A 144,179-nucleotide genomic window follows, 5' to 3' on the forward strand; every position below is an offset into this window, starting at 1 on the left:
CAGCCTCCGAGTCTTCAGCGTCACCTGCCAGCCTCATCAGCCACACCAGCAGCAGCCTCCGAGTCTTCAGCGTCGCCTGGTCCAGCCTCCGAGTCTTCAGCGTCGCCTGGTCCAGCCTCCGAGTCTTCAGCGCCGCCTGGTCCAGCCTCCGAGTCTTCAGCGTCGCCTGGTCCAGCCTCCGAGTCTTCAGCGTCGCCTGGTCCAGCCTCCGAGTCTTCAGCGCCGCCTGGTCCAGCCTCCGAGTCTTCAGCGTCGCCTGGTCCAGCCTCCGAGTCTTCAGCGTCGCCTGGTCCAGCCTCCGAGTCTTCAGCGTCGCCTGGTCCAGCCTCCGAGTCTTCAGCGTCGCCTGGTCCAGCCTCCGAGTCTTCAGCGTCGCCTGGTCCAGCCTCCGAGTCTTCAGCGTCGCCTGGTCCAGCCTCCGAGTCTTCAGCGTCGCCTGGTCCAGCCTCCGAGTCTTCAGCGTCGCCTGGTCCAGCCTCCGAGTCTTCAGCGTCGCCTGGTCCTACCCTGTCGGGGTCTGCAGCTGACTGGCCACTTTCCAGGCCACTGGCCAGGCGACATCGCCGTCGTGGGCGGCCCCCGGACCGCCTTCGCCTGAGTCGCCGCCATTGCCTCCCTCACGGCCGGCCCCCTGAACTGTCCGGGCTCCTGTGTTATCGGCCCCCGGGCCGGCCCCCTGAACTGTGCCCGCGTCGGCGCCGCTGCCGTCCTCACGGCCGGCCCCCTGAACTGTCCGGGCTCCTGGGTTGTCGGCCCCCGGGCCGGCCCCCTGACCTGGGTCCACATCGCCACCGTGGCCTTCCGCACGGTCGGCCCCCGGAACTGTTGGGACTTCTGTGCGGTCGGCCCCCTGGCCGGCCCCCTGAACTCTTCTGTTTTGGACTCTGTTTTTTGGGGCTCCAGTGTGCGTCTTTTGTTGTTGTTTTTTGGTGGTGGCTCGTGTTGTGGTTTTTGTCCCTCTTGTGCACTGGTTTTGTTTTGCCCCGAGCCCTCCGTCCTGGGCCCCCGCCGCCCGCCCTGGTCGGGTTTTCTGTTTTTCTGGCTGTTTTTGTTTTCTTGTTGGGCTGTCTGGGGCCAGCCTTTGAGGGGGGGTACTGTCATGATCCTGGGTCCTTTTGACCCAGCGTTTTGTGTTTTCTATTATTGTGATTTTGGTTCTGTCCTTCCTCGGTGCAGTGTTTATTCAGTTCTGCCCATGTGTTCCTGTGTTTAGTCCGCGTTTCTTAGTCTGTGTCCTTGCTTGTGTAGTTCCTGTTTTATTGTGAAGGTCTGTGTCTGACGTCAGTGTGTTCAGTTTACTTTTCCCCTGTCTCGTCAGGTCGGATTACTCCCAGCTGTGCCCTCCTTTTGTGTCTCATTCCCTCGTTATCCTTCTGTGTATTTAAACCTCGTGTCTGCCTCTGTTAGTTGCTGTTTCGTCTGTGTTGGTTCCCCTAGATGTCCCTGCGTTTCTCCATATGTGTTTCCTCGGACCTCCCTGCATCTTCGTTTCTGGTTTGCTTTGTTAGTTTTCCCAGTTTAGGTTACCTGTTAGTGTCACTTGCCATTCCTGTTTATTTGCCTTTCTGTTAATAAATTCTTACTTGCACTTGAGCTGCTGCTGCCCGGTCCTAATTAACTCCCACACGGCTTGCACCCGCAAACCGTGACAACTACAAAGTTTCCCCCATCGACCATCATGGTATACCTCCACTCTGCCAGAACAGCTGTCAGTCCCGTTGATCAATCTGACTGTCTCTGTAAAGCAGAATTTGGGGTTTTAGGATTTTTCATTGAAACTCAGGTTTAAAACTCAGAATACAGCCTGTGTTACCTGAGCACACGAGACCAGCATCTTTACTGTGGTCACAGTCATGTTCTCCAAAATTTTTGTGAGGGCAGTCAGCAAGTAACATCTCATGACCAGTGCACTCCATCTCATCCAGCCAAATCTGATCTTGACCTCTCCCAAAGTAATCCTTATATTTGACTGAGAGAGCATTCCCACAGTTCATCTCTCGACATGCGACAGTTGCTTCTTGGATCCCCCATCTATCATCACAGACTGTTCCCCATTGTGAACTATAGTAGATTTCCACTCTACCAGAGCAGCGATTAGTCCCATTCACCAGCCGAATGGGTTGACTGTCTGTTAGTTTAAAAAAAATGTTAAGGGCAAGTTTATTCAGAAAGGGGACATTAATTACTAATAGTTTTGTGGCACATGTGTGACTTACTTCCACAGACAACAGTAGCATCATCACAACTTTCATTGACTTTTAGAAGTGAGCACTGTGAGAGAGAGATCTCATTGCCAGAGCAGATGGTTTTGATTGCAGGCAGGGCACGTGCAACTCCAAAATACAATGTCTCAGTCTTAGCGAGTGGATCGCCACAACCAGCTTCTTGGCACACAACCTGAGCTGCTTGTTTGCCCCAATCACTGCAAACTCGTTTCCACTGACCTTCGTGGTAAATTTCTACTCTGCCATTGCAATGAGTGGTTCCTATGGGCAGAAATCTGTGCCATCAGAAACTGAATTTGAATAAGTTAAATTTGAATTTGAATTACTCGGATTGAATCTGAATTGTAACTTGAATGAAAGCTTTTGAAAACTGAATTTGAATTAGTCTAATTTGAAATTGAATTTATGGTTTGAAACTGCATTTTATCCTTTAAAAATTCAGCTCTCGAATAATTTCAGATTCACTTCTCACCATTCAGTTTCAGTTCTACAATTCAATTTCAGTTCCAAAATTCAGTTTTTGGGACTTACATCCGTTCCGGTTCAAGCGCAGATTAATAGAACTACAGACTGATAGCGTTACTGACGGAATCTACAGCGTCTTGAGCTGAATTAAGACTTCAGAAGTCATTCGTCATGTCGAATGACCAGCGGATAAACTCTCAGGTTGGTAATAAATGTATTACATGTATAAGAACAAGCGTCATGTTAACAAATGATAGCCAGACAACCTTTATGCTTATTGTAGCTGCTAGCTAAAAACGCTAATTTAGCCTAGTTTGCCCTGGATTCAGCTTTGACAAACAAATATGATCGACTGTTTCTAGTAGAATTCCAAAGTTGTCATCTTGTACCCTCTCAGAGCCCTGTATGCTTGCAGAGACCCCTACAGTAAGGAAACATGCAAAACGCTGTCCAAACCTTTGTATTTTAGCTTTATTTATGTCTTACACAGCATCCCAACTCTTTAGCGAACTTAATAACTTTAGCTAAAGTGAATAGTTAGTCTTATTCATTAGTGCAGCATTACTGGATCACCTCTGTTTGAAGTGATATAATATGATATACAACTATCACTGAAACAGCAAACTTTGTAAATAAACAACACTTCTCATTCTCTAAACGTTTGGCCACAGATGTAAATTACACTATCAGTGCTTGTTCACTCTTGACAATAATTACATTTCTAAATTCTCTTTGTGCATTTACAGGTAAACAATATCTAATATTTTATCTAAATGACTGCTTTGTCTTTGAAAAGGTGAAGAGCCTGAGGCCGGTGACAGTCCAGTTCTACTCTAAGTACATCCTTACGGTGGTTCACAGGACAAGGCGACATTCCTGTCCTGCCAGAAGAGAAGAGAAACTTCAGAGTCTTCATGAAGTTCAACCACACCTGTCATATGGAATATGACAGGGGTCTCAAACTCCAGTCCTCGAAGGCCGGTGTCATGCAACTTTTCCATGCGCCCTCGAGGACTGGAGTTTGAGACCCCTGCCGTATGGTGTTCATGCAGTTTTCTACCCCACAGTTACAGCATGTCTGACTGCCTGTTCAGCATATGCAAAAATATATGAGTTTAAGCATGTGATGACTAAGGCCTTCCATTATGGTGTTTGTCATCACATGTCACAGACATCTGGATGATCATTTGGAATAAACAAAAAAACAAAAAACTTGTTACTTCATCTTTTATCTTTATTATTATTATTATTGTTCTTATTTTACATTTTTCATTGTTAGGCATTGGGTTTATTTGTAGTAGTCCTTTCCAGCTTCTTTCCCTCTTCCATGTTACTGTGTCAGCTTGTCAGCATCTATTTGGGGTTGGGAGTGGAACAGGAAGTAAGGAACAGAAAGTGCCATTTAAACCAGGAGAGGTTCTTATATTTCAGAAGAAGGGATTAATTCAAAAGAAATGACCTCAATGCCATATTTTATTTAGGAACCCTAGAGAGCACTTTGCAAAATAACACATTCTTATAATTTCACCCTCAGATGAGCCAAGCTACGACTGTCAGGGAAGGTGATGTAGGTACAGAGCATGTGAGAGTGGTTAAGTTAATGTCTCTTGTCTAGATGAAGGCACAGGAGGGATCAATGGCACGGCGTGAGAGATTCAGTATCTTCAGTCTTCAGTGGACACTCCATTTCTGGCACAAAACACCTGTAAAAGATGGTCGATTTAGGAGGTGACCCGACAACTTCAGCCTGTCAAACATAGCAATGGAGCAGTATGTTTAAAAAAAAAAAATCTAATTAAGCATGCACTCAGTACCCTAAGAATTATTATGATAGTTAAACACAGTGATAGTTGTATATCATATTATATCACTTCAAACAGAGGTGATCCAGTAACGCTGCACTAATGAATAAGACTAACTATTCACTTTAGCTAAAGTTATTAAGTTCGCTAAAGAGTTGGGATGCTGTGTAAGATATAAATAAAGCTAAAATACAAAGGTTTGGACAGCGTTTTGCATGTTTCCTTACTGTAGGGGTCTCTGCAAGCATACAGGGCTCTGAGAGGGTACAAGATGACAACTTTGGAATTCTACTAGAAACAGACGATCATATTTGTTTGTCAAAGCTGAATCCAGGGCAAACTAGGCTAAATTAGCGTTTTTAGCTAGCAGCTACAATAAGCATAAAGGTTGTACGGCTATCATTTGTTAACATGACGCTTGTTCTTATACATGTAATACATTTATTACCAACCTGAGAGTTTATCCGCTGGTCATTCGACATGACGAATGACTTCTGAAGTCTTAATTCAGCTCAAGACGCTGTAGATTCCGTCAGTAACGCTATCAGTCTGTAGTTCTATTAATCTGCGCTTGAACCGAACCGGATGTAAGTCCCAAAAACTGAATTTTGGAACTGAAATTGAATTGTAGAACTGAAACTGAATGGTGAGAAGTGAATCTGAAATTATTCGAGAGCTGAATTTTTAAAGGATAAAATGCAGTTTCAAACCATAAATTCAATTTCAAATTAGACTAATTCAAATTCAGTTTTCAAAAGCTTTCATTCAAGTTACAATTCAGATTCAATCCGAGTAATTCAAATTCAAATTTAACTTATTCAAATTCAGTTTCTGATGGCACAGATTTCTGCCCATAGGTTCCATTCACAAGCCGCACATGTCCTATAAAATATATAAAACTAAATGGTTAGTCTATGACAAAAAACACTGTGAAAAAGTATGAAATCCACTCTATGTATTTGCTAATAACCTGAAGACTATAGACATGGGAGAACATTTATTGCTAATTTTATAACAAAACTGAATTCAGTTATGAAAAGTGATATTTTCCAGTTTTTGGTTCCAATTAAGGGGAATATCTCTCTAAGGGGAAGTAAGTCTTTCAGTAAGTTATTTTGATAATTTTTAGGTTTATTTGGGCAGGACCTGGTTAGTTAAGGCCAGCATCAAAATTGGTATTTTTAATTGACATTAAATACACAAAATAATTGTTTGTAATCAACATTAAACTTTTAAAGCATTTTAATGCATGCAAGAGTTCTATACTCAAAGCCTTTTTAATTACAAAAGAGTGGGGGTAATGTTTGAAGAAATGTCACTAAAGTTGACTGGAAAGGTAAAGAAATTCCCATTACATTTGACTACATTTTAATACACTGGCTCATATTCTTAAGTTCTTTATTCTTGGGGCGAAACACATGGTTATGTTGTAACACTGGTTCTCTGAGTGAGACACTAGCGCTCTCACATATTCCTCCATCACATATTCCATATGTAAAGAGAATGACCTTAAGCAGAAGATCTGTCTTCTCTTGAAGGGGCTCTTTGGAACTGAGGGATTAGGCTTTCAAACTGTAAGTGTGCTGTTGGGGGTATGGTTTGTAGCATGCAGGGGAGATTTGAGCAGAGTGTTCAGATCCTCTCAATCAGCTGAGGTTGGAGTCTCGGTTCTCCTGGACTCATTACCCCCCCCGCAGGCTGCTGTCACTGTGCTGTCTGTCCTGACCATGACATGATAGTCTCCCAGTCTTGGCATGACCAGCTGGAGTGCAAGTAAGATGGCTCTCAGCTCCAACACATTTATGTGCTGCGTTGAGCAATGTCCAACGGCCTTTGATCTTGCAACTCCCGTGGACAGCAACCCCAACTGACTGGGGATCCATCTGTGAAGACCAGTGTTGGGCAAGTTACTTTGAAAAAGTAATTCAATTATAGTTACTAGTTACCTCTTCAAAAAAGTAACTGAGTTAGTAACTGAGTTACAATATTCTAAAAGTAATTAATTACTTGAAAAAGTAACTATTATGCGTTTAAAAAAAAAAAACAAAGAACGTTTAACCCCTGGGGTCCAGGGTATAATTGGCCATTTTTTTACTACTCTTGATTTTCCCTCCACATTTTACCTTTAGAAACTATTTGCTTTGCCTTGTTTGGTATTATTCTTTTTAGCACAACCTCGCGTGCCTGAATTTACAGTTATGTTCTCATTTTGTCATACTGTATAACCAGAATTGATCTAAAATCAGACAAAAACCATAAAATCAGAGTAGAAAAAGTTATATTTTTACTGTAACAACCACAAACATGTTTAATGAATCATATTTCATAACTTCAAATGCAAATATTAATTGTCAATTTTAAAATCCTATGCACAAGTTTTGCAAACAACAAATTTATTTGCATCCATTTACCTTTTACCCTTTTTTTAAATAACCACTTCAAACTATTTACAGAACAATCAGCTGTTCTTCAATAAGATGCCACACAAATTATTTGTGCCACTCCAAAAAAATATTTTCTGTCCACTACAAAGGAGAACATCACAGCCTGATACCTGCAGGTCTGACAGCAGCAGGTGTATCACTGCTGTTTCTACCTGGAGACAGCAGTCGCCTCATTGTTCTAACACACAACACAAAACTATCCACAACACTACACACTAACTACACAAGACAACACATTAACTACACACTCCAAACACACTAAACGTCACAAATCTCACATCTCAAAACTCGCTCTCTCTCTTTTTCTGCTCTCTCTCTCTCTCTTTCTCGACGTCACTCCTAAAACTTCCCCAGTTTTGTTTTGTTTTTTTGCTCATAAGCAGAGTACTTTTGCACAATTCTCAGCATTTTCCACATTTCCATTGCACTGTGTTGTATCTGTATCGTCCTGTTCTGTCTAGTGATGCACTGTCTTGTCTTGGTTATTTTTGCACATTGCACTTTACGTAGTCCCGTGTTTGGCCGTTATATGTCATATGTAGCACCAGGGTCTCGGAGGAATGCTGTCTCATTTCACTCTGTTCTGTACCACTGTATATGTGAGATATTGCAGATAAGTGCTTGGTAGTGGTCATTAAGTAGCAGATCATTAAGATGAGGTGGAGCCTCATTATTCAAGAACTTGGTTGTGGAACCCTAACCCATTTCTTGCAGATGCAGGTGCAGCTTTTGACTGACTTTAAAGAACCCCTTGTGTGTACACAGTATATGGTTGAAATGACAATAAAAGCCACTTGACTTGACTTGCTAGTACCATATCACCCCATTAGAGCTCTTCACTCTTGCACTGCAGGCTTACTTGTTGTTCCTAGAGTATTTAAAAGTTGAATGGGAGGGAAATATTTCAGTTTTCAGGCCCCTCTTCTATGGAACCAGCTTCCAGTTTGAATTCTCGAGACAGACACTATTTCTACTTTTAAGATCATTCTTAAAAACTTTCCTTTTTGCTAAATCATATAGTTAGGGCTGCATCAAGTGACCCTGAATCCTCCCTTATGCTGCAATTGTCAAAAGCTGGTAGTCAATTTCTCTTGACAATCATGTGTGCTGCAACCCGTTTTCCTGAAGCCATTCCTCTTGGAAGATTACGGCTCCCACCATAACTAAGGCTCTGCTTAGATTTTCCTCAGCATTCGGTCTGCCCAGAGTTATTCAAACCGACCAAGGCAGCAATTCTTAGTCAAAACAGTTTAAGCAGTCTTTGCGACTCCAGTTGACACATACTAATAGAAGTCTCAGCTTCTAGCTGCCGACACTTTAGCTTGAACTCAAGCTCATCCTTGCGTTCCAAACGTACCTTTAAGCGTGCACTAACACTGAGATTACTGGATTCAATATAGAATGCCTCAAACCGTGGAAGAGAGGCTATTGGCTTTCCCCCCTCTGGATTGACCACAGCAGGTGTCCCCGCCGGCTCCTCAGCACAAACCTCAAGCTGATCAAACTTTTCAGAAACGGAAGCGGCATCCTCAGTTTCCACTTCCAATGGGAACACACCTTTTTCAACCAACCCACTGACCACAAGAGCTTTTAATTCACTCTTCTTCATAGATTTAGCCACAGAGATTTCATAATGGGCAGCAACAGCACATAAATCATCCTTCCTACATACATCAAGTTGTTCTATGGTAGGCTTAGCTATAAAATCAACCAGACTAAACTGTGCCATGTTCAAAATTAATCCTGGACGAGCCCCCACTTATGTTACACCCCACTTAGAAACAAAGCAGTATCTGGGGTGGGGGGTAACACAAAGTGAAATGAAGACTATTTACTACCACAAAGTCGATGTCATTAAAACACGTTTTATTTCACAGAAATAAAACATAAACACAGGGAAACTCCGGTCAGGGTCTCCAAGGCCAAAACAACAAACAAAACACCCCCTTTCTAACTAAAAAACAAACCAAGATCTCTCTATCAGAAAACAAAATACAATGGCTGTGCTCCCTGTCTAGCCACAAAACAGGAGAAAATGGCTGAAACAAAAATGGCAGAGAACCCCTACCTGCTTCCACTGTGGTTCACAATTATCTCAGTGTTACAGTCGCTGACCTCTAGTGGCTCTCCCTATGTGAGAGAGTTTTTTTTCCCTCTCCTGTGTTCCAGGTCTGCCTCACAGCTGAGATGTGTTGCAGCTTGTCAGCCACGGCATAAAGACTGCCGTCTCAAACCGCCACGCCCCTTCTTCTTCCAAGTCCAAAAACTGAACATTCACAAAAAAGCCACTGAAGCTCATGAAAAAAATAAAAGGTCCAAAATAGAGTGTCTACAATTCAGGGGGCCGGCCTGGAGGTCAACAGCACAACAGTCCAGAACCAGGCAGTTCAGGGGGCCGGCCCGGAAGTTGACAGCACAAGAATCCAGAATACAGTTCAGGAGGTCGACCACAAAGCCAGCGACTGTGACGGAGCAGTTCAAGAGGCCGACCGCGGAGCAAGTGGTGGCGACGGAGCAGTTCAGGAGGCCGACCGTGAGGAAGGCGATGGTGGGGCAGGTGAAGTGAGTTCAGATGCTCACTGCATGGAAAATGGTGGTGGCCACACAGTTTAGGAGGCCGTCCATGATTGCACAGATGCCCAGCCGATGGCCTGGAAGGTGGCTGGTGACAGTGACATGCAGGCCAAACAGGACGAGACGAGGCAGGACCAGACGGGGGAGGCATAGCAGGGCCACTAGGCGCAGAAACCTCTGGCGGAGATGAAGCAGGACCAGATGTTGGCATGGCAGCTGCAGGCGATGGAGTAGGTGGTGGCGCTGCATGCAATCGCGTGGAAACCGCAGGTGGTGGCTGAACGGAGCCACCAGCTGACTCTCAAATGGAGAAAAAAGGCTGGAGCGACTCCTTGGACCCTCCAGCAGAGACAGAAGACAGATGAAGCTGCCCCTTGGACCCTCCAGCAAAGACAGACACAGGGCCAGTAGGTGCAGAGACCTCTGGCTGAACAGACAGCTGAGCGATGACTGAGCAGGTGGCAGAGCAGATGACTGAGCAGGTGAGCAACAGTCTTTAAAATCCAGAGAGAAGGAAATAATGGGATTGAGATTCCACAGAAACCTTAACAGTCTCTGTGCACAAAGTCTTATGAGTCTTTGGAGGCAGCTTACTAAACTCAGCGTCCGTTAGCACCGGAAATCCAGCTAACTCAGGAGGTGCAGAAACATAATACTCTCTCCAGGAGTTAGCTGATTAGACAGCATGAGCAACAGTCTCAGCATTTGAAGGAACAGGAAAAGTGCTCTCGTGACTCACCACTGCATGCTGCTCTGTAATCCCAGGAACGGGCTGAGGAGAGGAGTGGCTGCAGCGCAGGCACCATGTCCTCCTGGACGAGGGAACTGGAAATGGTGGAGAAATGGAGACCTGCTTCTCATCCTCCGACCACATAGCCGCCAGGAGGGAGGCCGGCGAACAGGCAGGCAAACGAGGTCTCGGCTGGCATGTGGAGAGAGAGGAATTCCTGTGGCGACTGCTGCTGAAGCTGCTTCACGGCGAGCTCGGTTCGCTGCTGGTACTGCTGCTGTGTCGGCGTGGAGAGGGAGAGAGCAATCTCACTGGCCCTGATGTGCTCCCTCCACGCAGCTATGGTGCTGCCCAGAATGGTGTTCGTGGCTAATTGTTGGTGGATGGTGATGTTGGATTTTCTCTGGCCTGCATAATGTTTTTGTTATTTGTTGAAGTTCACGGTTTGGCTGATGGGCCAGAGTTGGCATTCACTCAGCTTTAACATCAATCTGCATCCTTGCAAAGAGCCGGAGTTATTTTAACAATATAATGCAGTGCCTCTCCTGGATGCCCTTTGCACTTTACCATTGCACTCTTATCGTTTTCTGCTATAAAAACAAAAGTAATGTCCATATAAACACTATAGACTATAGACACTATTTTCTGCCTTCAGCACATGGAATAATATCAGCTGATTGTAGGGCAAGTACAATTGGAACCAGTAACAAACTAACAATTCCAAGGAACTGAACTAACTGCACTACTGCATTCCCATGCCTAAGCGGTGACCATGTAAACTAGCAACACGGAAAACAACACATTGGCCTCTCATCACAGGCTGGAGAAAGCACTCACACTCTGGTCAACAGGCATCTGCGCCACAGTGAGGTCGCACCCAGTGCATGAGCTCATGAATCTGTGAGCAGTACGCTGACAAAGGATGACAGCCAGAGTCAAGACAGGAAAATAAAGTAACAGTAATCCTTGCAGGATGCCAACAGACAGATTCCTAATCTTACAAAGAATTAAATGCTGTAATCCTAGGAAGCTCAACATCTGACTGCTAGGTGGAGATCAAACAATCAGTGATTTTATAGCTGTTTTATAGATAAGCTGTGGGGTGTTGCCGGAGAAGCTCGAGTGTCTTCAAAAAGCATGCACATGCCCTGATTAATCGTTCGGATTGGGGTGGGGGTCATTCACCATACATATGGAGTATGTAGCAGAGTAAAGAGATAATTTCGATGTGATAGAGAACACTTCAGTAGCACAAAATACTGGAGGATAAAACTTGCTATCATCGCTGCTACTTAGCAATATTAAACATGAAGAGAAACCACTTTTTTTTTTTTTTTTTACATAAAATACCATTTGTGGCAGGCTAATACATTTGCAATATTGATACAGATGAGTGCAGTTTTAACTTAGCTTTGCAGAAAGGCTGGAAAGTGGTGCAACTAGCCACACTGTCTGAAAGTGAAAAAAATCCCCCTTCCGAACCAGTTTAATGTTTTATGTGTTCCTAGTTTAATTCTTTAAAAAATTATGTAAATCATATGTAAATGTAGCCAAGTGAACTAACACTACAAATTAAAAAAAGGTTTAAAAAGAGGTTATTGTGTTTTAAACTGTTTAAACTGTTTACCTGTTTACCAGAGGTCTGTTTGTAGAGTTGTCATGATGATGACTACATCAGGGATTTTGGAGGTATACTGGGTACCGATTTCAATTTCTATAATCAATTTAATTTGATTCAATTTTGCCTCAGACAGTCAGAAATATTATAATTCTGATCATTTATCAGTACATGTCCAGATTTTATTTCTATGTATAAAAACAAAGCTGACACTTGTGAGACTTCATCAGAGCACACAGCAGCTGCCTTTGTATCAAAGTAACTGAGAATAAAAGAGGCCATTTTTTTTTATAGTAGATAACCCCCTTAATCATAGCACAGCAGCTGTGCAGTGAAACAAAAGTGAGTTAATGATTTTCTCCTTAAAAATGTTTGAGTTCACATTTAATTCATTTAAATCATTAATGTATGCCTTCTTTGCTTCAAGTGCACTTTACTGTCAGTTGAACAGTGAATTCTGAGATGTAAACAATGTGTTTATTTGTTTTGTTCTCCTTTTTTTGTATTTGTTTATGGACAGGTCACTACTGTTGTCTATACTGATTTAGTTAACTATTGATATTTACTGTTGTCTCAGACCTTGAAAGACAGTTTTATTAGGCTGAGCTAGTGGAATAGTTAAACGTTTTCATTCAAAACTATAAAATTAAAATGTGCTTTTCTGAGTATAGCCGGAGGGTAAAAAACCTACAAAAAATATTTTCTGTGTCCTTTCTCATTCCCCATGACCGGGCCAAATAAACATGTTGCATTTGTTAAGATAATATTATACTTAAACCTAGAGTAAGACTGACAAATTTCTTAAAATGTGTGTATAAACAAAAAAAATAAAAAATAAATGAATACATATCTTACCCCTCCTTTGAGAAAATGTGTATGGGGTACATGTAACGTAAAACAAAAATATGTCAAACATTATTTAGGCTTGCCTGAACAGACCACTCCTGCATCTTCATTGTGGCCACAGTTATTTTGCCCAAACGGTTTGTGCTGACACTGAAGGACGGAAGACTCATTCCCAACACACTGTACATCATCCAACCAGATCTCATCCTTTCCACGTCCAAAGGAAGCACCATTTTTGGCCTCCATAGCTGTCCCACAGTTTAGCTCTCGACACACCACCTCAGCATTGGCAATGCTCCACTCATCATCACAGACAGTTCCCCAGCTGTCTTGGTGGAAGACCTCCACTCTGCCAGAGCAACATGAAGGTCCGACCAGCCTAATTTTTTCACATTCTGGATATGAGAAAAACAAAACCACATAGGATGTTCAATGTTTTACCTCGACCTTAACAACATAAAGGAAGTTTTTTAATGGAGAAATCCAATTATCTTGATATTCATGGGTTATTTACTGACCTGTAAACTGCAGCAAACTCAACAGGCCTGCAGCAGAAATATATAGCAAAGTAATCTGATTAAATCTGACAGTTAACAGACGTGAACTTAGATACAAAACAAAACTCTGTGTTAACAGTCTACACTGCAGTCAGACCTATGATTTGTCAAATATATTACAAATATGGAAGACAAAAGGATCCTGGATAGTTTTAAACTGATCCAGTAAATAAACTCCCACTTCTCACTCATGATACTAACACACAACCAAACCGTGTCTCCACTCAAGAAAAAATATGTCCAGATAAAGTCAAACTGAGAAAAACCTCCAGTAACTCACCAAGAGACAAGTGAAAAATAAATTGTTGTTTTTCATCCAAAATGAGGATCATATTGTGTCTTCAGTGTTGGTCAAATGCTGTAAAACATAACAGTGAATCTGAAAAGTGGCTTTACATCTCTCTGAACCCCCTGTCTTTAGAAAAGCTTTGTTTAGTCTTTTTGTTTTTACTTAAAGGTGATAATACAGTCCTCTTTAAATTCACAACGACTAGAAAACTTTTAAAAATGAAATCAGTATTTGTAATAACTTGCTCGCCCTAAGGATAGAACCCCAATGAACAAATTCCTTGTTATGAATCAAAAGCTAGCTGGACTTGGATTGCAAACTGGACAGATATTGACATTTTGATCAATCATTAAAGACAAGTCGATGAGTGGATTTTGTTTTTCACTAAAGCCTACATATACTATTTTTTTTAAAACAGTTATCATATTCATCATAAAGAGAAACAACATTTTACATGATGTTGCAAAAGATAATGAAAGACAATAAGAACAAGAATGACAGTGCAGATCTCCACCAAGGTGGCTCATTCTCTGGCAGTTCTTACTTTGAAAGGAATAGTATTTGTATAGCATATCTTATGTACAGTATATACAATTAAAAAAACTTTGTTGTCTTTGTTCTTTTTAAACATGAGTAGTATGTTATGGAACATAAACAATGCAAAGTGCATGTTTTCGTTATTTGCCCTGTTTGAAACTCATTTTAATATACTTGTCATAATTTACAAAATAATTAGTTGTCATTTTTTATGTCAATATACTGCATATGTAGCATTCATTTCATTGTTTATAAAATTTGTTTAAATGTTTATTTTTGTAAATGTTGCCAATAAAAACAACAACAAAATTATTTTTAATGAAAGTTTGACATTATCTGACCTTGAAGATGTCAGAAAGAAGTAATGCGATGTTTTGAATCCTTATATGTCATTCCCTATAAGCCTTTATGTCATCACTACAAGCAATGGCATTAGGTAATTAGTTTTGAAGATCTCTATATACATTACTATAACTTGAACTTCAGAACAATCACTTGACCTTGAAGGAGAGATCAAAGGTCAGATGTGACCTCTGACTTCTGGTATTGGTACTTTTTGGTACTTTCTATATGCTAACAATACACAGTTAAGTTTTTGTCAATAGCCATTCATTAGGTTAACCTTGAAGAACGTACTGAATGTAAGGTAAATTTATATTGATTGTTAAGATGACCCCACTTTACACCCTATTCAAAACTTTGGCATAATTTATTCAAAACTTTGCAAGCTGTCATGTTTATAGACAGATTGAGATATACGTAAACATGCAGACATGCAACAGCTACCAAGAACATACCTCCTTTGGCACAGGTAATTATTTACTCACAACAACATAGATAATTGGGAAATCAAGGTCAAAGGGATGTTTTTGTGGTCGCTTGTTGTGAAATATCAGTCAGTAAACTTAGCGACTGACCTACTTCTGTGCTAAACCTACTTCTACCTGTAGTTATCATTCACATCAGCTTTAATTTCATCTTAAGGCCATTACTGATGCAGACTGCAGACCCATAACCTTCAGACGGCATCTGAGACTGAAGGGCTTCAAAAACAAAACATGTCTTCAAAGGTATCATTTCCACTAAAGCCACAGAACTGACCATTTGGACTTCACAAGAGAGCACCAAACATGGGACAGCCCACACACACACAGACCAGTAGCTACTCTTTGTTTCTCACCTCCCTCTGGAATACAAACTTGGAGTAATCAGGACCTTGGAACACCAGACATAAAATATTCCCTCTAGGCCAGAAGAGAAAGAAAGAAACTCAGGAGAATTTTCTCCAACTATGACATCCTAGTGTACTTGAGATCGAGCCACACCCTCAGACAAAAACTGGTTCATCCCAAGGACAAAACTCACACACAGTACAATATAGTGTATCCTGTGTAGTGCAGCGAAGAGTGCTCAGACCTCTATATTGGAGAAACCCAACATCCCCACATGGCACAACATAGGAGAGCCACCTCAACAGGACAAGACAGAGGAGTGAAAGATGCCATTGATGTACATTATGAACGACCATCCTTGAACAGAGGGGGTGGCTTACGGGACTAACTGTCAACCACCTACAATACAGTTTTGAGACCCCTTTCCCTGGTGGTGAGACAGATGAGTTACATGTGGTGAGACACATGATTAATAATGGGTCAACGACCCTCTTAAAGGACAACTTCGACTAGGGATTAAATACCTGGGACTCTCCACCATTTGGTCTTAGAACTGAAGAAGCTTCTGGGATGAGAGGTGAAACGCCTTCAAGAAACTTCCATTTAACGCTTTAGAGAGCCAAAGTGTGAAATGGACATATTGGACCGCCATCTCTATTACACGCTTTGCCATGATATCAAATTGATCTATAACAGACATAACTAAAGTTAATCTGCTGGTTAGTTGCACAGAGAGCACCATAAAGCACGGAAACTTAGCATAGCTAGGATGCAGAAACTATAAGCATGATGTGTAAGTTGTAGTTAATATAGCATTGAAATTTCAGACACCATTCATTATTATGTTAAATGTTAAAATCTCTGCTTTCCTCCAGAATGTGGCAGTTACCAGGCAGGCTGCAACCCAGCACAGGTCACAATTCTGATGCAGAGCTAACACTAAGCAACAGCTATAGATTCACACTTACATTAGCATCTATTTTAATTCAATTTAGAATGACCAACATCACTAACAGCATGTCTTTGGACTGTGGAAGGAAGACGGAGTTCCCAGAGGGAACCCACGAAGGCATGGCTGCCTGGCTCAGCTAGAGGTTTCTTCCTGTTAAAAGAGAGTTTTTCCTTTCCATTGTCGCCAAGTGTTAGCTCATAGGGGGTCATTGTTGGGGTTTTCTCTGTATTACTGCAGGGTAACATCACACAGTTGCTACGAGTTTATTGGCTGCAGAACCTTGGTTTTAAATTCATTTAAATGTCTGCATGTCTTCATCATTCCTATGTTCAGTTTGAACTTACGCAGTTTGTTCTGAACATACCTTGCTGCCTTGTGACAAAGTGAATGTATTTATAATGAAACTTGGGCAGGGTTCTGTCCTTTAATTAACCAGCAGGCAACACATGGCCGACCAAAGTGCTGTACAGCAGAAATATAAGAAGTACAACAAGAACAATAAATAAATAACAATAAAATAACAGTGTCAGTTACCCACTGAATCAAAAGCCAGCGGAAAAAAATCAGGTTTTAACCTGGATTTAAAGACTACTACTGAAGTAGATTGCCTAAAGTGACGAGGAAGATCATTCCAAAGCTTCTGGGTCACAATAGAGGACACTCGGTCTCCTGTAAGTTTCAGCTGTGGTTGAGGGACTGAGAAGAACAGCTGCTCAGCTGACCGGAGTAAACGAGGGGGGACACTGGGCTGCAGCCGATCGAAAACATATACAGGCACAAGACCATTCAAGGATCTAAAAGACAGTAAAAGGATTTTAAAATAGATCCTAAATTCAATTGGAACCCAGTGTAAGGAGGCCAGAACCAGAGTAATATCCTCAAATTTTCTTTTACCAGCTAAAAAATTTCTTTATACATAGAAAAACTAAGATTTATTATTGAAACTGCACTTCTTTTTATTTTATAAAGATATGTCAGGGATAAAATATCTAATTAAACTTCTAACAGAAGTTTAATTAGATATTTTATCCCCTTTCTGTTAGGGACGTTTCACTGGTCCTACCCACTTAAGATCAAAGAGTGTTGCATGTGGCCCATTAAGTAAAATGAGTTTGACATTCTTGTGCTCTTCCAATGACTTCAGTGCTGTATGTGCATAACATACAAAAAGTTTTGTTTATTCTCTAATAGGCAATTGATTTAATCAATTGAGTTTACTAAAAGAAAGTGGAAAAAATTCTGCTAAAATGTGTTCATTTAAGTATTTTTTGATTAGCAAAATTGATTCAAATAGTTTTTCAGTTGTGATTTAATTTTCTGTCACTTGTCTAACAAACCAAGGTGGACAGACAAATGGCAAAAAATTCACAGTGGTTAGCATTTTTGAGGATGGTTCTCTGTCTCTCTGTGTTAGTCCTGCAACTTTGACTTCTTCCAGGGAAGTTATGTCTGCCTTTGGTAATAGGAAACTGGAGTTTAGTATCTTGAACTGGCTGCATGAGAATAATGTAATAAGAAAATGATATATTTATCAGTCCTTTATTTATCCAGGTAAAAAAAATCTCATAGAGATTAAAAATCTCATTTCCAAGAGAGACCTGGCATATATAAAACTGTCTGTTCACTTAATTTAATATTATTTCTTACAAAGTCTTATTGCTTATTTTTTTTAAAAATCCTCTGAGAAGCTGTTTGGTTTATTTGTTAAAATCTTGCATGCAGTGAAGATGTCCTTGTAATCAATCTTTTACTAAAATGGGTCACAGCCACAACGATTGTAGCTTCGTGGTCTAGAGTGTCCAAACGGAGCCAGACATTGTAAACAATGCAATTTTCTATTTCCAAATTTTATCATCGGGAGAATCAATCTAACATTAGAGAATACTGGAGTTTGAAAGTACAGTAGGTTAAGCACATATTGCACATATTGACATCTGGGTAAATCATTATAGAATCTGAGATTCTCTGATGGGAAATTACTTCACTACCTGAAAACACCGTGGGTGGTCTGAAAAACAGGCCGATCATGTCACAAACAGGATAATAGTCTAATAAGCAGAAAGGCGTGTATATACCATACCAACTACAACAGCAATGGTCAACTAGCAGTATATTATCATGTTGTTGGCTCATATTTGTGCTAACATTAGACTTTTTTTCTTCCTTGAAAAAGTACTTTATTGGAATACATAGTGGGAGTCACAATGACTTAATGTCTGTGAAGGTTCTCAGTCATCCAGGTCATCGTAGTCAAAGGAGTTTGCAAAGAAAAGCGTCTGGACTTCTTTAAGTTGCTTGAAGACGTTTCACCTCTCATCCGAGAAGCTTCTTCAGTTCTAAGGTCAAATGGCCGAGAGTCCCAGATTTAAACCCAGTGGGAGTATCCCCCCAAGGAGGGACAAAGGACCCCCTGGTGATCCTCTAATCACATGCGCCAAGGTGTGAAAGCGGGTGTGGGACCTAATCAGCCAGGGTTTCGGGTGAGCCCATTGTGAAACCTGGCCCCACCTTGTCATGTGAATTCCTGAGGTCAGATGGCCCAGGATGTGAGTGGGCGTTAAGGCGTCTGGGGAGGGAACTCAAAACTGGATTATAGATGGCAGACAGTTGGTGTCGTAAACCACCACCTCTGTTCAAAGATGGTCGCTCACAGTGGACATAGATGGCCTCTTTCACTCCTCTTTCAAACCATCTGTCCTCTCTGTCCAATATGTGAACATTGGCATCCTCGAAAGAGTGACCTTTATCCTTAAGATGCAGATGGACTGCTGAGTCTTGTCCTGTGGAGGTGGCTCTTCTATGTTGTGCCATGCGCTTGTGAAGTGGCTGTTTGGTCTCTCCAATGTAGAGGTCCGGGCATTCCTCGCTGCACTGTACCGCATACACCACGTTGTTCAGTCTGTGTTTTGGAGTTTTGTCTTTCGGGTGAACCAGTTTCTGTCTGAGTGTGTTGCTGGGTCTGAAGTACACTGGGATGTCGTGCTTGGAGCAAACTCTCCTGAGTTTCTCTGATACACCAGCTACATAGGGGATGACAATGTTGTTGTGTCTGTCTTTCTTATCCTCCCTCGCTGGTGTCTGATCTTCTTTTCTGTGCCTCTTTGCTGACTTTATGAACGCCCAGTTAGGATAACCGCATGTTTTCAGTGCTTCCTTTACATGTGTGTGTTCCTTCTTTTTCCCTTCAGGCTTAGAGGGAACATGTTCTGCCCGGTGGTGTAGGGTCCTAATTACTCCAAGTTTGTGTTCCAGAGGGTGATGGGAGTCAAAGAGGAGGTACTGGTCCGTGTGTGTGGGCTTCCGGTAAACTTCAATGTTGAGGTTGCCATTCTCTTCAATGTGCACAGCGCAGTCCAGGAAAGGCAAACAGTTATCCTTTGTGTCTTCCCTGGTGAACTTGATGTTTTTATCCACGGAGTTAATGTGCGCAGTGAAGGATTCCACTTCTTGTGTCTTGATTTTGACCCAGGTGTCGTCTACATATCTGTACCAGTGGCTGGGTACTCCTCCTTTGAAAGAGCCAAGAGCCTTTCTTTCCACTTCCTCCATGTAAAGGTTGGCTACAATAGGTGACACGGGGGAGCCCATGGCACAGCCATGTTTTTGTCTGTAGAAGCCTTCGTTGTATTTGAAGTATGTTGTGGTAAGGCAGAGGTCTAACAGTGTGCAAATCTGATCGGGTGTGAAGTTGGTCCTGTCTTCCAAGGAACTGTCTTCTTGTAGTCGTTTTCTGACAGTCTCCACTGCTTCCATGGTGGGTATGCAAGTGAAGAGAGAGACTACATCAAAGGACACCATGGTTTCATCTGGATCTAGGGTAAGTTTCTGGACCTTGTCGGTGAAGTCGGTGGAGTTCTTGATGTGGTGTGGGGTGTTCCCCACGAGAGGTGCAAGGATGGTAGCAAGGTGTTTCGCAATGTTATAAGTGGCTGAGTTTATGCTACTGACTATGGGTCTGAGTGGGACCCCTTCCTTGTGGATCTTAGGAAGTCCATAAATGCAGGGTATGGCATCCCCTGGATAAAGGCGGTGATATTTGAAAGTTATAGCTTGCCTTCAAGACCTTGAAAAGGACAAAATCATTGACCGCCTCAAATATCACCGCCTTTATCCAGGGGATGCCATACCCTGCATTTATGCTGTTCACCCTGCTTCAGCTTGAATTGTTCTGCTATTCTTCACAGGTCCACTAGTGGCCACTGCTGTTTCCCCACTGAAAATAAAGCTGGATAAACTTTCCCTCCACTACATTAGATACACCAGTTCAGCTTCTGGTCCATCCAAATGTCCAATCAGCCAATAACATGACAATATCTCAGTGCATTTAGGCATGTAGACAAGATAAAAGCACCAGAATGGGGAAGAAAGATGATTTAAAGGACTATAAATGTGGTATGGTTAATGGTGTCAGACAAGTTGGTTTTCTGGGAATTTTCTCACACAACCATCTCTAGAGTTTTTGGAGAAAATATCCAGTGAGTGGTTGTTCTCTGCATGGATCCATTCTTGTATCAAAGCTGGTGCTGGTGGTGTAATCGTGTATGGGATTTTCTGTAGTTAGCTTTGTGCCTCTGGGTGTTAATCAACAAGTCTGCAGAACTGCGTGATGCTATCATGTCACATGTGCCAGAAGCTCAGAGGAATGTTTCCAGCACATTGTTGAATCCTTGCTATGACAAATTTAGGCAGTTCTGAAGGCAAACAGGGTCCAACCTGGTGCAAGCAAAGTGTGCCCAATAAAGTGGCCAGTGACTGTATCATATAGCTGCTCCCCATTGGAAGTAATTCATTCTCTGCCTGAGTTTGCAATATGTCATCTTATATTTCCATTAAGTTCCTGTTTGAGAAACCTTACAGGAAATGTATCTCTGATACCTATCAGCAGAAAGCTGAATTCAAAGGGCAGTTCAGACAATTTGCATTATTGGCATAACACAAGATAAGACATACAGAGCCATTGAAAATGGATTTTCTAAATGTTCTCTTCAGTTGTCAGTTTGCTATTCTTAGTTTGATTTGCTTTTAAATCAATACTGACTCTATGGTAATTCTCTTATTTTAATTGTTTTAAATTGTAATAGAATAATAACATGCAAACAGAGGCAAATTAACTGACAATATTATAATCAGCATTGTTGTGCAAAATATGCTTTACAGTAATGTGTCACATGAGTACAAATCTAAAAAGCTTCTTACAAGCAGTCGCAGGGAAAGTTGAAACACAGTACATGTAGTGACTTTGTTATTTAACATATTCTTCGCAAAAATTTACAAGTTTCACCATTTTCTTTCACATAAATCACCAAAACAGGAATGTTGTGATTGTCATCAGTGATGAAAGTATATGATCGTGCAACTCAGACATCCTTTTACACACAATGGCACAACATTTAGGGGAAAAAAATGGCGTGTCTGGTTTTTCCTTCATCTGTAAACCTAAAATCAGTTATCATCCAAATCCATCTGACTGGGGAGAGTCACGTAAATAATATGATCAGCGTTGGTGTTGGGAAGAGGTAACACAGAATATAGATTAATGAATAGGAAAGGGCAAAGAGCTGGACCTGATATGCTACATATATCAAATTTAAACACATAGAGGGTAGTTTGCTCACATTTCACATTTATAAATATAGAAAGAAGGGGAGGCACAGGTTGTCGTTACAAATTCTCAAACTGTCACCAATAACTACATGATCAACGATCAATCTTGTGTAGTAATAGGATGATACACACTGTCACAGTTCAGTTATTGGTAATTGTGTTTTAGCAACAGTAAAATTTGATTAAAGAACAGAATTAATCCAGATTGTGACACAGCTTATTTCTGTCTAATATGGACTTTAGTGTTAGTCAAACTATTAAAAAATGTACTGGTGAGCCACAGAACTGCAGATTAAGACAACGCTGCATCATCCTGCTGTAAATACTCACTAGCACCAAATCTTTATTAATCAACAGCTTAAAAAAGAACACGTACACTTGTACAACAACTGAAGAGTGCTGGAGCTGAGCGTCACACAGTGTAGGGAGGTCACAAAGCACTGAGAAACTTGTCATTTTGATTTATTTTTAAAAAATAATGCCAAGTAAAATAATACCAGGCAAATTATTTGCAGAAACTTTGGCAGTGGATTAATATAAGAGCAAGATCAAGGTGATTCAGCATAAAGATATTTAGAATTATTATTAATTCTTAATATGTTTTATGATTCTTAGGTCTCATCTGCTACGTTGTCAGCTGCAGTGCCTTTTGTTTAGATGGCTACTATCACTCTCACAGGTACACACAGGCTTAGGTTGTTTCAGGTTGTCATTAACAGCTGCTGATTGAGACAGAAACACAAAGACACACTGCAGCGGTATATTCAGATGATCTGTTCTACACTGCTGCATATGATCTTTCCCTTCCCTACTCACTGCATTTAGGTTATCCAAAGGGCAGAAGCTGCTACATCATCTAATAGCTCAGAATATTTGCTACTTTATTCTGAAACAGTGTTTGCTGCCACAGTGTGTTAAACAAAAAGGAAAGACAAACAGATTCATCAATAAGCCAATCTCCTGTGTCAGCGAGTAAGTCTCTGACTTCTTCAGAGTCAGACACTTGGAAACTTGGTGATGGTGGAATAGTGTTTAAGGAGTTTTTCAAGTCAGAAGAGGTCACACGAGGTGAGTCCACATGTGACGGCTTTTGGCAAAATGCTGTAAGGAGAAGTGTGGAAAAGGAGGCAGCAAGATCCAGGAAGAGATACTAATTCTGGACAAGTACCAGCAGTCTGATCTATGACTCTGAATCCTGTTGGGGGAGAGAGCACATTAGTCAGTTTGCTTATTGTGAAAAAGTATTTCTTGTATTTGCTGCACCAGTTTTTGTGTACTCAAAAAAAAAACAAAAAAAAACTGCTGGTCTAATCAAATCACTTCTAACTCAGTTATCCAATCAAAGTCTAGGCGAGGAACAGAGATGGGTGTGACTTGGAGAAATCAAATATATGCTTTTTAGTGAGGTTTCAAAATAGGTCCTCTAATTCTGCATTCTTTCAAAAGAACCAGTATAGCTGGTCTTCTATGTAAGGACTGACTTTTCTTGCAACTCTTAGCACAAAAGCTAACTCTTTCTGGAGAAGCATAGGAACTATCATTACATAATAAATTCTAAGAGGATATCTAAGTGAAAGACAAAAGATTAATGCTAATATATTGAGGAGAGGAGAAATGCTCACTGAATCCACAACTATGGGATTTCATGATTTTTCCGTATTCTCCATTTTCAACTCCTCAAAAAAGCTGATGTGCATGAAATTCAAAGTATGTAGTACATAAGCGACAAACCAAAGTTTGCAGAGAGTAAAGATGCTGATGAAGCAGTAACACTGGAGGTTAAATGTGACTGGAAACCATGTCAGCGGTTTGAATTACTGTTAGAACAATGTGCTTCATGTGTATGCACATTCACTTACTTTAACAGAGGGTTGCGAACTGAGCCCAAGGAATGCAAATACAGTGTTGTTCTCTTTAGACAGGAAGAAGTCTTCATAGTCCTGTCGGGGGAGAGGAGAATGTTAGGTTTTGAGTAATTGGAAGATTGAAAGGTGGTTATACGCTTCCCTGAAAACCAGGCCTTCTGAGTCTCCTTTTAAAATATTTGTTTGACATTGTAGATCAGTGTTGAGAGCCTTGGCCAGTGAGAGTGATGTCAAGCAGAGCAGATAATCTGCCCCATCCGTGAAGCCGGATTACGACAGGATTACAGAGCAGCCTGCAATCTCAATGGAGGATGTAAACTGGCAACTGATCAAAATCACCATCATATAGGTTGCTTAGATTGATATATTGACACATATCACTGTAAACTAATGGCATACCCTTAAAATTCATTTGGCGAAATCCATGCATCAAGCATTCTGTAAAATGTATACCTCAGCAGACATACATCTATATATTTGGATATATATTTGTGGGCCGATATATTGGCTGCTACTAACGATTTGGTGATATAAAGGTATGGTGACCCCCTCCCTTTTTCTTTTAATTTTGTTTGTATGTTCTATAAACTTGGAAAAAGTACAACATAAAAAGTAATTTTAAAAAAAAAGCATTGTGAACCATAAATCATGTTATGAACATTCATTTTGTGTTTGCTGATCCAAGTAGAGTCAAGATGTCCATGACTTATATGAAACAAGAATATTGTTTTATTCTTGAGGTTTCAGAATACTAGCCCACAAAGCAATGGTTGTCTCTGGCAAACGGTAAATTTAGCTAGTTCTCATTCTTTTCTGATTAGAGCCATTTCTCACTTAGAGCTAGGGAGTAGTACACACTGAACTGTGAAATCATTTGCTTTTGTTGGCAGTTGCTTGCTTCATTTATTATAAAAGGTTTCGTCTGAAACTGAGTACAGGAGAAAGAAAAAGGCATGTGTTTTGGGTGATTCTGAGATATAAGCCAAAGCACTCAACTAGCCAAATTTCCCTTTTGATATTTCAGCTATTTTGAACTTTTGACTGTATTTTCACACGTTTTACAGCTTTTCCTAGTGATAAAAACCTAACCCCAAATGGCCATTCATACTACACAAAAGTAATTAAGTGACAGATTAACAGTTAAATGAGAGATTTCTCACAACCTGCTACAGAAATGTCTGTTTTCTAGTGTGGGTTCACTGTTAAAAATGAATTACTGAAAACTTTTTATTTTATAATTAAAGGGCATAATGAGCTACCTGAACCTATCATGTTGAACAACTGAGACTACTGTTGAAATTACACTTCTTTTTCTTATATTAAGACTAGGAATAGAAATCGAGAACCAGTTCTTTTACCATACTGTTTCCCAGTAGTTCAATTCCTTGGAATTGCTAGTCTGCTTGGCTATTGATCCTGCTTATCGGTTCCACTTGCACTAACGCTACAATTAGATGATTGCAGTTCACGTGCCAGAGGAGGAAAATAGTGGCGCAGTCTACAGTTTGAATATGGAAGTTAACTTAATTTTTATTCCATAAAAAGATGTGACGGTAAAGTGGAAATTGTGTCCAAGACAGCAACAACTGCATTATGCTGCTAACACTGATATCAATAACGCAATCGGAATCAATTCCCCTCCCTAATTAAGACATGGTTAAATGTTCAGGTAAATGTCTTTACACAAACAGAAAGGACAGTTTTACTGATCTGGTCCACAATGTAATAAGAGTTGACATCCCTGTTTTACAGCAGCCCAATAGTGTAGACGGAGGGCAACAGTCCTCTAAGCTTTGTAGTGCAGATTTCCTTTCATTTGCTTTTAACCTGAAACAACCCACCCACCACCACCACCTTCAAAGTACAAGGTCAAGGCATAATTTCAAGGCTTAAACTGGAGATCATTATTTTCATAGATTAATCCATACTGCATTATGCAAGTATGCCTCTGGGGGCAGAGGGCAGTTTTTTTGGTGATTCCAGTGTAATCAGTAGATATCTAACCAAGATAAACATTGGCTATGGTCTGATGATGACTTATCAGATACAACAGGAAAAAAAATACAACTGAAATTCTTGTTAAACACTGGAATGGAAGATGTGGTCAAAATATATGTCTGTGGTTATAAAAAATGTGATAAACATAACCCCATCACCACCACGTACACCACAGTAGCGATCATCGTTGAAAATCTGCGGAGGCAGCGGGTTGCCCTTCTCTGGTTGCTTATCCCTGGGGATGTTGCGGTACATCCAGAGCCGCTGCTCCTCCAGCATTGTAATGTCTACTTCCTGGAAGTCGATTCGGTTGGCCTCCAGGAAACCAACTACTGCCTGCTGATGTTTCTTTACCTAGATGGCAATTGATAAAAAGAAAGAAAAGGGCAGAGAAAGAATTCTTAAAATTCTTAAAAGAATCCAAAAAAGAGAAGTGACAAGAATAGAGGATTTTATAAAACTCAAGCTAAACACCTACACTACTTTCCGTCTGTCATGGTTAAAATGCTTCATATGTGTGTAGTTAAGTTAAGTTAAGTTAGAAATGGTACTTTCTATGTGTGTGTTTCATATCCATTGCCTCTGGGCACTGGCCCCGGCTAAGCAGTCAGGTATTTAATGCAGTCCTGAAATGACAAATGGTAAACTGACACCAGTAAGAGTGAGTGGAGCGCTCTCTGCCTCTCTCACACACACACACACACACACATACACGCACACACACACACACACAAACAGAGGGAGTACAGTGTACGCATTAACTGCAGATTGACTCTGTTGGTAATAAGCAGGATTATTGATTAGATTAGTAAAGGGCGTCGCTTTTGAAATCCAATACTCGACATCCTTTTCTACTGTATGTCTTGTCTTACATCAATACAATTGCCAAATTACAAGAGAGATTATAGGCTGGATTTAATGATAATTATTCATCAATTAACCTATCAGTTACAATCATTATTATTCCATTATTAAAGTAACAAATCTGAATATTTCACATCATTTAGACACGACTCAATCATTACTGCAACAGATAGTACAGAAAGTATGTTCGCCTGCTTAACTGTGGAAGCACATTTAAAGAGATACTTACATTATAAGTAATGTAAGTATCTCGACTGTGGCTCAGGGGGTTGGGAAGCGCACCTGTAACCGGAAGGTCGCCGGTTCGATCCCCGGCCTTTCTGTCCTGGCCTTTCTGTCCTGGTCGTTGTGTCCTTGGGCAAGACACTTTACCCTACCGCCTACTGGTGTTGGCCAGAGGGGCCGATGGCGCGATATGGCAGCCTCGCCTCTGTCAGCCTGCCCCAGGGCAGCTGTGGCTACAATCGTAGCTTACCTCCACCAGTGTATGAATGTGAGCGTGAATGAATAATGGCATTGTAAAGCGCTTTGGGTGCCTTGAAAAGCGCTATATAAATCCAATCCATTATTATTATTATTATTGTTATTATATAGGCAAGCTACAACTACAGCTGTATGCAGGAGTTTACCCCATTCTTCAAAGTGCCCTATGGAGCCAACTTTTTCAGCTGTGGTCTAGGAAGGATGCAACTACTCCCTATAGTAGTGACCTAAGTACTCTGGGACAGCATGTGTTTGTGAATTGTGGGAAAGCAAAGTCCAAGGATATTTTTAGAAGACAGAACACTCCCACACTTGGTCATAAACACACTTTAGATACACAGTCCAAATGTCTCAGACCTGCAACTGTTGGCGAGTGTTTGTCTCTTTGTCCTCCAAGCCTTTATGGACGGCCTTTTCTTGTTTCAGAATATGCAGTCATTCAGAGTTTGAAGTCGTTTGGGTAGCAACATCAATCGTAATGTAATACTAAATTCTATTTGCCACTTCCAATTTGTTTATATATTCATGCAGGCCATTGTTGTTTGTGCAAGCACAACAATGGACTGCATGCTTGAGCACTCATTATCATCATAAAAAACAGATTCATTAAAACAATTTGGGCAGAAGACCCCCCCCCCAAAAAAGACGAATGGGCTTTCTTGTGACCAAATGTACCATCAATTATCCATTTCCTTATTTTTCCCCCCAAAAAATCTGTCTTAATGCAAAATATTTTTGCTGTGTTTTTACATTTACTCAGCATTAAGGAGCCACAATGATCCTTTTGTTCCAACTTAAAGGACAGCAAGGGATTGTTCCGCTCACTTGGTCAAAAACACACACCCAAACAAAGATTCAAGTCATCTATTGTCTCGCTCTAAAAGCTCCTCTGTGTGCGGTCATAAAACAGCTTTATCTGGACCGATAAGATACTTATAAGACAGTAAATGATGGTTACTGACAACCTTTAAAGAGACAAATGTTTAGTTTTTTTTTGTCCAGGTCACAGGTTTAACCTTCACTTCACTTTTCCTCCTTTACTCACTTTGTCACAGTGCTAGTAAACAGCACTGCATATATGAGACGGTTGGTCGTCCTTTGAGATGAAAGACAGGCAGCGTGGGCCTAAATAATGAAAGAGGTGCCCCCTGTGAGTGCGAGTGAAAGAGTGCATTACTGGGTGAGTTCAGATTTTGTGTGTGTGCGTGCGTGCATACATGTAGGATTTAAGACAAACAATCAAGCATACAAGAGTAAACACGCTGTGTTTGAGAGGACTTAATGAAACATGGGGATTAGTTTAAGAGAGAATTAATCCTTCAGTCACAAACAGGGAATATAAATGACGTGATGGAAAAGCACTGCTACTGATAATTAATTACACCTATGTTGGGGATTGGAAATTTTTTAAATTCTAAAAAACATGCATGTTTTAGTTTTTTGTTTTTGGTTAAGATAAAGATCAGGAGGTTATGTGCATTTTTTTTACCTTCATACTACGCTTAAAATCATGTGGCACACAATGATTTTTCCTAAGAGAATGGTTGCCCATGCGTGCCCAAAGCCAACATTTCAACAGTTATTAGGCCACATAATGCAAAGAGTTTTAATTAATAGAAACTATGATCATAGTAGGTCATTTGGGTGAGACTTAACACATAACACATCTACTAAAGAGTGGGGGGATAACCTGATTTACATCTCATTCATTCTGTGCTCATTAGATTCCGCCCCACTAATTTGCTGAGATTAAACCGTGAGCTGCACCCCCCACCCAATGTGGACACACACACCGTTTTTCCTAATTTGCAGCATTTGTATTTTGCGTTCTCCAGATTTATTAAAACTGCAGCTCTTCATGTCATCTTCCACCGTCTCCATCTTTTATTGCCATTATCTACTATATTTTTCCCAGCACACACACACGCCTCACCTTTCATCTTTATTCAATCACATGTAACTCAATTGAAGAGCACTTAAAGTGGATTACATTCACATGAGCTCAATACTGGTTAAATGGTGGACCTATTCCACCGAGCATGACTCTTTCTTGTCTCTGGGGGAGAAAAAAAAAGGGAGTCTGTCTGTTTTGAATGTATGTGTCATAGGGTTAAAAATAACTCCTTTGTAAACGCTCAAAGATTGGCCTGCCATCTTCAAGAGACGAAGCATGATAACATAAATATTACTCATTTGTCCCATTACCTAACTCTTTTAGCATTCTTGCGGGAGTGTTGTGTGATGGTTTTTCTGCCCACGCTCAATATCAGCTGGACTTTCTCTACGGCAGGCGCCTGCAGTTTGCCAAAAGGCGCAGCAGGACTGCAGCTGCATCCAGTTCATCTCATTGTGCACTACATTACAGACTAATAAAAATCAGTGGAAACCTGTCAAATGTTAGAAACAAATCATATTTAATTTACAATAGAAAACTGTGAGGAAAAAAAAAAAAGTACTCCGACTAAACTTAGACTGGATGCAAACCACTTGAACTAAACATCCCACATAGGGGTGTTTAGTTCAAGTTCAACATCTCACTGGGAAGAATCACGTTCTAGCTGCCAGCAGGTCTACTATTTGTTTATCCCATAAAAACAGACTGTTCTTTGTGTTTATACACCAACCTGATCTGATAATAGTTTTAATATCCGCTCTAATATATGCTGGAATGCCACTTAATCCTTAATCACATGGACTTAAATGTCTTTTATGTTTATGCTGGGTCAATCAGACAAAACTAGATATTTACAGGAATTTCTGAGGGTATAGTTAACGTAAGAATAAGAAGTAGGGTGTTTCTGTTATTTTGCCAGTCTCTATATACATTTAGAGGGAGCCTAACGGGATCATCATGGCTTGTTTATGCCCACAGAAGAGACAGACTTGTTTGTTTCAGCTTCTCTGTGTTCCTTAAACCTCATACGAGGCCACAAGCCAGACTAATTGTAATACCAATTGAGATGCAAGTGCATATGTGCTTTTAGAGAATTAAATAAATAAACACATAAATAAATAAATAAATAAATAAATAAATAAATAAAGCTTTTAACAGGATCTGTCCGCAGCACAGACGAAGACTTCAAAGTCCACCTAACCAGAAATGCGCACCTTAGCTACCGAGCAGCCTTCTCACCTGTCTAAATGATGCTGACTGATTTCAGCGCCTGTCTGAAGTGGCTGAGCGCGAACAGGCGCACTCCTAGTCCCATTACATAATTGCGTTCAGCCGATAAAGCGGCAGTGAAGATTTACGCACGGCGTTTTTGAATGCACCGTTTCCAAGCACCTGTCAACAAGTTCTGTGGCACATTAGCAAACACTCACCGCGAGAGAGCCAGTTGAGGAGGCGACGTAAACCTTGATGACCATTTTAATCCCGAATTAATGTCAGACGATCAGCAAAACAGTTTGGTGGCAGCGAGCCTCGTTTATTGGCCCCCTTCAAAAAAAAAAAAAAAAAAAAAAAAAAAAAAAAAACGCTAAATTTGTGAAAACTCTGCAAATGTGCTTTAGATGAGCGAAGACACCAGGCTCCAATATTCAAACTGAGCCATCACAATTACACAGCGTGCGTTTCTGCTGACTGTTACACCCACACCGCTTACAGCTCAGCTCAACGCACGTCATTAAAAGGAATATATAAACAACATCCATTTCCGGTCTCACTTTCAAATTAAAACAACCATGTCGTTGAGTTACTGAAGTTAATACCGAAGTATTTTTGTGCCTGATTTGTATATCTTTTGTAAATATACTCCCGAGTCATATTCAAGTGGATCCACCATAAAAGAAATTTATTATTTTATAATGGTCAGCACTCTTCTGGTGTAGACGTTGCTTTTATGGATCAAGTATATTTTAAGGAATTAATTTATGAGCATTTCCATTTTGAAACCATTTTTATGCAGCTATGGGCCCAATCCAAATGCAAATAATATTGTGTTAATAGAGAATATAAAGACACAGTGTTTTGTGCTTTTGTCGTCTGGCATGCACGCACCTGCAAATAAAAAAGTTTTTCTATTCATATTTATATTATCCTAAACATTTTATGTATTATAAACACACACACACACACACACACACAACTGCGATAAATCCTATATATTTAAAATACGATTTAATAGTTCTTTTTCGGTCATTTTTAATGATCACGTCCATCCATTGATATTAACACGTACAACAGCGCCACTCTGGTGGTAGGGTAGTATTGCGAGGAGAGCTGCGGTTGCCATGGTACGGCGTCAGCAGCTACTCTGAAGCAAACGTCTAGGCGTGGACTGGAAAAAATGCTATTAGAAATTCTATGGCACTAAAGAGAAGGACTACTTTTAGCCCACGACTTGCTGTTTTTCTCTTATTATTGATAAAGCGACAGCCATGACAGTTTATTTCAAAAACGGGTGTACGACCCATAGTCTCTATTTTATATCTAACTGCAGCTAAGTTAGCTAAAGTTCGAGCTAGCTTGCTAATAGCTCTTTAGCTTACAGTAGCCGATCCAATCAAAACAAGAAACGGGTAAGTGTTACACATTCAGGCGGAAACCGAACAACATTAACATACTTTTTTGTACGTTAGCGCAAAAAAGACAGTTTAGTGCTGAAAGACTGCGAACGCTACCGCTACAGCACACTCCACCTGTTGATGATGGTGGTGATTTTGTGTTGCTATGCTAATATTAAGTGGCTGTTGTTAGCTGTTATTCACCTAGCGGCACCGTTAGCTGTATAGTGACACTGATATTATGTCGTCGAATAGCTTTTTAAAGTCTCCTTTGCCTTTTGCTTGCACATAATTGAAATGTGCAAAATACATAAACCAACAGGGGGCTCGGTGAGTTATGTGATAAAGTCCAGGTGATACATTTTGTTGTTTTTACTTGACAGGCAATCTGTCAACAACAGAGTACCTGGAACAGCACACTCTCTACTTTAATCCTGTCAGTGGGATCCACAAAGTGCGGGGCAGTGCCGCTGCTGTAAGCCAGGGCATCCTTTGTCTTCACTTAATATTGAGAGTAGATTTTATTAGAATGACCAAGAATCTGGAGGAAATGCCAATGATGGGCTGCTATTTCCTCCAGGTTCCTCCTGAGGCAAAAGATGCGATGAAGACATGAGGACAAAGTCGGCTAGAATTTGATATATAAGGTGACCCTCACAGTTACTCGCTTCTGTTTTCTAGCGATTCTTAATGTCCCGTCAGCTAGTATACTTTAATGGGAGTGAGAATTCCCTAAAGTTTACTCGATATTGACTTTCTTCACATAAATATATCTTGTTTCCAACATTTTAGCAAGATTTTATTCTCTAAAAGAACATTATATATACAATATATGTGAATATGTAAAATCACATCTTCTTAATAAAGGTGTGAATAAAGGATACCCTTATTTGCATCACTTTAATTCTACTTTTTCTTTTCTTTTATCTTTTTTTATTTATTTAATTGATAAGCTTTGTGCACTGTGCTACATTCAGTCGTTAATAAGTCACCAAGGCAGATGGAGGCAATGTACCGTTTAGTTTTCTACTGCAGAAGGATGGTGTAGACCACTGATATCATACGGGATTCAGTCTCATGGAAAATTCTGCCTCACACATCTTGTTGCTTGGTGACCAAGACACATAAAACTAAAAACCTAAAAGAAACCAGTTAGCTTAGCTTCTTTTAGCTTTAAGAATATTCTTTTTGGTTGAACATTACTCATTATAAATGTAGAGCTTAGTTCAAAGGTAACAACCTAAATTTTAAAGAAAAAAATTCACTACACTCCATAATCTGTTCTGTTTCTCTGTTCTTGTTTTTTAAATCCAGCATGTCTTAAGTGACGACATGGAATCTGAAAAAGTAGCTGACCCATATGAAGACAACCGGGATTTAAGTCGCCAGTCCTGCCGTAGTACAAAGAAAGAATCTCGGGCTTCATCCGTCCAGAAACAAAAACAGAACTTCTGGGACAAGATGCACAGCGAGGATGCAAAACTTGGCTCAGGTGATGTCAGATCTATAACCAGAACTTGGCATTCAGATCCTGATCGGGATCGGATGTCAGAAGGAGAGGGAAGCAAAAGTGGTGGGTCATTTTATTCTGAGGATTATGAAAACGAGTCTCCTTCAGAGCGCTCTGTCTCACCGTACTCCCGGTCCCGGACTCCTTCACCCACCCCACATAGAGGGGTGCGGGCAAAGAGGATCTCTGGCAGCCCTCTCCACAAGACAGGTATGTGAAGAAGGAAGGAAGTGGTTAAACAGTTAAACTGATGAATGAGGCGAAAATCTCATTCATTCAACAAATAAATTGACTGTTTAGATGATGGCAGTGTAAGGCAGCGGTCCCCAACCTTTTTTGCGCCACGGACCGGTTTATGCCCGACAATATTTTCACGGACCGGCAATGAGGTGTCGCGGATGAATACAACAAAATAAAACTAGTGCCGGTACTGAAAAAAAGAAGATTTATTCATAACACACGTGAAAAGACCCAGGAAAACCGAGTTAACGATAAAAACGATAACAAAATAACGCTGAAAAACGATAAAAACCCTGAAAACCATACATTTCACACCTGAGCCTCAACTCTCGCGGCCCGGTACCAAACGACTCACGGACCGGTACCGGTCCGAGGCCCGGGGGTTGGGGACCGCTGGTGTAAGGCACATTTTGACTGTCTGATTGATCTAAAAAAAATCTTTTCATGGGAACTTTTGTCATCATGTTTTTAGATTTTACATGATACGTCTTTCTCTGCTTTGCAGGTGGTTTGGGGCGCCGTGGCTTGTCTCGCCCACAGCGACCAGGTGGTCACCCCCTGACCCAGCAGTATCAAAGGGGGGTGCGTTCTCACAGCAAGGAGTCCACACCGCCTAAAGACCTGGACCTGGTGACCAAGCGGATGCTCTCGGTCCGCCTCCTAAAAATCAATGAATTGCGCAATGCTCTTTCTGAGCTGCAGCAACGCACGGATGAACTGCAGAAAGAAAATCGAATTCTTAGACAGGTAGGCCTGTTTCTATATTTAAATGCTTTGACAGAAAAGTGTTCTTAAATAATTTCATGGCTTTTAGTCATGTTTGTAGTACAAAATAAACAGGATAAACAGACTTTTTTAAAGAAAAATCAATTACAATTCTCCTTCTTCTTCACCACTCTCAATGCAACTTTTGCCATGCATCAGCTTCAGGTGCGTCAAGAGAAAGCCCTGCAGCGGTACGATGACACAGAAAGTGAAATCTCCCAGCTCCTATCCCGGCACTCCAACGAGATCCAAGTGCTGCGTGAACGTCTCAGGCGCACCCAAGAAAGGGAACGGAAAGCTGAGCGACAGCTGAGAGACACCGAGGAGCGGTTTCAGAGGGGTCAAGCTACAATTTCACGGCTGAAGAAGCTGGTCGAGCAGCGGGATTTAGGAGCCAGAGAGGAGCTAAGCCGCAGGCTAGAGGAAGAGAAGTTGCGGGCCCAAGAAGCTGAACGTAAGCTTAAGGTAAATAGACAGTGGAAAAAATGATCTAACCGGAGGATCTTCTGGATTCCGATTAAATACTTTTTGACCTGAAATTAAGTCTTATTAACCCTGATTTCTAGAGCCCCACATACTGCTTTGTAGCATGAATGATTAACCTGGAACATGTTGAATTTGGGTTTCTGGTTTACAATATAACAAACTGATGCATATTTATGTGCGATCTCTTGTCAGTGAACAATCAAAATTGTAATTCTCATTTATTGTTTTTATCCTAAACCATGGGTTCCCTTTTGTCAGTCAGCAGCTTTCAATGAGTGTTTGTGTTTGAAGGAGGTGGAGCGTAGCATGGAGCTAAGAAATAGCAGTTATCAGAGACAGCTTGTCGCAGAGAAGAAGAAGACACTTAGTGCCCAGGAAGAGATCAGGGCTCTCCAGGAGGAACTTGAACGACTGAACAATAAACTCAAGGTACATGTACACAAAATAACCTTAAAAAGTAGCCGCTGCCATCAAAAGCAGGACTGTGCATTAAAAGCAGATTGCTCATTGTGTAAAACAGTATTTTTGTTGTTGTTTTTTTTATTTCTTCTTAAAAATTTCAGGAAAAGGAGAGAGAACTCGATGCGAAGAATATTTATGCCAACCGCATGGTGAAACCCTCACAAAAAAAAGAGACTGAAAGTGACACAAAGCAGAAAGGTAAGAATTAACTTGCTGAGGCTTATTGTGTAGTTCATTTGACTTTATATCAAAAAAGTGGATGTCAGATGATATCATGAGTCACAAAATTCACTTTTTGTGTTAATTAGAATCCTTTGGAAAGCCTGGATTTTTTTCCCCCATTGATATTTGATACATGTATGTTTTTGCTGTAACTTCATTGGCTGTGCCTGAATCCATCGTAATAAATATTCATGATGGCTTAAAAGCAATCAGGATTGCTTATAACTAATGATAGTGCTTTGTGTAAAGGGATGATCAGAAATATGTTGAGTAAAAGTGATTTTATACTTTTCCCACACATAGTTCCCAGCAGGAGCAGCTCTAAGGCGATACAGACTGAAGGCAGGATGCTGAGTCTCGATTTTCCCACACCTCCCCCTGCTATCACAGATGCCAGCGAGTACAGGGAACATCCACCTGATGAATATTTATCACTTAAGGTGTTGTATCTACTCTTTCCTTGTACTTACTTTGTCCACATCTTTTACCACTAATTGTTGTCATTCATCACTTTTCAAATTTCTGCTATCAGGAGCTTAACAGAGGGGTCAATCAAGCAGAGGCAGAAGACAGGGGACCAAACTGGGAACAAAAGAGTAGAGAAAGACATGAGGAGAAGGAGGTGGCGAAGGAAGAGAAAGAGGCCAAAAAGTACCTTGATCAGGAACAGAATGTGCTTGAAGTTAAGGCAAAGCTTTTAAGAAACGGTAAGCCAAAGATTAGTTAAGAGTAGTTGTAGAGCATATACTTCACTTATAAAAAGCATGTCAAAGCAGCATTGTTTGTACTTTAATCCGAGGAATGCTATCCCAACAGGCTTGGAGAAAGAAAGGGATGAAGAGGGCCAAAAGAGGACGAGTTCCCTGTTCAACCAGAAGGGGGATGATAACTACAAGAAGCACGGTCATGTCCAGGGAGAGGTGGAGAGATGGAATCAGGAGGCGCTGGCCAGTCAGCAAGCATCAGAAGAAGCGCAGCGCAAAAAAGAGCAGCTGCTGGCAAAGATGCGGGAAATAGACAGTCAGAAACAGGGGGCCCAGGATTCCTTGTTTGCCTCGAGTCTTTCTGAGTCCAATAAGGGTCTCGGTGAACATTCTTCTCCACGTCCTCCTGAGCAAAGGAACCATAACTCTTCAATTTTCAGGTTAACTAATTCAGAGGAGCCGGATGGTTTGCGTGCTGGGAGCAGAGAAGGTGGAAGGAGGAGACTAGGCGTAGAGGGTGGAGCAGTTATAGCAGGGATAGGGAGGAGAGCGCTCCGGTCTCAAATCTCCAGCGACGACTTGGCTTTCGGAGGTTACGCACCTTCGTTTGTACATTCAACTTTCCATGGTTCCTCTGGCTTCCCTCCACCTCCACCCAAAGAGGACAAGGAATCTGCGTTAGAAGCAATAGGGGTGTTTAATATCAGTGCGGCAGAGTTTGAGAAGGAGAGGGAGACAGAAAAAGCTCAGGGAAAGGACAGGAAGTCAAGTCTCATGCAGCAGCTGTTTGGTCCCCAAGCCACAGCTGTTGGTGATAGCGAGAATACCTCCAATAAACTGGAGCTTCTTAATAGTCCCCCAACAACCAATGGAGTGCGTTCAAGAAGGGATGGACTGCGCAACTTCAACTCAGGATCTCCCACTCCTCCAGCAGCCTCCTTTAACACCCTGCATGTTGCAGATAGCAGACCTGCCATCCGTGCCATCACCTCCTTCGAAGACGACATTGAGGAACTCACATTATGAAATTAATTTAGATTGAAAGTAGTCTGGGTCTTTGATGGCAAACCATCAAATCTGAGAGGTTATTTATGAAATATAAGAACACTAACAACCCAGCATTAAAAATATGAGAACATCAAAAAAAGAAGAAACTTGCAGAAATTGATTGTTTTATCCATCAGTCTGTTTTCTTAACTGTCTCTCTATCCAGTTGGATCAGCCCCTCGAAACATCCCTAAGGTGGACAAGCAGTTAAGAAAAAGGATCAATTTTCTTGGTTTGTGATCATAGATTTTCCGATAATCTGAAAGGGCTGCAGTAGGGAGGAAAAAATTACAATGCATGGTGCATAATAGCACCCTTCCTACAGTTCCCCCTTCTGTTCAAAACACCTCCTACCAGATGGCTTCACGCTGGATTTAAACTCTACTATATCAGGTGAATGCCTTCTGCCCAAGGCATTGTATCACCACTTTCTACACAGATTTGATTTAGTTTTATATAATCCGCCTGTTTTTTCAGTCATCAACTAGATTTATTTTTAAACAATACCAGTGGAGATACAGGAGTCTTTTTTTCCTTTTGCCCAGCCCATTTAGGGGTTGCCACAGCAAATCAACAGCCTCCATCTAAACCTAGATCCACAGCAGTTCTCACTACCATCTTTGGTTTATTGGTTTAGTTTTGTTTGTTTTCTTTTTTTAGATTATGTTCACTAATCTACAAGATTGTGTAAATAATGCTTTGTATTAAACCCATCAATACCAGCTTAGTCCGTGCCCTGCACCACAAAATGTAACATCAGCCTAATGTTGCCAGATTCTCTCTTTGCTTTCTGCACTATACGTCTTGTGATGGGAGCGCTTTACTTTCAAAAAGGCAATTAGCCTTATAATAAGCAATCTAATGGTTAAATTGAAATGAAGACACAAAATGCTCTTATTTTAATATTCATTTGTTATTACACTCGAGCTACATTCAGACGGCACTTTTTAAATGTGACACAAAGCTGTCACCCCCCTCACTCAGTCTAAAGTTGAGATCTATTATTTACTTGTGAAACTCTTTGTATTTATTCTGTGAAGCTTATTTAAGATGAAATATGTAACCAGTTACATTTCGTCTAATGTTTAAAATTGTTGAATGAATTAAAGGTTTGTACAATAGTGACGCTGTCTCGTGGTCATCAGACTGTGGCGCACTTGCAGTAATATTCATACAGCGGGAAGTCGGATTCCTTGGACGTCTCCAAGCAACCACAACCTGACGCAACCTTCCCGCCCCTCCTCCGGTAGCTCCCTGCTCAAAAATAAGTGCACCGCAGAGCAATAGAAGGGATCTTATCAGGGAGAGAGAGACTGGCGGTGATGGTCTGCGCTGATGTGGCTGCCGGGATTCAGCGTGGTAAGTTGGACTGCTGCTGGGAGGTTCCTGAAAGGTAAACGGAGTCGTAGTCTACGTACGTAGCCGAGTTTTCAGGTGATCCCCCCCTCAGGGTATCACCTTGCAGCACGCTGCCAGAAAATCAGGAACAGGCTGAAGTGAATCACATGCAAAATAAAACATCGTGCAAGATGTTCCAGGGGATTTAGAAGGGAAAAAAAGGTGCTTCGCAAAATTTTATCTTTACAGATGGTGTTTGTTCCCCAGTGAGCGCAATAATAATCACAATAGTTTCCTTTATGCTGTGAGAACTATCAGTATGTTATTTTCTCATAAATAAAAAATAATAATTAATTTTAAAAAACAGTTTTTATTGCATGCCTGCTTTCACTGTCAGAACTAAATGGCACTTAAAATCATAATGGTTCTCTCTATTTCAGATACGACTTCAAGTTCTACAATAACAAGTCCTGTTTTACCTTTATTATTACTATTACTATTATATGGATCCATATATTTCAAATGTTGTAACTCTCAAGAATGTTTTTGTCACTTCCAATGTGCGTTATGATCAAGTTAATCGCTTCTTTTCTGAATACAGTCAGAACTGTAGAGCTTCGATGTCTACTTTAGGGTTTGGAGGGGTGTTGTATTTTCATAATTGTTTACTAATGGAAAGATTGGTTTACTTTGAACTGCAGATGCTTTATTAGGCTTCTATTGCCACAACACGGGGGGGGGGGGGAATCAATAAGCTGCAGCAGTGTTTACACTACTAACACGAACCTGGAGATAATTTCTCTCAGTATCAACGATGAAATTGAAATCCCTGCAAATTACTCAGGGTCAGGTTATATTATAGATTGGAGGACTATACGCTAAAGCTTCATTTAGTTACTCTGTGGTTGTGTTTCTTATGTAGACATGACCTCATGTTCCAGATAGGAGAGCCAGACTTCCTAAGCTGCTCAGCCAGACCAGGTTTTGGCATCTCATAGAAGTCCCAACACCACAAAATATATTTTATTAGTGTGGCAACTGGAGTTTAAAACCAGAGGAATGTATGGGTATGTGTGCTGATTCACTTAGGACATTTGGATAGGGACAGCTGGACTTCCCCCAGTGCTATCCCCCTCCCTAACATCTAACATTTGACAGTGTTTTTATATGCCCTGGGTGAATTTGATATTCAGGATGTAAAAATTGGCTTCCTAGAGAGGCAGAGTTCCTGCTGGCCTTTTCAAAAAAGTGACTGGCTTCACCAAACCAGCCAGTAAAGAGGGGTTTGTGGGTTTTTAAAAAAAACAACAAAAAAAACTCTATTTCTTTATAATTGTGATCACAGCTCATTATGTGATACAGACACACTTTTCCACATCCTTTCTAAGTCTTCTGGATCAGCAGTTCCTATTCACAATCTAACCAGTTCCTCATTGTACACGCACGGTCCTTACAAAGTTAAAAATGCGTGCCTCCAGCTTTAATGCTCTCTGTACACAGTGCGGTCTGCAGCAATGCACTGATTCCTGTAGATAACAAAGACAGCATCCATTCCCAGGCTACTAAAAAGTCAGCTACTCATCACAGTTAAAAGTCTATTTTCCATTGCAAAGCAGCCAAGCCGGCTGTATCATTAGATCCAGGGACTTCACTGCTGCTATTATAGAATAACAGCACACTAACCACTTATTGAGATCTTATGGACTCAGTAGGAAGACACTGAGCAGTAAGAGTGCTTTTGCTGTTGTTGCCCCTTTTACCAGTTGTAACTGGTCTTGCATCCCAACTCAACAGGTCATGAGAAGGTTTTTTTTTTTTTTTAATCACATTGACATTCAGTGTGGCTTTGGGTTTATTGAGGCAATAAGCCTCGTGGACAGGAGGTCGGAAATTGCTGATTCATTTATAGCACCTCTGTTGTTGCTATGGAAACAGTTTGTTTCTGTTAAATGAAAATCCAGGAGGTGTTTTATCCCCCTCTGTGTGCCGTCCCCTAATTTCTGATATTAGAGAGGCCACATGCTTCATCTAAATCAGTTTATAGAAATACAATGAAGGTCTTTCTAGAGTGTAATCTCATTGGGGGCCCAAACTGAAGTGCAGTTTTTTTCCTCTATGTTGGCACATTACGTTTGTCCTTTGTTATTGTCGGCAAATGTTTCATAACCTGCGTCTTTTTTCTTCTACAGATCTAGAGATATTCTGCATTTAAAACATCTGATTCCACTAATGATTGAAGACTGGGTCTCCTGAAGAGTATAAAGGGCAGAAAAGTGAATGCTGGACAGACAGAATGGAAGCCTGATGTGATTTATAGCGACGAAAGAGGCCAGATAGCTTTTTTATGGTTTTTTGTATTTAACAGGTTAATGATGAATTCGCACTCGGCTCCACAGATCGTGGTTAACAGGACAAATGTCCAGGATGAGGCAGACTGTGGGGAAGGTGTAGATTTGCCTACAGATGACCATCTGATGACTTTGAAGGCCTTAACAGAAAAACTAAGACTGGAGACCAGGAGACCCTCCTACCTGGAGTGGCAAGCCCAGCTTGAGGCAGATCGCTTCAGAGACTCAGAAACTGGGAAAGAACCAATCACAGTTGAGCCTAAAGGGAAAGTAGTTAGGCACAAGGGGACTTCAGTGGACCCAGATGTGTGTCAGCCCAAGTTGCCATCAGGTGGACTCAAGGGATTTGAAAACATTGATGAAGCTCTCACCTGGCTCAGGAGAGAACTGGTGAGGCACTGTCCAAATTCTCACCACCATCTAATCTTTATTTTGTTCTAATTTTTCATAGATTTTTAGAAATGTTTTGGGTTACAGTGTAATCAGCTTGCAGCATGTTTTTGTACTAACACTTCATAAAAGGAATTAAGGAAACAAGGAACATGGCAGTAATGAGGGATTTAATATTGGCTCCATGTGTTCAAAAGAGGAACACATGGGTCCTTTTATAAGTTCAGGCTGCTTATACTAATACAGACAGGAAATGGAGTGAATGAACTGCAGACTTTCAGTTTGAAGTCAAGGGGTTTAAGAAAAGTATTGCATTAATTGTTTACCTATTTATACACAGTGCTCTAATTTTACAGGGTCAAAATATTTGGACAATACTTGGCTATTTAGTTGAAAATCCTTCGCAGTTAATCATTGGCTGAAGTCTAGAACCCATGGACATCACCACACACTTTGTTTCCTCTCAATGAGGTGCTCTGTCAGCCCCATTCTGAACCCACCTTTAGTCGCTGTTTATTTGTGGGTCTTTCTGCATTCAGGTTTCTCTTCAGTAACATGAAAAGCATGCTCTATTAAGTTTAGATCAGGTGGTTGACTTGGCCATTGAACAATCTCATTTCTTTTTCTTGAGAAACTACTGGTTGCTTCAGCAGTTTGCCTTGGGTCATTATCTGGTTGCACTGTGAAGTGCTGTCTGATCAGTTCTGAAGCATTTGGCTGAATCTGAGCAGAGAGTGTAGCCCTGTACACTTCACAATGCATCCCGCTTCTTCTATCAGCAGTCACATTAGCAATACGGGCATGTATGGACCATACCCATGAACCATGCCATAGCAGTGCCTCCATCTATAGTCTGCTGTAGTCTGCTTTACGCCATGAGCAAAGTCTAATCTGACCTTCTTGTTGCACCTTGTCGCAAACCCTCTATATTTCCATTTATGAAGGTGTCTCTTGATTATAGACCTCTACCATGGAAATAATTCTGCCATCACGCAGCCCTGACTTGGCCTGACATCTCTTCGGACGTCATGTTGCAATCAAAAGCTATAAAATACAAATAGAACACACTGAATCAACTTCAGATATTGTGTCTGCTTCGGCTGTCATTAAATACTGAAACAGTAATCACCTGACCATGAAGATGACTGGCATTTAATTGTCATATTAATTTTGATTAGAAAAATTATTTTTTGTTAAAGTCATTGAATGAAAGCTTGCACTTCAATCACACCCTTATTGCTTGATTTAAAATCCATTTTTGTTCTAGTAATATTTTGTTCCACAAATTAGTGTAGTGTGAATTGTAGTAATTATTCTCCTTTTGTGACCATGTTTGATCAGCATTGCAGTCCCAAGATGTGCAGAACTTTCATTCCTATACAAAACAGAAAATACAGCATGCTTCCCCTTTATCCTCGTGATTACATATAGAGTGGGAATAGTTCTTGTTCCCTTGTACCTACAGCTTTCTGTTGTCCTGTAATTAGTACAGTACAGAGTTAGGATAGAGTCTTATACTATACCTGGATTAATTCAACTGCATGATTATGACTGCAATTGATTTATTTTTCCTTATATTTTTCTTTTGGTTGTGTAATTTAGGAGGCATTGTTCTACATTCAAAGCTCAAGTAGAAAAGTTCACGCTTCTTAGCTAATTAGAGTTTAACAACGCACGCGATGTTTAATCACCAGGCAGAAGAATCCCATTCATTCTTATTGGTGAGTGAGACTTATTGCGACCCCAGGCAGCAGAATCTGGCATTTGTTGCGAGCAATTTCTGCAACTGTAATTATTTTTACTCTGCTCAATTACTCTGCACATTCAGCCATAGCTCATATGCTTGGACTGTGCACACAAAGAAGCACTGATAAAAGGCAGACTCACAGTACGTGGCTACAAACAAGAGAGATGATTGTCATCTTTGTGTAGATGTTTGGACACAAACAAAGAAGAGCACCACGGTATCCCACTGTGAGTTTTCTTTTGACAAAAAGGGACCTCACAGAAGCACCTCTGGTCAAGCTCCACAGGTGGACTATATACAGTGTGTTGGTGTGATTGAGTCCTCCATAAATGAAAAGAATAATTAAGCTTAGAATAGGTTAGTTTTAGCTTTCAAGTTTTAGAAAATGCCACTTTGACGTGTCTATTCAGCTTCATTTAAAATGAACAAATTCATCTTCCATCCCGACACCTTCGTCTTCTCTTTTGCAGACGGATATGCGCTTGCAGGACCAGCAGCTGGCGAGGCAGCTCATGCGGCTTCGGAGCGACATCAACAAGCTGAAGATTGAACAGACGTGCCATCTGCATCGCCGAATGCTCAACGACGCCACCTTCGGCCTCGAGGAACGGGATGAGCTGTCGGACCTGCTGTGCGAATGCCCGGTCACCCCGGGCCTCGGCCTCTCTGCCCCGCTGAGACTTATCGGAGTCACCAAGATGAACATTAACTCTCGCCGATTCTCGCTCTGCTAGTGGTAACGACAGAAGAAGAAAAAAATCCTGAATACAAAAGACCCTTTATATACTAACTTTTCTTGAGTGCAGCCGGCCAACCGCAGTGATTAGATAATGATGAGATGTTTTCTGTTTTTAGAGATAAAACCACATCACACTAATTTTTATGCTCACTGAAATCAAAGAGAGAGATTTAAGAGATAAGGAAGAGTTTGAGTTTTAGTAAGTGTGGTGTTTTTGCCACTAAACTCAACCTTGGAGCAGATTTCATACTACATGCAGTTTTTGAATCAGTGCAAAAGCAGTGCTTGCTTCTGTTGTTTTTAAAACCATATTAGTACTGATTACCTTAAGTATTATCATCTACTTTCTGCCATACTTTATCATGCACAGATTACATGTTTATATATATATTTTCACTACATTCAGACCTCTTTAGGACATTTTCAGTGACAATCACAGTCAGTAAATTTGTTTCTACCCTGAAAGTTTTGTTGTTGTTGTTTGTTTTCAAAGAGATGCCTTAATATTATAGAGACTGAGCGCTGTATGCTCATTTTTGTTTGTAGAATATCATGGATATAATGGTTTATTCGGTGTAATGATTGTCAAATTACATTCCTTTCCGAGCTTAGTCTCTGGAGCTTTGCCTTTTGCTCTAATAGTAATCATGTGAGTTGCCCTTGTCAGTCTGAAACAAAAACATGCTTTGTTTTCGCGGATGAACACTAAATTATAACTCATGTAGATCTCTGTGAGCGCCCATTGACATGATTATGTGCATCTTGCTATGACCCCTTTTTTATGCTGGAATCACAGTTATAATTGACTATAATTAAAGGCAACCTTTTCTTTACAAGACACTGACTTCAGGTTAGCATCTATAGTACAGTACTGTGCAGATGTTTTTCTTTAGACATTGGATTTTTTTCACTTATTTTTTTGTCCAACTCCTTGTACCTTGACCACAAGGTGATTCCCAAAGAGCTAAAACTTGGCGTGTCTCGGCATGGTGTGCAGTGTGTTCTTAAAAAAATTAGGAAACTGGACAAGTGTAGGACAAAAGAAGTCTTAGGTCTAAAAATTATCAGCAGCTGATGAACAGTATCTGAAAGTCATGTCCTTAAGAAATAGGAAAACAAATCTAGCAAAGATCTGACACAAGACCTGAGAGATTAATCTGGCCCTTAGGCTTTTGCATCTACTGTCCACTGAAGCGTCATCAGAAATAGTCTCAGTGGAAGTGTGGCTGTCAAGAAGCTATTCTTAAGGAAGGGAAACATGAAGGAAAGGGCGTGGTATGCCAAATTACACAAAAACCGAACGGGAAGCCAGGGGCAACAGGTCTTCTGGAAAGATTAATCCAAAATTTTAATTTTCGGTTCAATTGGCTTGAGCAGTTGTCATCAATATGTATGGAGGAGGTCAGGATACAGGTACAACAGTGAGTGTCTACAGGCAGGTTTTGGGCTGCATTTCAGCCAGTGATGCTGGAGGTCTTGTCAAAACTGCTGGAATTCTGAATGTACCACCAGATTTTGATCTACTATGCATTACCCTCTGGAAAGCGTTTGATTGGCAACAGCTTCATTTGCCAGCATGACAAGCATGACAATGATCCCAAAACACACTGCAGATGCAGTAAAAGCATGCCTGGATAGAAAAACACACAATGGATTACTCTCCTTCATGGATTGGTCTCCCCAGAGCCCGGAGTCCAACATTATTGAAGCAGTGTGGGATCATTTTCACAAAGAATGGAACAAATAGCAGCCAACATCCAAAGAAGAGCTTTGAATGTCTTTCAAGAAGCCTGGAGAACTATTCCTGAAAACTACTTAAAGAAATGATAAGAAATGTTTGCGTAAGAGAGTTCAGTCTGTGTTGAAGAATAAAGGTCACACCAAATACTGATTTTCATGCTCATTAGAATTCTACAAACTCTACTCTTTCCTGCTATACTGTACTTCCGTCTATCCATCTAGCCAAGTAACAGATGCGGGTTGGTCAGACTTTTACACATTACTGTATAAGTGCATGAAATTTGTTTAGTCATGTTTAGTCCAAGGGAAATGAATGCACAATGAAAAAGAACTTTAAGATTGTCTCATGGTTCTGATATATAACAAATACAATATGAGAGACTTAAGCTTTCTCACGTGCCTTGGCTTTTGTTTTCAGCAGTGGTATTAGTAGAACGGATTACCTCCTGTAACGCCCACTGAAATAATAAAAAGACCACAGTGTCTGCTATAGCTTAGATTATCTTAATACTTGGCCTTTGCCCCATTTAACACTGTTCTCGAAAGATGTAATGGAAAGAAGTAGTCCGTCAAGAGATGGATGCACTAAATGCATTACTTTCTCACCGTCTAATTTGCTGCCTTTAAAGGAAAATTTTTACCAGTAACATCTTATATTTTCCTATAAAGCCTGTCTCCCAAACAGTGAACCAGATGGAGGTAGGATGCTGTTTACATCACTAATGCTCTTCTTTAAGCACCAGTGGTAAGTGTTTTGGAGGGGGTTGGTTCTTGACTCAAGACAACATCAGAATTCTTTGTTCTGATACAACCCTCCTCATATCAAGCCTTAATTAAAAAATAAATACTTAAAAAAACAGTTGGGAGAAAATGGAGAAAATTAGGCCTTCTCACCTCATTACTTCATCTAACATGTTGGACTGATTTAGTTAATTCACAAGGTGTAAAAATTACTTTCCAAAAGGGACAGGCTGCTAATTCCTCTGCTTGTGCTAACAGGTTGCTTTGAGAATAGCATCCACTTTCTCATCTATCACTGTCAGAAAATGTATTTCTGTTTCTTTCAAGCGAGTGAAACTGCCACCTAACAGTGCATGTAAAGACAACGGTCAGCGTTGCATGCTAGAGTTGATTCACGCCATTTCCTGGTCCCTGTGTCTCTCTCCTTCTGAAGTGGTTGTGGTGGTGGAGTCGTGAATGATTATGCTGAGCCTGGATTTTCATGCATGAGCTCCAGCTTTATTTGGGATTATTGCAGATGAAAGCCACAACTCTTTCTACACGAAAGTCTGCCAATGGGGCCATTACATGCATTTTCTAAAACGTCCCTGGTCATCAAGGTGATCTAAGACCTTTGTTTGTAGTTACCATGATTTTTTATGTTTTTAAAGTAAAATACTGGAAACAAATCAATGCAGTTGGAGCCAGATATTTTTAAAAAATGGTTTAGATTCCAGTGTTGGAGTCTAGCACCATCGCATCAGTGCAGGAAGGTCTTGGGTTTGAATCCACCAGCCGGTGGGAGCTTTTTACTCTGGAGTTGTTGTGTTCTCCCAAATACTCCACCTTCCTCCCATGGTCCAAAGACATGCATGTTCAAAATAAATAAATAAAAAAGGTGACGTTAAATGGGACATCAGTGCCTCTCGCCCTCAACAACTGGGATAGGCTATATCACAACCATGACCCTGGACTGGACATGTGGAAGAAAATGGATGGATTCCCGCTCTGTTCAACAGCTGTCCCTAGAGTTGGTTATTTTAATAATTTCATGCCTAAACCATCTCATTTACATGACAAAAAGTGCCTTGAGGCAACTGTTGTTGTGATTTGGTGCTGTCTTAAAAAAATGAATTGAAATTGAATTGAACTGAATTGAAAATGACATGCATACAATCATTCACTGTCAGTTTGAGAAGCATAAAATCTCAAGAATAAAGGCCCAGTGTGGTATGCAATGAAAAGTAGGCCACACTGAGGGTTAAATAATTTGTGTTTTGGGATGATTGTGAGAGATGTTTGATCTCCGTTCTGTTTCAAGAAAGTTGTGATACTGTCCTCCACTTCGATTTTATTTATACTGCATACTGAAGAGGAGTTAATCTAGCAGAAATGGATGTAACAGATGTGACACCACAGAGAGGCACTGCACGTTCGAACACGAACAGCTAACAGAGATCTCACCAAGGTGAACCACAGGGTGAGACTGGCGCGAATCCCAGACTGCAGCTCATGCCGAGCCTTTGTGTAGGAGTGTCTGAGCACATCTCATCTCAAAGATTTACTGCTAGAGTGAGATGGTTTCAAACCACCACAGTTTGGAGAAGAATGTAGTTTTAACAGGACATATAGTCTTGGAAATTGATGGGTTACCCATCAATTTGACTGTCTTTGGATGCTGACTTACACAATGTGATGACAAGTCCTACTCGGTCACTTTGACTCTTTGTAAAATTTGTCTTTAACAGATTTACTTGAAATATCTAGCAAGCAGTGACATTTTTAGTATCAACTGGTTCCGAAATAAGATCTAAAGCAGGTGGATTTGATGCGTAAGAAGGCACATGATGAATTTAAAAGGTTTTAAGTTTGACCACACTAATAAATCCATAGAGTGCTACACTGATTCTGACTGTGCTGGTGTTTGGAAAATGGATTTTGAACTAAGGTATGAGTAAAACATGACCCAGAGCTTAAACATTCAGCAGTTTCCTTTGTGAAATATCAATTTTGGAAAATCTTTTACGTTTTTTTTATTCTTTGGATTAGATTTAAGCATTCACAAAGTTTGGGATCAGTACTCAGTGAGCTAATCAATCATTAATATAAAATAGTAATATTTAAAAAAAGAAAAGAAAAATATTCAATAGCCCCAAACTGAAAAGTGAAGGAGACTTTTTCATGTCTACAAACAAGCAGCTGCGCACATCTCATCTTTCTATATGTGACTCATGCAGTGTTGATGACGAACTGCAGGGGCTTCTGTCATTGTGTGCAGTTAATTGGTAAACTCTTTATAAAACAGCATGGGATCTCTTAATGACTTAATTAGTCCAACTGATCTATTTAATAATTACTTGCTTCAATGAGGTGCTATACTGAGTAATTATCTGCTCAGTCCAAATTGGATTAAGATGAGAATTTATAGGTGGCCAATTAGTATTCCTCCAAGTACTGTGTCCAAGTACTGCCAGGAACCAGTTCAACTGCATCAAAAGGTGGTGTAAAAAAACATCAGTTTACTCCCATTCTGCATGACAACATTATAGCACAACTATCCAGCGAACACTTGTTAGGACACAAGACTGAATGTGTACTTGTTATATCCCTCTTTTGTTCGAAGAAAACAGTGTCTAAAGCCAAAGATATTATCTGAACCAAAGTGTAGTTTAATATGGGTTCCTCTACTCCAATCCCATAAATGTCATAGAATGACTCCAGAGATTCACATAGTACGATGCAGAAATCTTTAGTCACCCCATATTTTAATGGGAAAATGTGAAATAGGTGCAGCAATTTATTGAAACGTGCAAAGAAATAAACTGAATAAGGAAAGAGGAGAGGTTGTACAATTATAATGAATGACCTTTATTCTTTAACACACCCTGAACTCTGTTAAAGAAATGGCAAGAAAGCTCTCCTAAGTATTTTTCAAGAATAGTTCTTAGGCTATACAGAGACATTCAAAGCTCTTCATTGGATGTTGGCCATCTTTTGTTCCATTCTCTGTCAAGATGCTCCAACACTGCTTCAATATTGTTGAGTTCCAGGCTCTGGGGAGGCCAATCCATGACTGATTCAACTAAAGAAATGTGAACAAACTGTGTTTTTGTGACAGGCAGCTGGTAACAAAGTGCCTAAAGATACAATTTAAAAGATAGTTGGTTCTTTGGTAAGTTGCTTGCTAGGTGGAGACAATACTGGTTCATCCCTTGAGTTGGGTATCTTTTTTTTTTTTTTTTTTTTTTAAACACTTGAAGGATTTGTGTCTGTGTCGAGTAGCTTGAAGAACATAAAGATATTCCTGTGAAAATGGTCAGGTACAAGGACTGAGAAAAGGGTGAGAAAAGCCGAGTTAAAGTCTGCTGATGGGCTTTTACGGAACGGAATGTGCTCAACTCGTGCTGTCCTCAAAATTTCCCGTCCCCAAGACTCACAAAACTAATCCCTGACTTTGTGGGCATTCAGCAGCATCCAGCCTGGCTGCTTTGATGAAGCTCTGAATGAGATTCCACTGCAGCTTAGGTGCATCCAAGCAAATGATCATATTTGAACTACAAAACTTCACTTTGTGTCAGTTCTTATGTATAGAGGTCAAATGAAGAGCTAGTGAACATTGATAACGCAGCAGACAGGTGGTAAGGGATAATACTATAGTTTTTATGCAACATCAAGATGCGTGTAAATTTTGCAATAAGATACAATCAGTGTAAAATAGCTGTTATTTAATAACCATGTTTTGCTGAACAACTGTAGTTACAGTTCATAATTATCTGTCTGTGAGTGACAGACAGCAGGCAGCAGTACTGCAGTGTGAAGGCACAACATAACAAGATGACCTGCATGTGAAGAACAACTTTTTAAACGTTATAAATTTACATCAGCCATCAACTAACTGGCTTTGTCAAATACAGTCCTCACTCACCAAATGAATGAGAATTTGTTTTTACAGCATTTCATCGGTCAGTTTGAGTAAGGCAAAAATATGTAAATAAGTAAACAATTATAACAAATGATAGTGTAAAACAAAGCAGTACACAAACCTTACTGGAAAAAAAAAAAATGGCGCAAAATGTTACACACACCGTAACACACAATGTGAATGAAGAAAACCAAAGTTCTCTTTGCGGATGAAGCTGACTGATCTATAGCAAACACAAAAACAGCCCCAGGCTTCACCTTCTAAAATGTGTACACAGTCCTCTGATGGATTATCCACAATCTTCAAAATTACAGATTTCAAAGACTGAAGATATTCGCTACATTGCTCATAGCAGTGGCAGATACTGCCAATAAATGAGCACAAAACCAAAGTAAAAGTTTTAAAATAAATCAGTCTATAAAACCAACAATCCAACTCACTCCGTTTCATCTACAGGGTCTGCATAAGTGCATTTGTTGACTTAATAGTAACAACTTAAGGCTTTCCTTGAGTGTGTAGGGACTATGGAACATCCTCTTGACAATTAGAGGAAAATAGAATAAATCAAATCTTAGGTCAGTGCTAAACGACCACCTTCATCTCATCCACTCACATCATGCCTGCTGGAGTGGCCATCAGTTCATGTCCACAGCTCCCCAAACTACCCCCCTCTGTTCCCCATGTCAAGGTGTCACTGGATCCTGGTCCATACTACAGCCGAGAGCTTCAATGTCATTGCTGATATCGGTGATCATACGGTCCCATTCATCCCCCTCAGAGGGCTCATGGCCTTCGTCCGAGGCAACACTGTCACCACTTCCTCCTGCTGCTCCGTTGCCATTGGTGGTGGAATCTGAGGCAGAGCTCGCTGTGCGCTTGTAACGACCAAAGCTGTCAGTGATGATGCCTCGGCCGTCCTTCACACCAATGGTCTCGAGGAAGTTCTCAAAGTGTTGGCTGTCCTTCTCTGGTATGAAGGGCCGCAGGCCTGCAAGAGAAAGAAAAAGCTCTGAATTACTGCACATTTTATTACGTGAAGTATTTAAGTTACTTTAAAAGACTGACAGGGACTAGAAAGAGAGACCATATTTCTCTATATTGGCTTCTCTTCATTGGCCCTGTTAAATCCAGAATTGAATTTAAAAATCCTTGAACTTGAATAATTAGGCTCCATCTTATCTTAATGACCTCATAGTACCAGTCACTGGTATCGCCACATCAGAGCTCTTGGACTGTGTGCTTACTTGTGGTTCCTAGAGCATTTAAAAGTAGAATGAGCGGCAGAGCCTTCAGTTTTCAGGGCCCTCTTCTGTGGAACCAGCTTGAAATTTGGATTCGGCAGACAGACACAGTCTTTACTTTTAAGATCAGGCTCAAAACTTTACTTTTTGCTAAAGCATATAGTTGGGGGTGGATCAGGTGACCCTGAATCCTCCCTTAGTTATGCTGCAATAGGCATAAGCTGCTGGGGGATTCCCATGATGCACTGAGTATTTCTTTTTCAGTCCCTGTTCTCACTCACTATGTGTTAATAGACTTCTCTGCATTGAATTATTACTTGTTATTAATCTGTCTCTCTTCTACAGCATGTCTTTTATCCTGTCTTCCTTCTCTCACCCCAACCGGTTGCGGCTAATGGCCGCCCCTCCTTGAGTCTGGTTCCACCGGAGGGTTCTTCCTATTAAAAGTGAGTTTTTCCTTCCCACTGTCGTCACAGTGCTTGCTCATAGGGGGTTGTATGATTGTTGGGTTTACTCTGTTGTATTATTGTAGGGTCTACCTTACAATATAAAGCGCCTTGAAGTGACTGTTGTTGTGATTTGATGCTGTCTAAATAAAACTGTATTGAAAATTGAATTGAATACACAAGATCTGTTACATCTGTCTTAGGTAACACATACACACAGACAGACACACACATAAAAGTATGCTTTACTTCAGTCCCACCATGCCCTGAGACCAGTCTATTGGCATGTATGTCTGAGGTGTTGCTGTAGCCTTACATGAGCGCACCATCTGTGATCTGACTGTGCTTGGTGAAAATCTCGCCAGAAACAGGTACTAAGATGAGCACTCTAATAAGTACTTGTTCCATTCATGTAGCAGCTCCGTGTCCTTAGCCAGCAAAGCTGCAGGCTGTCCTCCAGGAGTGGAAAGAAAAAAAAAAAATCCTGATACTTGGAGTCTATGTGAACACAGGTGACTGCTTGATACATGCCCACAGGAGGCAGTCCTTGCATTAAAGATCTCATTTCTTTTTTTTTTTCCCATGTCACACTTTCCTAATAACTAGTTGTGCAACCTCTGGCAACAAGAACTGCAATCAAGCTTTTATGATAACTGGCATTAAGTCTTTCACATCTCTTTGCAAGAATTTTGATCCACTCTCCTTTGCAGAATTGTTTTAATTAGACAATTAGCCATGGGTTAGCCATTCACAGGTAGCTTTTCTGGTATGTCCTGCTGCAAAACCCAAGTGATCTCCTTCAAGATTTTCTAGTAGAGAGGGTTCCATCGATTACTGCAAGTTGTTGAGGTCTTGAAGCAGCAAAGCAGCCCCAGGCCATCACATTACCACAACCATGTTTGACTGTTGGTATGATGTTCTTTTAATGAAATGTTGCAGTATTTTTACACCAGGGCTATTTTTGTCTATTAAAAATGTTTGATGATCTGAAACATCTAAGTGTAACAAATATGCAAAAAAAGATAAGAAATCAGGAAGGGGAAAAATATGTTTTCACAGAACTGTATTATAGTGTTAGTCTAGAGAATCTACTTAAAAACACAAACTACTTTTTCTTTTACTAGTATATATGTACATTCATACCATCAATGTTAGAGTACCTTACAAATGTTATTGCTTGAAGTTGGTATTTTACTTTTTAGTATATTTTCTGTGCTCTTCTCTAAGATGTACTGCTTAAAATATCGCTATAATTAGATCAGTGGATGTAATTACTGTTACATAAACTATGACTATTATATTAATCACACAGACACCTAAAAAGAATTACACATAACAAACTAAGACTTCAGCAAAAGTACAAAAGCTAACTGCTAACACTTTACACTTGATGATATGAAGTTTAAATTAATTGAATCATGAGTTGCAGTGTGGGCTTACCGAGCAGAAGAAATTTCCTGCTGTCCCCATAAAGTTGGCGCAAATTAATGCAGAACTCATGAATGGAGGCACCGTTACGGTATTCATGGAGCAAAGTAGCAAACTGCTGGATCTCCTGTGATGAGAGCTTTGTTCGCAGCTAGAAAGGGAGGGGGAAAAATGTAAAAATACAAACAAGAATGATTACAGTTTTGTATGAACATAGATTTCAATACTGTTATTCTCACAAACAGAATGGGACAAAGAAAAGAAGAGAAAGTGAAAGCCATACTGTGGTCATGTAGTCCTGCAGCAGCTCTGCAGCTGTGGTGCTGAGCTCGCCTTCGCTTGCAGTTTTGGTCTGAGGAGATGCAGGAGTGGAAGCAGATGGAGAGCTTCGTCCTGTAACTGCACTGTAAAATGTAATTCTAGATGTTTGTTATTTCAACATATTATTCTATATCAGTTTGACGATAGATGACTGAAGTTGTTGTTATAACATAGAATTACAAGTTAAAAACGTCCCAATTACACCAAAAAAAGCTAACTTGAAAACTCATGTCCAGCTAAATCAGCAACTTATGTGAACTTGACAATGTGGGTAAGTTGAGCACAGCAGGATTCAAAACTGCCTCACGTGACTGCTACCGAGGTGCATCATGGGGAATTGGCGGTTAACGACATGCTCACTTTACTTGGACGTTTTCTAATCGTCTTCTTTGGAATATGCTTTCAAGGTGAGTAACATTGGTTATAACTATAAAGAGAATAGAGAAAGAGAGCTACAAAAGTTGGAACATGTTTTGAATTTATGGCATGATGTGTGTTTTTCTCTTTTACCGAAATGTTTGCTTTAGCTAATGTAACTTTAGCCGACAAGGTCCAGCTTGTGTGTCATGACCAAACTTGACCTAATAAACTGACATATGGCCTTTTTTATGGGTTTAATGTGGCATGGACCAAATCACAAGTATTGTGCCGCTAGCTTTAAGGTTGTGCACTCAACCACTGTTGCGATATTAGCAAGCTAACTCAGCTAATTAATAAAGCTTATTTCATATTGTCTCTGTACTTGTAAATTTCTTTCAAGTTCACAGGCTGTTGTATTTTGGTGGAAGTTCATTTTGGCAATATTTCCAATAACTGGCTGGGTTCAAAAAGAACTTTTTGGCAGGACTCCGATGCTTGTTGTCATCTGTTTACCCCTATGTAATCACTTAAGTTGTTATTAACTGCTGCATGCTAAGCTGCAAGAGTGCACTGAGGACTGAGACAATATATGGTCTACAAACCAGCATTATATTAGTTTTTATCAGATAGTCCTCCAGTGTGTTTATTTTTTGCTTTAATTCTATTGTGCAGTTATTTGTTACCCTGAAATGCTTTATGCTTAACAACAGCTCACTATTTTGACTTATTTTTGAACTCTTGTGATCAGTATGACTAGATTGTGTGAGTTTCCATACTAAAAGAGCTGTAGTGATAAAATAATTGGCATCAGAGACACTGATTTTTGGCATGGTATACTGCAGAAGTTTTTTTTTTTTTTTGCAGAAAATTAGCAAACATGAATAAATGGCAAAAACAATATAATTATAACATATATTTTTATTTTACTTATTTTAGGTCTGTGAAGCCAAACTTGATGCTGGGGATTTAGTGGAGTGGAGTGGAGTCAGTGGAGTCAAATGGTAAGTTACAATTTGTGCATTCTGTCATACTGGAAACACCACAGATTATATTGTAACTTAATAGCTCTGTAGAACAAATGATATAAAGATTGTAGTGTCAGGGTACTTCTTAAAGTAATATATGGCACTATTGATGATCACATGCAGGTGGCATAAACTAAATATTCAGACGTGCTACCAACAAATGATTCATTAACAAAAGCAATGGAGCAGACTGTTTAGGTTCTTGTGGTTGTAATAACATCCATAACTGCAGGTTTGTCATTAATTTATTTTCACAGGTCTAGATGATCACATCTGTCTTTGTCATTTAAATGAGGTGGACTTGCAAACTTTGCGCTCTTTTGGGTAAATTGCTGTCCACTACATATACACAGAATGTGCACAGTATTTCAGATCTAAAAAGGGAGTATGTAATGGACTTTCTGGCTTTAATGTAAAAAGCCTGTTGTGTAACTTTAATGAGGCAGTTGGACTAAAACAGTATTGCTCATCAAGGTAAACATCTGAGGAATAAGGAAATTGTTACTTGTCCTTTTACTCAGTGTTCTTTTAATCGCACGTTTACTAAAGTTTTACATCACATAAGTCATTTTCACAATCATTCTACTTTAACACTAGATTTACTATCCTGCGCAAATTTGCGTAACTTCCCTAAACCCAATACCCCCTAGAATTACTGGCTTTTTTATTTTCTGGTGCAAGTCCCGAGGTGTTAAGCACCCCTGCTGAGATTTTCACAGGTCGTCAGCTTGTTTCTCCTACAGCTTTTGTTGTGCAAACCACCCATTGTCCTTGAGGCCTGGCACATTTGCATTTGCTCACTCAGAGTTGCTCAGATCCAAGGCAGGCCAAACCTCTGTGTTACAACTTTCAGAAATGCCTGGTAGAAATGCTTCAACTTATGAGATTTTGACCACATTTTTTGCGGAAGTCACAACTATACTGAATGCACGACCGTTGTTGCCAGCTGCAAGAAATGCTTGGTAGGGAACAGCTGTTCCCTACCAAGGTTCGTTTCAAAGTTTGAAAGACTTTGAAATAAAACAGACTTGTGTACCCATATATTGTGAATGTCTGTCTTTTGTATGTAGGTTGTAACACAGAGGTTTGGCCTGCCTTGGATCTAAGTAAACAAATGCCAATGTTGCACACACACACACACACACACACACACACACACACACACACACACACACACACACACACACACACACACACACACACACACACACAGCAAATCTGCATTTATTTGTCCCACAAGTGGAAAATCTGCATTGTCATTGCAAAAAGTGGACAGAGCACAGTATAGAAAGTGCACTATACAAACAATCTGGAAACATAAATGTGGACACGTGTATTCAAAAATATTGGTGTATGTACACACACACACACATATCTATCTATCTGTGTGTGTGTGTGTGTGTGTGTGTGTGTGTGTGTGTGTGTGTGTGTGTGTGTGTGTGTGTGTGTGTGTGTATATATATATATATATATATATATATATATATATATATATATATATATATATATATATATATATATATATATATATATATATATATACACACAGTTAAGCCCAAAATTATTCATACCCTGGCAAATTTTGACTTAAAGTTACTTTTATTCAACTAGCAAGTTATTTTTTTTTGACTGGAAATGACACAGGCGTCTCACAAAAGACAATAAGATGATGTACACAAGACGCATCATTGTGGAAAAAAAATATTTCTCAGCTTTTATTTACATTTGAGCAAAAAGTATCATGTCCAGAATTATTCATACCCTTTACAAACTGTCACAGTCTCTGGGAAAATCCAAAGTTCCATACCATTCCAAATAGTCAAAGCTGTTCTAAAGCATCCTAATTACCCTGATTAATTGGAAATAGCTGTTTTGATCAACTCAACAGGTGAAAAACAGCAGCTCTCTGCAGGTGGTCTGTGGACAGTCATGGCTAAGACAAAGGAACTCAGTGAGGACCTGCAGCTGTGCATTGTGGCTGCTCACAAGTGAGGAATGGGCTACAAGGCCATATCCAAATGTTTTCAAGTTCCAGTGGCTACAGTGCAAAGTATTATTAAAAAATACAAGATGTTCCGCACTGTGGAAAATCTCAGAGGACGTTGTCGGAAGCCAAAAGTGAAACCTGTGCTGGCCAGGAGAATAGTGAGAGAGGTGAAAAAGAATCCAAGGATCACCACCAAGGCCATTCTGGTGAATCTGGGCTCTGCTGGTGGCAATGTCTCAAGGCAGACAGTCCAACGGACACTGTTGGGTTCCACGGATGCAGACCAAGGAAAACGCCACTTCTCCAGGCACTTCTAAGGCATGCAAAAGCTCATTTGGCCTTTGCAAATGCTCATCTGGACAAAGAAGAAGGTTTCTGGTCTTCAGTGTTATGGTCAGATGAAACAAAAATTGAATTATTTGGTCACAATGATGTTGGCATCATTGTGATCATTTGGCATAAAAATGGAGAAGCCTTCAACCCAAAGAACACCATCCCCACTGTCAAACATGGTGGTGGGAACCTAATGCTTTGGGGGTGTTTTTTAGCCAATGGACCATGGAACCTAATCACAGTAAACAGCACCATGAAAAAAAGAGCAATACATGAAGATTCTCAACAACAACATCAGGCAGTCTGCAGAAAAACTTGGCCTTGGGAACCAGTGGACATTTTAGCACATTAACAACCCAAAACATACAGCAAACGTGGTGAAGAAATGGTTAGCAGACAACAACATTAACGTTTTGCAGTGGCCTAGCCAGAGTCCTGACTTGAATCCAATTGAGAATCTGTGGAGGGAGCTAAAGATCAGGGTGATGGCAAGAAGACCCTCCAACCTGAAAGGTTTGGAGCTCATTACTAAAGATGAATGGGCAAAAATGCCTGTGGAGACATGCAAAAGCTGGTCTGCAATTATAGGAAGCGTTTGATTGCTGTAATAGCCAATAAAGGCTTTTTCTATTGATTATTGAGAAGGGTATGAATAATTCTGGACATGATACTTTTTGCTAAAATATAAATAAAACCTGAGAAATATTTTTTCCACAATGATGCCTCTTGTACATCGCCTTATTATCTTTGGGAGACACCTGTGTCATTTCTGCTCAAAAAAACTTGCATATTGAACAAAAGTAACTTTAAGTCAATATTTGTCAGGGGTATGAATAATTATGGGCTTAACTGTATATATATATATGATATAGATGTGTCTGTGTGTATAACTAGACTTTATGCTTTAAGTTCATGAACTTATGGCATTCATTTCAATCCTGTTTGTAAGAGCAATCATGTGTCCTGTTGGTGCCATTGTGGATTGCTGGTCAGAAAGTTTTCTGGTGCCACTAATCAAAGAGACAATGCCCTAGATAGATTCATTTCAATTATGCAACACCTTCGATTTGATGACAGGGACACGCGGGCAGAACGGGTGAAAACAGACAAATTTGCAGCGATCTCCGACATCTGGACACGCTTCAACGAGAACTGTGCTAAGAGTTTCACTCCAGGGGAACACATGACCATAGATGAACAGCTGTTCCCTACCAAGGTTCGTTGTCCATTCACCCAGTATATTGCAACCAAAGCCAGACAAATTTGGGATCAAGTTCTGGATGGCCACGGATTTGGACACCAAATATGTCTGCAGTGCATCTCCTTACTTGGGAAAGGACCCCAGTCGTCAGAAGGGAGAGAGGCTGGCAGAGAACGTGGCCATGAAACTGATGGAGCCGTTTTTGGATGATGGAAGAAATGTCACAACGGACAATTTCTTTACTTCACTGTCACTGTCGCACAGACTGCTGCAGCGCAAAAAACAACATTACTGGGCATGGTGAATAAAGTCCGGCGTGAACTTCCTCAACTTGCAAAAGATACTGCAAAGCGAGAGGTATTCTCCACTTCAGTGCTTAGAAGTGGCAGTGTCTCCTTGACAATTTATGCACCTAAAAAACCAAGACTGTGTGTGTTCTAAGTTCCATGCACCAAGACGTGACGATCGGTGACGGCAGAAAGAGGAAACCCAACACGATCACAGACTACAACCACATGAAGGTATGTGAATGTGTGTACAATTTACACCAGTGCTACAATGTTTTCTGATGTGTGCTATACAGGCCTATAGAAAAAACATATACTCATGACTCTCTCGCTCTGCTTTTACAGTGTGGTGTAGACGTGTTGGACCAAATGGCACGGATGTATTCTGTAAGATCAGCAACACGCAGGTGGCCAGTAGCGGTTTTCTACAATATGCTGGACCTGGCGGCAGTGAATGCCTACATTTTGTACAAGGCATGTACAGGGTGGACAGGCAAAAGAAGATTGTTTCTGCGTCTTCTAGCTCAGCAACTTCGTTGCCGATTCATGCAGCACAAGGAAATCTTAGCACAGAGGCAGGTGCTGTGCCAGGGACTGTAAAGACAACACAGTGCCAGGTGCAAGAGAGCTGCAACAGGAATCGCAGCAGATTTACCTGTGCAACATGTAAGAAATTCACCTGTGCCAAATGCAGGGATGATGGACACTGGGTCTGCAAACCCTGTAAAGTTTGAAACACTTTGAAATAAAACAGACTTGTGTACCCATATATTGTGAATGTCTGTCTTTTGTATGTAGGTTGTAACACAGAGGTTTGGCCTGCCTTGGATCTGAGTAAACAAATGCCAATGTTGCGCACACACACACACACACACACACACACACAGCAAATCTGCATTTATTTGTCCCACAAGTGGAAAATCTGCATTGTCATTGCAAAAAGTGGACAGAGCACGGTATAGAAAGTGCACTATACAAACATTTTATATATATATATATATATATATATATATATATATACACATACATACATACATACATACATACATAGTTATACACACAGACACATCTATATCATATATACACACACACATATATGTGTATATATATATATATATATATATATATATATATATATATATATATATATATATATATGTGTGTGTATATATGATATAGATGTGTCTGTGTGTATAACTAGACTTTATGCATATTACATAAGGTGTGGCTATATAAATATATAAATATATGTACAACTCTGTGTATATATGTTTATGGACAGGCATGCAGGCAGGTAAGGAAGGAAAGCAGCCTTGCAGGGAAGGAAAAACTTGAATCTCTCATGGTTAGGGGTTGGGGGAGGGTGTGTTTGCACAACAAAAGCAGGAGAACAATGGAGCTGACGACCTGTGAAAATCTCAGCGGGGTGCCAAGAGGTGTTAAGGTCGGGGGGAATTTACGCAAATCTGCGCAGGCCAGTAAATCTAGTAGTAGGGACTTGCACCAGGGAAAAAAGGAAGATTTCAAGACAGAGCTTATTGTTCTCTGAACTTCCTTGTTTGCTGAGCGGCAGGTAAAGTGCATCTTTTTGTTTGTTTGCTTTTGTGTGTTTGTGTTTTCTCTAATGGGCCTCAGATGACGGTTTGCTTAAATTTGGGTCTCAAAGAATCTTTTTTTTATTCTGCCTGTACTCTCCACTCCTCTTCTTCTATTGCTCAGGTTGAAGCAGAATTTGCCCGTCTTACATCTGTTGACCTGAAAGGGTTCCTTTTTGCTGTGCTTGACCATTATGGAGAGGTTCGTGGAGCTGTACAAAATCAAGAGCGGCATAGGAGGGCTAACTAGGCTCATAAGATGCTTCGGTGATGATGTAAGTGTTCAACTGCGAAATCTAATCCTTTGTTTAAGTTTTAGGTTATCCAGTTCAACTGATGAACTCATTGAAAGAAAGCTGATAAGTAAAGTCTGTCATCATATTTCACAACTGGACATTTAGTGTGGTAACTTTTACAGAATCTATGTATATTGGTGGTAGGTTGGATATCATATTCTACTTGAATGTCCTGATAAGCCTGATTCAAAATCTCCAATGATAATCATATATTGATGGAATTATGTATCAAAAAGCTGTGAATTTGGAGCTGTCTACATGCTTCATAAACACTGTTTAAAAAGTGTTTTTGTTTTCTTTTGACTTCTTTGACCAGAGCCCTACACAAAGGAAGAGGACAGAGGACCTCATTTTCTAAAGGAAGATCCCTCACACACTTTCAAGACTGTGAAGGTTAGCATTGTTTCTTTTGGTAAATTTAATAATGACAGCACCACAGTGGATTTTAAATGAAACATGTGGCATCTATGAAACAATAATAGATGCCACATGATAACATGTGTACTTTTTCCTCACCAAATGTATTATTACAAGATCTTTGACACTGGATTTGGTCTAGGTTTCAGAGAAACTAACTGGCAAGCTAGCATTGATATTATTAGTGTCTTGTGTTTATTCATGTCTTCACCAGGGTCTTTGACATTTCGCTGCTGTACTGTTCACTTCAGCTTTACGCTTGATTTCTCACATTGTATATTGTAATGGCAGAGATATTAGGATATTTAAGGGGCTGCAGTGGCTGCTACAGCTGTGGGGGCAAATACTTTGGTGAAATGTCCTGGACCCTGGAAAAGAGACTGTGTAGACTGGGTAAGCAATTAAAGGTTACTGGCCGAGAGTCATTGGGCAGCTGGGTAAAGGTGGATGTTGATATTCAGTGCCAATTATGCAACCTGTTCAGCCATGTCTATATGCTCTTTGTTAATATAGGGGAAAAAAAAACTTTAATCAATAAACTGATTAAAGAAGCATTGTCTATGGAGCCATAATCTGATCCTGTAGTGTAGCTGCAGTTTGCACATTTCATGTATTCTCAGCCAGATTTGGTTTAGAGCACAGCCAATATTTAGCATAAGTAGATTTAAATTCACACACTGGTGATGGCAAGCTACATTGTAGCCACAGCCGCCCTGGGGGGCACTGACAGAGGCGAGGCTGCCGGACACTGGCACCACCGGGCCCTCTGACCACCACCAGTAGGCAACAGGTGAAGTGTCTTGCCCAAGGACACAACGACTGCAACTGTCGGAGCCGGGCTCGAACCGCAACCTTCCAATTATAAGACGAACTGTCAACTCTTGAGTCACGATTCAGTCATCCACCCATGTGTGTGAATGACTGAATGTGTAAAGCACTTTGAGAGTCCTTAGGGGACTAGTAAAGCGCTATACAAATACAGGCCATTTACCATTTAAATTGAAAATTTTGTTTGAATTCTGCAATTGAAGACATGCTCAGTTATTTATGAACATGATCTTTGTTTAAAGCAAGAAATGGATTTGTAACATGGGGTGCATATCTCATTCTGAAAAAACTTTAACAACTAATAAGTGTTACCCAAAGCCAATCACCATCATCCAAAGCATCAGTATGGCTCTTCTTTGGAAAGACATGAATTCTTAAGCACAAGGGATATTGTGTAATTATTTTTTTTTTTTTTTTGTCTTTGAACCCTTTTATAGCCGACAGGTATTGAAGACACGTTTTCTAAGAGGATGAAAGTTGGCATTGTGATGGTGAAAGAAGAAGACATCATCGATGTGTTGGTTGTCCTTGAGGCGGCAGTAATCCTGTCTAATCTGAGGAATGTCTCAAGTGCCATTTCCATGCTGATGGGCCTTCTTTTTGCCCTCAACGTAGACTATCCAAAGGAACTTAAGGACATCTTTGAAGTCATTCAGAACATCCTAATGAACATTGGTGGAAGGCAGTGCATCTCACTAGTGCATGGTCTAAGAAACAGACTCTTGCAGAAAGCCATGCAGAACTGTAATTGTATGCTCACAGCATACAATTGCCTTGGTGTTAAGGACAGTTTTATTTTACTGTTTGTTTTTTTTATTCTTGCAAGTTCTCATTCTCACTTTTGTATGTCACTAAATGACTACACTTTACATTCCAGATTAGACAATTACTCATTTGTTCATGGTTTAAGAAACTTATGTGAACAACAATATAATGGTGGACTTTGCAGATGCTTATCTCATGCAAGTCAGTAGTTTTTCCTTTGTTTTGCAATTGAGCAGACTCAAACTGATGTTTCTGAAATATTCATATTATCAAATGTTTCAGAAGCATGCACTCATTTTCAGAGATATTGGTTCTGTGGAATTTGTTGCAATTGTAAACGAAGACAAATACAAGAGTTTGATGTCTTAGTTGTTATAAACTGATCTTTACTGTCACTTATCAAAGGTTTTGTACTATTTTAATATTTCAAGTTTTATGCTAACAGGTGTGACTGAGCACAATGAAGTTTTTAAAATTTTGCAAATGTAAAGAATAACTTTTCTAAAATAGCAAGTGTCCCGTTGATACATTACATTAATGCAGACTTTATGTTGTTACTTCACAAGAATCACTACTGCTCCTAGAGTATTGGTCAGAATTTAATCTTCACCCAAACTGGGCTCAAGACCAAGTTCAAATTTATTGTTTCACAGGGAGCAGCCTTTGAGTTTTGATGGATTGTGAGCCTGATGAGCTACGCCACTGATTTTTCTGTTTCTCAGATGACTAAGATGGCACAATAAATGGTGAATGTTGGGTGCTCATTAGTAATTGTCTTGTCATGTTCTTAAAACAAACTTTCTGTATGAAATGATCAGATAGACTTTAATGGAATCTGTGGGATTTAATTTTTTTTTCTGTAAACAACAGAAAATTAATTTAAAGGAATGTAGATATTTAAACCTGAGATCTAAGATAAACCTAACAGGTAGTTTTGCTGAAATGGATGTTAGAAAGCTAAAACGAACAACAAAAAAAACTTAAGATGTTCAATACACATTTTTCTTTACATCCAGTCAATCAACTCTGATAATTAAAATGAAACTGATTTACAAGTTCACTCAGCTACCTTAAGGAGCTCAGTTAATTAATAAACTTAAATCAACTTAGCTAACAGATTATGTTAGTTAAGCTAAAATAGATTCCTAAGTTAAAAGAACTACTAAAGTATTTGAATTAACTAAAAAACCCAAGTCAACTGAACTAGGACATGAGTTTAAACAATAGATTATTTTAATTTAGCTGAAAGGGTTTTCCCAAGTAAAAATGACAATTAAAGGAGTTGAACTGACTAACAAATCTCAGTCAACTAAACTAAGACGAAAGTTTAGACAACATGTGATTTTTCATTAAGATAACAATTGGTTGTGTTATAAGAACAAACTCTATTTCTTGACTTAACTTAAAATTTTAAGGCAGCCCTGTACCTGATATTTTTAAGTTGAAACAACAAGTTATATTTTACAGTGTGGGAACTGACTAAGAGACCGCAGCACATTTAAGTGATGAGCAAAACTTTCACATATGTGACAAAACTTTGAAAAGAAAAATGGAACTGCACTGTAGCTGGACTGAGCTGTGTACTCACAATGAGCTGGGTTCCTCTTCAAAAGCGTCTTTGACATCTACTTTGCTCGAAGAGTCATCTTTAAAGTTAACAAAAGGAAATATTAACAGACTAACAATCGATGGAAAATCTTAAATTTCATTAGCTTAAAAAGAGCATAAATCTCTAAAGATTTCCACAAAACAGCACCAACCTACATGTTATAAAAAACAATTTTTTAAGCTTCTTATCAAGTAAACCAAATATTTAAAAGTCTGTTAATTTTCCCATCACTTTTGTCCATATGGAAAACAATGTTCTGCTTTACCACTGTACTGAGAAAGGTGTCTGGTTGGTGTAGTTGCACCATCAAAAATGGCTCTGTCTAAGAAGTCGATGGTTGATTCTGTGTAAACAATCTGGAAAACCTGGCTAAGCAAAAGACACAACTCCTCGGCTGCTGCCTAAAAAAAAAAAAGAAGAAGAAGAATACAGTTAGTGCACAGTTTTTATCATGCAAAACACATCAAAACTAAAATGATCTCTTTGAGATTGATGAATGCATCATAAAAAATTTCAGTTTGTAGATTGTTTCATCATACACTTGTTTCATCTTTTTAAATTACCAGGATAAAAATCCATGTTTTTGCTGGTTCCAATTCAGGTTCAACAGTGCTGCAGGTGGCTCGAAGCCAACATTTCAATTTAGATCTTTAAACCCTGTCTAGCATTTCAAAAGGAGTCTGTAGTTTGCCTCACATGCAAAATGTTACCTTATTATCAACTGCCAGCACAAGCAGACAGCAGACTTCAACAAGCACAGTGCCACTTTCTGACAAGGAGCTCCGAGTTTGAGACTTATTGAGATCAGGACATGAACTGGGACAGGGCGAGCCGCCTGACTCCTGGGCTGAAAAAACAAAAACAAAAAAAACCCCACAATCAGAATAAACATATAATCAAAACTTTACTTATTCAATTTTTATGCATGAATCCTGATCCTTAATATCCAGAATACTTTTAGCAAAAGTCAAACCTGAAAAGCTTTGTTTGTACCTGTTTTTATCACTACAAGGTGTAATGAGTCATCCCTGATGTAGGAGACAGCAGCAATGTCATGGATGGGCACTCTTAAAATGATGTCTTCTCCATCTCGCCATACTAGCTTGATGTTGTATGCTGACAAGCTCACGACTGCATCCTGCTCTGATGTCAGCTGGCCTGCCAACTGATGTGACTTCTGAAATACCGTGAGGGAAATATTTAAGAAAGATGCTTTCATTTGTCACTTTGTGATATACAACTATTCACCACCCAGTTAGCACAAACATCTCATCATGTTAGATATGCAGACAAGCCTGCTGAAGTTCAAACTGAGCATTAGAATGGGGAAGAAAGGCGATATAAGTGACTAAATGTAACCCGAGTTTTCCAGAAACTGTTGACTTACTGGGATTTTTCCACACAACCATCTTTAGGATTTACAGAGAATGGTCTAAAAACTGCCACTTCTCTGTATGACAAATACTTTGTTGATGTCAAGTGGAAAATGTTCTGACTGCTTTGAGTTCTTGGAAGGGAACAGTAAGTCAAATAAGCACGTGTTAAAACCACGGTACGCAGAAAAGCGTCTTTGAATGCACAACAAACCTTGAAGAAGTTGGGCTACAACAGCAGAGGACCACATTGGATACCACTCTTATCAGCTAAGAATGGGAAACTGAGGCTAGAATTCACACACACAACATATTGTAACATAGTCTACTCAAATGGCCTCCAAAAATCACCACATCTCATTCCAATAGAGCACAGAAGATTTGCATTATGCACTAACTGTGCGCTGTCATGTCAAAATGGATCAAAATCTCTGAGGAATGTTTCCAGCACCTTGATGAATCTATGCTTTGAACAATTAAAGTAGTTCAAAAGGCAAAAAGGAGTCCAACCCAATTCTTACAAGGTGTACTTAATATATTGTCCACTGAGTATATGTGAGTTATGTAGAAATAACTTTTCAACAGTTTTGAAATAAAAATCAGGAGACGGGGGAGTAATCGCATTTAAAGATTCCGATAAATCTTCTTACTCAGGTACTTACTCTCGCATTGTCAATTAGCTGCAGGACCTCCGTCCTACTTGATGGGTTCAAGTATCCTGGAACTGATGTCAGCTGCCCCAAGTACTGAAAAGGATAGAGGAAAAAACCCCCACTTCATATTAGAGAAAGTTGCACCAAAATCTAAATTTAAATAATAATAATAATAATAATGATGATGATAATACTAATAATAATAATAATGATAGTACTAAAAAAAAAAAAAGACTAAACCTGACATAAGTGAACAAAATGATTAGAGCTTCAAAGAAAACATAAATGGTCTTAATATGATCAGCTTTCAGGGTCAAAAGTTTATTTTTGCACTGAAAGTCTTCTCCAGTAGTTTCTCACAGTTTAATGGCTCTATAGAATCTTAAGTATATGCATGGGAGCTTAACATCTGTCCTCATCACACTCACTTTGACTTCCTTCTCAATGTAGTCATTGAGCAGGATGTCTGGGTCGATGCGGTGGTCAGGCTGAGAAAGTGAGAAGGTGTGGAGGGCCCTGCGCTCTGTGGCCTTCTCCTGGGCTTTCTTGTCCCTCCCCTTCTCTCCTTTCAGGAAGACTCGCTTGAACGGAGAGACGATACCAGGCTATTGAATAAAGAAAGAAAGAGCAAAGGTGGGAGAAGTAAGAGGAAAGCAGTCTGTGTAACAGTAACTTGAACTCCCTTTTTAAGTTTGAGTAAATACAAGTAGTAATTCCCTATAAGACCATATAAGCCACATACATGTGTGACAATCTAACACTTGCAAGTGGAATTACGAGTTCAGTATGAAAAAGGGAAGCTACGTTAAATTTTGTTGACAGTTCTTCTTGCCTGGCCTATAATTTCTGCTGAGCCCGTTTCCCCTCACTGTGCTGCTAGTTCCAAAATAAGACACCACAGAATTACAAACCTCAATGTTGTGCAATACGTTACGCTACAATACTAACAAAGGCACATGTAAACAGTACGTTTTGTGATTTGGATTACCTTTTTCAGGTTTCCTTACCTGGAGCATGCATCAAGACATAGAAAAATCAATTTTCATTCTCTCTCAAACATATTTTTTTTAAAGAGTCTGTTTATTTCACTTCACTCCTTTGTCTGCATATAGCTAGTACAACACTATGCACCAGTGTCGATCTCTTACATGATTTAAACCCAAATACAGTTGCTTAACAAACTCTGACATATTGCCTTTGGAAAATGTTTTAAAAGCACAAAAAAGATAAAGCCTGTAAAAATAATAATAATACTAAATTCATACCTCGTTCTCCATGAACCCGCACTTCGGGGATACGCCTATGCAACAAGCTTGCAGCCCAGCCACAAATGCTCAGACACTGCCTAAACTAAAGATCACCTGATGCCTCCACTCACACGCAATGACAGCTGCCAACTGGCGAGAGACACTCAGTATAGCACACAGACTATAGATGTCAGGGGTGTGTTCCCCCACAAAGGAAGGGAAGTGTCTCTGACTTTATACTCAAGCACAAGAACAGGAAGGAGACCAACCACAGCTTCCTGCAATGACACGTGTATTGATGCTTTGAATATTTTGACACTTTTCTGCAGCAAACTTCTCATGTAGTTTTGAGAACTGTTTGGCAGATGCTGAATGCAATTTTAGTAAATGTGATTCAAATGTACACTTTTATTTCAAAACTTATAACATTTCGATGTGATTGCTTATTTCTATCACAGGCACAGGACTCTGCAAGACTTTGAAAGTACATTTATACATACTGCTGCTAAACCACAGAATTAGACAACTTTGTCTCTTTCTCCTCAGCTAACCACAGCTATGACATCTGCAACGCTGTTTACAGTGCAGACTTCAGAAGGTGAAAAGTGCAGGCAATGTAAAGACAGATGTTCATTTTTTTTGTAAAAAAGGCAAATTATCAATAGTAAAAACTGTTCTCTGCAACACTAAAAGCAAATCAAGAGTAGACATTTAGAAGTTTGCAAACACCATCTACAACAGAAGGACTACTTTAGTCATTTGTAGTTCCCTGTATCATCACAGTAATACTTCTTTAAGCCTAGTGTATGGTCACCATATTGGTTGTGTGGTACGCCAACTGTAAAATCAACATGCCAACATTTATGCTAGTCTTGCAGCAATGTTTTCCTGATGGATAGAAGTTGCCACAAAAAAAATAAAAATCTCTTAATCAGTGTAGGTGTAGAAGTCACTGAAAGTCATTGAAACAACAAGAACTCAGAGTTTTGTTTTGCATTTCCAAAGTCTTCTCAACAAAGTTTCATCTCGTCATTTCAAGCTATATCACATTTACGCTTTACAATATGGGAATCTCAGAGCCACTATATATCACTGAAATGATAGTCAAGACCAACCTACGATATAATTGACACTAGACAAAACACTTTACAACTCCACAACTTTATTAGTGCAAAAAAACCCATCAATGTATTTTCGCTCAAACAAGCAGCTGTTTTTTTATGTGCATTAAAGTTATATAAAAATGTAACAGTGCAAATTCCTTGCTGACAGTTTAACCAAAAGGCATTTCCAGTGGAAATTGGCAGACATATCCTCAGCATAACCATGTATAATATCCACAAAACTTAAAAAGAGGTTATACACACACAATACGGTAATATTATGTTGAAGCACAGTACGTATCACTCCGCGAGGCTCCTGCCTATGATAGCCGTAATGCTTCGACAATCCATCAAGCGGTGCGGGTTCGTAGCTTAGCAAAGTCGTACTAAAACATTTGACAGATTTTCGAGCGCCGTGTACCACATAAAATCGTTTCGAGGTCAGTAAACACAACCAGAATTCATACATAAGGCACGCGGGATTATAAGGGACACTGTCGATTTTCAGAAAAATCAAAGGATTGATTTTAAGTGTGCCGTATTTTACAAACAATCGCTATCAAAAGTAGTGCTTTGTTGTGTATCTGACGGACGAAAGCTAAACCAGTTCCACACCACTGAAGTTGCAGCATTTTTACAAACCAATTCTGGTTCATCCGTTTCATTTAACGATCCCCTTTTGCTCTTCTCATTCTGCGTCGCCGCCATGTGCGTATGTAAACATAGGCACTGCCCATATTCTATCGCGATATTTCATTTTCCTATCGTTGCCCAAAATTACACCGGTATTACCGTGAACGGTATGATATGGCCCAGCCCTATTTCTTACATAAAATTATATCATGATTTCACTGATATAGCTATGCCATGCATTCACGTTCCCTAGAACACACAATGAGACAAGCCCAGATAAGTCTAAAAGTGAGAGTCATGTGTTAGTCTCCAATGACAATTTCTCTTGCAAAATGTGCAGGAAAACTGTCCATACTACAAGGGAAGACAACTAACTTGTTTAGTCACTTGAGACCAAAGCACATCATTGGGTTTAACTTAGAGCTGGGCGATATAAGATTTTTTCATATCACGATATGCTTTTTTCATTTCAGGCGATAACGATATGTATCACGATATAAGCCAAATAACTATATATGTAAGATTTAAATGTGATGTTGCTCACAAATAAAATGTGAAATAATCAGCAGCTTGTTTTGATTTAAATATTCATTTTCCATAATAAGTTCAACAGGGCAGATGTACTTAAAATGAGGCTTCAGTTTTATGGTAAAAATGGTAAATGGCCTGCATTTGTATAGCGCTTTACTCAGTCCCTAAGGACCCCAAAGCGCTTTACACTACATTCAGTCATTCACCCATTCACGCACACATTCACACACTGGCAATGGCAAGCTACGTTGTAGCCACAGCTGCCCTGGGGCGCACTGACAGAGGCGAGGCTGCGGACACTGGCGCCACCGGGCCCTCTGACCACCACCAGTTTTATGCAAAATAAAGGCAAATATTACAATCTACACAAAAGGCAGCCGCTAAAGCGTTTAAGTTTCAAAATAGAACAAACAAAACAGACTACTAAATTGTCAGTTCCACTTAGAAACAAAATATTAATTCTAAAAATAAATCTTAGTTTATTTTACAGAAAAAGAGACAAAATTGACCAACTTACATAATATTGCTTTGGAAGCGCTGTCTGAGAGAAATGTTTATGTCCAGGGAGTTGGTAACGAGGATCCATTACCTTAATTAGCTGCTTGAATCCTTCATTTTCGAACGTGTTTATTGGTAGCATGTCTTTAGCAAGACAGTAAGCTATGGCATTCGTTATGTTGCTATGGCTCTTACCTTTTTTGTCATATGGTAAGATGCTGGCGAAAGCCGACTCAATTGACTGTTGCTGCTTCACAGGGATTCCCCTGGTTGTTTTCGATGACGAATTAGCGCTTTCAGTCAGAGATTGAGCGTGCTTCAGTGGGTGGCACTGCTTCAGGTGATAAAAAAGGTTAGTTGTATTTCCAGACTTTGTGGGAACATGCTTTCAGCACAATTTACAGTGCGCGTTACGCTGTTTTTTGTCAGACTTCAAATAGCCGAAATACCTCCACACTACGGAACTTCTCTGGCCTTTCCTTTCGACAATCTCTCCGACATTTGAACCGTCATCTGTGTTCCTTCGGTATTCTGGTCACCAAAAACCCGCGCGGCGGCTGGCTGCTTCTCAAACAAATACACGCGCGCCTTGGCACTTGAGCTGTACGTAACAAGTTACGTGACGTGACGCTGTGGCTGTGATTGGTTCGGCTCTGCGCTACTTAATTTTTATTGGCTATTGGGTTTTTTTATAAGACAGGAAGAGAGAGATGAGGTCTATCGCAATAGTTTCATTTTTCTATCGAGAAAAGGTTATTTCGCAATACATATCGTTATCGTTTTATCGCCCAGCTCTAGTTTAACTAGGCTGTGAAGGTACGCAAGGAGGAGATGCTAACGGGTGGTGATGAGCAACCCAAATGTAAATAAATGACTCAAGCTGGAGGACTTGCTACTTAAACTCCATATGATGGGAAGAGTGAAACCGTGGATGGATATGTATGTTCAGCTTTAACAATCACTGTATCCAGACAAATGTTTATTACATGAGATAATCTATAATACTATCGGCCGCCTTTGAGATTTGCCAAGCCCTACTCTAAATAAAATGTGCAGAACTATTAGGTCCAACATAAGAGGGGACTGCAGCGTGACTAACCAAAGCACCACTTTTGTGCAATCAACCTTCTCCTATAAAGCAATTTAAAGCCTGAAATGTGCTTCCAAAGAGTTAGAATTTTTTTTAAACAGATTTCTATATCTTTTGTCATGATTTGAGAAGATAATGTCATTAATGTCATTATATTAGTTTCTTGCTTTTGTAGAATTTCAGTGACAGTGATAGTTGTGTTTTTTTCTCATATGCGCCTGTGTGTGTGTGTGTGTGTGTGTGTGTGTGTGTGTGTGTGAGTGAGAGTGTATGGAGGTATGTGAGTGTATGTATATTTTTGCTAATTGAAGTTCACAGTCCCTGGCAGAAATAAATAATTAAAGGAAAAATCATTTACGGAGTCAGTTACATGCTGGTAAAGGAGGACTTTAAAGAACTGGTTAAGAAGTAGCGTTGGGCAACTGGACGAATATATCAGCTATTGACGATAGGCTGAGCCCATCGGCGATCGTTTTTACAAGGGCGACTTATTTATTTATTTGCCCATGACTAAGTTTGGTAATAATGATGGAGCTAACAGAAGCAGTCAACAGAAAATAATAATAATAATGATAGCGCTGTTTTAGCAGCATGCTCTTTCATCTGCGAGCCTCAGAGTGCGCCCAAATGCTGTTTAATGGAGCTGCATTAACACTGACAGCCTTAATTTTTGGGGGGGAAATTAGTTCACCCACAACATGTTGTGTTGTAAATGTGCCAATCAATCGTTCTACATTGCTCCGCCCACCAAAAAGTCTGCGCATGCGCAAATATATCGCTCATCGTCGATTATTGGACTGACGATTATCGGTTGGAAAATTTTTACATATCGCCCAACCCTATTAAGAAGGCTGAACCAAGAAACAACATTCCATGTAAAATATAATTTTCAGTTTCATATTTGACAATATTGTGCAGGCTCAGATTAAGTTACAAGGTTAGTTATTATTATTGTTAAGCATTAAGCAGTTATGTTTTCTTTTTACAGACACACCCATACATGTGTGTGTCTGTGTTAATGTATGTTGTTTCTTACGTGCTGATATTTCTTAGCCTTCAGTCAGTATAGAACTCGAGCTCCATCACCCACTGCATTATTTAATAGTATGCAACTATTGAAGGACATTAACATTTTATGGCCTTTACTTGTGAAATGTGAGACTATGGTTGACCCCATAAATGGCCACAAGCTGATGTGTGTTTTTATTTATAAAATACATATAAATGAGGAAACTGCATAGTTTCTGTGGGGTGTGACAATAATGAGTATAGATACTTTCACATTTACTTCAAAACAATGCAAGAAAACCTAGACCGGCTGTAAGAGAAGCCAGCATTCTCAGAGAGGGAAAATAACCGGCTAAGTTGGCCAATTCACTGAGACCTATTCAGAAACTCGGCCTAAGAATAACAACCAAATCCTACAAATAATCATCTTTTGCTCATGAATGAACCATTCACAGTCAAGTATTCAAGAACATTACCATATACAGTTGTAGAAAAAGTCTGAGGACCCTTGAGGTTTATCAGAATTTCTGCATGAAATATTCATAAAAGGTGTAATCTTCATCGTGTCCCCTTTAAGAATCATAAGGTCCAATCTGACACTTTTGTCAAACCTTACTTATTCTAATATTCTTATTCTCTGACAACTTAAAAATAATGCAAGTATTTAATTTTTAACTTTTCAATTGCAACTTTGAAAAAAAAGTGTTTCTGCAAAAGGATTCTTTAACTTTGCATTAAAAGGTGCTACCTACGAGCCAATAAGAACTTGATGACATGTTGAAACCAGAAAGATTTTGATTGGAGAAATGAAATGAGTCTGGTGCTCAGTCGGCTAGCATGAGGGTATTGAAATGTGTTATTTTTTTTATTTTTTTTTTACAATTTCTATTCATTCATTCATTTATTCATTGAAAAGATGCCACTTTTTTAAGCATTGTCTTGTCACAGAATGCATTACATTTGATTTAATCATACTTGTGGAGACTGTTACATTACTAATTGTACATTTTAAAACTAATTATAAGTTAACCATTTATAATTACTTGAAAATCTGATTTCACATGTTGTAAAAAGAACCTAATGTTTCCAAAGAAAAAAAACAGTTGGTAGAATTAAAAGGTTTATCTGCATTTCACTTGTTCAAAAGCTTTATAAATTTGATAGCGTTCAAGACTATAGATTTAAAATACATGTAGGTTGTATGTCACAATCATATGTGAGTAAGACTTATTCCACATGTAATTTTTGCGATGTGGACTGCAAAAACTTGAAAACATAATATCTCAAAACTGGTTAGAATCCATAAAGAAACGTATAATTCTAAGGGGATGAAACAGCAGTTCATCCCATCAGGGATGACAGAAACTCAAAACAATGCGCATTTTCAGCATTCACACTATAATGTTCCACTAAGGCACACACCGGTAATTTTTAACCTAGACTTTGCTTGCAGAATACCTGCCTTAATGCCTCGCTATCTGACAAATATACTAACAAGGAGGATCAATTAATGTATCAGTCAGAAGAATAATAGCAACACTTTATCGACTTGTGCAACTGAGCTTTTCCATAAAATAAATCTCAGCCAAATGTAATCCACAGTCAGCACCAAGTGGTACAAACAGGAACTGCACTACTCATGTTTAAATTTTTAAACTCTAGTAACATTGCACCACATGGTAAATAGGTGATCAGCTGTTTGAACACTGTCCACTCATAATGTAGATTTGCAATGAGAAGTAAAAAGCAACTTCCACATAATGACATTACAAAATTGTGGTTAAAAAGCATCCTACTGGAGTCTGGACAATCATTAGTGATCAGATATTTTGGGTGTAAGGTTCAGTGGAAATTATGTCTTATCGGGCTATGTGCACATTCTGGTATGTTATCATTGCTGGAAAACCATGTCCTTGAGAAAACAAACCATCTAGGTTATCACTGGATTTCTTCCCAAATTTCCCCTTGCATCAAGAGGAAGCTGAATTAGATAGGAAGACGGATTAGTGTCCCTTTCCTGGAAAAAACTACTGAATGACTAACACAATCATAACAAAGCGTCAGACATCTCAGTTTTCATTATGCTTTTTTTTTCATGTCCTGCCATCCCGTTTCTTCCTGTTCCAGCCAACAGAACAGGAGCAATAGCCTTCCCTGTGTCTGCTCTAATGAACAGGATAAAAGGAGTGTCTCCCAAACAACTATCTGCTGCGTGTGTTTACTGTAACGACCTGCCTCCATATCAAACGGGAGCATGTACTGTATCAGTGTATCACTGTGTGAGGGCAGGATTGTTGGCACGACCAAGCGGTGCTTCTTCCTTTTAGCATGACTGACACTGATAACAGCTGCCTTTGACAGCAGACCCATGCCTGCCATATCAACGAGCTATTACTTTGGAAAACTCGGTTGTGCTTTCATTAGCTTTTTGGTGAACAATATCACTGAGGTATACCAGCATCAAGCTCGCTGTTTAAAGCCCAATATCTAATAACATATTCGCCTAATTGTTAATACACCATATTTTCCATAACGAACATCCACTATATTTAAGCGCACGAAAATATAAAGCGAGCAAATCCTTTACAACTTCCCAAACTTTACTTGTTTCTTACTATAATCCTTTCGGTACGTTGCACATTCTATTCATTTATAAGTGACGCCGGCTGGTTGAAAGCACAGTCTATCAGTCCGAGTCGTATTGGGATTGATTCCCCAGTCCGCTGGTCAGCTAACGTAAGCTAAACTTTACTTGATAGTTTGCTACTTATCTTAGCCAGTTACCAGCTCAGCTAGCTTAGCTAATAAGGTAGCAGGTAGTCAATCTGCTATAAAAGTGCGCAAATTGTCCAACTTACCTTTTTTACTTTTTTCACATCATCCTCCATTTCTATGGAAAGATTTTCATCTTCATATTCACTTCAGCTTATAGACCCAGGTGAGACGTGAAGGTTTTAGCCAAGCACTCATCTAAGACCAGTTAGCTTGCTAGCCTAGCTTAGCCAAGCCTAGCATTGGCAAAGTGATGCCCGATTTTGAGCTGATACCAAAACGCCATGCTAATTCTTGTGTAACTCTTCAACCATTAGAAAAAATCCCGGTGCCCCACCATTGTGGAAAAAATGAAGCCGATTTCGTGCAGTTTAAACAGTCAAAGAAATAGTTTGTGAAGAAGACAAACTCCAACAAAACAGTCAAAACTTTTCAACTGTGCCGCCATTTTGGGCGTTTAACTGTAATCCAGGCCCAGCATGCCTTGCTTTGGTTTGCACAAACCAAAACAGGGCAGCTGTTGTGCTTTACAGCTGTCAGTGCTGCCGGCTGATGGGAGAAACCAACTTCACGAACGGAGTAATTTGCTATTAACTGCAGTGAAAAATGAATTATGGAAACACATAATCTCAGCTCAGTTTAGAGGGTGTTTGCGTTTTATATAACTGGTAGGTCTCTTCGTTGTTTTTAATGCTTTACGTTTACTGCTTCATATGTACTCCTCTTTGCCCGGGATTTATTATTCAATTAAAGTCGAGTTTGAGCCTTCTTTGTCAAAAACAAATCTCGCTGGATTTTTAAACAATACCCCACTGACGTGAAGTCATCAGAGATTAGATTGACTAACAGCTGATGACTCTGAGAGTTTTTAGTTATCCGAATTTTTTAAAATATTCTTCTTTTTTATTGTATTAATTCCACTGGAGAAAAGAGCAATGAAAGTCGGTGGAAACGAGAGAATACATGTGTGTCGATGAGAGGGGCAGTTGCAAAGGTGAATATGCACGAGTAGAGGTGTAGATATGAGTAAATATGAGTAGAGGTAGTTAAGCTGCTTGAGTTTAAATACCAGGGGTCAGCCATTCAAAGCAACAGGCAATGAACAAAATAGGGAAAAATGAGAGTACGGCCATGGTGTAGTGGGTGGAGGTGAGTGTCAGGGGTGATTTGTGACGCAGCTGTAAGACCTGCTATGATGCATGGTTTACAGCCAGTGGCACTGACAGAAAGACAGGAAGCAGAGGTGTAGGTTGCAAATGCTAAAGTTTTTGCCGGGAGTGATGAGGAGGAGCAGGATTAGAAAGGATTATATCAGAGGGACAGCTCAATGGTGGTACTTAGGCTCTGTTTTCCCAAACAGGTGAATAAAGCAGGTGAAGGCTATTCTTTGCTGTATTTTTGCTGTGAGGAACTGGTCATCAGTGATTTCTTTCTCTAATTAAATTTCCAGCGGTTTCTTCTCTTAGATCTTTGACCCTCACTGTACAGAATTATGTATGTATTAAGAGTGTTAAACAACTGTAAATCAAACATTTCTGTGTGCACAGAATTAAAGCTGTATACCTGTGCATGAGCTATGACTTCATGCTACAGGCAAATTACACAAGTGTCTGTGAATGGGCTGTCATCGATGGAAACGTTTAATATTTACATATTGATCGATTTTGGTTTTTTTAAAATGAAACATTTAAAAATGACTGAATTTATTTAGAAACCTAAAGGATTTAGAGAGTTTCTGTGAAGAGGAGTGGGCCAAAATTCTTCCTGAGTGACCAGCTATACAAGAAAAGTCTTACCTCCATCCTTGCCAAAAAGGGTTTCCCCACCAAGTAAGCCATGTTTTGCTTAGCTCCTTACGGGAAACTCAAAGTTGATGTGATTTTGCACAATATAAATAAAATGGAATTGAATTTCTTGGGGATCAAATACTTATTTAACTCAATAACATACAAATCAATTTTTACCTTTTCTGTAATGTGTTTTTTTTTCTGGAGTGTTAGTTGATATTTTGCGTATCTCCATAAAAATTAAAGACTGCTTTTTTACCAGTTGTCTTTAACAGTCCAAGTTCAAATATGAACATACACTTACTTGATTTAGTTGCAGTGGATCTGCAAAAGTATTGCATTTTGTCTTGTATTCTGGAGAGCCTGTTATTTTCAGCCCAGTATGAAAAATTGAATTACTGGAATTACCAAACAGTATATTTAAGTAAGGGTTCATTCTCAGGGTTCATTGCCATTGCAGGGTCTAAACAAGCTCAACTAAAGGATGTACATTTCTATTGTGAAGCATTTCTTGAACATACAGTTGTACTTACTGTTACTTACTAATCCCAACTTATGTGGGTCATGTTCAAAAACAGCTTTTCCTTTCTTACCCCAGCTGGTAAAAAAGTGAACCACCACTGTGCAATACCAAATTCTATGTGCAATAACCCAACTGTATATACATAACACTATTTATTACATATAACTTTTTTAAAACCAGCTTGTATATTTGTACATTTTATATATATTTCTTTCCCTCTGTTAATACTGTCCATATGTATATAGTGCTACAGAACTGTGCCCCCAGCATGTTTGCACTGAGTAGGAGACGCTCTGTATCTCATTGTACAACCGTATAGTGACAATAAAGGCATTCTATTCTATTCTATTCTAAGTCTGACTGCAGTCACAGTCATCTGACAAAAATGTGAGACATGCATGTGAAGACATTACCGATATATAGTGCACTTTCAAATACTATATTTATTTTTCTCTTCTGGGATGAACAGTCTGATATATGAATCTACAGTAAGGCTTAACATTACATTTTCAGCATAATATTTCTCTTTTCATCTAAAAACCAAAACATACAAAAAAAACTTTAGCACCATATGTTATTAATAATATTCATATTGTTCCCAAAAATAGGGCGTAGGTACAATACTGGACATCAGTTTTGCTTCTTCTTCTTTTTTTTTAAAGAATGGGGATTCCATGAAACAATTTACTTACATTTTATATTTAACAACAACAAAGAAATCATTCCTTATATGTACTCAATCACAACATGGGTCGTATGGGTCCACTTTCATAAACATGCTACATTTCGTAGCAAATTTTGAGTACTAACATTGTGCCAACTTTTGGAATACCCCGGATATACCATATAGCCTAGGGAGTATCCTGATAGATTTGTGAAATACACCAACAAGCTAACACAACCTATAAATTGATTGAATATAAACAAAGCAATATTTCCCAACACCTTTGATAACGATTCCAAAAAATCAGCAGCAATTAATATGACAACCATAGTCGCTTTGTTGGAATATCAAATCCATTTTCAAACAAAATATTACAGCCAATTCTACAATAACAACAGAAATAGATACACACAGATTAAGGACATATAGATGACAGGAATTTACAACACAGCAATCACGTTCTATATATATATATTTTACCCAAATTCCAGTAGCAGAAGTACATTTGTGCTCCTGTGTATTTGCTAAAAAGATGCATTTTGTCATCTGCCATTTTCATTCTGTCCGAAAAGAAAAAATCCTAGTGCAGACTGAATTATAGTAAAACAAAAACGTACTGTATGCGGAACCCAGTAGAATAAATCTTATATGAGCAGTAGAGTAACTATTGTTTTTTTTGTTTTTTTGTGCAGACTGGGAAATCAAAATGGCACCACTGAGAGCTGAGTTCTGCTGTAAACTGTGTGGATTTGAGGTGCTGGCTGTAGAGCATTTTGAGACTGCACGTTTGTGATATGCAGGATCTCTCAGTCAACTGGAAGGCTAAAGCCAAAGAGTGGACTCTTAGTCCACAGCGGTAGCACCTTTTTAAATGTATTTATTCAGCACCAGGTTATGAACAAAAACGTAAAGAAGGAACAAAAGTTTTTTTTAAAAAGAGAACGAAAATGCACCGTTTTTTAACATCTGAACATTCTGCCCCTGTGGCCAAACGGATGGTCATGACACAAAGGTACAGACTCGAACCAGGTCAAACACTACAATGGCCTGTTGCTACACATTAATGCAAAAATCAGAGGGTTTCTTGTGCAGTCGAGAGCACTTGCATGCTAAATGCTGAGGGTCACCTCACGATGAGTTATAAAGGCATGCTGGGAGGTGGTAGAAAATCCAGGAAATGAGGTTATTCAAAAGAGAAGCAGTGATTGGGCCTGTTTTGTGATCATTCCATAGTAAGAAGACGTAACAACTGATTTTTTGCGCTTTTTGTCGTCAGTTTCTTCCACGTTGTATTCTAAACGCAGGCATTTTTGTTTTGGCTAGAGGACGTATTGTTCACACAAGACACTGAAAACGACACAGAAAGTTTACGCCTTGGCACTACAAATCATTCATAACTGCAAGACAGAAGAAGATGTAAAGGCATAGACGAAAGTACAAAAACAATCATTGGCCAAATCTTTCGGTATCTTGGCTGGTTATCTGCGACCGTGACTCTCCATCAAACACTTCAGAACTAACGATTTTAAACTGACTATTAACTGTTATATTGTTACTCGCCGAATCAGCTGTGGTTGGCGTCATACTCGAAAAGATGAGGAACCCTGGGTTCAAGTACAGAAGATGTTCAGTGTTGCCTTACTTTTTCTCCTGTGTCTTTGACATAACCAATTACTGGGTTTCACACAATACCCATCACTTGATTCTGTCACACATTAAAGTCCAGATGTAACATCATAATGAGGAAACAGCGCAGTCCTCAAGATGACATCTTAGATGAAACTGTAAAACTAAATAGCACTGTCAACGGAGGTGTTAGCTCACAGAATTGGGAACCTGGCTTGATCTGGTTTAGGGGGGGGAAAGGGGTCACAGACAGGAAGAATATTGTTTGGTGTTATCATCTTGGTGGGTGTGCTGGCACATGAAACAAGTAAAGAAAGACATTGGCATTTGTTGTTTGCGGACCTGGCTGCCATGGCTGGTTCGAAGCACCCAAAGTAACAAGGCACAACAAGGACTGAGAAGAGCAAGCTTTGCTGTTCAAATCCTCTTGCTGTGTTTTGTGGCTCTCGGACGATGTGGTGTTTGGAAGGTAACCTAACAGAAACTGTCCTGTGCGAGGGATTTCTCTGTGACCTTGTTTATGGTATAAAGTGTGGCAGCCTGAATGCTACACGAAATAGTATACTTCCTCCTCCCGCTTAAACCTGTGTGTAGCTTAGCTCTTGAGACCCGTGTATAATTGAAAGAAAACAAGAAAAATACATAAAACGTAAAATCCGCTTATTATCTGGCTTCTAGCTAATCATTGTTACTAGTTACAGAATGTGACAAAGTGGTGATTGCTCTGTAGAAATATGTAAAATATACTGCATGTTCTATAAAAATCCAGAATTGTACATATAGACTCTTTGTAATTACTTTAACTGTCATTACTAGGGATGCACCAACGTATTGAACACTGGTATCAGTAGCAGCCTTGTCAACTAATATCGGCGTATCTGCTAAAAGAATTATCTTTACCAGTTGGAGTGGTCAATATTCATCTGTTCTGTGATGACTAAGTGAAAAAAATTAGTATAGATATCTTTGACTCTCTGGCATAAAAGTGATAATAAATAACAACAACGTGGAAAACATTGGTATCGCCATTAACGATCAGTGCATCCCTAGCCATTATTATGCTTATTTTAATGACACGGTTACGCAGGCGTAAATATTCTGCGTCACACGTCAAGCACCACTAAATGAAATGCAGCCCAGTTGTACATAATCTTGTTTATGACTCTATATAATACTGTCGTTCCACACACAACCACACATGCACACAAAAATGAATGAGTCACAGTGTATTTGCACCTGATTTGGACATGTGTCCATGTCTGGAAAAGGTCAGCAGTGTTTAGAAAGGATGCACTATATGCCAGGCAGCCAACTACCACAAAAAACTGCCCCTACGCCCGTTAATCACAATGAATAATCATTCCCATGGAGGAAATGAATAAATAAAAATGTGCAAACCATAATTTAGTGGTACAGTCCCAGCCGAGGAGTCGTCTAGGATGCAGTATGTTAAGGAAAAAAATGGAGACCCTTGAGGACATGCCTGGAGATGAGAACTGCATTGAGACACCCCTGAGTCAGCTGGTTCAGTGGTCTTGTTTTGTTGGTCCTGAGGAACCCCTGTATTGGCTGATTTAAGTGTTTTTTTTAATTGTTTTTTAGATTTTTTTAGTTTAACAATACTTATTATTCATTATTTACTTATTAATGAACTATTAACATGGCTGTTCATTCACTACAACATAGAGGAACTATACTCTGGCTACTGTGGTAAACAGTGAACGAGTTGGTTATTTGCATACACATGTATATCTATACATATGGTGTGTTGGATGTTTGCTCCAGCCTAGCTGACCCAACAGCTCTCAATTACTCAGGGCTGAACAGCGCTTTTACGCTGAAGGGTGGCAGACCCTGGATGTTGAAGCTCTTGGTCATGGCAGTGTACCTCATTGCATGTTCTCATGTCAGGATCTCAGTTTGTTTCAGCCTCAACTACGCTGTTCAGTTACCAGAGAGTGTGAGAGTGTTTTCACAGGAGTGCACCAAGGCCCAGCACTGCAGAGACAAGGAAGAGGGCGGAGCAGCAACCAAGGATGGAGCCGAACAATCGGCAGGAGAACAGAATCGTGGGAAAGGGCTGGGGACACACACGCACCCACAACCGTTCAAGCATACTTGATAACACTTCAGTACACGCTGGGCCAAACATTCACCTTTTCACACGATCATTCAAGGAATCATACGTAACTTCAATCAGGCCCTTTGCCACGATCTGCCCTCGTGTTCTTTTCCAACCCTGGCAAAAACCCTCTTTCACCTTTAGCCCTGAGTCACATGGTGTCTGCCTTTTACAGTACGATGTTAGCAGGCACGTGAGGCCACAGCAAAGCAGAAAGCCAGTGAGCCAGGGGAAAAAGGAATCTCTGTGTTGCATAGAGCTCTTGGGCATCCCTTGTTGGGTGCATTTGTACTAATGCCTCATACTAAAGTCATGCCAAACACTACAATGTAAAAAACACACATTATATACGTATTCAGATGAGTCATCGAGTAAATAGATACAATTGAAGTATGAAAAGCATTCTTTTTTTTCTCATGAATCGTAGCCCTCTCTGGAAATGTTAGTCGAGCTCCTTTGACTTCGAAGGATCACTGCGTTCACTTCTTCGAGTGAATTCAGTGTTCGTCCCTTGGGTATCGGTTTTGGAGAGCTCCTGCAGATTCAGCAGGAGATGTATTTAAGTGTATAATTGCTGTACAGCAGGCCTTTAGATGGCACACGTTTTGCACAGACTCATTCAACTGGTTCGGGGGGGGGGCAGAATAAATTGGAAAGACAGTACTGTAAGATACGATTTGGCTTTGTTTCAACTGCGCTATAGCAGGTGTCAGCACAGTTGCCCTGTACACCCATATAAGAGCATCATCGTTTTTAGGGCACACTGATGTTGAGGAGTATATACCTTTTAACATGGCGATGTTAAAAAAGTGTGGTCTGGCAAAATATAAAGCTATGTCAGTAACTATCAATGTGGACACAAATATGCACTGAAGTATAATAGCACAGAAATATCTTCTCAGACCTCTTTTTTTTCTTCCAATAACTTATTACAGGACTTTGCAGCTGATAAGTGTGCATTACCTAAACCATTTTTTTAAATATAAAAACAACATAGGGAGGTTGAAAAAGGATTCAAAAGGGAATGGTGGAGGATTCCTTGAAGGCTGTCTCTGCACTTTGCTCCTTCCCTCTTTGTTAAACACCTCTAATCTTTTTTGTGTTTGGAATGTTTTTCGAATGTTTTTCATATGATTTTCTACTTCCTCACAAATTTAGAAAATGTTGTGCTCATTTCTACTACAGTCCCTTCGTTGTGTTTTGTTATCCCAAGTGCTGTCACAACCATATGGGAAAAAAAATACAATTATAAGTTAAGGCATGCTGTTAGAGCTTGCCTCCACTGGAGGGCAGTCTGTACTATAAAAATGGATTGTGTGGGTAAAACTGATTGAAGGTCAGTGTGCTTCATTTTTCTTCCATGCAGGCTGTAGTTTCGATTTGAAATTTGTAACAAAAGTAGCATAGCCGGGACGCTCTTGTGCCATATAAGCTTGCAGAAGGGAGATATATTCAGAACTGTTTCTTTTGGACAAATTTTTGATTGTGTGCATCGTTAGAATTTACAGAATCATTAAAGGAATTTTAGGCTGAGGACTTCGTAAACATTATCATATAGTTCAATGAGTTACATAAAGAATGGTGGTAAATGTGGGGATATGCAAAGACCTGCCCCCTCTGAGACTCTCCTCCATCATTCCCAGCAGGCTTTGCGCAAGTCCCAGGGACATACAGTATGCCCTTCACAAGTATTCACAGATTCAATCACCAATACAGTATAATGCATTAAACACATTTCATAATGAAACATTCATATGTTATCTACACTCTCATACATAATCCCCCTCTATCAGTGTAGAGAGATTTGTTTATATCACATAACATATTTTAGGTTCATAATTTTCTCTCTGTACTGTATGTTTATTTCCAAAAATAAATCATGACTGTGTGTTTAGACTGTCTTAACAGATTTCCGGTTGACAAAACACACATCTCCTGCAGGAAATTGAGTGACCACGGATGAGAGAAGGAAAGAGTCGAAATGCGGGATGGAAAGAGATCATATCTGGAGAGAAGGAAAGGGGAGAAGTGAAAGAAAAAAAGAGCATGTTTATCATAATGTGGACGAGGGGATGAGAGAGCTGTGGGAGAAGCCTTCAGAGGGAGGATTCATACTGCAGGAGTTCATAAAGAAGTGGACCGTCCCTGTACCTGATGCCCACCGCATTAGGGCTAACATACTGCAGCACATTTATGGTCCTGCGCAGGCGCCGATCCACAAAGTGCGCATCCCAGGCTGGGTAACGTTTTCTGGGCATGTCTATCTTGATGAGTGGACCCTCAGGTCGGATGGGCCTACCAGCTGCATCCACAGGCTCTGTGGACCTCACCTGGAAAACTGGAAGGCAGGTGTCCGTGGCTGTTTCGTCGGACTCCACATGTTCCCCTGCCAGACCCCGTGTTGGAGTGGCCTGGGAGCCACGGGGCCCTGGTGTGGGAGCCATCGGCTCAGCTTCAGGGGGTAACGGAAGGCCCCACAACAGCTCAGCACAGCAGGAGCTGGCCAGCACCCTCAGTCGGGGGCCCATGGGGTGTAGGACCCCGTAGTAGAGAACCATACAGGCCACACCTGAGGCAAAGCACAGGAAGACGCCGCAGAGGGCAAAAGAGGCATAGGCGTCAGTGGTGGCTGGGTCGCGATACGCATACCAAAGGGAGCTGAGGATGGCATTTTCTAACAGTACTACTGTGTAATAGGCCACCATTCTGTACCGTGTCCGGCCCTCTCGTACATTGAACCAACAGAAGACATAGACCACGCCCACCACCATGTTGAACAGTACCTCCTCCCACTTGGACATGCAGAAATCAGTGCCGCCATGGATGACCCAGAAAGCCATGGCACACCAATGGAGCACCACAAAAATGCCAAAGTAGATGTGGAAAACAGAGGCAAAGAGGGCAAAGGAGAGCACCCGTGAAGAGATGGTAAAAAGGCGCCAGAACAGATGCACCAGGGCACCTCTGTAACTCATGCTCTTCTTGTCGTCACGTGAATCACGCAGAAGCTTGTGGTAAGAGGCTAGCACCCACGCCAGGGACAGGAGGGAGGACACGGCAGAAAGACCTAGAGAAAATGAAAGGAGAGAGGAAACAAAAGCAGAGGAACGCTAAGAATTAAAAAGATACTGACACCTACTGACAGATGGTTCTAAAAACATCCGAGAGAAGTTTCCAGTTTCATCTTTAAGCATGAATCATAACCTGAAGATTTATGGGTTTATCCTGGACTTGCTGCTGTTCCTAGCAAACAGTATGTTTTATTACATCCAAAGCAATCCATCACATTTTTTGAAAGGCATGTTATTACCAGGATGATCCCACGTCATCCAGTCAACACAGTCTCCGTTTAGTGCACCAATTCAGTTTCCTTAAGACATATATAATTGTACAGACAGCAGATATGTCAGAGCAGTAACCTGCTGCATGAAAAATGATAGAGTATTATCTGCAGAGCAGAAACATGCTGCCTCTCTGCAAACGTATTGATGCCGTTTCTAAAGACACCCCAGTGGAGAAGGGTATCACTTGTATGATTGAATTGCCTTCCTTGGGGAACTGTATTCCAAGAGAAAACTAGAATTGCAAAAGAGGTTTCAGTAACAAGAGTGGTGAGTGTTGGAAACCTGATACAAGTGGTGAAGACTGCTGGTAATGCTAAATAAGCTGATATGTGAACTCCACAAAAAATGGACTGTCGCGTGGAGATTATGGAGACCTCAGTACGAGTTTGATGCATAACACACAAAAAAGAAAATGTCTTGAACTGTCAACAAAATGTCAGAATCAAATGTTCCTCATGCACAGCCTTAGAGAAGCCCTTACACTGCAGCCACTCAGTCTTGTTGCTCTGGATCATGATGCAGAGCTGCAGCACCAGCTGAGGGGCGCTTTCTAAGAAAGTCTCCAGCAGCCGCAACATGTTGACATCGGCATACTCGTACATCATAGCCCAGTAAAAACGCCGCTGGTTCTCCTTCTGCCGGTGGCTTTGAATGCCGAGGTACATCGTGCGGATGTATCTGCAGAGAGAGAGAGAGAGGGGTGGAGGAGGCGAAGAATTAGACAGTTCCAGCGTTCGAGTCTTTTACAGCTTACACAATAATAAATACTTTACACTATTTATGCAAAACAGGCAAAAATGTAAGTATGAAATCACTTTTTTTGACCACACTAGAGGGCATTCTTAGCAGCATTAAAAAAGGGAAACATATCCACATGCTTTACCAGCGATATATTGATGAGTTCTGTGGCTCAAGCTAACTTTTGCAGTGCGCTGTAGAGTTAAAACTGATAAAACAGAAAAAAAACCAAGAAGGAAAATAACCATGGTAACCTATCCTAACAGTCTAAGAAATTCATTGCTCATTTTATTAGGCACAACTGTGACATCTAATACAACACAATCCAATACAACATTAATACAACTTTATGAAGTTCCTTCATTTTCAGTTTTTGTAGATATGATAGTTTGGTTTTTATTATTGAGGTCATATTGGGTTTATATTTATATTACACAGAGAATATGTTAATGGGGTGGACCCAATATCACGAACACATTTAAATATAACGCAGGTAAGAACCGCTCACTGTGATCTAATAATAAACAAAGTAGTGTTATCACTTTTTGACAATTACAGCAAAAAATAGAATTACAGGTGCATCTTAATAAATTTTTGGGTGACTATGCTATATATCCAACTGTGTAATCACATAATCAGCTCTTAATGGGGAAAATTCAATTTTCAGATTGCTAACAGTTTAAGTAGACTTTAATGGTTCAAATATTTAATGGATCTTGCAAAACCTTGTGAATTTTGAGTGATAAAATTGTGATAAAACAAATACAGGCTTGAAATCAAACAAAAAGTATGATTTGTAGCATAGATGGAGCTCTTTCTAAAGCAGAAAAAAACACCACTGGTATGACCACATTGAAAACGCACGATCGTCTCTCTGGCCTCTGAAGGTGCGGTGATCAAACTTGTTATTAAAGTAGGACACGGATAGTAAGCAAGGCAATAATAATAAGACTCATATTGTCAGCTGGTGCAGTGGCTACTTTCATGACTGAAGGGGTTTCATAATGGTGAAGTGACTCTGATGAAGCCGGAGAATTAGGTAACGCAGCTGAGATGTGGCAGCTAAGTGAATCTCACTTCTGGTGCAATCAAAGCTGTACCACTCTCCATACCGTGCCACGTTCAAATTATAATGGGACTTCAGAAAGTTTTCCAAGTTCAGGTCTGTATGAGCTCACTGTGATCCCTATTGTGGTCAGGAACGTCTCACAACATGCTTAAAAATCCTCTTTGGAAATATCAATCCACCCAACAGAACAAAAAAAAAATGTAAAACAACAAAATCAAAGCAGGGCTGTTTCTTCTTTCTAGAGAAAACTGTTATCATAAATGACTATGACAGTTATAGTGGTTTATAGTTATCTTAACAGTCACTTCCTCTATTGCATATTGGGTGGTAGCTGCAGGGTCTATCTGCCTGAGCTGGCAGAGTGGCCAGATAAATCCAGCACTTGATGTGAAGGCAGTCAACCGAGGACAATAGTGTAGCAAGGACAGAAATAGACTAGACAGTAGCACTCCCCAAAACAAACAGAGAACCAAAGGATCTAAATGCAGCTCCTAAAAGTGAGACCCAAATTCACTGCAGCGTAACAAACACAACCAGAAAATGCTTATGAGTGGTTTTCAGCATAATTAGCTTTTGCATTTGGGTACTGGGTAAGAGATTACTGTTTAATTTGAAATGCGGCTGAGAACAGTGCACTGTAAAGAATGCATTTGTCAAATAGAGTCTGACTGATTTTGGTCACTGTTTTGAAGGAGATTCCTCCTTACCATAAAACTCCAATTAAGACAGAAGACTTTCAGTTAAATGTGAGAACACTTAATATACATATGGTACATAATTACTTGTGCTCAAGCTGTAATTGATGACCTCTATATATGCTTTGTTTCCGTGGAATGACAATATGATTATCCTCCAACATAAGGATCTATGTAGTGTAGCAAAATGAGGGTGTAGATACACAGCTTTATATCTCAGGATAGGGGTCTTTGGCCCATCAAATGTAGCAATGTAGCAATATTTTAACATTTTCTTCAGTAAAACCTGACTTCTTAGTAAACTTCTTGACTCATTCTTTCACTACATGACACAGTTTCCATTGTTTTCAGGTCTTGCTGTTATGACACAGCATAATCACCGTCGTACTGTAGGTGAGCTACAGCCATCCCAAATTCTGCTGCAATTGTATGGCCAGTACTTTGTTATATTACCTTATTCCACTTTATAAATCTGACATATGTACATGACATTAGACAGCTGATAATGCTACACTATTTAATCTGCAAAGAGGAGATAAGGAGGAGTTCAGTATGCATATTATGCATATTAAAACCAGTGTATCTACATTACCATAACTTTTAGAAATGTCTGATTTTTCTGCTATTTTTGATCTTTTAAAAACTAAAATATTAGGAATATTTAATAATATTTAGTTATTTATACCCCAATAAACAAAACTTTTAATTATATAGTAAAATATAAGTGTCAGCGCAGGAAAAAAAATCTTAATCTGCAGACTTTAGACTCTAGCTGTATAATGAGGTACATGTTCATGGTTTAACAGTAGGTTTCATACTGTCATTGGCAGAATTGAAAATGTGGTTGATAAATAGAATAAAAATGGCATAAAACATACATAACCATGAAATACGCATACAGTATAAAGTTTTTGAACTTACTGTAATAGATATGTTCTGTTCTTAAAGTTGTTATATAAAGCCCTTCCATGCAGTGGGATTGCATGGAGTAATGTAAAGCAGAGCTAGATCTGGCTTGGCAAGGAAATTAGGAGCGCAGGGATGAAGGTTTTTCTCAGGACAGTGGATAAGAGGAACAACAGAGGGGCAAAATGGGCAAGTTTTTTGGCATCAATAGCTCTGGGCTGCAAGAGGCACCATTATATTCAGAGGTAAAGGCTGGCATTCCGTGACATTTTCTGTGAGACTGGTAAATGTCAGATGGAACAAGTCAACCCCACTCCCTCACTAATGACATGCCACAGAGACCTACACAGGCCCTTTGTCTCCATCCCCCAGTTTCCATTAGCCTGTGTTCCACTGATACGTCTCACTAGTTTGTAGTGCCACCATCAGAAACAGTAATCTTCATGGCCATCATAGCTTGTGCACTTAAAAAAATCTAGAAATGAGCAGCTGTGGTTAGCCACAGCAGTGTTTTGAGCTAAATGCTACGGCCAGCATGCTAACATGAGTGAAATAATGCTAGCAGGCTGATGCTAAACAGGGTCACCATCACAATTGAGCATTAGCACTTTAATACTATTGGCACTAGTCATTAATGTTGTGGTTTTCCTTTTTTTTGTGAGACATATTGTGGTACCACAGTGGTGCAGTGATTAGCACTATCAGCAAGACTCCGCTGGAGCCTCCCTGTGTTGGGTTTACTTGTCTGCGTGGGTTCTCTCCAGGTGACCTGGCTTCCTCCTACAGTCCAAAGACATGCATATTAGGTTAACTAGCGATTTTAAATGGGCAACAAGTTTGAGTGCTTGTCTGTCTCTCTGTTTTAGCCCTGCAATGGACTGCCAGCCGTCCAGTCAGTGTTGCCAACTCCTCAGTAAGGAAAATCGCTATTGGTTGTCCTAAAAGTCGCTAGAAGTCGCTAAATGAAGTCATCACCTAATTTGCATAATTGGTCATGCTAATATAATTGTAACCTATGTTGTTGGAGAGAGAAATAACATCGTGGAAGAGACATAAAGTGAGTAAAAACGTCCTAAATGCATTTAGAGTTTATTTAGAACTACAAATTAAATTTCTTTTAGCAATTATTGTTTTTTTTAATGTCACAATTCCAACCCTGCTCCTTTACCCGGGCTTGGACCGGCAAAAGTGATCCGAAATAGGCACTCTGGTGGAGTTACTTTGTGTGTGTGTGTTTATAAGTAGTTTTAAACCTTGTGATCCACAAAACAGCATAAGAGTAAAAGAGTAAAAGAAGAACTGACTGTGTTACAGCACCCGCTGCTTGTTGAGAGTAAAAGCGATACGCGCTTTCACGTCTTTTTTTAGCGACTTTTTTAAGAAAAAAAGTCGCTAGGGGGTCTGAAAACTCGCTAAATATAGCGACAAAGTCGCTAAGTTGGCAACACTGCGTCCAGTATGTACCCCACATCTTGCACTGTGACAGCTGGGGTAGGTTCCTGGCTAAAAATGGAGGTCAAAACTCCAATCCCTGAGAAACAGCTTAATTAAGCATGCTAGTTGAGCTTCAAAAAAAAAACAAAAACAAAGAACAAAACTGAATTTCAATAGCATTCTTCATAGGTATTGACATAATTCACTAATAAACATTATGTGTGAGTTCAATAAGGAATATCTGTATTCACTTCACTTCTTTACAACGCTTCCTTTATTTTGTACTGTTAAACTTAATACTGACATTTTTGTAGTCCAATCATTTTCTTTCCCACATTCTGTGATACAATCAGCCTCTGTTCTACGTACTTTAAATATCAGTACGTATCTGTCATTCTGCCTTTCAGACTATGCACACAACCCTCCTCCTCCCCATCTCTGCCTCGCCCTGGCCACTCAGAAGCTAATTGCCAAATTGTATATTAATGGAATTCTATCTCAGTGTTCAGTTCTTCAGAATGAGCCCTCCTTTTTCAATTGTTATAAATCTCTATATTGGTGCAGTAACCAACAAGGCAACAACGCTTTACAATGACAGAGCTATCCCCAAAACACAATTTAAAATGCACAGTAATGGCAACTTGTTGGTTTGTAATACGACAAGCTCCTTACTGCTTACCTCAATATTATTATTATTATTAATACTAATAATAATAATGATAATAATAGTAGTAGTAGTAGGAGGAGGAGGAGTAATACTAATACATCAAAAGAACTGCCATGGATGGATAGCACTGTATTTTAAAAGTGATATGATTGCAGTTTTTGAAAAATGACCAAAACTGAGAAAAATCTGGGTCAACAAAACAAAACATGTCAAAGAGAATATTTAATGAAAAGGTTAAAAAAAAGTATGACACATTTTAATGCCCGAGGACAACAGTTGACAGGTGACGAAGTACAGGTAGAAATAATTACTTAGAGCAGACACTCACAGGGGTGAGAAAACAAAGAAAAAGGGGAAGCAAAAATGTTAAAAGAAAGTGATTATCTAACTAAACTAAGTGACTTTAAAAATTAAAGATTGGACCTATAAAAAGCCACAGACAGGATGTGTAGGAAACAAAGAAATGGAAGAAAAACTACAATAATGGGACGGGAACTAAAAAGAAACTAAATGACAATATTCTAGCCCTCAATTTATTTTTAGACTGCTTCAGCACGTATACCTAAAGACATAAAACTAAATGACACCTGTCATTTACTCTCGTCTGCTGTTTTCTTTTCTCATAATAAACTTTGTTAGTTCATACTGCTTTGGATTCAGCAAAAAAACTTGTTGAGTTAAACACTTTGGGTTTCAGGGCTGTCAGAAAAATCCAAGCTCACTTCATCATGTATCCAACACACACACACACACACACACACACACACACACACACACACACACACACACACACACACACACACACACACACACACACACACACACACACACACACACACACAAACACATAGCACGTTCCCTCCCTACAATCTCACACACATCCTGCGATTGTGATGCATACTGTTAACACTCCCACTGTGCCTTTTCAGATGTAGTAACACACAAACGTCTTCTGAGAAATAAGCGCATGCATACACACAAAGATGGAAACATGATTGTGCACACATACTTGTCACCGCGGTAGGTAATAGGGGGGGGATTTCCTTTCTTTTTCCAGGCACATTTGTCAGACGGATCCATCTCTGCCCCTCTCTCCTCGTCCCCTCCCCTCCCCGACCCTCTCTCCACTTAGGCTGGGGTACTCCTCGAGTCCCTGATGCGTTTTCCTCTCCCCTCCTTTCCCTTTTAGGTCCATAGCTCCTCTACAGGGCTCCTCATGAATTATTTGTGGCGAGATCATAGCGATCACTCATGGCTCGTTAGGCAGCGTACGCATGGCCTAACAGCTCGATGCGATGCCGGGGTCATGTTCCAAGACCAGCTGTCTGCTATTGCTGTCAGAGTGCAGGCAGCCATTAAAAGCTCCCATCACCATGGCACATTGCACCCATGTATACAATCACAACCACGAGGTCTTTCTACCTTTTAAATATACTAACCAAAGCAAGACGGGAGCGCTAAAGGACAAATCCGGACATTGAACTGTATTATTTGTATGACATCTTGAGATCAGAACATGAGCTGCATTAAGAGATGGGTGGAATGACAAACTCACACCATGTGGAAGACTTGGCTACGTTTTTCCTCCTTCTCCTCCAAAGTCATTGACCACTGAGTCATCCAACCACCCTTACACTAATCTCTCGAGAGTGCAGTTAAAAGGATCACACACAAACACACACGCACCTTGCCAAGTTTAACAGCATCTGTCTTCTCAGTCATGCTCGTGGGAAGGCTCAGCAGCTCAGGCTGTATTCATATCTTGTCATAGGCTGATTCATAAGACAATCACAAGCAGCATGAAGCAGAGCTCATGCATCAGCTGAAACAGGTGGGAATCTTGCAGAACACTAAGCACAGGGGACATGTAACATACGCAAGGTCTGTGGGTATATAAAAAAGTGTGTGTGTGTGTGTCTAAGGTGGAGGCAATGCCAGCTGCAATGAGTCACACCCTGAGTCACTCCATGGGGCTGCACATCGACTCTCAATGAGGTTTAAACCTCCTTTATCAGAGAGTTTTACACCTCTATCCCTCTGGCTTGATATCTTTACTTTTTATGCCTTTATCTCTTTTCAGAACACTTATACACTTTCTTCTGGGATGGGATTAAGTTTTCTTCTGTTCTAGGCAAAGTGGTTATAACACGTACTACTTCTTCCAGCACCAGCCTTCATGAATTTAACTGTAGAAAACATCCCATTGCGAGTCCATACTTTCACAATATACCACAACCTTGAAAATTCAGTGTATGTTAAGACCTGTTATAACAGCCTCAGTAAAACTCTCGAATAGCACTTGCAACAATTAATTAATAATTAATTTATTAATTAGCCGACTGACAGAAAATGAACAAGCCTAATCACTGTACTCACTAATTATTATTACATAAAAATGGTCTTTAAAAAAAAAGAAAAAAGAAAAAAATGCCAGACACTGGAGTTTTTTGAAAGGAAGATTTACTGATTTTTTTTTTCTCTTTTTCCATTTCAGGCTTGCAGAAGGTGCTGGAGGTAATCCCAGCTGTTATAGGGTGAGAGGCACTGTACACCCAGGTCACCAGCCTGTCACACCACTACTACAGAGAGACAGACAGCCATGTCACTCACATTCACACCTACAGCCAACTTAAATTCACCGATTGACCTGAAAGTACCTGCAGAGAAGCCACACAGGCAGAGAGAGAACATGCAAACGTCACACAGAAAGGTCCCAATAGATTCAAAGCGCTTAAAATAAAAAGGTCTTTAGACTAAACTACAAACTAAAACTAAACTAAAACTTGGTTTTGGATGATGGTGATGTTGTTTACTCTTAGGCAAAAAAAGTACTATAACATAACAATTAATTTATTGTTCAGTTTATCTCTTTCAGCTTGTACATCGTTCTGGCCTGTCTAACTTTACTGGACAACCTTTCCACTCATACAGAAAACAGAATATTGTAACTGAAGGATGGCGGGTCAAGGAGTCAAAGTCACACACAGACTTTCACAGAATTTTCACGTGTGTGTGTGTGTGTGTATATATATATATGTATGTGTGTGCAAAAAAAATTGTGGGCCTCATTATGAACACACATACCAACACTAACTCCAGTAAAATCGTTTTGGGAATGCACAAAGTGATGTAACACACACACAATCTCTTCTTTACCGCAGTCACATACCGTATGTAAGCACAGGGATGGATGCTTCTGTCTTGCACAACATCTCACGGAGATGTCAGCAGGGGCAACAAACAGATAGCTGTCTATGTATGATTGGCTACATAGCATTAGCATTACTTTAGTCAAGCATCAGAAGTAATGCTTGACTTCCGAAGGAAAACATTATACTTTCAGTCCACCAGTGAGGTCAGCACGGGTCTACTCATTGCTCAAGGACATTTAAGGAGGCCGTGTTATGAATCAGTCAGTTTTCTTTTTCTTTTTGCCCTTTCCAGTCAATGGAAGTGTCACAACTCTGGCAGGAGCTTAACAGTGATGTCAGTGTTGTGTTATTCATCAGTTGCCAATTTGTAGCATGCCAGTGAAAACTGTTACAGCAAACATCTCTTCTAGTCAACATTTTAGCTTCCAGTAGGGAAAAAAGAAAAGGGGTCAAAATGTTGTTTTTTTTAAAATGTTAACATTTCCAGCACTTATAGGATTTTTGCACTTTCCAGAAACACTTTGTGGTTCAGTGCGGCTCAACTTTAACAGCATACACTGATCCTATATCAGATATGTATTTATCCTCCTTAGGGTGAAGAATAGCTCTGGATGAAAAGCTGGTAGAGTTTAGATCTGAGTCCCAGAGCCAGATCCACTTACATACAAACACACACCGATGTGTGACCAGTGACTTCGGGTGATTCTGACACTGAGAGGTGCTGGAATTTTGAATGGAGACCAGGTTGACATGATGCAAGCTGAAAGCGATGGGGAGCGGCAGGCTGAGATGCGAGACGCTTTGTCAACTCTGCTCCGCCTTGTCAGTTCTTAGAGTTTCTAATGGTTAACCAGCTCTGACGTTTCGACTAAATGTTATCGCTGTAATTGTAACACGTCTCACACACACACTATGTTTCATGCAGTCCGTTTGTGATTTACGAGGAATTTCTTTGATTTTCCGTTGAATTCATTTTGTTGGATCAGAACTGGCTTTATTTGTCTGAGTTTAGTCATGAAACTGAAGACAAAAACAGGGGGCGCTCACAACAAATCATTCTTACTGGTTTTTCAGTCCAGTGAGACCAAATGTTCAGCATCCAGCAATGGCCACCACCATCATATCTGTCATTCATTATTAGAAGTATTGAAACCTGGCAATAAATTCTCAACAAACTTTACGTGACGGCTACATAAAGTCCAGTTCTAACAGTAATATAATCAATTCGAGCTCTTTGTTTTTGTATCTGGATTAATTAGCCAACAAAATATTTAACAATACAGTTACTTGTTGTAAATTACAGAAAGTTTGTGTTTTACCATTATGGCATGTAGCCTCACGGTTAACTCTGGGTTTTCTATACTGCAAAGGTAGATCACTTTTTAATGAGATGCATCGCCATGGTAACTAATGCTACAAACCTAGTTCCAGATTAGAGGTCAGCACTAAATCACCACCTACTGACCAATCAGTGCTCCAGAAAATACCATTACCATTCATCCATGGATACGATACCATCCATACCTGGATCATCCCTTGGACCTCTGGGCGTGAAGTTTTTAAATAGCAACTTATGTCTTTGTCTTTCCCTGATAACCATCAGTAATAAATATATATACTTTTCCTATTAGCTCCAAACTATTTTACAACAATATTATTAGTCTATAAAAATTGAACAGGACATGTACACTGTACTTGCTGAACTTATATCATATTTGCACACAAACATATGATAACACAAATATAAATATTCACAAAAGTGTATATTGGAATACAGTTTTTATATTTAATCTTTACTTTTAGACTGTTAAACACTACCGAGTGTGCAGCTGAGAGAATAAAAAGTAAAATAACTTTAAATAATAAATTATTTAATCATTATAATTTTTTAAATATTTACTATATATCATAAATAATCAGATTCTCATTTGTGTTAATGACAGTCTTTTAAATTACAAATTTAGTATTTTTGCTTAGATTTTTGTCATAGTCCTGGTTCTAGTTCTAGGACTACATTAAAGACATAGGATGTAAAAAAGCTTAGTTTCTAGTTGAAAGTTAGCTTGTTAGCATTCATGTAGGTAATGACTCCAGCTCATTAACCTGCCCTTGTTCTGTAATAAGTTGGTATTACTATAAAAACCCAAACTGAAACTTAGCATCCTCAAAACTATTAATGAAAATGTATTAAATTGTGTTTCTTTACTTGTTTTCCTGTTATGAGTCCAAAATACAAAAATTTGCATCTTCTGGTCCTCTGAGTAAGACGTAAGTTCTATTTGGTAATGATGCCATCTGACAACTGAGGAAGCCTTAGGCGATGTACCAGAGATATACATAAAATAAATAAATAAATGGTCAGATAAGCATATTATCTACTGCAGCTCAAGTTTAGTCCATTAACTTTATAGTTTATATGTTACCTAACAAGCAAGCAATTCAGCACATCATAAACACAAATTGTTAAGTTTAACCATCAGAGTTATGCTATTTTTGGTGGTACCTTTGTGTCATTTTGCTTAGGTTTGGAGGGGGCATGCAGCTAATGCTAAGGGTGACGTGGATTATGCTATGCAGAGGTCAGCCAAACATCACAAATGGGAGAGGCATGGAAAAACATCAAAGATAAAAAAAAATCAAACCACTTGTTTGTGACACTGCCCCCTGGTGACAGTACACAGCAAAAACATGTAAATGTTCAACCAATTAAGAACTCTGAAATGTACTTTATAAGTTTGTTGTCCACTACTGACTTCTTGGCTTAATATAATAGCTCCCCGTTCTGATAGTGCAACTTCTGCATGCATATCCATTTCATGCTTTGGAGAGGCAAAGCATGAAACAGACACGGTGGACCGGCATGTCTATTACACATTTTGATGTGACACTGGATTGAAATGTTGGTCCGTACAGCTGTTTGTAGGCGACCTCTGTAAAACCACATTGGATCCTTTAGTAGTAGAGTGATTTACCAGATATAGTTTACAAGGTGAAAAGTCTTCTTTCTGTTGTCTCTTAGGCATCCTCCACAACAGAAATAGAGATAGTTAGCATTGCTCAGATGTAACCCAGCACAGACTTCTATTAGAAACCAGAAGTACAGTTGTTATATGGTGACAGTATCCGGGGCGTACGAATAAATTCATCATATGCCACATGATAAGATATGAATGTTTCACCAGCCCTCCCCCTTATATCTTTCCCATACTGTCTGAGATGTCTACATTACTTTCTGTGCTAAAAGTTAGACACCATCTGAAATATGAAACCAGAGGATGCTTGGTTTATTCTAGCTTTAAGAACTGGCTGCAAATCTTCTAGACAAACACTAAAATGTGAAAAAAAATCTTTTTTATAACATTAAACCCTTGGAACAAAACCAACTTTGCATTTCGCAGTTTTCCTGCCTCTTGTATGTGCAGGTAGGAAACGCCGACTTTAATCATGTATATTAGCGTTCCCCTCTGCTATACACTTTCTCTTTTCCTTTCTGTGCAGCCAGTCATTTGTCACCATTAGCAACAGTCCTCAGGTACCCCAACCCAATGAGCTGTGATCATGTGACATGGTGCAGCCACTTAGATTAAAGTAAAGCAGAGAGAAGGGGGTAAAATAAGAAACAAGACAAAGGGTTATAAGGTGACCATGTTTGACAGACGAGGAGGCGAAAAAGGAGCAATAGGAGAGATAAGAGGAGGAAAGGTAAGAGGAGAAAAAGAGATTTGGTCACCTTGCCTTCAGGATGGATGGCAGCCAGAGATTCAGAGTGATAATTTGAGGTCAGTAATGGATGAAAGCATGACAAGGATAAGGATGTGCAGATTCAGCTACTGATTGCTTCAGCATCCATCAACAGCACCGGGGCCCTCCAGCATTCAGATGGTTGAGAAGGCTTAATTAAATCAATTAAAATCAAAACTACATATTTCAGTTTTAAAAATGATCCTATGCAGATTGAAAAAAGACTAAAAGCGTACAACAAATGTGCATCCTTGAAGCAGCCTGAAGTGCCAAATCTAGAAGTTCTATAATTTATCCATAATTCCTCAGAAAGATGGTGACAATCGGTCCAAAAGCTGCCACACAAGCTGTTAAAAGATAAATAAAGAAAAAGACATGAATGCTCACTGTTAATTAGTGAATCATTGGAATTTTTTTCAGTAGCACTGGATTAAAATAGCAACAAATAAATTTTTTTTGCATTTTTACCCCAGCAAAACCATTTAGCTCACCCATAGTTGCTTTTTCATTTGTTTTTGACCTCTTAAAGACGAAAGCGTGAGCTGCAGGGATATTTCAGAAAGACCTCAAACTCATTACAAATTGCAGCTGATATCACGGCCCTTCATATCAAATGTCCTGTTGAATTTTAAGATAAGGCACACACACATTCACACGTGTTGCTATATGAGGTCCACCACAGCTGATGAAGATTTTGATGTTAGGAGCTTAAATACTAGGACAGGGGGTTCTTTGAGTACAGTAGTTTGTTACTCTGTATCATTTTCCTACCTCACACTGCCTTTTTAGTGGGAAGTACCCTGACAGCTTAAAGCAAAATCCTGCTTTACTCTCCCTTTCCCGCTGTCTGTTTTTCAGTCTCCTCGCCCCTCCTGCACTGTTCTGGTGGCTGATCTACAACTAGAGGACAAGCGAGATTATGTACGGATTAAGAAGAAAGGCCTGACCCACTTGCTTTTCAGGGACCCAAAAAAGGCCCATGTGGAGGCTGGCTTTCATTCAGCGTCTGTACTTCTGACACTTGAAGTTCACGTGTATCGCTCTTAAGACTATAATTAGCTTGGCTGGCTTATGGTGTTTAAATGCTTCCTTGACTTACTGACTGATTGAGAGTTCCCTGTGTAAATCTACCAGTACTATCCCATACCCCAAAAATAGACTTCACATCAGTTTTTAAAATGTATTTAATTATTTATTTATTTTTTATTATTCTGGGCTCGCTTGCAGTTTAGGTGGCATTTTGCATTTTTCGAGCCCCAAAGATAACGCAAGAATGAAGGCGAGAGTCAAGTCAGCATGCAAAGAGGAAAAGAGGAGTGGACACGGGGGCTGAGGCGGTGGAGATAAGTACCGAGCGAGTGGAAAGAGAGCAGCCAAGAGGAAGGGAGAGGATAGAAAGAAGTGACAGTGTGATGTAGTGACAGAGGAAGTGCGAGAAGGCGAGCGGCAGCCAAAGTGGCAAGACAAAGACACAAGGAAAAGCTACATGAGGTAGAAAAGAACCTGGGGAGTGAGAGGAGAGTGAGAGGAGAGGAGTGAGAGAGAATGAGACCCAGGAGGTAAACTAATCACTGAGCACGCAATGCAATTTTCTGGCTCTGTGCCTCCACCCCGTCATACTCCTCCCTCCTTTGCACTCCCTCCCACCATGCACCCCCCCTTCATCTCGGGGGCTCTTTTTACTATTCCGCTCACACACGCTGTCTCTCGCTCCTCTATCTATCAGGCTGTACCATTTCACTGCCCCCCCCTCCCCTCTCTCTTCTGTAGTACCGCTCTGTAATTCCCTTTGGCTCCCAAAAATGGATTGATCCACTCTGGCCATCAGCATTTTAAAAAATATGCTGTGGATGAAGGAAAAGGGACTTCTAATGGAGCGACTTGGGTGATTCTGTATCATGTTTAAATGGCAAAATGTATTATTTAGTGCTAAATAAGGTTTGGGGTTTTTTTGGGTGAGTGCTGTTTTCTTCTTTCTGTGATACGGCTTGTTTGTGATAAATCGAGTGATTGTGGAAAATACAACAACAGAAGAAGGGGAAAAAAATGATGTAAAACAGCATCTGTGCATGCGTGTGCGTATAGTGTGTTTTCCCCCAGGCGAAGGAATTTAGAAAACGTTTGATATCGCAGCAGTAAAGGTTTAAAGTGTCTCGAGTCTCTCTCCCGAGAGCGGCGGCGGGCGGCTGCCTGCCTCACTGTTTTGCAGCGCCTTGATGATGATGATAGATGTTCACTCCAGACATGCAAATACAGCAGGCGGCTCCATAGAACCGCGCACATGCTCCCACTCACAAACACACACACACAGGCACACACATACCAGCTCATGTGAATGCTTAACTATAATCAAGTCATCCATTCATATATTAATCTTCCATTTATGGGGAAATACCCCAGAGAAAATGCAGAAAGCTCCCGCTCGCAGCAGTCTCAAAACTGCCTTTTTTTTCACAGTCGCGCCGGATGAAAAGCAATATTAGTCATATAATGTGTTAATTTGAGAGATGGGAACGCTTTCTCAAAGAGAAAGGTGTAAATGTGTGAGGAAAGTGAGCAACTCATTATTGACATGCACTATGTCACCTCATTCATCACAAATGAAACTGCTCTCACACTGCTGAGGCACACAGGGACACACAGCCATACTTGAACATACAGGTATAATGTTTATCATAACGCAACAAAATGTAGACATTGCCTTTTTCGCAGACAAACACACAAAAAAAACGTGTTCATATTCAGACAAATTCAACTTTGGCACAGATCAACATATCCTTCCCTTAAACATGTAATTAAACCCTTAAAAAGCCACCTAAATACTTGCACAGCTACCATCCTTACTTTCAAGCAATAAAAAGTCCAAACGTACACACACAGACACAGTAACACACACACGCGCGTTCACACACGATCAGATTTTTACACCAGGCTTCACACCATCACACAGCGCCACTATGGGAAAGCCCTGAGCCCCATTGCTAACCTGAGGGGATCCGGTGACACAAAGCATATGTGTTAACCTCAACTGCTACTCTGTGACAGGCCCATTGAGTATAACTTGTTGTGACAGATCAAAATATCTGCCTCGCAGGTGCAGGGAAAAAGACAGACAGACAGAGAGAAAGTGAAAGAGAAAGCATATTACATGGTCATCAAAACAGAAAAGGTGTTTTAGTCATACTGGAGCGCTTTAAGGTTACCAGTAGGTACTTTGCAGTAGGGCACAGCAGACTGCGATGTAAATAGCTACTGACAATGAGGAAAAAATTAAAAGTCATCACAGTTCCCACAGAGCTGCAGTGAAAAAAAAAATCTCTCCTGCCTTTTGCAGCATTTTCTCCCCTCATAAACAGCTTCCTCCCATCACCCCAAAATTGGCTAACACAATATGATATAAATCCTCTGAGACAGTGGACTAGATTCATGGTGTCAGCTTTTCCAGCTCTTAAAAATGCTTGCACACAAACACACACAGGGAGGCAGTCATAACACGCATGTACAGCTGAGATTGGGAACTCCTGGGTGCCTTTGCATTTCTGGGCTATTGGGGGATGTAGATGGATGATAGGAGGAAAAAGATGTGTGTGTGTGGTGGGGGGATGGGGCTAAATCGATAGTGGTATCCTGAGAACCCATCCTTTCCTCAATGAATCTATGCAGGGGAGAGTGGATGCTGACAGGACAAAGCCACCTCCAGACGCTAGAGCGAGGCCTCTTCCCCATCTAAGGTTCCTTTCATCAGTGCACTGCAGTTACTGATTGGCCGTTTGAGGAGACGCAAACATCCCTTGCAGTCAATAAAAGCAGTGTCTGTGATCGCAGCTGTATCTGCTTGTCTCTGCCTCAGAGCTAAAAAGGGCTGAGATGTGCGATAAGACACACACACTGTGATGAAAATCTAGTGCAAATAGTGAAGCTTCGCCGATGCGTTGATGATATGACAAGAATGATCTGTGTGTGTGTTTTTCAATTGGGTACAGTAGCTTGAAAACACTGGTTTAACCTCGCCGGGATGTAAAAAAAAAAATCTGACAAGTACAATGTTTGGTTGTTGTAGTATAAAACATGCTAGACAGCTGTGAGCTGGTTGACTATCAAGCTGTGTTTGAGTTGGAGCCGAGTATTCTGTACCCTGCTGGACCTTTTATTTGATGTTTCATTTTACCAGGGATGTTTAATAAACCTATAAACACCACCTTGAAAAAGCTCATTATTCAAATTATACCAGTAACATGGCATCTGTGTGAGTGAAAGTCAAAGAGTTTTTGCAGAATTTTTTGTCACAACCTTGAAGGATTGTTGACGTATTTACAGTTGGATCCATACTTATTTGGACAGAGAAGACATTTTTCTAATTTTGGTTCTGCACATTACCACAAGGAATTTTAAATGAACAACTCAGACGCAGTTGACATGCAGACTTTCAGTTTTAATTCAGTGGGTTGAACAAAAACATTGCATAAAAACGTGAGGAACTAAGCACTTTTACCGCACTCCCTTCATTTCAGGGGCCCAAACGTAAAGGACAAACTAAAAAACTGAAAATAAAACATTCATTTCTAATACTTGGTTAAAAAACCTTTGTTGGCAATGACAGCCTGAAGTCTTAGACTCATGGACATCACCAGATGCTGGGTTTCCTCCTTTTTAATGCTCTTCCAGGCCTTTAGTGCAGCAGCTTTCAGTTGCTGTTTGATTGGGGCCTTTCTGTCCAAAGCTGAGTGCACCAGTGCTTTCTTTGTTTCGGAGGATATAGATTTTGCCACTCCTGATAATTTAGCAATTTCTTAGATTTTCGCAGCTTAAGGATGGCTTGTTTCACCTGCAGAAGTCAATTGTCCAATTAATTTTGGTCCCTTTAAAAAGAGGGTGGCACATGTTAAGGAGGTGAAACTCCTAAATCTTTCATCCAATTTGAATGTGGATACCCTTAAATGAAAGCTGAGAGTCTACGCATTATGTCCATTAATTCCAGTAATTGCAATATGTTTCAGTAAAAAGGTAAACCTATGTCAATGTCCTAATATATATATATATATGTATGTACATAACTGTAAGCTCAGATATTTGTCAATACTTTGCTTAAACCAGGATTAATCATTACTTTTTTACTCTTTTAATTATTCTGTTTATCAGCATTCATTCAAAGCCATGTTTTTGTCAGACTATAACCTGCGGCATACCACAGGGGTCTATTTTGGGCCCTATTCTCTTTTCAGTATACATCCCCTTAATGAGAATCAAACTGCGCACTGTCAGGAAGCTTATTTCAGAAGTATTACTTCATCTCTCGGATCTCTGGGTTCATATTATAACATCATGGAAAAACCTTTGTTATATTTTTTGATTCTACTCTGAAATTAGATTTGGAGATTTGTTGTCAAAGCGAGAGAATTCAATTAAGACTTTTAGCTAAAGTTAAATAGTTTCTTTCTTTTAATGATCCTGAGAAGGTGATCCATGCTTTCATCACTGTATTTGTTTGTATGCCAGATTGGGCAAGGCACTGTTATCATGATTGCAGTTAGTAAAATCTGCTGTTAGACTCCTGACTGGTAAATGACAACATGAACACTGGCCATCTCCTCATTTTAAAATCCTTTGGTTCACCTTATAAATACTTGCATGGGCATACCCCTAAGTATCTCTCAGAGATCCTATAGTTTTATATTCCTTGTTGAATGCTTAGGTCAGTTGAGCAGGAGCATTCCTAAAACCAGCTGCTGGTTTGTACAGCAGCTCAAAAACTCTGGAACAGCCTCCCCCTGCAGATCAGACAGTCTGTTTCACTAACAGTTTTCAAATCACAACTCTTCTCTGTAGCCTCTTCATTTTCATTAAAATTTTCAACTGTGTCACCCTTTGAGCAGTGCAGGCTGCTGTTTTTGAATATTTATAATCATGCTTTTAATTACAATCTCTTATTGTTTTGTAATTTAATCTTCACAATTGTTTTATTGATTGTTGTGCAGCACTATGGTTAACGTCTGCTGTGCTTAAATGTGCTACTATATATAAATGAGCATAACCTGATATATATACATATGTGTGTGTTGTTGTTGTTTTTTACATGCACTATATATAGTATATATAGTGCATATAGTGCATGTAAAAATCTACATTTGCTTGCTTTTGTCAACACCACCCACATGTATACTCTCTCTAACATCACAAATTACACTGCCTAGATATGAAATCTATTACAAATATACATGTATGATTAATACATCCGGTGTAGTTAGTAGCTCTAATCATGTCATGTTTGCTGCCCACAGCTGGCTGTGCATCGGATTATTTCCTTTTCCTCTATCAAATAGCTGACCTTGGTTACAGGACCAGTGGTCTGGATCTAAGGATAAATAATGTTTGGTTGTTTACATGTCTCACAGGTCAGCTGCTAAAAACTGAATCCGGGCTTATATTGCACATGTATCCTGCTCCCCCACATCTCTCTCAACAAGCTCAAAAGGAAGCGGGACATATTGTTTAGCTATTATGTTACATCACCGTGTGTGCCACAACACTTAGCAGGGAAGTTTTTATGTCAACACTCCAATCATACAGATTGCTTCTCTTACCTGAAAAAAACTGATAAACCTCAATGGAACCATGTTTGCCTCCATTAAAGCTTGTTCCATGTCATGTGAAACACAGGTTGGCCATTACCGCTGCAGAGCACTTTAAGTTCAGTGAGTGGACAGATAGAGCTTGGATGAAAGAGGAGAGGGTCTGCGGTTGTTTGGATGAGGTTGTGTGTGTGTGTGTGTGTGTGTGTGTGTGTGTGTGTGTGTGTGTGTGTGTGTCTGGGAAAGTGAATAACAAGAAGCAGTAATTAATTGCCAGAATGTGATTGGTACATCTAAGATGGAGCTACTTTTTAGCTTAAAAAAAATACATTATTGTCAGTTTTTTTTCTGATTCATTAAAATTGCACATATGGTTTAAGAAAAAGACGATCTATCAAATTTAGGTTTCATATCAACATTATCTTGCGTAAAACACTTCACAGTATAAAACAACTAATGCACAGCTGTAAAAAAGTATTTGCTCCTTTCCTGATTTCTTATCTTTTTTGCATATTTGTCACATTTACATGTTTCAGATCATCAAACAAAATTTAATATTAAACAAATACAACCTGAGTAAATAAAAAATGCCATTTAAAAACGATGATTTCATTTCTTGAGGAAACAACAGCTATCCAAACCTACATGGCCCTGTGGGAAAAAGTGATTGCCCCCTAAACCTAATAACTGGTTGTGCCACCCTTGGCAACAAGAACTGCAATCAAGCGTTTGCGATAACTGGCAATGAGTCTGTGGAGGATTTCTGGCCCACTCTCCTATGCAGAATTGTTTTAATTTGGCCTCACTGGAGGGTTTTTGAGTATGAACGGCCTGTTTAAGTATCTCAATCAGATTTAAGTCCAAACTTTGACTAGGCCACTCAAACCTTCATTTTGTTCCCTTTGAGCCACACAAAGGTGGACTTGAAGACTTGAAAGTATTGTTTTGGATCATTGTCTTGCTACATAACTGAAGTGCGCTTGAGTTTCAGGGCACAAATTGATGGCTGGACTTTCTCCTTGAGGATTTTCTGTTAAAGAACAGAGTTCATGGTTCCATCATTTGCAGCAAGGCATCCAGGTCCTGAAGCAGCAAAGCAGCAGCCATAGACCACTTTGCTACCACCACCATGTTTCAGTGTTTCTATGATTTTCTTTTTATGAAATGCTGTATTAGTCTACACCAGATGTAACAGGACAGTTTTATCTTGCCAGTCCACAGAATATTTTCCTAAAGGTTTTGGGAATCATCAAGATGCTTTGTGGCTCTTACTGGATGAGTCTTTGATGCACTCTTGGAGTAATTTGGTAGGACCTGCTACTGGTTCTCCACTGTTTTAAGTTTTCTCCATTTGTGCTTTGTTGAAGTCCCAAAGCCTTTCCACAATAAAAGATGCCAATTAATTTGTTTCTCAGTTGTTTCTTTCGATCATGACATGATGTGTTGCTTTTTGAGATCTTTCAGCCTACTTCACTTTGTCATACAGGTTCTAGTGATTTCTTGACTTAACAGGTCTGGCAGTAATCAGGCCTGGGTGTAGGTAGTGAAATTAAAATGTGGTTAATCACAGGTAATTGATGATTTAAAAAGGGTGAGGGGGAAGAAATTATTTTTTTCATGTTACCTTTGTTTGTTATTAAAATTTGTTTGCTGATCTGAAACAAGTCAGCAAACCCTCATGTGGCAAATATGCAAAAAACAAAGGGATCAGGAAGAGGGCAATTACTTTTTCACAGTACCACATATGATGTCTTAGATGATACATAAAAGCTTAATATTAATTGAATTTTATGCCATTTTATAGGCTCGTTATAATATTACAGTCATAGTTGTTTTTGTTTTCCTTTTATAACTGCACAATAAACATTTAACTCCAGGGTGTTTTCACTCACTGTACACATAAGTGGTATAGATATTGAAACAGTATATATTTTAACAATATTTTAAACTTAGTTATGAACAGAAATATGATGAAGAACCGAGAGAGAGTGTGTGGGAACATTGGGTAGAGCTGATGACTCCTGGGAGTTGCTAAGTGGTGGTAACTGGATTCCAACATGTTGCAGTCTGGGAAATCTCCTGATGAATAGGAGGAAGAGAAGACTGTGGAAGAGGGATGACAAGAAAGCAGGCAGGATGAAAACCTGCCTGTGTAATGTACAGGCATCATGCCAAGGCGTCCATTTCATTCACAAAACCCCCAAGCATGTGCAGCCTTAGGCTGAACAATCTGCTCTTAGCCCAGGGGAAAAAGGGAAGAAAGCTCTCACTCCACCTACTCATTATTTGCTTTCTTTCCACCTTTGTTTTTTTTACCCTACTTTTCAAAAGCTGAACTATAGGTAAGCGATTAGTGCTGTTAGGACTGACAATTCATGGAAAGAGTTGTGTTGTTTTGTTGTGTTTTGTTTTTTTAATTGCATAATATGGTTTTGGTCTTGCTGGAAGATGCACTTTCCGAATGCCCCACTAGTTGTTTCCTAAAATGTCTTACAGTAAATATTAAAATGTTACCTCATTAATCAACATTTCTTTGGATCTGTCTACATGGCCAACAAGAATGCTGCTTTGAGTATCCCTGGCTGGTTTGACTTGTTTTTCAAGTCTAAAATGACTCATTTGGCATGGGACCAACTACATCTTCATGCATCTGCATCTGAACACAGTATATCACCTACACGCTTGTACTATCAGGGTAATGTAGCTGCTGTAATTAACCGAACCAAATTACTGGGGCCTGTGTGCCAATATTGCGTCCTTCTAAAATTACAGTAGACTCTTCAAAATGGAAAAATGTGGTTTTACTTTTTCATAAAAAGCCTTCCATTTGACATGAGGCTGCTCAACTGACCCTGACCCTCGGGTAATTTGAGTCAGAGGAGCTGCTCCAGTTAGTCTGGTCATCAGTTTGAAAGAAAAAAACCCCAGCTTACACAAAAATGATATGCCAAATGATCAGCAATTTAACTTAAAGCAGTTTAGTTTTTTACCCATACTCTGTATCATAAAAGAGGCTGGAGCTACAAATTTAACACACTTTAGTGCATGTTTGTTATTTATTGATAGCCACCCAGGGCTGATGCATTTGCTTTGACTCACCAACTCAGTGACTGTTGTGTTCACGTACGTGCCTGTAGGTGTCTATGTGTAGGAGTATAGTTTAAGAAAACACATTTCTTAGATCATGCATGTGGGCCTTTGTGCCCGCACACATACAGAATCCAGAATCTGTGCTGCGACATATTACATTTGAAATTATACAACCCTCAGCTTTAGATCAATATTGAAAGACTGTGAGACGTAGTTATTGTAAGATGTCAAACTCAAAATGATGATTCAAGTGGAGAAGAAGATAATAACAAGGAAAAATCTGCCAGACAGTCCAGACAGTGTCAGTGTCTCTTCCTTCATACAGCACACAACAAGAGATGGTCTGCTCCAGAGTACTGGAAATACTCTGTGTAATTTGCACATCAACATAACTGGCAGATTAAAGATGCTTAATTAAATGTTTTGGACACTTGTGTTTTGACATCCACATTTCAGGTAGGTAGCAGTGTGAAAACTGTTTCAGAGAGATATCAAAGTAGCTGGTTTGTCAAATTCAGAAGTTGGGCATGTCCTGAAAAGCAGGTGAAAGCAAACTACAAAATGCTAAATGATGGGGAAGACTGAGGGCATTTGGATCACAGTAAAATTGTTTGCGTTGTGAAGAAACATTTGTTTGTGAGTGCACATTAAGTTCAGTATTTCAGGGTTGCCAGGAGAAAGCCTCTTCTCTGAAAACAGAACATGGAAGCATGGCTTAGGCTTGCAAAGTTGCATTTGAAACAAAGTCTTTTGGACGCACAGGACCCTGTTGGAAAAACAGCCCAACCCAACTACACAACCACCTCATAACATCTGTTAAAAACAGTGGTGGATATGTGATAATTTGGGCTGTTTTGCATCTACAGGATCTTGGCACCTTGCAGTCAAAGAGTTGACCATCACCTCTGAATGCCAAAGTATTCTAGAGTAAAATGTGAGGCCATTTGTCCGACAGATCAAGCTCAGCCCAAAGTGATCTGGAACGTACAATGATCTCAAGCACAACAGCAAATCTACAACAGAATGACTGAAGAAGTAAAGAATCAAGGTGTTGCAATGATGCAGTCAAAGTCCAGACCTTAACTCGATTAAAATGCTGTGGGGGGGAACCAGTGTTAAGTTCGCTGACCACGTCATAGCTAACATTTTCTTCTGATGAAAAGTAGATGCTAACTAAATAAAAACGAATGCATGAGGAAATGTATTGACACTTTTGTCAGTGAATAAAAGAGATGCAAGTATGGTAAGAAGGGAGCCAATGATAACTAATTCAGTGGTGTAGAAAGCCAGGATGAGTTTGGAAATGATTCAATCAGAAGTAATCTCCCTTTAGAGTGAGGTTAGATTTTATTTGCCTCTTTTTGGGGGGTTACAACTAGCTCCCATGCTCCCTTTTTCGCATTAAAACACAAGAAAATGTCATTGCTTTGGTTGGAGGAAAAGAAGAGCAGACATAGAGACACATTTTGCATTCGATGTCAAGGAAAACAGGACGCTTTGTAAACCATGTGGAGCAACTCTCCAGTAAAAGTACAATAAACTCTTACACTTTATATTTTAGTGAACCCAATCAAGTTCACATTTTGTCTATTACACTTTTATGATATTTAGTTTACTAAAACTAGACAAATTTTTAATCAAGGCTAGGGCTTAAACTAAGTCAAAATTTGCTGTCCAATGTTTTTTAGTTCATATGATGTATTTAAATATATAACCTTAGATCTAAAAGAGGGTGTACTTTTTTTTTTTTTTTTTTACCATGACTCTATATATTAACTAGCTGAGTCTTAGAGACAAAGTTCTGTGAACTAATGAAAAAGGAGAAAAAAAGAAACAGTCCAAGGGGAAAATTTGGCTATATATGGCTGCGAATGGAAGTGACACACTCTAATGTTGCTCTTTATTGTTGATTTCACTGCTGATAAGAGCACATGGATGGGTGCAAAGGTATACTGAAGCATTCTGTGCTTGGATTACACCAAATGCATCAAAACTCACTGGATGTTTCATCATTCATCAGGACAACCAATGGGCCTTTCAGGGTAAAGTTTTGGAATAACCCTGACTGGCTAAGGCAGCCAGCAGATCTCAATCTTGTAGCAGAATACCTGATTAAAGAGCTAAAAGTGTTTGCAGTGAAAGCCTGAGAGAGCATCACCAGGGAAAATAAACCTCTAGTTATCTATATGGGTCGGAGACTTCAAAGTTCGGACGCAGTGTGCTTTAAAAAAAAGGGCATGTCTCCCACAGAGTTCATGGCATCATAATGCAAATCTCCTCAAATTACAGAGGACTCTTGGAACGTTTATTTATGTTAGTTTAAATTAAATTTCCTGAAACTCAGCGTCTGATGGAATCACGGAGCTGTCTAAATATTTAAAATCTGGATATATGTGTAGATTTTCCATTTACACACTTCACAGCATAAGAAGTAATGGTTGGGTGGTCAACCAGCAGGGGTAGAAAAACACAAACAAAAGCTAAAAGCACAGGGATATTAACAAGGAAAAAATTCCTGTTAAATGTGATTCTGAGTCTTGTAGTTGGAGCATGACTTTTGGAGCTGGTGGTGTGCTGGGGGGAAAGAGGAAGATCAGGAGGAAGAAGACAGGCAGAGAAAGTAGGACAAAGATGGGTGGGCTTGGCTGTGGAACGACGGTGTCTCTAATCTGGACTGAGCAGCTGCTATTACTCCAGCACTCTCACATGAAGTGAAAGCAAAAAATCCTACTCGTGCTTTAACATCGAGGAGGGAAATCAAAAACACAGGCTGCTGTTAGAAGCAGCACAAAACCTTTGAAAAAATCAGACGTTGAAACAGGATTCTCTCCAGCTTAGTTGTGTCAACATTGCGATACCTTTAAATAATTTAGTACAACTTATCGGCAGATGAAAAGTGGTCAAGGCAAAGCCTAATATGAAGTTCACTCCTTTGGACTGTATTTTTAGCCATAAGCCTTAACTGTCTGTTGGCTAAATCCCTCACAGTAAGCCTGTTAAGTTTTACCGTTTTCCCAGCTTGCCAGAGCAGTGCGCATGGGGCTGTCCGCTTGTTAGCGGGTGACGTATCGACCTTCCAAAAATACAGTTTCTGGATCCGAGCCTGTACAGCATTAGCTGAGGCTATCATCTTTAAAATGCTGCAGTGCAGTATATCGTGTTGTTTTTATAAATCTGAGCCCAAAGAACTACAGCTGTGGTCAGATGTTTACACACACTCATCACGGAAAGCATGAGCAGTTCAACAAAATCATTAAAAGCCCATGACATTCATGCCCACGATGAATGTTAGCTAGATAACCACTAACTCCTACAGTAAGTGCACTTGATCATAACACCAGTACACTCAACATTTCGACAGTCATAGTAGGTTTAATACCATGGATCAATGCTGCACATTCAGTGTGCTAACAGATAATGTTGCTAAACAACAGTAACACTAGCCAGCAGACCACTACATTAGCCTAGCAAGTTAATGTTAGCTATTGTTAACATTCTCTGTGGACCACATGCAGCGTAGTCACAGACAACTAGTAACAACTACAACAATTGAAATTTGCTTACTAGGTACCAATATACATTGTTCTAGTAACAAGCATAACTACTAACACTTAGCTTTACTGGTTATGGGTAAGGTTCCACTTTAGCCCCATAAGCTAGATTGTTCATGCTTGTATTGTCAAGGATACCTTGTGGGCCCAAACTTAAGCATACCTGTCTTGCCACATCAGAAGGTAAAAGTGGCATCAACTAATTTCATCAATTTCATTTCACTTTTGTTTTGAAATGACATAGGAAATGCTACAAAGGGTGTACTTCATTTAGTGCAGCAGGTTAAATAAAGAGACTTTTTTGGTAACAAGGCATTGTATTCAAACTATCATAAAAAAAACTTTTTCATTCAAAGTTTGCACATTAGCCTCTCAAATGCACATTGTTTTTCAAGCAAGTCACCAAAGCCCATTTCCTGTAGCAAACCCTGCAGCAACGACACACAGAAGCACCTCACACTGAAATATTAAATAGCAAATAGGAAGCGACAGTCTCTCAAAATCTCAGCACTTTGTAGGAAAAAAAAGCTGTCAATATCCCTGGAAGCACACCGAACCTATAAGAGACAAAGCGACAGACAGTGACACACGGAGAAACAGAAAGACAAGACGATATAGAAAGGACGCACTGACATCTTTTTCTCCCTTACTATGGGCTAAGGTGCTTGTCTGTGACAAGCGAATGCCGATCTATATCTAAGGATGAGAGCTGAGTCATGTTGTGTTGGTAGCTGTATTCACCCAAGAGGCACGGTGAATATGCTATAAAACTTTTCACTCTTTAGGCATAAAGGATCTTGAAGGTGAAACTGGTTAAAAACAACATTTGAAGCCAGCACATTTTTAATATGACTATTTTTTAAACAAAAAGGAAAATACAACTATACAGTCATGCCCAGGTGCTATTCATTAACCAACTCAGTGCTGGTTATCCCAGCATTTGTAAAGCGATGAATGAAAGTAAAAGTAAGATGGTGTTCAGTGCAGTCCAATGCATTCAGAAAAAAAAAATACATTAAATAAAAATGTGTGTTTTTTAATTTTAGATCAGTCCTACTGTTTTGTTACTCTCCTCTGCTCTCTATTTCAATATGATCTTTCTCTACAATAGACAATAGACAGAGAGCAGAGGAGAGAAGTAAAACAGCAGTAGTGCCTCTCAACATACCATAACTGATGGGTTTTAAACTGTGCTCTAAGAAAATGCCAGATGGTCCCTTTCTTCTTTAGTCTGAAAGGACATAGCATCCATGATTTAAGGGGGCCTCGATTGTTGATTCAGTGAGAGCCAGCTTGTATGCCAGCTCTTTTCTCTCTGTCAGCATCTATCTTATTGGCTTATTTTTTTTTAAATTCAGTTTATAAATAAGCTGATTGTGCAGACCTTTGTGTCCCTTCATATGGATTCCCTCTGTGTCACGGTCACAATGTATCCCAAAACTAAACATCTGGGAGAGGATAATTAGCTGGTGTGTATGTGCATGCTTGTGTCTGTTTGCAACCAGGTCACCTCCCCAATTCACATCAGACCAGATCAAACGGCTGCATCTCAAGTCTGTGACACACTTTCATCAAAGGCAGCACACAAGAGAGAGAAATCTTTTCAGAAAGGCTCAATATGTTACGGTCGGGTTGCCTTCCTAAAGCAGCCCTTAGTATATACAGCTCTAGAAGCACACACGCACACACACATAAATACTGCTGTGAATGGAACCAAAAATTTTTTTTAAAAGAAGCACACATTGCTGTATTCAGCATATATATATATATATATGTTCTGGTCTGATTTAAATAGATGGAATCTAAGGCAACACAAGGAGCCAAAAATATAGGGCTTTTTTCAAAGCTTTATAACAGGACTGACCTTCACTTTCTTAGATTTCACTTTTTTTCACTTTATTCTAAACAGTTTGTGTCTGTGTCAGAGTGCAAAACAAGGCAGAGTTGACTTCAAGCAGTCTTGTTCAATGAAAAACATGTTACAGCCCCTTCAGCTTTATCTTTGAAACACCCTGGACTGAGCATGCTCAGTGGTACCCAGTCAATAAGTCATTAGTTGAGGCTTCAATGGCAGTTGCTCACCTTGTGAGGCTGTGTGCTGACCCAGAGTCTGACTGGGGACCACCAGAGTACCTCCTTGCACATGCCTTCATCTCCCAGAGATCCAAAGGATAAATGAGAATTGCCTTTAAAGGTAAGCTGAAGAGCTGTGTGTTACCTTCTGAAACCAAATTTTAAAACTGCCAATTGGTGATATATAATAATGGAAATGTTAATTTCTACATAATATAAAAATGTCATATATCAATATCATTGCTATAGCAAAGCCATCCGTTTATGTCCTCTAGTCTATGCAAAAGGATACAAGGCCAGGTGTGTCTGAGACCAAGAGTCTCGTGTCAGCTTCTGAAGGCGATTTAGTATCTAAAAAAGGAGCTACTTATAAAAGTAGCTCTTATAAAAGTACTTATAAAAGAAAACACAGTACTTTGTAAAATATGCAAGAAACTGCTCATGCTAAAGGCAGAGAAAACAACCTTGCTTTACCACATGAGGCAAAAACACAGTGGCGTTCAACCAGGATAGGAAGAAGATAACAACTGAGCTTTGCTGGAGCACTCGCTAGTTGCAGTTCATATGACAACTGCACAGCAACAAGATGGAGCCCAGATAAAACATTCTGTTTTATTATATGGCAATATTGTATGGCTCTTGAAGAGTTATGAGGTTAAATTACTTCTGTTATTGTGAAACAAAAGTATTAAGCAGCTATTTTATACGTTAAAATTTTCAGGAAAAACACAATCTAGGTTACTCTTGTGTCTACATTTGACTTGCTGTTACTGCTATTGCGCTGTAACACTGTTTGTTGCTGGCACTTTGTTTGAAAACATTCACACTTTGAATTAGGTAGTGTGTCATCAGTGACAGTAGCTCATTGAAAAAGAAGGATGTGAAAACGCCTTTCATTTACATACACTTATAAATGCTGCTGCCTGTAAGCTGCAAGCATCAATAAAACATTATTCAGTATTTTTTTCCTAAACCATCAGAAATACTGTTATTGCAAATTTTACTGAAATATTGTGATATCATTTTGAGGCCATATCACTGCACACTAGTAGCATAATATATAGTGACACTTAGCTTGTGGGTGAAGTCACTTTATGTATATATTACATAATTTCCTCTGGGATTAAGAAAGTATTCTGATTCTAATGTAGATAGAGCACACAGCCAACAGATCGCTGCACATAAAAAGAAGAAATCTCATGCTGGCTAGCTTTAGATAGAGACAGGCTAGCTGCTTTCCCTGTTTCTAAGATATAAAGCGGGGATGAAAACATACAAATCAAATATAAGATGGCTTTGGAAAAGGTGAAGGAGAGCATTAAGTTTAGATTTTTATTGTATTTTCACAAGTTTGACACCATTTTTCTATTGATAAAGACCTCCCCCAAGGCCATTCATACTACACTGAAGTAATTAATAAATAAATAAACGATTAAATGCCAGAAAATTCCTGTTTTCTCAATATTATAAAAATGTATGATTTTTACGGTGGGTTCACAGTAAAAAACAAACAAGCAAATGGACAATGAGCTATCAGAACATTTTATGTAATTTTACACATTTATTTCTTACAACTATTCTAAATTTCATAAAAGTGAGTGAACAACAGGTGCGTAGGAGGCTTTTCTTCTTCTTTTTTTAAATAACATCAATTATATCTTCTGCACACTGTCTCACAATTATTTATCTTTTTTAAATCACAATGTTTCGGTCCAAGTTTGTACCTGATGAAGGTCGGTGGAACCAAAACACTGTAATTTAATAAAGACAGTGTGGGAAGTTTATAATTTATCTTTTTATCATGTTTATTTCTTGCAATTTAAACCCAAAGTAGCATTTCTTTAACATGTAGAAAAACTGAGATGTAATGCTGAAATTTCACTTCTTTTCTTTATGTTAAAATATCTCTGGGACTATATGTGTTGTTAGACTTCTTTGCACTGACAGAAACTGGAGTTTCACTGGTCCGGCCCACTCAAGATCAAAGCAGACTGTAGGTGGCTCACAATGAAAAATGAGTTTGACATGTTAATGCTAGCTGCAGCTTCATATTTATTGAATAGACACGAGAGTGTTATCAAAACTAAACTCTGGGAGCTCCATGTACTTTCTCCCTAAGTAGGTCAATCAATGAAAACTCATGAAGATCAACACCATTTGTACATCTGAAATCACTGACACAGTGCTACAGTGTATTATGTAATCTTAGAAAACTACATGCCCCTGTGGAAGTCCTATTTGTGTATAATTCGAAGCTTAGAAATGGAATTCATAAATAAATAAAAATCTTATACTACAACCAAGACAGGAATAGCTTCAACCGGGTCAAGTTGAACTGTGTAGACATTGTAAAAAGATGTGATAGCAGAATTTAAAAGTAAAAACTCGCAGCAAGATCAGTCATTCATGAGGGCTGGAGACTGAGATCAAAACCTGTATGCACTGTGCACAGAGGCTTCAGAAAGTCTCTTTCATGGCTCTTCTCACTATAACCCACACTGAACCCGTCTGTCTTTTTAACTTCAACTCCTTATTACTTTCCTTGCACTCTTAGTCATCCTTCCCAGATTTTTTTTTTTTTTTTTTTTACCATGTGTGTTTCTACCTCTTCCTCTGCATTTCTCACCTTTTTCTCTTCCAGCGATTTTACCCAATTATGAAAAAGCTCAATGAGAGAAATGCAAAATCTGCTACTGTGATGACAAACTGCTCATCTTTGTTGTTTTAATGCTGTAAAAGTGGCAAGAGCATGCACATTATTTTTCTGTAAAAAGAATAGAAAGGCAGTACATTTTATAATGACAGTGTGAACAGTGATTCAAAAGAACAATGTGATGTCTTTAACAGTTATTTAAACATTTCATGGGCCAAAGGAATGCAGAGGCAGTTACCTTATACACTTCCACACCGTTAAAACTAACAGGTGAGCTGAACAACATACTGAATAATGAATATCTTGTTAAAAAGGCAACCATCCAGCGGTTAAGCACAGAATGTGATGTGTTGGAAGAAGGAAAAATAGGCAAATGTTAGGAGCTGAGTAACTCTGACAAGGGGCAGATTTTGATGGCTGAATGACTGGTTTAGAGCATCTCCAAAGTGGCAGGTCTTTTGGAGTGTAAATGTTATGTAAATGGTACTTATATACTGGTACTTATATACCGCTTTTCTACTCTATTTGAGCACTCAAAGCGTTTTCTTACTACAAGCCTTGTTCGCTTATTCACACACTTTTAACATTCACACACTCACACTTGAATTTGTTGTTCGAAACTCTTGAACAAGAATACTTCAACATGTAGACGATAGAGGAACTAAGGATCGAGCCACTAACCTTTCATTTAGCTCTAGATCCTTAGGTTAGTACCTACCAAGGACGAAAATAGTTCAACCAGATAGAGAATCATGAGTGTTTAACCTTCCTGTCGTGTTCGAGTATGTGTGTGAGAAGCAAGAGGTGGCCCCTGTGGTCCAATCCCCTGTAAGAGCTCCTGTTTACTAATTGCTGAAAATGTTAATGTTGCCTACCGCAGAAAGTTGTCAGAACATGCGCGGCATGCTGCCTCTGGGATCTTCATGGCTGAAGATGAGTGCTAAGCTCTGTTAATGTGAAAAACACATGAAGCATCAGAACTGGACCGTAGAACAATGAAAGAATGTCGTTTCAGTGATGCAGACACTGAATGTGCTGTTTGCATGTGGGAAGAGAGCACGGAAGTACAGGATTTTGGGAAGAATGCCAGCCACCTTGGTCATTTTGATGACATGGAAAATGTTTTGGTGGCAAAGCTTTGATCCTGCCATTCATGTGGCAGTTCCTTTGTACAGCCTAAATGCTGCTATAGACCACGCCCCTTCATGGCTGCAAGGAGTTGACTTGGTCTCTGAATTTCCAAGATCCCAGTCTCCTTGTGTATCCATATAGATATGGTACAAACATTGGATCTATTGAGGCCCCAAATTAGAAATAACACAACTTAATTCATCCGCTGCTCAAGGGTACCTTCCCAAGTTTTGCTGAGTCAGTTTATTGGAGGTCACACAGTATTAGGCATGTGGCTGACTAGTGTACATATATTTCACAAGATTAAAACTAGGTTAGCATTGAGTCTTATTTTCTAAAGAATCTTTTAACATTGGACTCCTACTGTAGCCTGTGGTAAGGCCATTTTTTTAAGTCACTGTGGGAATATCTTTCATACATTTTCCAATTTCTATGAACAATGGGACTTTCTCCCACAGCTGAATCACTATTAATTAGCTCTTCAGACATAAGAAGATCCTGCCTATAGTAAATTAAAATTGAATAGAGGAACAATAGGAGACATGTAAAGGTTTTTTTTCCTAACCATAATGTGATGCATTGGCTTCTTTCCCCTCCTTACTTTTGGCAGCCACATAAGATATTATTGTGCTCAAAGCCAACGTGTTTGTAGGCCATTCAACCCAAAGGTATTTTAGCCAAGGAACTGACGCTTGATTTAAGAGTTCAGGTATGCCAGTTTAATAGAGATTAAACACTTTCTAGTATTGCAGTTAGCCAATTCATTAAATGACCCTGAAACAGCATTAGTGTGGCAATGATGTGACAATACAGATCGTTCAGATCTGATAATGACTGTTTTAAGTTTTGCCCAATTGTAACCTACATTCATTGATTCATTACAAGGGCACCGGGTATTCCCACTGAAAGCTGCTTTTGTGTTATTTTCCCTGTTCATCAGTGGGTACTCCCTGTAAGTGAATTAACTAAAAACATAACCCGTGCTATATGAACTGCATACTTCAAATTATTGCATATTTCACTATTCACCTAGTTCAAGTAGTTCAGAGACTACTAAAATTAACAATTAACTTTAGTTGCCATCAGAGATTTGAAAGGCACTTCACATCTTACTTCACCTCATGTGTTCTTATTATGTTGTTTCCAGCAGGACATATACATGTGAACCACCAATGAAAAATATTTCACTGCAAAAGCTTTTATTTTTAAAGAAGAAATACCCGATACCTGGACTTGACCAGCTCTTAATATGGCTGTTGTGTGCATTTTTCCAAGTCACTTTACTCACCTCGATATCTTGCTAAGCAAATGTAACTATTCGACCACACACTGTGTTGGCATGTTAAGCAACGCATGGCTGAGGCTGATGGAATTGTAGAAATGATTCTATTTTTAGGGAACTCTTCATCCATCCAACCCTTCATCCATTTTGTTAAATACTTATCCTACTGATGCAATAGGTCACAACTGCATCAAAAGGACTAACACATCAAGACGGATGGTTCGTTCCATTTGAAATCGGAATTTCTGTGTTCGGAATTTTCAACTGGAACACCCCCTGAAGTCGTATTTCCTACTCCTTAAATTGGTGCCATCCCAACAACCCTGAGTTAACAATCCAAGATGGCAGCAGTGTGTGTAAACAGTTTTTAAAAGTGTAAAACAGCAAATTTTAGATTTATCTCTTAACCAAACAGCAATATCATTGGTCTAAGACAGCAAGTCTGACCTCCAGTGGCAAGAAGAGCATGCAAATATGAAAATCCAAATGTATGAACCACAATTTCATGGTAACAAGCCTTATTGTAACCAAGCTATTTCACACACAAAAAAGCCCCAAACAAATGTTAATCTCATGGTGGTACATTAGAAGTTGACTCCAGATGTTGAGATGGAAGGTTCCATTCCACATGTGTAGCTCAGCTAGTGAGATGGCTAGAGTACCATGGAAACATTTGGAATTTGTGTGTAAAATGCACAAGAAGAACAAAATGGTGAAATGCAAATTATTCCTGACTCAGAAGTCTTTGTCAGCTGTCAAGAGCTCTATTTTAAATTTAAAGAAGAACAACTCTAAAACGCTGATGGTGAGGCACTTTGAAGAAGAGATGGATGCCAGCGCTGTAACTGAATCAGCAACAGCTAGTGTTTAGTTCAGCTACAGCAGTCGCTCTTAATTTGGTGCACAAATCTGCACAACCATGCTTTGAACTGGAACAGGCTGTGTATGTCTGTGTGTCTGTGTTCGTGGTAGTTTTTTTCTATGTATCTTTTTAGCAGATTTGCTTCACACTTGGTGAGTGCATAGGGACGCAGGGATATGCAGTGTTGAGTTTGAGCCGTTCACATTTGGCTAAAAGTGGTTTTCTGTTACCCTTTTGCATCTACTGATTGCCTGCACTCAAAGTGTTTAGAGGACATCTGTAAATCATAACTACAGAAAAACCTTTCCTGAGGTTTACTTTATATTAGACCAATGAAAGTAGGAAAAATTATTGAATTATTTACTAAGGTCTTTGCTTTTGAGTAATAATACTTTAATACTTTGAGTAATAATACTCCCCCCAGTATTATTTGGATGACTACTTTGAATTCTACAGGAATGGGATATTTGCTGTTACTAAGTACAAGTACCTTTACTTGATTACATTTTTTGGTCTACTCCTCTCACCTCTCATTCACAAGCTAGATTGTTATGAGTGAAGGGGATGGACTCATGAGACTTCAAGTTTAAATACTGTCCGTACAGTCTGTGACACATGTTATATATTATTACTATAAAGTATTACATCTCTAAAAACTGATGCTGCAATCTCATATTAATAAGACTGCAACTTTGCTATTTGCTTTACTCTCAAACAATGCATGTACTAGATCCTGAGTACGTGTTAGTCCACCATCATGTATCTTACCCTACATCCATGTGTCCCCTGTCAATTTCCTGTCTCCACAAAGCTCTGTGTGAGCGAGCGACTGTGAGACAAACTGTAATTTCTGAGGAGAAGAAGAAACTGTCTGAGAAACTGCACAGCCTCAGGCCTTACGCACAGCTCCCTTACCAGATTCTCAGAGGAACAGCCTGTAACCAAAACGATACCCGACAGCTTAAATGAGAAAAACCTATGTAACTGTGGGTGGAGCCAATGACAGATTTCTAAAATCACAAGATACTTACATGGTACCCTCCAACCTTGAGCTCTTATTACATAATTTGTATAGCCTGTCATTTAATTAACATTGATTCAGAGGAGGAACATAATACAGAGGCCCTACTCTTCAGTTAAAATATAAAAACTACCCCCCACCCTACGATTCTTTACAGTTTTTATTTATTTATCTTATGAAAATAGCCTGATATGCGACAATTTTTTTGCTGAGTACTTTTTCCCCCTGTTTTCTTTGATTCAGATACAGCTGCTTTTCATTGTTTGTGCTTTGCTTCACTCTGTCAAAAATTCCCCCTGTTTAAAAGTAGATTTGATAATCTTATGAATTATACTTTTTTAAATCCCAGAACAGCATTATTATCTAGTATTACAACCTGGGGTGGGGTGCAAACTATCGGAGACAAAATATCAGGTTCATCCTGTGCAGCTTCTTTATCGCCTTATGACTCTTTGCAATATTTCTGCTGACCTTTCTGAGCAGGTCTTCCCAGGCTGGCAATTACAACTGTAAACCTTACGACACAGACCTGTACAACTGAATCCATAGGGTTCAGGAGTTTTAAAAATGCATCCTGCAGAACTAATATAAATGAATATTGCTTGTAGTATTAGTAAAAAATATGCATTCAGTATGATGCATATTACAAAGACATATTTTGTAGTATATCGAAACACAGAAATAGTGTCCAGAGGAGATATGAAACCATAAGCAGCGTACAGAGAAGGTGCACATGCCTCTCATCAACTAGCATAATAAGCAGAGTAAGATGAAGCATCTTGTGCAAAGCGCTAAGTGACATTTCTGCCGACCCTGACTCTTCAATAAGTTGAGTGGACCCCTGCTGGATGGTGCGTTGGAATGACACCATCTGCAGAGGGCTCAAAACGCCCCCGCACTTGGACCTCAGCAGGGGTCTTTGTGCTTACAGAAGGGGATGCTATGGTAACTAGATGAGCCTCTTATGTGAGTTTTTTTTTTAAACATCCTTATGCAACTATACCTGGATGTGAAATGGAAGTGGAGTTGGAATGTGTGCGTCTGTGAGACAGAGACAGAAAGATGCTGAGAAGCTAGAAAACAAACACTTTCCTGCACTACAGATTCTGAGGGATTCCCCTCCTCCCACCACCTGTCTTTCTTGCCTTTCTCCTTCCTTCAGCATTCCGTGCACAAATGTCGGAGCAATTTCTCATATAACAACTTGCTCAACAGTTCACACCGATTCCACACCTTGTGCAAAGCTTAGGGGACAAGTGTCTGCGAGCAGAGAGAAAAAACAGAGACAGTGACAGGTGGGGAAGACAGGGGTACAGGCAGTTGGAGACAATGGGATGAGTCAACAGCGTAGAGAGGCAGACCACAATGCAGAAACGAATGCTGTCTGGAAAGCTGAGAGCATCACCATCATCATTTTCTTCCTCTCAACCTGAAATCTACCACAAAACCAGTAATCAACAGTGCTGCTGGAAGCCGACATCCCGCAGAGAGAGGAAACGATTAGTGATGGTGCTTAGCACCCAAAACGGTGCCACAACCAAAGCCACCAAAATCCAACGATCATGTGGAGATTGTCGTCTAAATCATCATAGCAGCTGTATTTGATTACTGGGCCAACAGCTTGTTTGGGGGGACAGGAGACAGTAAGGGAGAGGGGGTAAAAATCTATATGGGCTTGGTCTACTTGAAAAGGAGCTGTGGAATATGAGCTCAATCAGAAAAGTCCTCCTTATTTCTTGCAACCTGGTGACTAAAAGCTCTCAGGGGAGCAGTCACTTGCAGCCCACTTGTTGCCATGGTGATTAAATGTCAATCAAGAGATGGCGGGGCTCTCTACATTGGATTTTACACCCACATGCACAGGCACTAGGTCTCACACTTGCCTTATTTGAGCTACAGCAAACAAACATAAACATATGTAGGTGGAGTTCACTGATCGTGTCATGAAAATTATCCAAGCCTGATGTCAAAAGGATTGTTTTTCTTTAGCAAATTCAGTGCACTTGAAAATTATATGTTCACCTCATTTTACCTCAAATACTATTTTGTATTTTATTTGATCCTTACCTATTACACATACATACAAACATACACAAACATTCTGTCTTTTTGTCATTCAATATTTTCCATGTACTACTTGCTCCATCTTCTTCCCTCTTTGTCTCTGCGGCTCAGCGACTGTTACTCAGTCTCAGTGGAGCTGAGCGAAAGTGACCTCGAAATCGACTGCTAATACAACTGTCATCGCCTGCTGCCCGCCAAGGCCCACCAGGGTAGGTCTGGGAAAAGCAACAGAGGAATCAGAGACAGAGGGAGAAAGAACCAGAGGCGCATGTGAGCAGATTCATGAGAGAAGGCGGCAAGAGCATGTAGGAGAGAGAGAGGAGTACAAATGCGAGATTGCAGAGCAAACAGAAGGACGGCAGACAAGCTCAGTGAGACAGAACTTATGTCAGTGGGTGAGGAAGGGAGAAGAGTGGGCCGCTTAGCCAGACTGCTCAGGCTATGGTGAGTCACCGAGGTCGTCCCGTGACAAGGCTGCACTTTGTAGCATCATGGTCAGCAGGTCAGGTGGATACCTCTGAACACACAATGATTTCCACCTCACCGGACACAACAGGGTGCACATAGTACTGCTATGCACATGTGCATATTCAACTACAGACAGGCAGTGTTGTGTGTAAGTGCAACATTACGTGTTAATTGTTTGTTGTAATGAGTATATAATTACGAAATACTTTTTTGGGACTCTTTCTTCTTTCCTGAAGGCCAGTAAACACCAAGTGCTTTGCAAAATAGTGTCACAAAATTCACATTTTTTGGGATACGAACTTGTTGTGTAACGTATGCATGAAAGCGTTGCATTAGAAGATTTGTTGTCAAAAAATGCACTGTGACAAAAATGACACTGGGTTTGCCCAACTCTCAAGAGAAGGGTGATCTGTTTATTTGCAAGAAATTTGTAAGAAAAATAAAATAAAAATGCTTATGTGGAATTATGTGGTCGATGTGAGTGGCTGCATTAAGAATAGGTGGAACAAAATATTTACATACAGTATATATTTTACGTGTCCAGTGCATGAAGGCGTTAAGACTCAGACTGCTTGGTTAGCAGCTGCATACTAGCAAAAATGTATCCTATAGTTGTATCACTCACGTTAGCTAGTTTGACGGAAGAGAGGATTATCTTACCATATTCATATTATTTTGTGCTAATGAAGTGATAAGGCCAAAGCATTCTACTTAACATTTAGATGAAGTATGGAGGTGAGGCTAATTGTGGTACTCCAAAACAGCACCAGCTAGCTTTTAGTTCGGTTCAAGCTGTAGTGCTGAGGTAAAATTAACAAGCTTGTAATTGGTTAAATGTGCAAGAAACAGTACTGATATCAACTCATTATGAAATAGAAACGTCACCAGAAGTGATACTTAGGCTACTATTTAATACCAAAATTCTGAGAATGCAACAGTACTTGTTGCTCTTTGCTACCATTGGTAACATGCAGCATATGTACTGAGGTGGCAAGTGCTTCGAAAAAGAGCATACAGCAACAAGTGTTCTAGTCTAACCTTACGTGCTTCATTAATAAGGCAGTATGCAAACCACGTTGTCATGTTTTTCAGACCAAGGGAGGAAATGCTTCCAATTATTGACATCAACCTCCAGAACTTTTCAAAGAATTTCAGTCGATTACATTTCTATTACTCGATGACAGTAAAAATATCCAAAGCTTTTTACTTTATCTTGAAATGCACATTATAATTTTTTGTGAGACAGATGGCACTGCATTTGTGAAATCAACTTTTGTTCCATAGGCTGAACTGTTTGCAGTGGCTAATGTTAACATAATGTAGTATTAGTCGGCTACTCAGCAAACATCCTAACATTTCAGTTTGTGTCTTGTAAACAGGATATCATTTATAATTTTAAATAAATGGATTGCTAACATGCTGGTACATAAAGTTTTTAATGATAGAGTTTATATTCAAGTAAATGAGATGGTCATTTACTTGAATATAAATATTGAGAATTGTGTAATTCAACTGGTTTTGGTACTGAATACTAAATTTCTGGTAACGTGACATCCCTACTGTGCTATTAGGCAAAGTCTCACACACGCTGTCTAGAATTGTAACCAACAAGAGCAAGCAAAATATAAATGAGTGCATATTTGTGGTAATGTTAATGATACTAAGTTTTCTCAGGGGGTAGCACTACAATGTAACAGATTACTTTTTAATGGTTATAATCATTAAGGTAATATGACAGATACTTTCAAAAGCATCGCTACTCAACACTGCCAGTGGGCGACAACTTTGGAAAAAAACAAAAGTATCTTCATAAGGTGTTGATCTACCACATACCATCAGAACTTCTTCAGATTACCAATCACTGAATCTACAAGTCTTTGAAACTCTACTGGAGACCATTTTTTAAAAGATATTCCTTCATGTGGTGCCCTAAGGATGGAGACGCTATCGTCCTATGAAAGGCCACTCCCACCAGGGTAGACATGTTTGATCACACAATAAATGTGGTTGCTCACTCTGAATTAACTTTATAATTATTTTTGGTGCTTCTTCTCTTTAAGGCGACAAGAGGACTGAAATCATACCATGAAATGCCTCTCAAAGATCCTTGATGTGATAGTTATGGTAAATAGGAGAAATGCACAAAACTTACTGCAACATCATGCTAATTTCAAAATAATAAATCAAAATTGAGACAATGCAAGCCAAACATTTCTACATTGAAATGCTGGATAGATAGAGATAGTAGGTGGGTGACAGATGACTTGTGTTTTTTGGGTTTTTTTAAGTAAGCTATTTTTCATTGGTATCCTCAGAGGCATTAAAATTAATCTGCCTTAACATCCTGGAGGTGACCTTGTTATGTGGAGGTACTGGGTTGCTCAAAAGGTCTGAAAGACTGAATGACAGGATCATGATAATTGAAAAACTGTATGCTCCATCTGACTTGAAAAAGTATTGCTAACCTGCCCTTTCTAAGTGGCTTTTGGATCTTTCAGCCAAATATAGGCTTTCCTCCACTTCTTATTTCAACATCTAAATTCACTACAAACCACTCCTTTGTTCCTTTTTATATGGCCAATGGTTGGTGAATATTTCGTCTCATGATAGAGTGAAATCGGAGAGGAATTTCAAACCCAAATAAATACTTCAAATCCATTTTCTCTTATTGAGCACATTTTGATGAAACATACAGGCAGAAAGAAGGAGAGACAGAGTGAGCGAGAGAGGGTTTGTGCTTTTTGTTCTTCATTTTTCTACGCATGGTTGAAGCTGAGTGTGCTTTTAATGAAAACAGAGCACTGCCACTGTACAGCAGCGCCGGTCTGACTGGTCAGTGTAGGGCTCTGCTATAAATCTAGGTCACAGTTTGCAGCAGGGCATTACCTAATTAACAGTTCTCAATACACGCGTCTACATTTTAGCTCTCTGGCTACAAGGCGTCTAGATAGTAAAAGAAAAAATGTACAGAGGGAAACTTTACAAGGCAGATGAATTGATGGGTTCTCAAAATTTGTCCTTTGTGTTCATTTGCTTTAGTCACTATTTCCACTTACCCTAAGCAAACCTTTGTAATAACCTATGTTAGCTGGCCACGTTACAGTAAATAATTTACATTTTTCATTACTGTCAGCTGATATCTCGGCAACAGGTTCATTTTGACATGGAAAAAACCTGATAGAATGTCAAATGTCCACAGAATCTTTATCATCTTTCACTACATTGAGTAAATCATTTTGTTTATATATTTTCACCTAAATACAGATTCCTTTTCTGTTCATGTAGAAACTTTCATACAAACTAATAAGAAAGCATCAAATATCATTCAAACTGCCCGACCAAAAAACAGTCACATTCTCAAATATTTCGTTGGGCCACCTTTAGTTTTGATGATGGCACATTCACTGTGTCATTATTTCAGTAAGCGCATGCTATGTCAGAACTTTTATTTCCATCCAGAGTTGCATTCATTTTTTAACTGAAGGGTAGATGGATCTCTCAGGTCCTGTGTCAGGTCTTTGCTAGATATTTTTTCTGGTTTCTTAAGGCCTGCCTTTATCTTTTGTCCTCCACTTCTCGACTTTCCTCCAATTTTTTAAGGACAGACTTCACAGCATGCTGAGATATGCCAAGTTTCCAGCTGCTATCTGTTTGGAAATCACCTCGTTGGTGCAAAAGTACCATTTTATGCCTATCAAACTGTGTTATCTTTGACAATTTATAAGCAGATTCAAATACAGGAATGAGAACAAATTATGTGTTTTTGTGACAGGCTGTTAGTAACACAGCTTTTAAAGATACCATTTAAAATTTGTTCTTTGCTAAGTTATCGATTATGTGTGGATACGACACTGGTTCATCTCTTGCGTTAGATGCCTTATTGAAAGCTTAAATGATTCATATATCAGTGTTAAGTGGTTTAAAAACAAAAGAACATTCATCTGAAAATGGTCAGGTACAAGGACTGGACTGAAAATGAGTGACAACCAGCCAGTGTCCAAAGAAAAACTTTGAAAGACCTCCAGAAAATCTGGAGAAGTATTGTTCAAGACCATTTTTAAAAATTAAAAGACAGTATGGGTGCTTAGAAGTAAAATCATCAGGTTGTAGCCTCCCGTTTACAGTTGAGTGTAGAGCAGCAGGAATGAGAATCAGCACTTCCAAGTCTGAGGCCATGGTCCTCAGAAGGAAACGGGTGGTGCCCTCTCTGGGACAGGAACGAGTTGCTGAGTGGATGAGTTTAAGTATCTTGGGGTGTTCTTTATGAGCATTGAAAGAGGGAGATTTACAGACGTTTGGGGTGATGCAGTGATGTGGATATGGCACTGGTCTGTTGTGGTGCAGAGGGAGCTGAGCATAAAAGTAAAGCTTTTGATTTAGCGTTCAATCTAAATCCCCACCTTCACCTATGGCCACAAGCTGTGGGTAGAGACTGAAAGAATGAAATTGTGGATACAAACGGCAGAAAAAAGCTTTTCTCTGAAGAGTGGCCTCTACTTTAGTGATAGAGCGAGGAGTTCAGTCATTTGAGAGGGGCTCAGAGCAGAGCTGCTACTCCTCCACATTGAAAGGAGCCACTTCAGGTGCTTCGGGCATCTGACTAGGATGCCTCCTAGGCAGCTCCTGGGTGTGGTGTTCCATCTATGTGGTACTGGGAGGAGGTACCAGGGTAAACCGAGGACATGTTAGAGAGAATATATCTCTCAACTGGCCTAGGATGAGCTTGGCGTAACCCCAGATAAGATTAATTTAGGTCGCTGGGGAGATGGAGGTCTGGGTTTCTCTGCTTAGGCTTCTCCCCCCCACAACCAAGCCTTGGATGAGAAAATGGATGGATGGATGGATGGATGGATGGATGGATGGATGGATGGATGGATGGATGGATAAAATGCAGATCAGAACACCAGCTTCATAAATATATCATATGTTCTCCAACAACAAAACTATGAAAAGTTCTCCAGCTCTCCTAACTCTGGTTAAGTGAACCCACTGCGCCAACGTCTTTTATATGTCACTTTGGGATGTAGAATTCTTGTCCACTGAAGGGGTTGTTTTGTAACGCCAAGTGTCTTTTTTTCAACGTCTACTGAATGCCTAGTGTTGACGTCTGTAGGACGTCTTAAAAAAACGACTTAAAAAACGACTCAAACGACAATGTCAAAAATGACTCATTTTAAATGTTGTTTTTATAATGCTTGAATAAATCAGTAGGCTAGCACACAATAAATTGTGTTTGTTTTTAAATAATCTGTATTCATGTATCATGTTGATAACAACGTTGACATTTGTAAATAAAAATCTATTACATTTATTGCTCATGTAAATTTCCTGCACCTGTCATAGATGTCCACATCATGTCCAAAAAAACCCGTCATATTCACTTCCAGCTTGGGTCACTGTTCGGCGTCCAAATTCGGGACCTAGTTTGGACATCGTATAGATGTCCAGAATTGATCATGGACCGACAGACCCAATATAGTCGAGATCTGCACGTCTATTCGACACCCAATGTTTAGTGGGAAGTGTCACTTTTTTTGTTTTTTTGTAATTCTGATGGGCAGATGCTGTGCAAAGAGCTAATTAAAACTGTACTGGGGATTCAGCAGTGAATAATTAATTGCATTATTACTGTACTGCCAGATGATCTATTTAATAATTCTCACTAAAGAACAAATGAGTTTGGGAAATCTCCCTCAGCAGGCAGAGCATTTTTACAATCTCATAATCAACGTCTACTGTAGCATGTTCCTATATTCTCTTGTTCCACTCTCCTTCTTAGTCTTTCTCTCCTTCAATCACTCTTACGTACACACATAGCACAGATATTCTGCTCTGCTCTTTCCTCTCGTTTCCTCTCTGTTGCACACAGACGTGCAACTTTGAGGTAAGACATGTTAATAACTGATTAGACATTTGGAGAAACCTTAGGCAACTTCGTGTTTTGGCTCAATTAATTTCACAGTGTCTCTGGCAAGGACAGGTTTAAATGAAACCTGACACATCAAATCGTCATCAACAGTCCACATCCAGGCGCGAAACACACAACAACACAAGCCAGAATGTGCGCATGCACGCACACAAACACACAAACACACACAGTCATCTGAAGTGTCAAACTCACTGTACAGCATTAACAGCATTTGGCTTGGTATAAAAATGTAATATAATTATATGTAAAAGTGTAGATTTATACAGTGCAAAACCTCTCTGAAGACCTATTACAAGTTGTCATTGGTAGTCGTGCAGTGCTATACATCCATCTCTCTTGGATCATGTAATTTTCATGATCCAAGAGCTTGGTGTGGCTTTTGAGATTTGGGTTCTTGTCTATTATTGGTTAGTTTGATTTCCTGTTTTGAGTCAATTATTATGGTCATATTTAGCTTCATTTCAGTTTTTATTTGGACTTCATTGTCCATTTCATGACAAAGTTTAGATTCCAAGCCTTAGATCTTGTTAAATTCTTCTGGTCTCATTCTTTTTGATAGTCTAACCTTCGCTTTCAGTGTTTCCTCTGTCTCATTCATTTGCTTTCACCTTTTGTGCTTTTTTTCATACTTTAGGGGGATTTTTAGCTTTTATTATGATAGGGCAGGTTTCAGGAGTGGACAGGAAAGGTGGGAGTAAGAGTAGAAGAGCAGGAGAAGACATGCAGCAAATGACCCAAGTAAAATAAACCCAGGCCTTTAAAATAGCCTTGCTGCAAATGGGTTGGTGAGCCTTCAATGCTACCCTGTCTGTAATAATGTTTAGGTTAATCTCCAGTGTTGGTTATCTTTTCATTTTGCTTTTTCCTATTGTACTTTGTAGGATAGTTTTCTTTCTTGTCTTATGGTAATTTTACTTCCTCCCTTTGAGAGTCTACTGAAACTAGTTTTTAATTCTTTTTTCACCTTCTCTCTGTTTGTCAGATCCAACTGTTGAATTTCCTCTGGTGTTTCTTACTAAATTCATCATTCTGTTTGCCTGGATTTTTCCCTTGTCATTTTTTTTCCAAGTCGTGTATTATTTGGATTTTTGTCTTTCCCCGGTATCAGCTGTGTGCTTCCTTTTTTTGGATTTATGTATATTTTAGACTTTTGGGCGTCTTTGCTTTTGTTAGTTAAAGGATCTTAGTTAGTTTGTTTGCAAGCTGCACTTCAGTCCTCTTCACATTTCATGACAGTAATACAATGATGTAACTGCAAGTTGTCTTAAATGTCTGCTAATATTTCAAAATGTTTTCCATCTCATTGGATGTGTATGTGCACATTAGGCCTCAATCATGCAGGCCAAGAGAATGGTCACAAAAGTGTGTATTCCCCAACTGGTTGACAAGCGGTTGCTGCCAATGACTGGGTGAAATCAGTTGCAAAGAGGATGCTGCACCAAAAACCTCCCTGCGATTGCTTCGTCCACTGAATACCATGGTTGCAGTTTGGATGAAAGACGTCATCTCATCTGTAGACTGTGGCCCACTACTCACTGAGTGCAAACTGGAAACAGAGACTCCTTCAAAAACAGAGATTCTCCTTCAAAATAAAAGTTGTGGCTTTTGTGTTGGTTGCAGTGGTAAGGATAACATTTACTTTGAAGGAGAACAGTCTCCATTCACTGTTTGAATTGTACTTTTCACAGTTTCTGATAGTGACCAACGCAAGGAGGTTATCTGTGCAATTACGACCAATATCACTTTCCATTTGCCAGCGACCAGTCACCAACCATTTTTCCCTGAGTGACCAGTGGTAGCCAGGGGGTCACCAGCTAGTCTCCAGGTATGTGTGATTTTGACCTTAATAAACCAAACTACAAATGCAAAGATTAAAAATGTTTTGTTCTTCAGACAGAAATAACCAGCTCAAGATATTGGAGAAAATTGTTATTTAAAAATAATAATTTAAAAGTGATGAATGAATGGCATGTAACTAAATATTGCATTAATAGTAAATATAGATAGCAAATAGCTAATGCTATCTTTAATTTAAATCATAAGATAAATTAATGTACAACTTATGTTTAAAGTAGTATTGTGTGTGTCACTATTCTACATAAATTACATGAAAATATGTTAATAAATCATAATAAGTTTCTACATGACAAGGTTTTAGGGTAATAACAGGAGAGCATTTTGTTTTCAGTAACACACAGGCTCACAGACACCACTTTGAGAGGTTTTGAAGTAAAGCGTTCGAGAAAATCAGGTATGAAAGCGCCATTATCTGTGAATATATATTTGAAATGGAGCCCTTGCGCTCTACTACTATCTATATTGCTCCATGTTTTGTTACACTGACTCTTCTTCAAAAGAGAGATTTGTGCCCACTGGGGAAGTGTGTGTGTGAGAGAGAGAGAGTGGAGAGGAAAGCTCAGCCTTGCCCAAAAAGACAAAACCCAGTCAGCAATCTCTTGTGGCAGTGAGAGGGAAAATGCCAAAGTGGACAAAAATAAATGATCAAATAAGCAACCTTCTCTCGCTTGGATGAAAATAGTGTGGGAAAAGCCTCAAAGTCTTCCACAGAAATTCTGCATCAAAATAGTCTCGAATAAATCAATAAAAAGACACCCACATATTTGATAGCGTTGCTTGATTTTTTTTCTCTCTTTTTTTTCTCCATTACCAAGGACCTTTCTCCTGAGAGCAGACGAAAAAGAATTCCCAGGCTATTTTTTTTCCCAGCCTTGCACTCGGATAAATGTTAAGCTTATTTCAAAAGGCTCCATGATTAAACGTCCTGCTAATCTTGGAGCGTTCTACATAAAAATCCACAGAGCATAAATCCATTTACTGCAAAATGTGAGGGAAGGCAAACAGAAAGTGGGGTTGCTACCAATTTTCAGGGTGAAAATGGCAACCATAAAGACGTGGAGCGTTCGGAAATGTGTTTGCTCGTCACTGCTCATCGAGGTTAAAAATGTGTAAATTGGCCATATGGCTTGGATTGCTACATTTCTAAAAAAAAAAAAAAAAAAAAAGAAAAGAAAAAAATGGTTGGTGTGTGTAATTTTTTCATGCCATCCAGAAATTGACAGTTTGCTGAAACTCCTTCTTGGATGGATTTTATGACACCTGGTTGTACACCGAACACAAGAAAGGACATAACACATTGGTGGAAATGTGCTGCATGAAAGTTTCTTGATATAAATAAAAAGATAAACATGTTGCAAGCACCAAAGCTGTGAGAGATGAACAAAGCATCCATTTGTGTGACCTCACATCAGATTCTTGGTAATCTGCTGATTGAGCAGAAACCAAATGCCAAAATATATCAGGATCTAACACCTTATAATACTTGCACACGATTCTTCAAGAAACTTTGCAGGTATGTTTTTTGGGCACTTTTGATGGACTTGCCAAGGCTCCTCTACAGAATATGACTCTGTAAAGTTAAAATCAAGGCCAGGACCAAAGCAATTGCTGCGCAACTCCCCGTTCTTCTTGTTGCTACTCGCTCAGATTGTGACTGTATGTTTGCGGTTGCATTCATGTGCTGAATGAACACATTTGGGAGTGATCACACGTGTTCCATCTAAAACACCTCCATCTAAAACTCTTGGACAATATTGTATAGGATGTACACCATATGAAATGTTCATAGCACGCTTCTTGTTGTTTCTTCTGAACCTGTAATCCATATAGAGGCAGGGGAGTCACAGTGGCAGTTTTACACTGTTATGTCCCTTCAAGGAATAGTGGACTAATCCACTCAGTTACGGCGGCTGAAAATATCTCACTGACTCCATTTCATCCTCAAAACACTGCAGGGGAAGAACCAAGTGGAGCAATGTTCATTGACATATTGGGCCCATAATCCATGTCCATACTGTATATAATTATTCCTTATATACTAGAATTCCATGTTCATAATATTATATGTATATTGAACTGTACACAAGTGTATGTGTATGCATGTGCCTAAGAAGTGGCATTGAAACCCTTGTCTCTGGGGGAAATTGACCTGAATTCAGCGCTGAGACTGCTCAGTCATCTTGACTACAAACACTGCAAAGAATCAACCCGCTGCGCACATATAGAGCTTTTATTTTGTGCAATGTCTGTCGTCTTTCGTATTTCCCTTTCTGTCGTTCTTCTCTCAGAACCTTTGGATTTATTTTTTGAAAATGAGTGTTTTCTTTTTTCAAATAGGTCTGAATCTGACATAAGAAGTGTTGCAACATGTGTTGCCGCAGAGCAAAACTTCACGGCATATAATCTGATGTTTTACACTATACCATATGAGATGAGTCGAGTGCTTCTGAACACTCATCGAAACATAAGGCAAAAGAACATTCACACCGCCTATGCATGTATCCCTGATCACACGTTTGCACACGTAGCTGGAAACAAACAGATTTAGATCTGAGTAAGAGGCGACTTAAGTATAAAGTCAGTCTCGCTGCTTTTGTTGCAGAAAAGGGGGAAAGTCTGCATACTCTACAGTTCTTAAAACACCTTTGCAAAGGCAACCGTTTCGATCTATAGGAACTTGTTTGGGCATTGCTGCTTTTGCTGCCAGGCATATTGACCACAATGCATTTAAATGGCCTGCTGAGCACAAAGCATTCAGACTCCTGTTAATATGTAATTTGCTCTGAGGACAAACAGACATGAGATAAGAGCTGAAAAACAGAGGGATGAAGGCGAAGAGTGGGAGGGGAAGCAGGAAGTGCAAAGAGCATACACAAATAGAAACAAAGACAGAAGGATACGAGGAGGGGCAAGAGTCAGAGGAGAGAGAGAGAGAAAAAATGAGTGGTAAACAGAGAAAATAATCCCAACATATGAAATGCACTTTTAATGAACCCCTTCCCTGTTAGGCCTGAAGTGGTGGTGATGTATGACATCTAACTGATCACTGTTGGTCTCCTGAGCAGATGACCTCTCTCCTGTGATGCTCTCAGCCCTCCACAAGAACCCAATTTAGCTCTTCTGCCTCACCACAGCCACCCGAATAAAGGAAAAATCCATCCAGCCGCAATCATAAAGAAGAAAAGAAGGACACAAGAAGGACAGCAATGGACTACTGAGCAAGAGGCCTGAATACAAGCTGTTCTAAATACGAGCAGGTCACTAACATTATGTGGGACAGAACAGATGTTTTTCTTACAGTAAACGTCATGCGTGAAAGTCCAAGATGAATTCAAGCATGTGGGTTTACACATGCCGTAAAGAAATGTGCACTTTTTTGTTTCCTTGTTGGGACCTGGAGAAAAGGATCGCTTTCATGAGTGTCTGTTTGCAAGAAAGCCGGAATGAGGGAAGTGTTACAGTACCTCAGCAAAAGACTAGATAAAACTGTCTCAGAGGGTAAATCCAGGCATAGCGAGCTGAGACGGCGTGCACACGCCGCACAACATCCAAGTTTTTTTTATTTTGAAAGTGCGTGCGCGCTTTTTGACTTTCTATCGTCACATTCCCAATTTCTCAGTGAGTGTAACAGCTCACTAAGCAGGGTATCACCATGCAAATATGAGAATGAGAAGAGAAGAGTGTGAAACCCTGCAAGTGTGACACTGAGAGAGCATGAGAACTAACGGGGCTGTTCAATTATTTATAAGCAGAGATTGTCTGTTTATCAAACTGACGCCTGGAGCGTCGGCCATGATTAGACTCAAACAATGGTGGTCTTCACTGAACACTGCTGAGCCAGCTTTCAAGACACAGACTAGATATGAATAAAGTGCAGACAGCATCAAAGTGTGCGTGAGTGAGTATGTGTGTGTGTATGTGTGCTTGTGTGTATAAATAGTTTTTCAGTGTTGGTTTTCACACTGTTAAGAATGGATTATTATGTTGTAAAATATCCAGTCATCATTTATACACCTCTTATGAATACTTCATGTGGAAACTAATAGTTGTTGAAAAATTAACACGCAGCATCCTTATATCTGCTTAGACCTCGACTCTAGCATACCGTAAGTGTGTTAGACCTGTTCAACTGGTGGTTAATGCAAATATCTAATTAGCCAACCAAATGCAACTCAATGCACTGAGGCATCGGATCAACTGCTGATATACTGGGGTTTTTCCCCACAACCAGCCAGCTCTGGGTTTTACAGACAATAGTATGAAAAAGTGAAAATATCCAGCGAGCGGTGGTTCTCTGGGTGAGAATGCCCTTGTTAATCCCAGGGGTCTGAGGAGAATGGGCACACTGCTTCAATAACAGGCAACAGTAACACAAATAAGTGCTTGTTACAGCCAAGGCATGTAGAAGAGCATCCCTGAACGCACAACAAATTGAACCTTGGAGTAGATCGGTTACAGCGGGAAGAAAACCACACCAGCCACTGTCACTGTCAGCTAAGAACAGGAAACTGAGGTTATAGTTCACACTGGATCACCAAAATTGAACAATAAAAGATTGGAAAAATGTTGCCTGGTCTGATGATACTCGATTTGTGCTGCAACATTCACAGGGCAGGTTCAGAATTCGGTGTAAACAACATGAAATCATGGCTCCATCCTGCCTTCTATCAGGCTGCTGTTGGTGGTTTAACGGTGTGGGGGATGTTTTCTTGACAAACTTTGCGTCCCTTTGTGGCCCAGGCTCATAGAAAACGGGTCTAGCCCGGATCCGGCATCAAACTGGCACTTCTGACTAACCGGTGTCATGGTAGGGTGTATGTCAACCAGATGTGGGCCAGGTCTGGCAATGATGGCACTATTTATGTTCCTATTTTCCAGTTTAAGTTAGAAGACCCAAATGCCATGTTGCAATACTATACTGCTATGGTAGCCAATGTTTCAAATGCAGATTTGACAGGTTTGTGAGTGTAGACTTTATCCAAAACCTAGTGAGGATTTACTCATGTTTACCACTGGGTGGCTGTAGCTCAGGAGGTAGAGCAGGTCACCTACTGACCAGAAGGTTAGTGGTTTGATCCCTGGCTCCTCCAGTCTGCATGTCAAGAGTGTAAATGGAGTTAGGAAGCACTCAGTTTAGAGAAAGTGTGTGAATGTGGCATGTTGTATAGAGCACTTTGAGTAATGCGAGAGAGTAGAAAAACACTATATAAGAATCAGTCCATTCACTGTCCCAACAGATTTTCTTCATGTTACTTTTGCACTATTATGTTCCAGCACATGTTGTTATTACATGGCTTGATTAAGGTACACATTAGGCTGACATCTGGGGCCAGAGCTGAAACTGTTCTGGGCCAGCAACGGGCCAGCAGTGTGTCTGCAACTGGCCTTGTGCTGGCCCATGTGTGGGCCACCTCTGGCAAACCAGGTCTGGGCCACCAAAGGGCCGTCATTCTTTGCGGTATGTGGGCCATGTGTAAGCACATTGTGTGGGCCAGATCCGGACCATACCAATTTTGCTATGTGGGTTATTGCCTCTGATGGTGTCCGTCCTTTTATGAGCACAGCATGCCCACCTTCTGGTGGCTGCTTCCAGCAGGAAGCACACAGCATGTCTTAAAACTCAAATCACCTGAAACTGGTTTCTTGAACATCACAATGAGTTCACTGCACTCAAATGGCCTCCACAGTCACCTGAGCTCCTTTGGGATGATATATGCTCAGGCTGTAAAGTCTTTAAAAGCCTTTTGAACCTGTTTGTTCACATTATTATGTAAGAGTCTACTGAAATATCTTCTTTAAAGTGGCAATAAAACAACTTTTACCCACTTGCAGAAAATATTCTTGCTTATATCAAACCAGATTCTTCCAGCTCCTTACACAACCTGCAGAAACAGAATATGCCGTGCGTCCTGTTGGAATCACTTGTTTGTGAGTTTTTATTTCGATCTGCAAAACACTTGCATACTTTGCATTATTATTCACTCTAATGTTATATGTTCTACTTGATTTATTGGTTCAATTACTGAGAGAGACTGCTTTCTGTTTGGCTTGATGTTTGCCTTCCTTCACCTGTTGCTTGTTTTTCTCCACTTCACACTGAACAGCTTGTGTACAGTCAGCTGGTGTGATCTCGTGGGCTGCCTGCAGCTTCTCTGAACTAACATTATTTTGCCTTGAGTTGAAAAGTGGCCATAAGCTGCACCGCACACACACACGCACACGCACTGCACGGCCGGGTGTTGATTCTCAGTGGGATCTGCAATACCAGCAAACCTTTTTAAACCAGTTTTTCTGCCCTAGCATCGAAATCTCATTCAACACACCTTCGAAGACTCTTCAGATTTTACAATGTAAGACTGTGCCCTCTCCCTTTTTTTACGACGTGAACTACGACTTGCTCTGTTGCGTGCGGTCTTTTCAGCAGAGCATAAATAAGTGGCTGTGTGAAAAGCTGTGAATCTAAAGGAATGCCATGAGCTGCGAGAAGAGAGCCATTACGCCACAGGTGGACTCTTGAACCGAGGTGTAACAGTTTCCTGCAGGAACAAGACGTTTTGTCAGGACGGAAATGAGGAACGGAACGTGGGAGATCTGAAAATGGGCTCTGCAGGGAGTATAAGATGGGTGGTATGGCAGGATAAGGAAGGCAGGGAGGGAAGAGGCGCTGAGTTGTAATGGGGCAGGAGCCAGATGCTCCAGTTTCCTTGACAGAAATGGAGGTCAAATGCAGCTTTATGCGAAGGCAACACAGAGAGAGAGAGGCACAGACATAGAGAGAACTATAGAGGGGAGGGAGGCAGCATCATGACTTTAACTAGTGGTAAGGGACACTGCACACCGTGTAGAGAGCCCCATCTTTCTAACTACAGCAGGGGAGGATAAGACTGTGTGGTGTCTACTTCCAGGATAGATGAAGGGGGGAGTAATGGGGTTTATGAGGAGGCTGAGAACATTAATAGATGTGAGTGAGAGAGAGGGATAAAAATAAAAACATATGTTAGGGTAGATAGAGCTTATGAAGCACTAATGGATAGAGAGACTATACGGGGAGGACACATGATGAACTCAAATGGTCCATCTGGGAGTGTGGGCCTCACCTGTTCCAGGAGAAAAAGGGGCATAAATATATATTAGAGATGCAGCTATTAGGCAAGAGACTCTAGATGAAAAATAGCTTTTGTATGTGAGTATTTCAGCTCGCACTGGATAGCCCATGGGCCCACGTAATGATTTTCTCTGAGTAGAATATGCAGTTGGGTAATGGGGGAATATACATCACACGTGCTGTTGTGAGGCCTTCAAAGGGGAAAGTGGCAAAAAGGGCCGATTTAGGGTTTTGTTTAGAGGAGAATGGGATTAGCAGACAGTTGTAGGGAGGACCGGGAACCGAAATGATGCAGCCAATAAAACCAGCCGCACGCCACACTGAGCAAACAAGAGACTTCAGAGTCAATAAATCCTACATCGTCACGAGCCAATTTCCACAAGCTGGCAAGCTACAACTGTAGTGAGCAGCAAAGACGAGTGTAAACATGTTAGCATACACAAAGGCAAATTGAACAATACTCTGAATCTGGTGAGTATTTGTCTAATCAAATGTAAAGATAAGGCTGGATTTGACTGAAAACACCCATGTTAGCCTCATTCTCGGGACATTTTTACCCTGTTTGAGGCACTCACAAGCCCACTGGTGCCTTTTAAAGACATGTTTACTTTAATATCATTAATAAATGTATGGTTTCGTACAACAATAACAAACAAAACAACAAACAAAAGGAGATGGGCAGTTTAAGAAGTCGTTTGATATTACTGCCAATAAACTGTACATAAAAGATGGACATAGACCTTGTGATGTCACCCTCATTTTAATGCCAGCAGTGATTTAAATCACACTTTAGGTTCTTAACATGGTCAGCACGCCTGCATTCAGAGATTGTATATGAATCCACCCCACAGAAACAAATCCTTGCTATCTAGTGCTACACCTCCATTCACCAAAACTGGAACACAGACAAGCCGCATTATTTGTCATGTAGTCTGATTAAAAATGCTCCAAATGTCACCAGCGTCACAAACACTGTTGACTCAATCGGCAACAAAAGGCAGACTGTACTCTCTAAGGAAGAGAGTGAAGGAGATGACTTCAGGCAAAAGGAGAGAGCCACGGGAGGACAGGAGGAGTTCACTGCCAGCTGACTCACCCCTCTCTGATCTGAGCGCCTTGAGAAACAGGACCTGGAAATGTGTTATTCTCAAGGTGTGCGCTTCCTGTAAGAGAGCAAGATGCTGTGACGTGAGACTGCATATAAAGAGGTGTATAAAAAAACAGCTTCTCCCTACTCCCTTGAGGTTCACGTACACACGTATGTGTGTGTCGGTGTGTGTGTTGGTGTGTGTGTTTGTGTGATCCGCATACAGATCTCTGTCTGGTAACCCATCTGCCCCCCGTGTGCTTGATATTCAGTCATGAGCCTGCCTCTGTCTGTTGAACAGCGTGGAGAGGCAGAAAGAATTTAGCATCAGGGCCTTCAGGCGTCTACGACAAAATATTGTTTTGCTTAGGAGGCCAGCCTGAGGCGGTTAAATCAAGCATGATCACATGCTTTTTATCCGTATTCATTTGCCCTGCACTGAACTTAAGAGCCTTCTACAGTAACAGCTGGCGTTACCGCCTGTAGAAACAAGAGTGGAATGAACCGACATGTTAGCTACTCATTTATTTACGGGGTTACCCTTACGTACCCATGTGTTGTCAAAACCCTCCGCTAAAGCTTGTTGAGTCTTTTATAAGACCCAGTTTAATCGCCCATCTGTTTATTAAGAGGTGAAACATCTGGATTTGAATACCCACTGAATGAAACGTTTTCCAGCAATGCTCTCTAATTCAGTGAACCAGCCTCAACCAAAATCATGAAGAAATGGAACCAAAACAGCAATTGAGTTCTCTTTTTCAACTCTCTCCCCCTCATCTCCGCTTCTCAAATAACTGAAGCAAATATTTCTCTGCCATTTATGGCTTTCTGTCTCTTTACCCCCGGCTGCGGCGCGTTCCCAAGAAAGCTGGCTTTTCTTGTATTTTGATGGGCTCCTCTGTCACATAATTGGGGGTTTTCTTGGAGAGCTGGCTTTAAAGGTTTGTTCCCTGTTATCACTGCTAATGAGAAAATGAGCAGCGTTACACTGATGTGATCCACCAATTGGAATGTAAAGTGCTGCCTGTAAATAAGACATAACAGAGGTAGATGTGCACCTGAATGTTTTAAAAAACAAGTGTTTTGGTGTCCATGCACGCATGCTCTTATGATCTTTTTGTTCTCTAAAGGGGAGGCAGATAGGTTTGCTAGCTGAAGTATTTTGATGTCTTTAGCATGTAAATATAAATACATAATATGTTTTATATATCTTTTTTTAAAGGAGATTCCCCGTCTTTGCTACCAGCAAAGAGAATAAGCAGTCCAATAAGACCCCAGGCATCGATCGCTCCTTCCCTTCATTCCAAAAATACTCCAGTGCCTCCACGGCGGAGGGAACAAGATGTTCCCATCTTTCACCGCTTTAAACTCTCAATATGTAATTGCCAATCACCAATCCATCCAAGCCTTCATCGTTACCTTCTTTCACCCTCTCGGCTGTTTTTTTTTTTTTTTTTGTCTTTTTTGTGTTTTTTTGCATTGACATGGCAGCTGGTTGCATTGAATCATCTCAGTGTCTTGCTTCACTGCGTCTACAAACCTTTTTTGGCAACTACAAGCAGCCCAGCCAGCCAAGGGAGGCTTTTGTTGACTCCTTCGCAGACTGTATTAATATTTACCAGGCTCTGAAACACAGGCAGACATCGACCATGAGGCGATTCCTTCGTGTTGCTTGGTGGTAAGCCCGTTCTTGTTTTTTGGATTAAAGCATAATCCAACCAACCAGATTTTGCAGTGTTTAAACATTGCTTGCTGCAGTAAGGGGGGGTGTGAGGAATTGGTGGGGGGGAATCCCCACGCTGTTGGCTTCTGTTCAGCTGGAGAATTCCTTAAAAACCAAGATGATCGTAGGATTTGAGTGACGCTATATGTTAACCAGTCTGATTAGCAGTCTCACTGGGAATTTTCAATATACACTGTAGATGTTTTTTTCATTTAAGTTTTCTTGCACTGAGTTGGAAAAAATTTTTATATGAGGGAAAAAAAAGCAGTAATACATCCCACACACAATGATGATCTTAGACACCATCTTTAACATACTACTTTCTCGCTAACCAGATTGAAACCTATCAGCCTACTCTACTGATTCAGATGGACATAGCAAAATGAAAAATATTCATAAACTCATAATACTTTCAAAGTTTTCCCTTGTGCGCTGACAAACTGTCAAGAACCGAGTGAAGGTTTAAAGTGTGTGAGAGAAAGGACTCAAAATGTGCACCAAATACAAACTAAGACTAGCAAATTTGATCATATCCAAACACGGTACACAGTTCCCAGATGACCCCTTCATCACTGTGGTTACAACACTGTGAAAAAACAGAGCTGCATATGCCTGGGAGACAGAAAAAAATCAATACAAAAACCCCTGTATACAGGCACCCTTTAATATTCACTGAGTGTAGTCTGAAACCAGGACCTCATAAGGTTAAAAATACCAAGATGAGGCGCTGAAACTTTCTTGGTGCTCGAGGTAGAATTTCAGCACTGACACCAGCAGAGCAGTCGTTTCACAGAGGCACAGCTCCCCAGCCTTTTTCTTATATTCTGACAAATTACCACCATCTTTCAGATCACTTCTCAAATGCCAGTTGTGATCACCAAAACCGTTAAAAGAAAAACAACCTCTTCAGAAGGATTTTGTTTTTTCAAACAATCCTCATCGCTACCTACTGGACTTGTAAAAGCACCAACATGAAACTTTTAATAGTCTTTCATAATATAGCATGTACAGTCTTTTATCCAGGGCTGAACGAGACAATGTTTAAAATGTTGAATGGGAATGGCTGTCTCAGACTAGCCACTTGTTGCTCTGATGCATATTTTCTTAATGTGCCCTTAGTCGGGGGGCTCACGAGAAACAGCTTAAAAAAAAAACAAGGATTGACAAAGTTAAAGCCGAAGAATGTGAAATATTCTGACCTTAATCGTTAAGGCTGGTTAAAAAAACAACAATACTGGATGGTTCCAACCTCTTAAATATGCCCAACTCTTCCGCTTCTTTAACCTGTGATGCACACTTTCACCTTCAGCCAACAACCACACAAGACAAAAGACAGATGTGTAGGGGCATGTAAACCGAATGTCTTGCCTAACATCTGGATTGCTCATTTAAACCAATAAACACTTCAGTCGTGTTAAAACAATCTTTAAAAATGTTTTGCCAAATACCGGTATCTGTGGCTGAAAAAGCGATGTGATGTTTATGCATTCACTTTTTAGTGGTTAGCAATAGCTGCTGCACAAATGTTGCTCACTTTGGAGGAACAGCACAGGAGCTTACCACTTTCACAAAGCTATTAGAATTAAAAAAGAGAAGGGGTAGACTATGCCCCGCCCCGGTTCTGCAGGGAATTCCCAACCTCCTGAGACCTCCTGAAATTTCTGTATGGATTCCTGCAATGAGGTGCGGATGGATGCAGTTCTCTTTCAGCCAGGCGCTAATTTGGGCTTACACTGATTAAGCTGTCCATCGTGCTGCCAGTAGACCACTGTGTATGTGCGATCCGCTAAGCGTATGTGAGCAGAATCTCTAAAGCTCAAGGAGACACCATCAGCAGTGCTGGCGACTCACGGGGAGAGAGGACATGAAAGAGCTACGGACAGCCGGTGTCATAGTGGGATTACAGATGGGAGAAGAATCCTCCCCACTCTGTCAACAATTAACAAGCAGATAACTGCAAAACAAGCTCGGCGATTCTGTCATCGGCTCGGTCCTCAGGTGCACAGAGAAGGAGAGGGGGGAAAGAAAGGAGCTAATTGAATGTAGAATTGAAAGTAGAACTCAGTAATGAGACATGATGAGGCTGCGTTTTTGACTCCTGTCAGCACTTCAGGCTGTTTCCTCGTATTAATGATGGCAAAAAATTTCACAAACTGATACTGCAGCAGCTCGCCTGAGAATGGCCATTATTGGTCATTTGAAATCCAGTCATGAAAAAACAACAACATCACCCATAAAAGAAACAAAACACATGCTTCTCAAAGTTCAGACACAGCTGATAAAATGCAACAAAGTGAACTAGGTAGAGAACAGTTTAATATATATGCACGCCACATGATGCAGCGCAGTATGACAACATATGCTGCTTATTGGCAGGGTGGCATCTTGCAGCATCTAATAATCTCCATATCAACTGTTAGCCCTGTGGGGCTCAGGTTATGAACTCTCACTAAGCTGACAAGAGCAGCTTTTGACCCTCCACTCCAAACCAGCAGCCAGGCGGATCATGTCCAAAGGGAGAAAGTGGGCTGACAATGATCCCCTGCCCCCAGGCTTTGTGCTGTCACAACATACACACCAACACATTATGTTTCCTTGAGTTCCTCATAAGCAACGTTTAATCACTCGGGTCTGTTGTTGTACTTTAACCATCTTGGATTTCTCTTGTGCAAATTCTTACTTCTCATGTTCATGCAAAGTTGAAGTTGTTTGGTATAAACTTAACTTTGCTATTTTACGGTTATGCAGCTAGGGTCAGGGGAACAGTTACCAGGCAACCAGAGGAGATTATACAGGAAGAGCCAGGCTGGGGTCCCCCATTTCCATCTTTGAGCTTAGCTAAGCAAGCCAGCTGCATGTGGAAGTTTATATATTTAAAAAGATTTTTTAAATAGTTCAAGTGTGGCACTGAGCTCATTTAAATATGGCAATAGAACAGGAAAAATACCTATTTTCCAGCTGCTATTGTATCATGGGTTTACTGGAGTTCGTAGGCGCCTAAACAAAGATGCAGACAGTCATATCAGACTAATAACACTACTGATGGCTCACTTCCATTTACAAATCCCTGTAAGCCAAGCCACTGAGCCAGCATGTCTACCAGGACCCTGGTGTAATTAATACAGCCATAATCAATTATATTGTTTACATCAATGTTTTTCCTTACATGCTGAATATCTGCAGAGAAGCAAATATCTAATGCGTTTCAGCAAATGCTCAGTGGTATGTCTCTAAAACAGAGTGTCCAACAATGAGGTTAGGCAAATTGGGGTTCTCTTCATATTTGTACATTTTTACGTAGGATGCATATGACCAATCACTTTTACCATCAACACAAGCAGTGTCTTTGACTGGGTGGCTGCTAACAGCAATCTCCATGCCCTCAACCCACTACAGACATGAGCAAAAATAATCAATCGAACCACACTGGAGTAAATAAACATGAGCCAGTGCAACTGCAGCTAATCAGTCTAACAGCCTATAGGTGTACCTCAAAACGGGTTGGATGGGGGAAAGCTACTGGAGACCCACCAGCAAGCACTAAATTTAACTTTAGTGCAGTAGTGAGGTTGTTTTGATTTGGGGGTTTTTTGTTTGTTTGTTTTTCAAGAACATAAAAAGGACATTGGGCTTTTTTCCTTTACACTAAACTGCAAGGCTCAAAATTGGAGGAATGGCACGAGAAGATATCTAATTTAATTGCCCGTGGCATTTTTCCCATAAAGGTCAGTGAGTTTTAGTTCACATTTTACTCCCAGCCTCGGCGTGTGAGTAATTTAGCCCGTAGCACAGATGTTATTGTGCATCACACTAAAACCAGTCAGGGCTTAGGAAAAAAAAATCCATTTGTCCGATGAGGAGCAAAAAGGCTGCTGTCAAACACAAACACCGTAAAAGAATGAGGTGGACCCTTTCGCCGGTTCCCACGGTGTACTGCTTTACATTTTTCCCCACTTCTCTCTGGGCAGCCGTCATGCGTTACTTTTCCCCCCCATTAAATGCCAGCCACTGCGTCTGTCTGCACCAAAAAAAAAAAAAAAAAAACAACTCGTCGGCCAGAAGCTCCGACTAAACAGCCCACATATAGTAGGAGAGCTATGCGCACCGGTGTCAGATTTACTACTATAGACTCTAGATGTCACAGATTGCGCGCTGAGATCTACACCTTTAAGCATCTTCGTAGTCCCTCCGGCTCATCAATTTGCATGGCCAAAAAAAGCGGATTTTGGGGACCAAAATCTGCCGAGCGTCGCAGAGGAATCGATGACATCATGTCTGTGGGGGGAAG

At 39.9% G+C, this 144,179-nt stretch overlaps 6 protein-coding genes across 11 annotated transcripts in view; 2 read left to right on the forward strand and 4 right to left on the reverse strand.

Moving 5' to 3' along the window:
- Positions 1–10,367: 10,367 nt before the first annotated feature.
- Positions 10,368–13,813, reverse strand: LOC120433201 (scavenger receptor cysteine-rich type 1 protein M130-like). Its single transcript, XM_039599078.1, has 4 exons — positions 13,542–13,813; positions 13,223–13,249; positions 12,788–13,099; positions 10,368–10,648 (listed from the first exon to the last, which is right to left on the reverse strand). The coding sequence occupies exons 1-4, from the start codon at positions 13,591–13,593 to the stop codon at positions 10,368–10,370; spliced, it is 672 nt and encodes a 223-aa protein (XP_039455012.1). The 5' UTR covers positions 13,594–13,813.
- Positions 13,814–21,261: 7,448 nt separating this feature from the next.
- sh3bgrl2 (SH3 domain binding glutamate-rich protein like 2) lies at positions 21,262–30,648 on the reverse strand. Its single transcript, XM_031731997.2, has 4 exons — positions 30,350–30,648; positions 25,847–26,032; positions 23,675–23,755; positions 21,262–23,010 (listed from the first exon to the last, which is right to left on the reverse strand). The coding sequence occupies exons 1-4, from the start codon at positions 30,392–30,394 to the stop codon at positions 22,996–22,998; spliced, it is 327 nt and encodes a 108-aa protein (XP_031587857.1). The 5' UTR covers positions 30,395–30,648; the 3' UTR covers positions 21,262–22,995.
- A 597-nt stretch (positions 30,649–31,245) lies between these two features.
- lca5 (lebercilin LCA5) lies at positions 31,246–38,088 on the forward strand. Of its 3 annotated transcripts, XM_031731950.2 has the most exons (11): positions 31,246–31,546; positions 31,915–32,006; positions 32,112–32,178; positions 32,846–33,251; positions 33,787–34,028; positions 34,206–34,511; positions 34,824–34,961; positions 35,096–35,192; positions 35,520–35,656; positions 35,749–35,923; positions 36,033–38,088. In XM_031731950.2, exons 4-11 carry the CDS (start codon positions 32,864–32,866, stop codon positions 36,944–36,946), a joined length of 2,397 nt encoding a protein of 798 aa, XP_031587810.1. In that variant the 5' UTR covers positions 31,246–31,546; positions 31,915–32,006; positions 32,112–32,178; positions 32,846–32,863; the 3' UTR covers positions 36,947–38,088. The 3 variants fall into 3 exon arrangements, with proteins under 3 accessions (XP_031587810.1, XP_031587812.1, XP_031587811.1); XM_031731952.2 differs by lacking the exon at positions 31,915–32,006; XM_031731951.2 differs by lacking the exons at positions 31,915–32,006; positions 32,112–32,178.
- Positions 38,089–38,141: 53 nt separating this feature from the next.
- fam167ab (family with sequence similarity 167 member Ab) lies at positions 38,142–45,440 on the forward strand. 3 transcript variants are annotated; one of them, XM_039599399.1, is made up of 3 exons: positions 38,142–38,326; positions 40,495–41,043; positions 43,261–45,440. In XM_039599399.1, the coding sequence occupies exons 2-3, from the start codon at positions 40,675–40,677 to the stop codon at positions 43,522–43,524; spliced, it is 633 nt and encodes a 210-aa protein (XP_039455333.1). In that variant the 5' UTR covers positions 38,142–38,326; positions 40,495–40,674; the 3' UTR covers positions 43,525–45,440. The 3 variants fall into 3 exon arrangements, with proteins under 3 accessions (XP_039455333.1, XP_031587865.2, XP_039455334.1); XM_031732005.2 differs by having other exon boundaries at positions 40,671–41,043; XM_039599400.1 differs by lacking the exon at positions 38,142–38,326 and adding an exon at positions 39,000–40,402.
- Positions 45,441–49,628: 4,188 nt separating this feature from the next.
- Positions 49,629–75,441, reverse strand: ccm2 (CCM2 scaffold protein). 2 transcript variants are annotated; one of them, XM_031731953.2, is made up of 10 exons: positions 75,045–75,441; positions 66,505–66,681; positions 66,086–66,169; positions 65,044–65,227; positions 64,761–64,897; positions 64,316–64,451; positions 64,030–64,087; positions 53,310–53,430; positions 53,039–53,177; positions 49,629–50,899 (listed from the first exon to the last, which is right to left on the reverse strand). In XM_031731953.2, the coding sequence occupies exons 1-10, from the start codon at positions 75,072–75,074 to the stop codon at positions 50,595–50,597; spliced, it is 1,371 nt and encodes a 456-aa protein (XP_031587813.1). In that variant the 5' UTR covers positions 75,075–75,441; the 3' UTR covers positions 49,629–50,594. The 2 variants fall into 2 exon arrangements, with proteins under 2 accessions (XP_031587813.1, XP_031587814.1); XM_031731954.2 differs by lacking the exon at positions 75,045–75,441 and adding an exon at positions 67,342–67,486.
- An 8,138-nt stretch (positions 75,442–83,579) lies between these two features.
- Positions 83,580–144,179, reverse strand: part of xkr6b (XK, Kell blood group complex subunit-related family, member 6b) — a 61,734-nt gene continuing 1,134 nt past the window's right edge. Inside the window, exons 2-3 of the mRNA XM_031731949.2 lie at positions 85,506–85,702; positions 83,580–84,747 (exon numbers count right to left, since the gene is read on the reverse strand). Coding sequence (XP_031587809.1) covers positions 83,777–84,747; positions 85,506–85,702 — 1,168 coding nt within the window. The 3' untranslated portion in view covers positions 83,580–83,776. The remainder of the gene's footprint in view (positions 84,748–85,505; positions 85,703–144,179) is intronic.

This window comes from Oreochromis aureus, linkage group 15, assembly GCF_013358895.1.
Source record: "Oreochromis aureus strain Israel breed Guangdong linkage group 15, ZZ_aureus, whole genome shotgun sequence".
Taxonomy (NCBI): domain Eukaryota; kingdom Metazoa; phylum Chordata; class Actinopteri; order Cichliformes; family Cichlidae; genus Oreochromis; species Oreochromis aureus.

Coding starts and splice junctions, on each gene's coding strand:
- ccm2 (XM_031731953.2), bottom strand. CDS start 75,074: ATGGAGGATGATGTGAAAAAAGTAAAAAAG. Junction 64,088..64,315: donor ACACCTTTCTCAGTACAGTG/GTAAAGCAGAAC, acceptor TTAACTTTAAAG/ATGACTCTTCGAGCAAAGTA. Junction 50,900..53,038: donor CAGGAAATTTCTTCTGCTCG/GTAAGCCCACAC, acceptor TTTCTCTTGCAG/GCCTGCGGCCCTTCATACCA.
- fam167ab (XM_039599399.1), top strand. CDS start 40,675: ATGATGAATTCGCACTCGGCTCCACAGATCGTGGTTAACAGGACAAAT. Junction 41,044..43,260: donor CCTGGCTCAGGAGAGAACTG/GTGAGGCACTGT, acceptor TCTCTTTTGCAG/ACGGATATGCGCTTGCAGGA.
- sh3bgrl2 (XM_031731997.2), bottom strand. CDS start 30,394: ATGGTCATCAAGGTTTACGTCGCCTCCTCAACTGGCTCTCTCGCG. Junction 26,033..30,349: donor CCTCAACTGGCTCTCTCGCG/GTGAGTGTTTGC, acceptor ATTGCCATCTAG/GTAAAGAAACATCAGCAGGC. Junction 23,756..25,846: donor ACGATGATCGCTACTGTGGT/GTACGTGGTGGT, acceptor CTCCCCCGACAG/GACTATGAAGACTTCTTCCT.
- lca5 (XM_031731950.2), top strand. CDS start 32,864: ATGGAATCTGAAAAAGTAGCTGACCCATATGAAGACAACCGGGATTTA. Junction 33,252..33,786: donor CAGCCCTCTCCACAAGACAG/GTATGTGAAGAA, acceptor TCTGCTTTGCAG/GTGGTTTGGGGCGCCGTGGC. Junction 35,657..35,748: donor ATGAATATTTATCACTTAAG/GTGTTGTATCTA, acceptor TTCTGCTATCAG/GAGCTTAACAGAGGGGTCAA.
- LOC120433201 (XM_039599078.1), bottom strand. CDS start 13,593: ATGATCCTCATTTTGGATGAAAAACAACAATTTATTTTTCACTTGTCT. Junction 13,100..13,222: donor GAGTTTGCTGCAGTTTACAG/GTCAGTAAATAA, acceptor TCTCATATCCAG/AATGTGAAAAAATTAGGCTG. Junction 10,649..12,787: donor TGCAGGAGTGGTCTGTTCAG/GCAAGCCTAAAT, acceptor AACATTATGCAG/GCCAGAGAAAATCCAACATC.